Below are 144,179 nucleotides of genomic sequence, written 5' to 3'. Positions count from 1 at the left end.
AAAATATTTTGAATTAAAAGCAACCATTTGCAGCAAAGCCACCGTTGCTGAGGGGCTCAGCCCTGGCCAGCAGTGGGTCTGTCTTGGAGCCGGCTGGCATTGGCTCTGTCAGACACAGGGGAAGCTTCTAGCAGCTTCTCACATAAACTACCCCTGTACCCCACCCCCCACTACCAAAAATTTGCCACGCAAACTCAACTCAATAATTTCTCATGCTAAATTACAGGAGGCACAAGATTGAAATTAGTGCCCAAGCAAAGCAGGACACTGTTAACTGCTCAGGAGTACGTATTCTGTTAGAACCCCATCAAGTTCTGTTGGTCTTTGCATTTTGAAAAACAGCTACCCAAATATTACTGAGCTAATTCTGAATACATTCCAGGAAGTGTAATTAGTTCAGCCACAGAGAAGGGGAACCAGGACAAGAACTTGCCACTAAGCTCACAGAGAACTGCAGTGGAAGAAAAACACAAAGGACTACACTATCTCCTGCACCACACACACAGCTTACCAGAACTTTTCTGGAGTATGTCTATGCAACAGTTCACCCCAAAATGATTTCCCCTAACCACTGGGTAAATGTTGGGGTTTTTTTCTCAACTTATTACTCCTGCTCCCACATATGTTTTTATTTCTTGATTGCAGTAAACATCTATTTGGGATTTCACAGCTGTTTTTCAGGCAGCTTTTACAGTTGCTTCCTTAATTCTTCCTCTCTAACTCTGTGCCATGCACAAGGACTTTCTTGTTTGGTTTTCTTTAGTTTTTTTAAGTCTACACAGAAAGTTTAGAAGAAAAAATACAGAAAGCTGTTGTCAACATGTAGGTCTACTTCTGTATACTAAGTGAACCCCTCTAAAAATGCATCAAGACATCAAAGTATCCCTTGAAAAGAAAGAGCAAGCAAGAAACTTCTCATCATAAAACAGCTGCTTCCAGGATTGCTTAGAGAAAGCTAAGGTCATGTTCCTTTCACAGATAATAAACAGAGTCCATGCAACTGGAGATGCAGTATGTGGATTAATAACACCTTTTGCTACAGTAATAATGTGTCTGTATTACTTGTTTTTCAGAAGAGCAATTTTCTTCACACTAATAAATCTAAGTGGAGAAATATGGTTTATGTCACAAAAATGTATTACAGCAGTGTAGTCTTTATCACTGAGGTGAAGAAGACCTTTTATGTTTATTACTACACCATTTAAAAATGTATTTTAAAAACATAAGCAGTGCTATTAAAGATATCCAGTCAAGCCAAGTGCATTATTTGTGATGTATGTGATAAGCCACTTGTCCTATAACACTTTATCCATGTTATGACTCTTTGGGATTGACTTTCAAACTTAGAGAAGTGCAGAGTCATTAATACTCGCCGTAAAGCATGGCTGTGACTTCCTGCAAGCGGGATGTTAAGCAGGCTTACTGCAGCATCTTTTCTGAAGGTCCCCCACCTGTAACAGTAACTGGTTTGTCCTGGAAGGGTGAATGGCCCTTCTGCATGTAGAAGGGGGCTTGCATGTGGAAGTACAACAGAAAAGATGTCGTACTGCACAGACATCCCATGCTCCTTCTCAAACTCTTGAGCAGTGGGTACCAAACCTGCTACAATGTAGTTCATCTATCTGAGAATGACCCTTATTATTTTTAAAAATAACTGATTTAAGTCACTGAGTTTTTTTAGCAAAAATGCTTTGGCTTTTAGGGTAATTTTTTGCCTGAAAAATTTCCATTCAAATTTCCCACTCAGAGGTTTATCTTGTCAGGTATGATACACACTTGTTTCCAGTCCAGCAACGGATATAAATGAAAAACTCGTGTGTAAGACCATTTGATCTCATAAGAATTAAATTATTAGAGAGGTGCTGTGGTGCATATCAAACACTCCACTATGGCTACCTATATTCACTGTGGGAATGATTTCCATGAGCACCAATGACCAGCATTTAACTCCTACTGACTTAAAAAATGAGATATTCTTTTGAGAGGGTTTTGACTCAATTCACATCTATAAATTGAAATCTTATTAATTCCCTCCAAATACCCTTTAATACATCAGGAAAGATCCTAAGCTACTTTTTTGCAATGGGCAAGCCATGATAACAACTCTGGACTTGATTGTGGTCAAATTTCTATTGAGTCTAATTCAGAAAAATCCCACTAGATCAGTGGCAACACGCTGGCATAAAACCAGAAATGCACCAGCCCCCTTTTGTATGTGTGTAGCCCTTCCTTGAGACCGGCAGTGAACTGAATATCGATAGGGCAATTCATATGCTACCAGGAACTACATGGCTTGTCGTAGGCAATTCTATTTCACAGTTCAGAAATCACCACTGAATGCTCTCCAAACATCTCAGTTTACTTCTTATTCTTCCCTAACATGGTCCCAATCTTTTAGTAGTTTCTTTTTCTATGATGATGATAATATATTTTTATGAATATTTCTAGTGAAAGGGCAGGATAACACGTACATTAGAAAACAACAGTACTTATTGTTGTTCTTACAAAATTGCAATACTTCATAAAATATGTATAAGTGAACTTAATGGAACAAATATTCTGAAGAGACAACTGCTTAACTCAGCAGTCTGTAGGTATGGATTCAACTAATAGACATACTGGAGCAACTTCTAGAACTAATTGGAAGAAAAATATCAACTATGGAGCTCTTCAATGGTTTGCAGAAAACTGCATCTCACTACTGTTGCAGATGTTGACTACTGTCCAGGACAACATCACATAGCCCACTAAAGAAGCTTTTTAATTACAGTTTTAAATTCCTATTGGCATTAAAAGACAAATGCTAAAAGCTATAAAGAGAAAAGGACAAGTGCCACACAAAAGCTAATGGACAACAATACAGTAGCAAAGTCAAGTTCAAACCAGTTGAAAATTCCAATCTTTGAAACTACACTGATGTCAACATCAGCTGACACTTGGTTTAAACTTCAGTACACATGCATACAAATTGTGGAATTAGACATACAAAAAGTACTTAGAAAGACTTTTGGCAAGACAGAATGCTTTGATGGTCTATAATTCCACGTTGTCCAAACAACTGGCAAGATGTTCCATTATCTATTTTAAAAGTTCCTGTAAAATGTCTTAATTATTTTTTTTAATTGTCACTATAGATGACGGAGACACATAGAAAGTGTTTAAAAGGGTTGTGGGTTTTTCAGTTTGGGGATTATGTTGTTGTTTGGCTGGGTTTGGTTTGTTTTTTTAAACACCTCATTCATAAAGGATTACTGGTAAAGTTTCCTTGATTTTCTCAACAATAGTTTTTAAACAATGTTTTTGCAATAAAAAAAAAAATGTTGCCAGCACACATTTTAGTTTTATCAACTTTTAGCTCAGATAATCTAGAGAACACTTTGCCCTTAGTTATTTTACTACCCTGCAGAATTCAGCAAAAGGGTAAACTCCACAGAAAAGCGCAGATGCTATCAGAAAGATAGAAGGAACAAGATAAAAAGGAGGAAAAATTTAAAAGGAAAGCACAAATGCTGAAAGGTATAAAAATGAAAGAAGAGAGAGATAGAAAACTATTTCTTCACATGAAGCAGCTTTTATGTTAAAGAATCCTGCCTCACTAGCAAGGACACCGACACTACTGGACCTGGAAAGAAGGACATCAGCCTAGGGGCCAGTGAAAATGCATAGGAATCCAGATGGGTTTTGGGAGACCCAAATGCCATTTAGTTTCAGACAGAAAAAGCTCCATGTAGAAATGGGGTGATAAGAGAAGGTGTCTCAGAGGGTAACTTTACAGAATCCCTTTCCTGCTATTGCTGAAATAAAACAATTTTTTCCCTGGAATTTCTGACTCATACCTTATGTACCAGCATATGTAAAAGTAAAAAAAAAAAAAAAAAAAAAAAAAAAGTGCTTCAATTTTCCTCCAGCAAGACAGGAAATGAGCAGTGCAACTTCATCATTCACTGATCACATAAGACCTGGATGGGTGAGCAGTAGAGTAGAAATTTTGCTGTTCATTTTTCTACCTAGTGTCACAGGAACTGTGCTGCCATCTCTGAGCTGTCATATCTGAAAGTGCTGGTCCCCAAAGATGCAGTCTCTTGCAAGATTACAGACTAGTCATCCAGAGGAAAGAATTTCTTACTCTGGAAGTGACATAGTGGAAGGTGCTCCTGCCCCTGGCAGGGAGGTTGGAACTACATGATCTTCAAGGTCCTTTCCAACTCTAAACATTCTGTGATTCTATGATCATAGTTAAATTGTTCCTAAACTCGTGGGTAAGCAGGTATTCTGACAGTAATGTGTATTTACCAGCTGGCTTATACGCATGCAAGACTTAGACCATATTGGGTTTGCTTCCTCTGTTTGTCATCAAATGAAAAGTAATTATGTACAAGAATATTTGTCTGTGAACAACTCCATAAATTACCAAGAAAGATTCTTGAAGTAATTGAGGTTGGAACCCATAATTGAATTGAAAATGTTTCTCCCAATCTGTGATTCTTTGCAAGACAAGTGATATTATCTTTTCAACATGCTTGCTGGATTCAGCACTGCGCCTCTATAGCGCATTACTACATTTGGAAAAGCAGCTGGTGATGAACATGCAGCACTTCTTCAGTCTAATAATAAGTGTATAGAACCTAATGAGTTTGGCAAGCTTTTAACATTTTATTACTGGCAATGTGTTTTGCAATACTCGCGTAACTTAGCAATAATAAAGAAAACAAAACTGTCTGTTGGTCAAAATGTTTACTGAGGGAGGATTTCTTTGCATATCTGATAAAGGTAAGGCATAAATCGACCTCTTCCACTTACATTCCACAAGGCTTATCTTAAATGCAAGTAACAGAGCTGAATATATTGTGGGAAAGGTCTTTTTCACTAGACAAAACAGAGCTTTACTCCCACATCAGACTCTTTGAGAGAGACCTATGAGTTCTCATCCTAATGGCATATAATTTGGAGATTCTGGAAAAGTGATGCCAACTGTCCTTTGAAACACCCTTTTGAGACAACCCTTTACTGGGTTCTCTCAGAGACCTTTGAAGTCACACTGCAGTTGGAAGACTGATGCAAGTGGTTACCGCTGTTCTGGAAATGCACTGTGAGACTCAGATGTCAATGCCTCACCATCCTTCTAAAGCAAAACTGTACTTCAGTTCCCTTCCTTATATTTATGATCATTTTTGTCTCTCTCTGAGTTCAGGTGCTGAAGAATGCACAATAATAGTAGGGGCAGCTGCTTAAAATATCACTTGTAATTGTTTCTGAAGGTTCGATCTTCCTCTGTTAACACTTTGTAACTCCTCTATTACCACTATTAAAGTGTAATAAAAACATTTGCCAGGTATACAAAGTCACTGCTGGATGTGAAGAGCTGTACCACATAAAGATGTACAGAAATTGCCACAATAATTAGAAGTTTTCTAATGTGGTTTTAAATTGTTGGGGGCATGGTGTGTTCTTGGATTATCAAATGCTATGTGCCAAGAAGTTACATAAAAGACTCCAACTTCCCTTAAATTCGGCCTTAAATTTAGACAATATATTTTCTGGAAAATATTCTAATACTGATGCTATATTCAAAAGAAGATAACAGGGCTAGTAACAGTGAAAGGAATAGGAGGGAGTAGCAGTGGTTTAAAATAATTCTAAGACATGAAATTAAACAACCATTCAAATCACTGGTGATTCAGTTTCTACAGAAGCTTTCTCATATTTAAATGCATGTCAATCTGCTCAAGAAAAAAATCAAACATTTTATTGATATCTTTTCTTCCTGAGCAAACTCACTTGAATGGTTCACAACTTCATTTTGTGATTTTTTTACACTTGCATTGTATCCTTTCAAAATGGAAACATAATGAGGACAAAACTTGCTTAGTTCACAAGAATGCAGAAAGCATAAAGAAGCTTTGTTATGGTTACAGAAAACTTTCATAACCATGAAAAAGTTAAGACCAGTAGAGAATTTCTCTGAGTTAAGGCACCAATTACACCAAAATGAATATTAGGAATATTGTGTGGTATTGCCTTTAGTTAAACCATTCCTGCTGAACCCTGGGGTAGGCCAATTTAAAATGAAACATTTTGATTTTTTCATTTTAAATATGCACTAAGAAAAAATTCACATATTTTTAATTGTATTTTGAATAGAAAGCTATTTTCACTTCAGCTCCAATGTTCTTGTCTAGCCTAATACCAAAACCTGCCTCAAGTGCTCCTCTCTTACAAAAAAACCCACACGGCTGCCTACCGACTACCTCTGCATGTTTTCAGACCTCCTTTGCAGAGGATTTACTCAAATATTCAAGAATCTTTCTGCTGTCCCCCACGGTCAAATTTTCTCAAGGACACTTCAGAGAGTAAGTAAATATGTAGTGAAAGCTCAGGGTTTAAACAGTTCCTTTACTTATCTTATAAAATGTTTAATGAAATACTATTCCAGACACCAAAAAGAAAATTGCAGAGGTCCATCACAACCGAGTCTTGCCAACCCGTATGTCAATAACGGACAACAAATGATTCTTCCCAGTGTCTGCCAATCAATCCCCAGCAACCTGGTTCATCAGCCATTCAAAAATAGAAGCCTTTGTAAAAGCCCATGAAAAAGCAGTTTGCTTTCTTCCATTTTCATCATGCCCCAAAACAACTTGGCTTGACTCATTATTATCTCTTTCAAGTAGAAGGAGAGAGAGTCTGAAAAAGTCAATAATGTTTGAAAGAGTAGTTAGAATGCAAGAGGACTGTAAGCTTAACTGCAGAATCTTGCCACTTTCTCTTACCACTGTAAACAAATTGGTAATACAGGTCTTCTAGGCAAATAATTGCCCTGATGTCAGTGAATCTCCTTAGTTTTGAATTCCGATGGGGTCCAGCATTTTGCTGATGGAAGATCTGAGTTACCGTATGCAATGTATATAGTACATTTCTTAAACATGAATTGTACAAAAGTGCACATTTGTGAAATGCAGTCGACATTTTACACTATTAGTAACTTCAAATTAATTTTTAGAGTTCTTCCAAGCATTAAATTATATTTTGTCTAATTACTGTATTTCATTATTTATATAAACTAATTTTCATTTCCTTGAATACAGTCACTAAGATATTTAAGATCAGTGACTTGTTTTATGTTCCCTGATAGAATATTAAAAAATTACTGCACAGACTAGGGTATCTTGCACTTCAGGAAAAAGATAATGTTGAGAAACATACACTATTATTATTCCTGTCACCTGGAAAGTCCCTGGCCTCCTCTCCTTTTATTTTTTTGATCAGAATTATGCACCTTGAAAACTGAAATATATTTAGGAATGCACTGATTGCACTGGTTACTTGGCCATAATCCCCAGGGCACTCTTTTGTCCCCAGAAAGGATGAAAACAATCTCCTGTAATATTTAAATGCAATTATTTTTTCAACACAGTTTTTGTAAACAAAGGGGTGTAGAGGAGTTCAAAACCTGGCTGAGAAACAGGAAGCCAATAGGTCCCAGAGCTAAAAACACCACACTGGAAGTCAAAAGACACAGATCTTCTTTTGGTGCAGTGGGTGCTGTAGAGTACTCATTTGACTATCTCCATTTCATCATCATAAAATGTGAATAATATTGATACCTTTAAGATGACTGAAGATATAGCACATGATGGATAGAAAAGCATTGTCATGCTCTTTCTGTTGTGCCTTTAAAACAGTTTCAGTTAACCTCTCTAAAAAGAAGCAAGTTTTCCTGAAGAGTTGATGTGAGGCTTATATGTGTGGATCTTGCAGGACTAGACTTTAAATCTATAAGGAAAAATTGCAGAATAGCTTCTGTTTCAGATGGCATGAATCTGCAAACACTAGATTCCCTATTTTGCTGCACACCTCTTGCAGCATTCAATAGGCATCAAGTGGAACACCCCTGTTCAGCAGATGTCTAAGTATTTACAAGACACAGGGTCTTAGCCTGCAAAACAATTTGTTTAAGAACAAAGTAACAAACAATTTTGTTTTCTACTCATTTATCACTTTCCTTCAGTACTGGGAGTTAACAGAATGTTTGTGCTTCGTGTCGGATAGTCACAGTCTTTCTTTGCTGCAACCCTATTATGTTTTACCCGTTTAAATCCACCAAATCTCATACTAAGTATTTATTGTATAATGCTGCTCTCTTAACTGAGCTATATTTTACAGAATAAGCTAAGTATTAATTCATGGCCTAACCTTTTCATTTTCATTCACTTACAAGTTCAAATTTAGTCTTCAAAACACAGTCATTTTATAAAATACGTACAATTTCTGCATATCAACCATTAATATAATGTAGCAGTTATTTGAAAATATGTATTTTTTTCCCAGTGTAATTTTCAAATGACAACAGCACATTTTGACTAATACATAAGAAGCATAGAAGTATTATACATATACATTACGAAATGAGAAAATGTAATCTAATGACTGTATTATTTCAGGCTTCATTCATCAGCCATTTCTGGCTATCATAATTGAGATTCTTACCTTGGCATTTTTTTGGCCAAGGACAAGAGAGTGCTAATTCTAAGTCCCTTTGACAGGAGGTGTCTGAAAAATAGGAAGAAAGAATATTTCCCAGAAGATTTAGTGATAAAAATATCTGACATTATTCCATTCTTAATTGCAGGGCATGATGATAGAATTTCACAACTAAGAGGAGGAGAGAGATGCCACAGATGTTTACATTCTATGTAAATCCTATAAAGAAATGGAAGTTGTGCACCTGTTAAGAAGCTTACATGCATAATTCTTCTCTTCACATGAAATTTCTAAAGTTATAGCACTGTGTTCTAAAGGGCCTGTAGGCAGAAAGAAGTGTTTTAAGCCCATAGCTCTGAACGTGATGTAATTTTAGAAAACAATGGATACATAAACCAAGAAAGCCAAGGAAGAAAGGAAGCAATATAACTTTCTGAACTGCTGCACAAATCAGAAAACAAAGGAAAGGATGCTCACCTTTCCTATAAATATTCAAAACATCTTTTAAGATACTGAAAATAAAGATCTGTGGTGGAGGAAGAAGAAAGAAAAGCGAGTTCTTTAGCTCCCTCCTTTAGGAGAAGGAGGATTTCTCTGGGGTCTTTAAAGCCATTCTAGATAACAAAAAGCAACTGTGAACACAGGAGAAGCTCCCTAAGATTCATCCAAAGCTTCACCTTTGGGTGAAGAGGATTTGCAGGTGCCAGCTGCTAGGCTGGTTAAATTATTACTATGCCTTTAGCTCTTGATGGAAAGCTGGTACACCCAAAAGCTTCTCTACTTTATCCCCCCACATTAATTGGTGTAGTAAAAGACCTTGCCTATAAATCTTGGCTGCCCATAGGAGACTCGATATGCTGTGAGCATTAGACTCATGCTATGCCTTATCAAGGGCAGTTTTCTAGGGGTCACCTTGATGGAAAGGATGCAGACTGGAATCATCCTCAACCCAAATGACAGTATTCTGAAAAATATTCCTGAAAGGAGTAGTGGAAATAAGAGACAATTAGCTTTTTAATCTGTTTTTAGTAAATGTGTTACCAACATTTCTAGTATATATTTTATCTCTAGATTTGATAAAGCAGAATAAAGTTACTGTTCTACCTCTACTTCTATTTAGAGAAGTTTTGGTAGACAAAAAGAGTATGGTATGTTTGGTAAATGAACTTAGGTATGTGAAATATCTTGTGACTGAGTCCTCTCATTCCCTATAGCATCCATCTATTATTGATCTTGAACTGTAAGTACTGAAGGAATTGTGGGTTAGCTATTCATACCAGAAGTATGCTGTTGAGTCCTCCTTTAGTCACCTAACCTCTGACTTCAGCAGTTTTGAGCCAGTACTTTGGACCTCAATGACACTAAGAAGGCCTGTGCTTTCTCTTTTAATCTACATTTGGAATTGAAGAGTCAATAATATAAAAAACCTGCTCATTAAAAACTCAGGCACATCCATCATGTTAAGGTCATTACAAAGCAGCAGCCAAATATATTGACCTAATATCTGAGCATTTCTATATCCCATTTATAAAGCAATGCATGGACTTATGATCAGAAATATTAATAGGACCATAGAACAGTTTGATTTGTATGGGTCAAAAGAGGCTATTAGGATTTTGCATACTCATAAGCCTTCCTTCTTTGTGAATGTGGAATGTTTGACTTTGATGTGTTTGCCTACGTAGACACGTCTGCAAGATTACAGCCTAAAATAACTTCTGGCAACTGTAAGGCTTTTCCTGCTCTGAGACCTGGGGCTGGAACAGAAACTCAATAGATACATAAATGCTAAACATCAATGGCTGCTTTACGCAAAGGTGCTGCCTCCACTATATAAACGTGCTCTGTTGTCAACCTCTTTGTAAACACGGATACCTTCTCATCCCTGTAAGCTTTAAGTTTCCACAATTTATTGGTAATAAAACTTTCTTTGTGTAGGTAATACGTGTCCCACCAATATAGAGAAAGAACAGGACAACTTTTATAAATAAGCAGATGTTGTTCGTCTTTCATTTCTCTCCTGCCAAAAACTGATTTACTGTAAATTCCCTCCATCTGGCAGGAAGCTAATCTGAATATGAATCAATCTATTCAAAAATAACTTCAAAAATTTTAGGCATTCATAACGGGGTTTTTTCTGTACAATACCGTTTTTCAGTCATTCTACTCAGACAAGCAAGCTTTTCAAAGCAAATCAAGCAGAAATATTTTGAGAGGATTCTGCAACTTACATTTTTCATGAATTCTATCACAATAGTACCAACTTATTTTGATTTTTCTGCAGTCCCTAAACGAATATTTTCAGGGAAGTAAGGCAGAGTATTCAAAAAATGGGAGGGGGTGTCTGGGGTGTCAGTGGGTGGGTGTAGAAGGGGAGTAATAATTGTTTATATACAGTATACATAAAATAACGTGAAATAAAACTATTTTAAACTCACATTTTAAATATCAGTTTTATAGTTTTGGTCCCTCTTTTTCAAATGCTCTCTTCCATCACTGCAATAGAAAGATAGGTAAATACATACATACACTCACTTTAACAAGAGCAGTTCAGGAGTACCATCCAACAAAATACTGCTACAACTAAAGCTCAGCTGACAGTTCTGTGTAAGTATAGGTTACACTTGTATATGCTCAGCGGGAAAATCTTGTCTACAGAATCTGCGAATGATGAATAGATGCCTGCCTAATGAGAAAATAGAGAAGTGAACTAGTACAACATCCCCTCCTAATTATCTGTAAAAGCACTATATCTTTCCCTGGTCAGTAACTGTGGGTAATTAGAAGAACAAAAACAAGTTTCTTGTTGGAAAGAACTTAAAATCAGGGTAAACCACATCCATTCAGGAAAGCACTTAAGCGCATACATGTTATAGATATGTGCTCAATACTCACCAAAGATTTAATGAAATTTACAAAACTTCACATTCAGGCTTTTAGCCTCCCATTCAGGAAAACACTAAAAATACCATCCATTCTGAATTTTGAAGAGCATGCTTAAAGTTGAGCATCTGCTTAAGCACAGTAGACTATCAAGACTAAAGCACTCAGCATCAAATTGAGAGCTTGGGGGAAAATACTTGAAAGGCAGAAGAGAAATGTATTCCGCTAGATTTGATAAAGCAGAATAAAGTTACTGTTCTACCTCTACTTCTATTTAGAGAAGTTTTGGTAGACAAAAAGAGTATGGTATGTTTGGTAAATGAACTTAGGTATGTGAAATATCTTGTGACTGAGTCCTCTCATTCCCTATAGCATCCATCTATTATTGATCTTGAACTGTAAGTACTGAAGGAATTGTGGGTTAGCTATTCATACCAGAAGTATGCTGTTGAGTCCTCCTTTAGTCACCTAACCTCTGACTTCAGCAGTTTTGAGCCAGTACTTTGGACCTCAATGACACTAAGAAGGCCTGTGCTTTCTCTTTTAATCTACATTTGGAATTGAAGAGTCAATAATATAAAAAACCTGCTCATTAAAAACTCAGGCACATCCATCATGTTAAGGTCATTACAAAGCAGCAGCCAAATATATTGACCTAATATCTGAGCATTTCAATATCCCATTTATAAAGCAATGCATGGACTTATGATCAGAAATATTAATAGGACCATAGAACAGTTTGATTTGTATGGGTCAAAAGAGGCTATTAGGATTTTGCATACTCATAAGCCTTCCTTCTTTGTGAATGTGGAATGTTTGACTTTGATGTGTTTGCCTACGTAGACACGTCTGCAAGATTACAGCCTAAAATAACTTCTGGCAACTGTAAGGCTTTTCCTGCTCTGAGACCTGGGGCTGGAACAGAAACTCAATAGATACATAAATGCTAAACATCAATGGCTGCTTTACGCAAAGGTGCTGCCTCCACTATATAAACGTGCTCTGTTGTCAACCTCTTTGTAAACACGGATACCTTCTCATCCCTGTAAGCTTTAAGTTTCCACAATTTATTGGTAATAAAACTTTCTTTGTGTAGGTAATACGTGTCCCACCAATATAGAGAAAGAACAGGACAACTTTTATAAATAAGCAGATGTTGTTCGTCTTTCATTTCTCTCCTGCCAAAAACTGATTTACTGTAAATTCCCTCCATCTGGCAGGAAGCTAATCTGAATATGAATCAATCTATTCAAAAATAACTTCAAAAATTTTAGGCATTCATAACGGGGTTTTTTCTGTACAATACCGTTTTTCAGTCATTCTACTCAGACAAGCAAGCTTTTCAAAGCAAATCAAGCAGAAATATTTTGAGAGGATTCTGCAACTTACATTTTTCATGAATTCTATCACAATAGTACCAACTTATTTTGATTTTTCTGCAGTCCCTAAACGAATATTTTCAGGGAAGTAAGGCAGAGTATTCCAAAAATGGGAGGGGGTGTCTGGGGTGTCAGTGGGTGGGTGTAGAAGGGGAGTAATAATTGTTTATATACAGTATACATAAAATAACGTGAAATAAAACTATTTTAAACTCACATTTTAAATATCAGTTTTATAGTTTTGGTCCCTCTTTTTCAAATGCTCTCTTCCATCACTGCAATAGAAAGATAGGTAAATACATACATACACTCACTTTAACAAGAGCAGTTCAGGAGTACCATCCAGCAACAAAATACTGCTACAACTAAAGCTCAGCTGACAGTTCTGTGTAAGTATAGGTTACACTTGTATATGCTCAGCGGGAAAATCTTGTCTACAGAATCTGAGAATGATGAATAGATGCCTGCCTAATGAGAAAATAGAGAAGTGAACTAGTACAACATCCCCTCCTAATTATCTGTAAAAGCACTATATCTTTCCCTGGTCAGTAACTGTGGGTAATTAGAAGAACAAAAACAAGTTTCTTGCTGGAAAGAACTTCAAATCAGGTTAAACCACATCCATTCAGGAAAGCACTTAAGCGCATACATGTTATAGATATGTGCTCAATACTCACCAAAGATTTAATGAAATTTACAAAACTTCACATTCAGGCTTTTAGCCTCCCATTCAGGAAAACACTAAAAATACCATCCATTCTGAATTTTGAAGAGCATGTGTTTAAATATTAATAGTTTAACTACTTATGCTTAAAGTTGAGCATCTGCTTAAGCACAGTAGACTATCAAGACTAAAGCACTCAGCATCAAATTGAGAGCTTGGGGGAAAATACTTGAAAGGCAGAAGAGAAATGTATTCCGGAGGACCAAGAAGTGCATGCCATTCCAGACAGAAACAGCAATATAAACAAGAAAGGAAAAAAAGGACTTAAAATGCAGGAAGAGTTGTAGAACCCAAATGGGCAACAAAAAGGAAATGCAGACGAAATGAACAGCACTCCTAAAGAGAGCTGCAGTATCGTGTGGGAGGAATATGATCACTGCAGGAATAAAGAGACACATAAATGAGAGTGGATTTACTGAAGGATGGAAGCATGGGAAGTTATTGCCCTTCCATTATCTTGAGCCAGCGATACGGGCTCGTATCATACAGCTGTGCAAAAAGTACTGCTGCACCTTCCAGCAAAACGTCAGAAGTGTTGATAACTGAGAGGGACCAGTGACAAGACGATCACAGAACTAAAAAACATCACAAAATGTTTTTACTGTATAGATTTGAAACTGAATGCTTAAGAGGACACAGATAGGACCGGAGATTAAAGAATTATATATAAAATAACCCCCCTAGTATGCACATTGGATGCAGCAGAGGAGACAGGGGTGCTTAGGTGCTTAAGGCACTGAGAGATTCTCTAGGTAATTAGGATGCTTCTGCTTTGAAAGGCACTTGCATTGTGCAAGTTGAGCACAACAGTGGAGCAAATGATTTTGCTCAGTTGGGTTTGGCTTCAACTCAAAGAAGTAATTTTTACAGAATTGGATGAATGTGTACTTAGTACATAGAAAAAGCAAAAGAAAAGAGACCAGAATGCTCAGTCTTCTATTCAGAAGGCTTAAACAGCCAAGGTTATAAAATCCATCCTGTGACAATCCTTCCTGAAAAACTCTTGTTTTTCACACACATTTAGTGATGTCTCAAAGCCCTCTATATTCATTCCTCCCAAACCATATTCTCATTTGAGGAGACAGCTTATCATCCTCGAGCTGCAAAGAGGCGTCTTCATTCTAGTATCCCTCTCTCTGTAAATACAGAGCTGGATCTTCTATTATTCAGAAAGCTGAGTGGAGCCTAGCTCTGAACAGAGCTTTGAAGTTCATGCTGGATTTTCCAGGCTGATGAAGGGATTAAATGGCTCCTATATCTGCCAATTCTTTTTGTTCAGGACAGTTCTCACTCTGACCCACTCCTGATGCCCATGAGAAAATGTACTTTTTCACTCCTCAGTTTCATCAGGTGTTCACCTGATCCACCCGTAGCTTTGAACTATTTTGTTAACTGAAACCTAACCAACTAAAAAGCACACTTGCAGAATCTAAACCAAAAACCTCCACCCATTAAATAGTGGCAAAATGGCGAAGTAGAACCTCCTCTCCTATTAGTAACTGCATCAATTAAAAGATGAGTACTGCAAAATCCTTGATGGACTATATAAAGGGGAAAAATTTTCATTTAATTATTTTATTGGTGTAATGCATCGTTTATCAGAAATACTTCACAAGTCACTGTTCTTCACAAAGAGGTTTTATGTGTGCGAAATAGATTAATTACTTCTTAGATTTTCATTTAATTTAAGACATTAGATAATTTTGGATGAAAATTCAGGGATAAGCTAATTTAAATTTCAAACCCTACCATAACTCAAGAAACTCTTTAAAATAGAGCATAGGTTCTGATTGTTCAAATGAAAGCATTGCATAAAAGCATGACCCCAACAGCCATATTGGCTGTTCCTTTCATGATTTTATTGGCTTTAGATGATATTCTGAAAAAATGAAGAATCTCCTTGGATTAGACATTCAGCAGTTTAGACTGGATAGCATGTTTCACTAAAAAAGTAGAGAAGTGTGAATAGAAACCAGATATTGTAACATTGTCTATTTATTTTCTCTCCAGAAGAAAAATATGAATCAGATTTTAATATATACTTTATGGCAAAATGATATTGTTAAGTTTTTAAAGTCATACTACTATCTTTAATGGAGTAATCACAGTGCATATATAAGTTTCATCCCAAAAAAATTTAGCTGCAAAACAATCTTTCCTGTAAGATAGAACTGGTACATTCAATCTGCTTACATACTTACCCAATTTAAAGACTGATCTATCCAGTTAAGAAGATTATCAAGATTTTAAACATCTAGGTGCAGCTATGCTCACACCGAACTACAAACACCATGGAACATATGTGAGTTATTTATTCTAGAACTCAGTTCAACACAGAATTATACTTACATAATATATCTCACTATCTGCATGGCTTTTTCCTATATATTTTCTGTGTACTTTTCAAGGAGACTTTCAAGCTGAGTTATCCTTGCTCTTCTCTTAGTCCTTGAACACCTTCAATTTTCCCAGTTGCACTGTAAGACCTCTGAATTGCTGCCAACAATTTATGAAACAGCAGAATACTAAACACTAGCTGATTTTGATTAAATTCCTCACTAGCAAGAGGAGCACAAACATGCTAATCACATTTAAATAGGCCATGCTTGTAAAACATCAATCACTCCAAGACAATACCTGTCCCCAAAACAGCTAAAAGAAGAGTTTAGTACCATGAGCTATGCCAGCCAACATCAGTAGCCACACGGATAAGGCTAGCTAGAGACTACAACTGAAATTTAGCATTTCTCTGGAATATTCACTTTCTGCTAAAAGGAGCAACATCACATTGAAACATATTTGGAAATACAAGAATTTTTTTTGGAATTTACAAACCTACTGTCTTGTGTTCCCATTCTTTTCAAAAGACCAGATTCCTTGATAAAATATACCTCTTGCATATAGGCATTCAAGGTTCTCCTCCCTCAAAGAAGAGTGTCTGTAATGCATAAGGTGTTGAACAATAAGCCTACAATAAAAGAACTCAGAGGGACTCTCAAATTGCAACTCTTCTACAAGATACAAGACGTGATGTCAAAATAAACATTTTTTTGTGTTTTGTGAAAGTAGACTCACACTTCTATCAAAACCAAAGCTAGTGAGAATCTTTTAAAATAGGGAGTTTTCATTAGTGCTCTAAAATTTTACTTTTAGGAAGCAAATTACATCACCTCTCGCAGCAGCTAATCCATCAATTGTCCTGTTGTTTTGCTGTACAGGTGAAGGTGCACAGCTTGAGACAAGTCAGATGGGATTAAACTGCATAATATTTTGTTGGATTCAGTCACTGATCATTCTTTCCTATTTAATTCTAAGTACTTCCTGGTCAAATACTGCTTCATTATTTCACAGAATGCACATACAGTCTCTTTCATGTTTTAGAATCATAGAATGGTTAGATTGGAAGTGACCTTAAAGATCACCAAGTTCCAACCCCCCCTGCAATGGGCAGGGACACCTCCCACCAGACCAGGTTGCTCAAAGCCCCATCCAGCCTGGTCTTGAACACTTCCAGAGATGGGGCATCCACAGCTTCTCTGGGAAACCTGTACCAGTGTCTCACCACCCTCACAGTAGGGCATTTCTTCCTGATATCTAATCTAAATCTACCCTCTTTCAGTTTAAAACCATTACCCCTTGTCCTGTCACTACATTCTCTGATAGAGTGTCTCCCCATCTCTCCTGAAGCCCCCTTCAGGTACTGGAAGGCCATTATATGGTCTCCCCACCCCCCTTCAGGTACTGGAAGGCCATTATAAGGTCTCCCCACAGCCTTCTTTCTCCAGGCTTAACAACCCCAACTCTCTCAGCCCGTCTTCATAGGAGAGGTGCTTCAGCCCTCTGAGCATTTTCATGGCCCTCCGCTGGAGCTATTCCAAGAGGTCCATGGAACAGACAATGTACTGAATTTTTCATGCAGTTTCTACTGAATGATGTGGAAACTCCATATAGAAACTCTAATACACTACCATCCCTTAGGAGTTTGGAAACTAATTTAAAGTGACATATTCAGTGGGTATAGAAATGAACAAAAAGAATGAGAGGGGAAGCAGGTCAGTATAATGGTCAAGGAAGCAGATGTTACCCAGACCAGCTTTGCAAACAATGGAATGTTAGTATTTGTAAAGACAAATTTAAACTAGGAACTTTAAATAATAGGGGCCATAAGATTTGGTCCTGTGTGATCAATTGCAAAATGTTTAACCGCATACATTATTAATGATAATTGTACGGTTTTGTGTACTTTGGAAGAAGCATAATCATTCAGTGTGGGTCTTCAGGCAATGTAATTGATTGTCCTTGTCCAGGAAATCATTTCTGTATTCCTCACAACACACTCTAAGTGCACCACAACTTTTTCTGCCTCTCTCAGTCTCTGTAACTAAAAACTCTAGCTCTTCACCCAACCCACTAAAACACAGGGAAGAAATTTAAGTCCCATCAATACCTAAATACCAGACGAAGTTGATTTTGTGTAATACTCTTCTGAATATCTTGACAAGCAAGAACATAAGTTTACAATCAGGATGAAGTTTCACAAGCTCATAAACCATTCCTGAAATACTCCCTTATAAATCCCTTCTGCAAGTGAGAGAACGTCTAGTGCTCTGGAAAAAAGTATTTCAAAAGCCTTTCCATGGCAAGGCAGGACTTAACTGGCACATGAGCATGATGTTGTCTGTGACAGAAGGAAAACAAGCTGTCAAACAATCAAAACTAAAGTCCTGAAAGCTTTTCTTCCTCAGTAAGACACAAATAGGAGCAGCAGAACAGCAAAGATCTTTTACTGCAAGAATAGCTCTAATAGCTGGAATTGTAACCAGTTTATACATATAACAGAATGATTTGCAAGAACTACCATGATAAATCCAACAAATTACCCATAGCTTTTCAAACAGGCCCTGTCTTAAAAGTGTGGCAGATTTTCTTCATCTTCAGTAGATTTCTCTTTTACTGAGATTGGAATTCTAGTGAAGCAGGCATGAGATGTATTTAAAATAGGAAAGTTTATGATCAGGTTATTTAATTATGTATTTTCTTCATTTTCATTAAATCTCATTTGCTAAGCAGATCTCACTTTTTATGGAAGTGTAAAAAAACCTGTTGCAACACTAAAAAAATGTAACACATATCTAATCTGGGACTTTTGTTTGGACAAATGGACAGTTTCAAGTACAGCTAGAGAGATTTTAAAAGTTGTTTTATCCCCTTGAAGAACTGTAAATGAAAGGTCTAATGGAACAATCAAGGCAAACAAACTGAAATTTTCATTTTCAGAAATCTTGTGTGTTACTTTGAATAATATTAGGTAAACATATAATCAGACGCAAATCTAATATTCCAATTAACAGTGTCCTAAGTAACAAAATCTAGGAGGAAATGCTTTTTTATAACACTCAGAAACTACTACTGAATTGATTAGTCGCTAGCTGTTTGGTAGCTGTTGTGTCTAGCATTATTGAGAAAAAGTCATTGCATATAATGACACATTTCTACCATTAGAGCACCTCATAGTTACACTTCACCATGGCTGTACTGCCAGTATTCTGATTAAAACTAAGTGAAATATCTTGCAATTGCTCTGTGTTTTCTTTGCAATTATGCCAGACATGCTTTGCAATGCATTTAAATAGACTGTGTTGCAGTTACTCTTGAAAATACAAATGCATCCAAACACAAACTATCACTGAAAAAAGATGCTTGCAAATAGGAAAAAAATATCATAGAAATAAAGACAAAGTTCATAAACTAATACAGAAAACAAAAATTTCTCTTGCAAATACATGAAGAGACGGGAACTACAAGTATTTTACATATAAGCAGGATAATTTTACCTTTTACTGACTTTAGATGATATAAGTAGATCTGCAAAAGTATAAAGGGGAAAAAACATACATTCATTAGATTTAGCTTTTATAAAGGGTGACTGAATTTAACTGAATTCATCAAGAGCTCATCATGAGCATTCACTATCCAAAATTATCTTTTATTTCCTCATATGCATCCATAATATAGATTAGCTCCTGATAGGATTAAAATACCCCTCGGGCATAAAGAACCTTATGTCACTCCAAGTCATTTCCCTCACCTGGATCAGTTTCAGAATTTTCTGCTCCCTCAGAATTCTGGCTGTGTTTTTTAAGTTGTAGCTTTTTCTAAGAGAGGTCTGTGGAGATTCATTAACACTTTCAGATTATGTGAACAATTCATATTCAGAAACCTCAAAATGTACATTCCATGTATCTACCTGTCATTTCTTCTATGCGCTTGATCATGCATTGCTATTATCATGTTAATCCACCAGCACACAGTTCAAGTGATATCTTGAGTAGTATTCAAACAAGAATATTAGGAATATTTTCCAAATACCACAAAATGTTACAGCTTTGCAGCTTTCTTTCGTGGAGGTGGAAGGAGTGAAATAAAAAAAAAAAGACAATGAATACTGAAGTCTAATTATTCACTATATGCATGTATTTAAATTGGAAATATGCTCTATTGTATTAATAATGAGTATTTTTCTTCCTGACCATAGCTTATCCAACCCTAGCACTGGAAGATGGCTCGCTTATAAGATGTTTAAATCTTCCAAATGAAGCAGCGTCCAACAGCTTGTTGTCAGTACATCTGTAACATTGTTTAGAATACAAAATACGCAATTTTCAGAACTGCACTGAAACAGAATATCTAATGCAGAGTTTAGAGAGAAAATGCAGGTAGAATTCTCAGAGGAGAATGAAGAAAAGAACTGGACTGTGGAACAGCAAAACTAATAATAATGAGCAACTTTACATACGTCTACAGTTAGCTGAAGTTTTATGTTAAATTGTATGGCTGTATTATTTCTCCTGCGAGGGAGAAGAGTTATGAATGCTTTATTGTTTTGCTACATAAACCATCTCTGTGACTTTAATATTCAATGTTGAAATGTAGCATCAGTTAAATGGTCCATAGAGATAAAGAAACATATATCTGTTCCTTTCTCACTATAGAGAGGACAATCAGAACACACAGTGAAAAGGGGCCAATTGAATCAGTAATAGGAACAGAAAATGCTGTGGCTCCTTACCCAGATAAAGCTTTTTAGGAGAAAGACTCACAAAACATCACAGAGGTCATGGTATGAGCCAGGAAGGGTAGTTCATGATTCTTAGCACTCTATACCCCAGTAGCCCTGGGACCACTGTATATAGGCATAAATTTAAACAGCCTAAGAGATGCTTTAACTTGCTAAAAGCCATGAAATTACATCTGCTAGAAGAACAGATGAGCAGGAACCTCTTTTCTTTCATCCATGCAGATCCCAGAATAAAGGAACATGGCCTAGGAGTCTCCAGACCGGCAGGTAAACCTGTTCCACACAGGGAAGAAAATCTGCACTGCTCTTCCTGTGCCAGACACACTGGGTTTTCTGCCAGACTCTGCTGGCAGGAGAGGAGCAGATGCTGCATTCTGGTAGTCTGGCAGGAACACAGGGCTCTGTCCGTAGCGTTGGGAATTGAACAGCTATATAGGAAAGAAACTGTTATATAGCAAATACCAGAAATATGTTCCATGCAGGCAGCTGGCATCATTAATTTATACTCTTTTATGAACTCTAGAAAAACAGGGTACCAGGGTGACTTAAGCAGTGAAATGCCAGCCATCCGTTTAATTTTCATGCCCACATTTCCACATAAACTGCTGCGCTTTGGCCACTCATTTTTCCATTTTGATGTCATCTCTTCTACAGTGCTAAATTCCATGCTGGCTTACAAGCTTGCTCCTTTGGCTGATCAGTGTGCTCAGGATGCGGGGATCTAACTGCACAGAGAGTCAGCCAGGATTGCACGTTAAGGATATTTCAACACTCTGTGAGGATGCACCACACTGGGATACCTTGGCTAATTCTAACATAAACCTCATTCCAGAATTGGAGACATACCACTATCAGGACAGCTCTGCCCTGGGGTAGCGCGTTGGGTGCACTGGATATGGTGTACTGCTTCCAGGATCGAAGCCAGTACCCTCTGCATGAAGCTGGGTTTTCCTATGTAGACCTGGCAGCTCTCCCAGGCGTAGTTTAGGAATGAATCTAAGGGTGCACCCAGTGCAAACACCCCCAGATTGATCGTGTATCTATCAGCATCACCAAGCTATGCGAAATCTTGCTGCTTTATACTACCAGCACTACAGTAGGTGAGTCACTTTGCTGAAGCAACTCCATACAATCAGATAAACCCTCTGAAAGTGGTAAATTCCAGTAAAATTAGGTATTGTGGGTAGAATACCCGAATGTGTAGCTTCATGAACCCTGGAAGTTACATCACCCTGATTTCAGGTATATTTTACTGAAACAAGTTCTATTTGTTGCCACACTTCTACACATATCATAGAACAACAGAACAACATGGTGTTTCACCTAAAGCCAGTGTATAAAAAACATGCAGAGAAGAATCAAGATTTTTTTGCAGATATCTTTGTTGGTTCTATTTACTATTTTGAGTAAAACATTGCTTCATTTCTCCTTACAAATTCTACAATTCTCTTTTTCCTCACATTCTTCATGAAGTATTTAATGATCTTTTATTGTAAATGGTTGTTCCAAGGCTAGAAAACACACAATTTGTTATAGCCATATCTGCCACAAAAGCAGATACACAAATAAAGAATGCCCTTTTGGGGGGTTTATCACTAGCGTGAATCTTCGTGATTTTTTAAAGGGGGTAGATAATCATCTCCAACTAGCAATATCAAGAGCAGACTGATTCAACTTTTTGAATCGAAAATTGAATTGAATTGAAATACCTCCTATCTATCGTGTTTAGTAAAGCCCTTAAATCATTCCTTCTCAGCACCTTGATTATATTATTGAATTTTTCCTCCAAGGTAGAGTTTTTTTAAGCCCATATAAAAGTTCTTGTGGATACAAGATAGGAGCTAAACTTATCTTGCTGCAGAGCATCCTTTCCTCTGGCCTCACCTAATGAGTTTTACAGGGTCAATGTGGAACTTCCCCTGGAATCCCCCAATCACAACCAAGTTACCAAGTGTTACCAAGACAACAGCATTGACAATCAAACATCAATTAACAACAATATATTGCCGCAAAAAAAAAAAAAAAAAAAAAAAAAAGGGGGGGGGAGATGAAGCCTGCCATATGAGGAAAGGCTAAGAGAAGTAGGTTTGTTCAGCCTTAAGAAAAGAAAGCTTAGGGGACACTTCATCAAAAAAAAAAAAAAAAAAAAAAGAGTCTTTTCTATAGAACATGACCTTACTAAAAGACAGACTACTGAAGCAAAATAGACTGCCAAATATATTAATTTACTGCAAAAAGGAAGGGAAATGTTATCGTTAGTATTTGGGTTAATGGCAGTCACACATACAGCAGAGGCTGACTATCGCTGAACTTACTTCATTAATCTTACCTCAAAGGGGAATAGAAAGTTAACCAGACTTCTGCTCAAACCTAGCTACTTACTGAAAGCAAAATATTGAAAATTGTTATTTAGGAAAGGCTCGAGAGGTAATTATGCAGAACTTGTTGCTCTTCTTGGAACCCCCTATAAGTCTGTCCTTTTGTAAAATGACTGCTGAGAAGGTTTGTGCAGGCCTCAGAGCTTTTAGTGCTGTTACATCCACCTTTACTATGCAAGAAAAGTGGCAACAGCTTTTATTTGAGAGTGGAAATTGGGCCCATTGCCTGGTATTCTTAGGTAGGAAGTCCTTGACCAGCTGGGTTTATACTGCAAATAAAAAAGGGCTGACAGCTTTCTGAACATCATTGTGATTCTTGTTCTTAGTTTCAGGCTGATTGTGTTGAAGGATTTACAGGAATGCTTTCAGAGTCTGGCAATATTATTTTATCCTGATACAGTTCCATTTACAATATTGCTGTCTGCTTTCCCCTACTCTGACTAATAATAAGTCAAAACATTCAGGCTTTGTACAGATAAAATCCCAATAAATGAATCTGGATTTTGATGCCAGGATGGCCCACCACAGCTAGCTCAATAACTACAGGTCCATCTTTATAGTTAAAGTGACAAAAGGAGAGGATGTAGGATGCTGTAACCACAATGCTGTGGGTCAAAGAGGTGGAAAAGCTCGGGGAAATAAAAAAGATTATTGCTCCCCATAAGACACAAGATTACAGCCCATTTTAAAAGTGAATAGATTGTATTAAAAGATGATGGCACAGGCTGAATGAATTAAGACTTTTCACATCTTCACCATTCCACTGCAAAATTGACAATATGTAGCTTGCTGCAGCCCATGTTTTGGTGCTCTGAGTACTTGTTTCATGACCTTGGGCTGCACAGCTGTTACCCGTGAACACCACTTTAATATTTTTCTCACTTTGTACTGTTTCTACTATTATTACTGTTGTAGGCTGCTTTATGGCTGGATTTAGGGACAAATATCACACAAAGAGAAAGAGAAGATAGTGATAGGTGAAGTGATTTTCCACGTTGACTTTAACGAGGAAAGTATTATCTTTAGCAATTAATTTTTTCTTCAAATAATGCATGGATGTCCCAATGAGTCAGAAAAAGTAGGTCAACTCATTATCCCAGCTGCACTGACTCAGCAGCACTCTAGCCATTTTCCTACAACTAAAATAGGCACGGCACAGAAAAACACATGCAAATTAGGGTAGAAATATCAACATTGCATAGGTCAGCAAAACCATATGGTGTTTAGATAAAACACATGCATATTCAGAAATGGCTGGTATCTTCAAGCTGCATATAAAAACTCAAAGCACAGACAACCTAGCTTAGCAGTCCTTGCTTCCTTTTTCTATATTCTGAAGTGAATTCAGAGCTTGTGAACAATTCTGGACTGAAAGCTCTGGATACCAAAGTGTTCCACCTACAGGCAGTGGCAACTTGAGCCCCGTTATGCCAGTTCTGCCCAATTTGGTAAGACTACCTGCCTGGATCAGAAGTCTCTCTCAATTGACCTCTCAGTTGAATCTGACAACAGGACACTACAGTGGTAGCCTTTGAGATGACAACCACTGGCAAATGGCATGAGATCATTCAAAGTGCCTTCAGATGGATTTCACACTAGATGAGAACAATGGCCCAATGGAAAGACGCTAAAGAGAAACATAAACTGAAATCCCTAGAAGTCCTTATTTTCTTAATGACTCTCTAAATTATTTTCTCAGGACTGTAATATTAACTCTTGAATTCCTCTATATAAACCACATTTAGTTTTGTGGCTATCACTGACCCAAGTCTCAAAGGAAAGCTGTCCATCAGAGTCAGGTTATTTCTTGTCACTCTTCAAGTCTGAATCTTGTTTCTCATTTTGTTGCCCTCCAAGTGGTGGAAACACAAGAAAATTCCCTGTATTTCCTTAAGCTCTCATTTCTCTTCTTCCACCAGACATAAAACAACATCTTCTTAATTTTGTTAAGAGGTAACAATGTGGTTCTGGAAGGAACTCAGTTTTACTGCGATGTGGTTGAAAAGTATCAAGGTATGTCAGAGCACTGGGATAAATTTTGGAAAACATCTGGCCCAGTCGTCAGTGTTGAGCTGTGAGTTAACTAAGCATTCCAAAACAGCTTAGAGCTGCAGAACCTAAATCCCTTAAATTCCCCTGAAAACCACATTCCTTCTCCCAAAGGAATCTATTACGAACTACTAAACTACAGAAAAATAGCTCCTGAGATGGAGGGGAGGTATAATACGGTGTCTCTGAAACGTGGAGGTGCTCCCCTCTTTCTTCTAAAATTCCAGATGCAATTTCACTGTCTCATATAAAAAAAGAATGAGAAGCTGTAACTTTTCATTGCTACATAACCACATCACCCCTCAGAGCTATTAAAAAAGACATTGTGTACTTCTACTGCATTTAATTTCCACTTGTTATTGTTTTACTTCTCCATCTCAGTATTTTTTAAGTACAGTGACTCACATTGAATTTTTAGTGTTGATGAGCACAGTACTACAAAATTGTTTTGAAGACTGAGGAGCAGTTTTTCTTTTAGAAATATCGTTAACCACTGAATGCAGGAGATAAGAGAACAGTTATTAAAAGAGCCAAAATTCAACAAGTTAGCCCAGTGAAGAGTTAGCTCTGTGGTTTCATTCAGTAAGACCAGGACATAACATCCAGTAACCATATTGTTTATTTGAACGATGTGTGACAACTTTTCAATCTCATAGAAAAAGTTTTGATTTCCTTTATCACCTTCTCTTTTTAAAGAGAAAAGGTTACAGTGGATAAACTGACAAACTCATTGATGTCTGAGACTCTGGTATAGTTTATATTTCCCTTATATTTCCCAGTAGCTGAGATCTACATCAATACACTGGACCAGTATTTTCCTCTAGGTTGAAGAAGTCTGTCAGACCCTGAGATGGGGCTCAGAGGAAGAAACTGGGAGGAGTGCTTGATAAGCTGGTAACCTTGAGAAGCTGAAGTTCCAGGCTGACAGGGATCTCGTGCTGGAATAAAGACAAATGCAGAGTCCTGTACTAAGGATGGAAAAAATCCATCAATACCAGCTGGGGGCCAAACAGCTGTTGAGCAGTTCTGCAGAAAGGACCTAAGGATCCTGCTGGAAAGGAAGGTGAACATGACTAACCACACATCAGGCCGTGCTGCCAGAATATAATCAGCAGGTCCAGAAAAGTGATTATCTGGGAGACTCATAAGACGATATCTGGAATACCATACTCAGTTTTGGACTTCCCTGTAAAAGACAGACATTCATAAACTTAAGGGAGTCTAGCAAATGGCTTAAAGATAGCGAAGGACTGAATGTCCTTCCATAAATTAAAATATCCTAAGGAAAATATAACTGAATTTTTGAAAGGTCAAATCCTGATACACTTATTGGCTTTAGCTACAGGCAATGGTTTGGCTTCAAATCTGCTGCTTCTCTTAAAATGGCAGAGGAAAAAAAAATCAGCTCATACATTATATATGGCATATCTGGATGAAGCACAAAGTAGGTTTGTTGCCTTAGAAAGTATTTAGGAAAAGGAAAAACTCTCTCCCATTACATGATCTGCTGTCCTAAGGACTAATCTGAAAGAGCTCAGAAGCACAGAAAGAGCCAAGATGAAAAATGCAGAGACTAAAAATCATATAAGGAAAGGTGAAAGAATAAAAACTAAAAGAACAAGTCTTGAAGAAGAGATCTAGTTAAACAACAACATAAACAATGCAAGAAGAGCTACATCAGAATTCCACAACTAACATTCAGCTGGGCATGCATAAGTACTTTACATGTTATAAGGTACAAAATAGTAGCTTTCCAGGGAAAGAATAATAAAAAAAAAAAAAGTCAAGCACGGTTAGTGAATATAAGTTAATTAACCATTTGCCTTATTTTTAATGGTTTAGAAAACTATTAATGGGAAATAAATAAATAAATAAATAAATCTTTGAAAGCTGTTTTGTAGAACATTACCAATGTTAAGAAATACTTGTTACATACTGCCCTTTAAACAAGGCAGGGAAAATATTTACAAAATCTAAGTTTTCTTTTTCTTTAAAAATTTAAATTTCATGTTGCAGAAAAGGTCCCTGTTAAGAAAATATTTTGTATGGGAGGCAGCAGTGAAGAAATATCTATTTTTCCACATTCATCAGCAAACTTCCCCTCACAGAAAAACACATCACTCATTGCTCAGAATCACAAAGAGACATTGTCGATGTGAATATGCAGAGTCAGCTGGAATAGTTAAGAAATATCAAAGAATGGATTACTGTAATGGAGTTGTGCTTACTCATACCCAGACAAGTTCAGAATTACTTTGACTGATTGGACATGTTTTTGCATGCCAAAAAACTGACTCTGAGGTACTGAACAAGATGAAACCGAGGAGCAACCACTCTTTCTGACAGCACCGATGTATGCGGGATGACAATTCTAGGACTAGTTCATCTGTTATCTCAAGTCACACTACAATTCACTCATTCTGCACACACAGTTGCTTCCACATTGAGATATTTTTTGTGCATGTGGAGAGTAAGAGTGAAAAAGTCACATTCCAGTCATCTAAATACTGAACTGTTTCAGTGGTTTTCACACTAGTAAGTAACTGTTTCATCTGCAAGCAACTTTTCTTCCATAAATCTCAGTTAAGCTCATCAGCAAGCTTTAAGTCATTAAAGCTTGCGAAGAACACAGTAAACCATATGCTAAGAAATGGCCATATTTCTTATTCCTATCCTATATCATGAACAGATCTTATCATGAAGAAAGCCTGAGACTGTGGTTTGCCAGCTCTGAGACCCTGCTGAACCATACTGATACACCTAAAGAATATGCTTATTTTCAGAACACAATTTATCACTAAGAGTTCTTGGTTCATGTTTGGTGCATTGTGATGTTCTCCCTTAAATACTCTTAGCATTAGCAAATGCCTCTTCTACAGTCACGTGGGACACAGCAGGGCTTTATTTTCACAGAGAATAAAAGCCAAAAAAAAAAAAAAATTCATAACACTGAAGGAAGACTACCCTTAATTTCAAGTAATTAAATATAGGATTTATTTCATTAACAAAACTACAAGTGAAACACTTTTTTTTTTTTTCCCAAATCACACTGATTAGTGTGTTTTTTAACTTGGGTCTTCATTTCCATTTTGCTTGACCTCTGTTTAGAGGCAGAGAAGAGATACAGCCACAGAGAGTCAATCTTGATTCATTTCTTTGCTCAAGCACAAGCCTCATAAGACTTTGCTGTAAGGACAGGAACATCCTTCCAGTGACAGAGTGGGCATAGCAGAGCTAAAGTTTACCTGCTCCTCACTGTAACCTTCCTTCTTTTATGCTAGGGAAAATTAAGGCAACCGTCACAAAGTGCAGTGACTTTACCTGGTGCTATTAGTGGAAATTCCCCATACAAAAAAGAGAATTCCTTGCTAAGTCTCAAGCAAGTTTCAGGCATGCTTTACCTAAGCACTCAGCCCACACAAGCTCACCTATTTATATGTATTTTTAAAAGCTCACGAGAATGTCACGCATAATCTTCAGCGCATTCTTTATCACCTTCCCTCTAGAGATATGTCAGGATTAAAAAGCGTTCGAAGTGGGTTTTGTATATCCCACAATATAAGGCATCTATAATTTTGATATTTTAGGAAAATCATCCTTAAAAACAGCCATGCAGAAATACATATCTGATTTTGGTTTTCAATATCATATTTTAGTAGGTTTTTATGCAAAGCTATTCAATTGCCACCAGTGCTTGCTAACAGGCTGGAAAAAGTTGCAATTTTGTGTCCTATTCTACTTTTACAGGAAATCTAGTAAATAAAATTCCCAAATACTAACTTAATTTTTTTTTAATTATTCATGTATTATTAAGAGTGACAAAAAATTTCCAGTTAATTTATAATTTGAGCCTGTTCCCATGTTATAAGGGGGATCCAAGAGTTGCAATATTAGATTGGCACTTGCTTGGCAAAATCCTATTCCTCCTAACAGCCAGTATCTGATGCTTCAAGGGAAAGTGCAGATAGAGGTCAAACATCCTTACAAAGCAAATTTTAACCAGAGGCAGTAAGAATAACTGGTAGCAATGGCAGAAAGCAGCAGACTTCTAGCATGGTGCACAAAGGTTCACATATTTGATATTCTTTCTAGAAAACACATGTATCGCCTTGATTTAATTAGTAAAGGTGGCTTTACTGTTAACCTTGATATAAGCAGACTTTGGCTCATTTCCCTCTAGTTTAAGAAACCTTCTCCTTAAGTTTGGGCACAGGAAGATTAAATTGATTTCATTTCAGTCTAGGGTATGAACACCGGTATGAGTTGCTGGCTGCAGCTGCCTCCAGTCATGCATCCCTTCAGGAGAAATGACGCTTGGTGAATGCTTCCTTAGCAGCTCACCACTGTCACTTCTTTGAAGGGGCTTCTGATTATGGTGCATGCTACTGTAATGAAAATGTCTGTTTCCATTATATGCACCCATTCTCAGGATAAGATATTCCAGAGTTCAGAAGTTTTCTTCAGGCTATCGTCACTTGGAAAATACGGTATCCTTGGTTCATATAAAGGCATCTCTTTTGCACTACTAAATATGATGCTAAGCAGTTCCTGATAGACCAGAATTCTACCTGCTCAGTTTGACAGTTCACCCTACCATGAAGATGAAGTAAAATAGGTATTTGTGCATCTGATTGGTTGTTTCCCATCATTTGTACTAATACTTTCTCCTTAGCAAATAATTTGATTGAATACTATCAAGAAACACCCTCCAATTTCTAAACATGACCTGCATTCCTGCAGTCACAGACTCTTGAGGTCCAGAGACCATCAGTCTGACATCACATGTACCACAGGGTACCCCAAGAGTGTCATAATTGCCTCTGCTTGATTTATGATACATCTTTTAAAAGGAAATGACTTCACTGACACAGTGAAAGTTCTGAATATAACAAGTTACATATCGGAAACTGAAAGAGGAAAGCAAGTAGGTTTTTCAGGATAACTTGGAAAACGAAAATGATACCTTATTTATTAGCTAGGAAAGTGTAGAATTATCTTTGCAATTTACAATTATATGGATTTCAGTGGGATGCGTATCCATATTTCTGTTTTCTAGTACACTGGCCAAAACGTCTGATGGCAGTGGAACATTTTAAAGACCACAGGCAAACCAGAGCAGAGTTTACCAATTGACAGGGAACTGGGCTTAGGCTCATGCATTTTCAGTGCCCACTCAGAAAAAGCTTTGCATTAGTCAATCATACAGAGGAGCTCAAATTTCAGCTAAAACCACACCTCTCACTGAACACCTGGAGGTACTAATCAACACCGACTGAAAAATAGGTCCAGCACCAGCAGAAGTAGATTCTGGGTCAAAATAATTCAGTTATCAGTTCAGGCCACCATTCTCTATCATGAAAAGTTTAGAGTTCAGAGAAAGGAGAATCAGACAGGAGAAAGATTTTATAACATTATGCCAGTAACAACTTATCAGGTTGTTTGATTCAGATATAGCATGCAAGTTGCAGTTCTAGTTCTCCAGGGACTGAGCTTAACTCTTTTTTTCTAAAAATCTTCTGAGGTCCTCCTTTGAAATAACTGGGCAAATGCAAGTTATGATGCATGGACTGAGAACAGTTCAACAGAAAAGAATTATATTTTTATGTCCTCCGTCTAACTAAAGTCTGCAGTTTTCTTCTCTTGACTTGAATGACTCATACATACATAAGGTTACCAGGCAGAAAATCCATTTTAGAGAATTGATCGGTAGGAGATAAAATACAACTGAAAAAAAAGAAAGTCAGACACTTATAATCTAGGACACAGAGATACAGAGCAGAAACCTTACCTCTGACTCACATAATACCTGAATCTATACTGCAACCCAAGGGAGAGGATAATTTCACCAAAAAGCATAGGAAGAATTTCTCATACTACTTGCCAGGATGTAAACAATATAAAAACTAGCGCATTTACAAGAAACAACTCTGAAAAATTGCTGTTTATTTTACCCTTATCTTCATAATCTACTCTTAATCCCAAATCCTGTTTACTCATAGCACAGATCGGCAAAACACTATGACTGAAAAATACAGAAGGAACAGAACTGTTGCAAGTCAAGACTGAGGTAAACATGAGCGATGCTGGGGGTGTAAGAGTTAGCCAGCTTTTAGCCCAGTCAGTGCTCTCCCAGTTTGCATATATTTAGTGTATAGTCAGGTTGTACATATTGACCTGCATCACAGCAAAAGCATTAAACAAATCATTTTCCTATAATCTTTATGTTTGTTATATGCATTTATTATACCTAAATGTTAAGGGGGTTAAAAATTTACATTAAAAACTCTTTTCAGCATGAGATGAAGTAGAGACTGAAAATGACAATAAAATGAAAATAGGAAAATATGGTCCTTGGAGTTTGGAGGAAAGCTGCTGTGTTGCTTTGTTTTTCTTTAGTTTGTGTTCTATTTAGATGCTTCTCTCCTTTTCACATTGGTTAGCTCTACTGTTTTTCCTAACTGTAAATAAAACTTACCTAAAAAACTTGCCTAAAAAACTTACATCAAAACAGCTTCTTCTTGAATAAATAACATAAGGTGAAATTTAGTGTTCTCCTTAACACTTTTCAAAAGAAGGCTTCAGCTCTGACAAATTCATAAAAGCCACGAAGATGCCAAAGCTGTGACTAAACTTTAAAAAATTGAAATAATCAGGTCCATTCATGATGTTATGTGCTCCCAACCAAATAGATAAAAAGCCCAACTGTATTCAGTGTATCTCTGGTAATACTGTTCCTTTCATTATTCAGTGTATCTCTGGTAATACTGTTCCTACTTGTTAGGAAAGAAAGCACTCATACCTTTTGTAATGTATTTTCTGAATGGCAAAAGAAAATATGCCTCTATGAAGTCATAAAACATTGTAAAACTGCTAAAAGTGTAATTCATGGCTAGTTCCTTACATTGATACTACAGTCCCTCAGTGCATTTATGAACTTTTATGTATGCTATTAACCAAGTCTTAGATATTATTTATAAGGAATATCTGAATGTGAAATATTCAATTTTAACCCCAAAACATTGAAAAATTTTAAATAACGTAAGCATATATTCAATTTAAAATTTCAAGTTTATGCTGATTTGCATAAATCAGTGAAAAAAAAAAATTAGTTTATTACAAAGTTTGATGATTAATTTCTTGTCTCAGGCTTGCTAAGTATATCCAGACCAGGTACTTGACTGTTCAGAGCATTAAACAAATGTTTAAGATTGTTTCATTTAATCTGAAGGACTAAATACTATGTTCTGGAATACTTTAGTATTTAGACATTTATCTTATTTGGTGTTCAAAGGCACCCATGTAATGGTTTTTTTAATATCTTCTCAGGTTTTTTAATTGTTCGTAGGAATTTCAAAAAGTGACTCTTAATATCCTGCTGATTTGCATAAATCAGTGAAAAAAAAAATAGTTTATTACAAAGTTTCATGATTAATTTCTTGCCTCAGGCTTGCTAAGTGTATCCAGACCAGGTACTTGACTGTTCAGAGCATTAAACAAATGTTTAAGATTGTTTCATTTAATCTGAAGGACTAAATACTATGTTCTGGGATACTTTAGTATTTAGAAGTTTATCTTACTTGGTATTCAAAGGCACCCATGTAATGTTTTTTTTAATATCTTCTCAGGTTTTTTAATTGTTCTTATGAATTTCAAAAAGTGACTCTTAATATCATTTTTCACACCAAGCTGCAAACCATTTTCATAACAGGTCAAATGTCACACATTCTATTTAACATGGTTGTTCCCAGGTTCCATTTCGGCACACTCACGTGTATAGTGAAATCCATACAACTGCAAACTGTCACACACCTCTAGTGTTGCCATTTCAGTGTCATTATTCAATTAATATACTTTAATGTATATGAACCATGACTCAAAGCACAGATGCTGACAGATTTGACACACAGTTTGACACACAGATTGAGTGTCAAACTCTCAATCACACATACCACTTCCCCATTTGCAGATGATAATGTCTTCTGTTATTATAAGCATATCAGACACAGCTATAGTGTTGTGGCAGGCAGTAGATCATAAATACATTTATAAAACTATTTCCAGCAGAACTAGTATGTTTAGCCACCTGGTACACCTATAATATGTTATCTAAATTTGAACTGATGTTTCATCAATTCATTTTATACAAAATTATATTCGCAAATAAATTCCGTAAGGTTATTAATCCGTGTGCTAGCTTTAGATTTGCCACACTTTTCAATTTTAGCAGGCGTGGCCCACTAACTCCTGGAAGAAGGTCAAGACCAAAGAAAAAGATACAATGTCTAAAAATAAAATAAATTATTTTTTCAGGATGCATCTAGCCTTGTATTTCAATATTCAATATCTGTACAGAAACGATATTTCAGCCTTACTCCAATGACTCAAAATAGATGCAAGTGGTTGTTTGGTTTTTTAAGGTTCATAAAGGTATAACTGAGTATAAAATTTGACCTTTTTATCACAATCAGCCCAGCCTGACTATGTAAATGGAACAAAACACTTTGTTACTTGGAAGTGCATGACTTTATCTCTTTGCAATTTGAAGCTATTATGCTGACAAATACAACACAGTAGGGATCAGGCACCACGTGGAGATTAACATTTTTGAAGCTTATATATATCATAAAAAACCCATACTACCAAATACAGTCAAACAGATGGGTCCCGATCAGAGACTAGGAGAGGCTGAATGCAGCAAGTACTGAAGATTGATACCTCCTTACACAGAAGCAATCTGGGCACAGTGAACAGCAGGTTGCTGCTGACATTTTGCATATTTATTGAAGCATTAAGGGAGTTCCACAATTCCATTAACATATACACAGGACTATGTAAAAACCATAGTATATTAGGCTTCCCACACACATAGAAATCTTGAATTACAATGACCAGCCTACACATAATAAAACTTAAGTGAAACCTGTGGGATAATCCACGGTCAGCATTGCAATTATACAGTACTTCTATTTTCAAAACTTCAGTGATGTTTACAGCTCAAAATGCCTGGCCCAGTTTTGTTCCCAATAGAAAATTCAGTTACAAAACTCGCATGAACTTGGACAGAAGCAAATCAGACACTGTTGGATCTGCTACGGTAAAGGTACAAAACTTTGACATAAATATTTACAGTTTAATTGCCCTTCTGAAGCAAAACCAACAGCTGGGAGCCAAAACATCTCTGCTGCTTCTTTAGAAGCTTTAATGCTTTACATGAGAACACATCATTGAAGAAAGTCTGGAGGTAAAGTTGGGAAATTAAGTAATAGTTATTAGGAGAAAACTAGAAAAAAATAACAACTTTACAGCTTCAAACTACTCAGCTGTGTTCAGAGGCACCTTCTTGGGTTCATCAAGTGCATTGGAAAAGACAGATCACATCCTTCAGCACATACCTAAAAATGTTTATCCTTCTACCTCCAATGGAGTTTAAAAGAATTTTTGTCATCAAATTAAGCAGCTGCTGAATTAGGATTTTCATTTGCTAAGCAAGCATCTCAATATCGTTCTTGCCTGTTTCTCTGCTGTTTCTGTATCATTGTAAATCAACAACCTTTAACATTGAATTAGTATTTTTCATCACAGCCTGATCTTGTCTTGCCCTTTCTTTTTTATTCTGAAGATAATCTAGTCTTCTAACTTGTAAACAGAACAGAAGTTTGCTCAAGTCTTACTTCCTTTACTTTGACTGTTTTAATCTTGTTTGCTGTTGTACACACTGTACTAAAATACCTGTCATGAGTCATGTTATTCTCTATTTGGGAGGAGATTATTACACACAAATCTAAAGATTGAGGGGCAAAAAAGAAAACAAACATTGGAATAGAATGTAACTTATCAGGCTCTTTTGGATTTAGCGACTGTTTCCAATGCTATAAGACTGTACCAAGATCTTTTACCAACCATTTCAGCAGCAATGAAACATAAGAATGGATATATTCAGTCAAAGTTTTAGCAACCTAAATGTATGTCATCACTTAAGAAGCATGCAAAATTTACAAGCAATAAACCAGCTAACTTTTGAGCAAAGTAATCTGTGTTAGAGTCCTTTTGCGGCACCTTTGAGGTTGACTTTCTTCTTAAAAATGCAGATCACATTCCCTTGAGATACTCATCTTTTCCCATGGTGCACTTGGCTGACAGAACAACAAGCTTAGTGCACAGAAATGCCAGTGGGGTTGACAAGCAAATTCCATCAGTATGCAGTGTTTACACAGTACAGTTTAGTAATAGCAGTTCACACAGTCCGTTGCCTTGGAACAGAATTATAATTAAGCCTTAAATCTTCAGCATTCAGATTAATTCTTATCGCACAGGTCTTATACATTTTCTTGTGTAAGTCTGAAAATATGCTTGTCACTAAAGAAAACAGCATTCAACAGTTAACCAGCTTTGAAGATGATGTTGTTTGTAAGATACCCAGGTACAATATTTCTAGGACATGAATATCTAGCGTTTTCCTCATTAATTATGAGGTTTAAAAATCTCACCAGAATTTTAATGTCCTTCTGAAGTCCCATTCCCTCCTCCAACACATAAGTGTGGTAAGTACTAGCTGTAAGGACTTGGGAGCTCAGTTCAGTTTAGAAACATCATCTGTGTTTTATCAAAAAGTATTTTCTAAGCATTCATAAGTTTACAGAAAATACAAACTAAATCCAAGACCTCTATATGCTTATGAGCTTTCTAAGGAATGTATCAGAAAAGAAAAATGAAGGTAAAACTCCAGAGACATCCCTTTGTGGCTGCCACGTTCAAGCAAGACCATACCTTTCTCACACAGATCTAAAAGACGATTGTAGCATATCATCTAGCAGAGAACAACCCCATCATATTGCCTTTTTCTCCTCTGTGTAGCCAAGCCAGGAGACAATTTGGAAGATTTTTTTCCCCAAGTAATCACAGGCAAGAGCAGCTGTATCGGCTTAACATGGAGAAGGATTTCCCCCTTACCATATGGGAAACAATCTCCTGTCTCTCCTTCACATCAGTACAATAATTAACATTTTTAAAAAGTTGCAGAGTGGGGCAGAGGGGAATCACCGTATAAACCTGAACTCTTCATTGGACTCATTCTTTCTCAAATTGCATTTTGTTAGCTCAGCAAAAAAGTCTCATGTTGCTTTATTACTCACAATGCATTATACCAATACCTCTCACCTGCAGCAGTAATTTTTAGTCATTTTCAACGACATGCAGATCTTCATAAATATGTGTACACTTTTTCCATAAAACATGCATTACACTTACTGCATAGCAAGCAAATGCATAAGACTTGATAATTCAAAAGAAGAAAAAAGCAAATATAAATATTTTAGTAACCATCTAACTGGTCTAACACAGGTTAAGTTTTCATGGACAAATGCTTCAGTTTTTGTACTAAGCAAACAATATCATAGTATCATGAAATGGTTTGGTTTGGCAGGAAACTTTAAAGATCATTTAGTCCAATCCCCCTGCAATCAGCAGGGATATCTTTCACTTGGTCAAGTTGCTCAAAGCCTCGTCTAACCTGACCTTGAACATTTCCAGTGATGGGGCATCCACATCTCTGGGCAACCTGTTCCAGTGTCTCACTGCTCTCATCATAGAAAAATTTCTTCCCCATATCCAAATAAATCTACCTCTTTCAGTTTAAAACCACTCCCCTTTGTACTGTCAGTACAGGCCCTGGTAAAATGTCTCTCTCAGTCTTTCTTATAAGCCCCCTTCATATATTGAAAGGCCACAATAAGGTCTCCCCAGAGCCTTCTCTTCTCCAGGCTGAACAGAAAACACTGCATGTCAAAGAGGTATATGTTTACTCTGAGGTCCAGTTTCAGGAGAATTATTTGTACCGGTTGAAAAATCACTAACTATGGGATAAAATAGGAAAAGATCACAGATGCAATCAATGGTGAGGGTATATAGCAGATCCTACAGCCAGAAAAATCTGGTGGGCAGGATCTTTTTACAAGACCTGAAATAACAAGGAATTTTAACTATAGAGGTAGCTGTTAGATAAGCAATACAGCAGGACACTAAGTAGTCAGCAGATTCTTGAGTCCCACAGATACCTGGTTTTTTGATACAAATTGATGGTGAAAAGGAATGCCCTTTTGATATCACACGAAGTGCAAGAACCAGGTTAAGGATGTCAAAGTGGAAGGCAGCTTGGATGACAATAATAATGAAATAATAATACACTTTACCACTGAAAACTAACAGAGAAAAATAACTCCACAATAAAAACAATTTGCATTTCAGGAAGGCAGTACTCATTAAACGAGAACTGGAAGCAAGCTGTCCCAGAATGCTGGCAGCTCTTTAAAGAAACATTTTTAAAGGCCAAGTACAAACAATTCCATCACAGGGTAAGAGAAAGTCTTGGCTATGCTGTGAGCTCTCCTCTGATCCCAATACAAGGAAGCATGCTGGAGATGAAAATAACATCAAATTACTGAAGAAGAATACAAAGCTGTTTTGTATTTCATAATATGAACTTGTAGGGAGAAATCCGATCACTAAAATGAAATACAGGTACAAGAGAAAGTAATTCAAACACCTACTGCCCTATGTGTCTGAAAGTATGATGTTAACTGATTCACCCCCGCACTTAGAAAGTGACCAAAGGGGACACAAGTCTGAAGACCCTGTACATCAGCCTCTTAATCAAAACCGAGTCAAAATAACGTTTTTTTTTTCTTTTTTATTTTGTTTTGATCAGCCTTTTTAAAAGCAACATTTAAAATAGGAAGGAAAAAAAAAATAAGAATGGCAACTCAATAAAGCTTTCTTCAAAATCAGTAGAGAAAACATTACTACAAAATGACATCTGAAAGCTCCTGAGAGTGAAGTCCAGATCTCCCCCTTTACAGATACTCCACTAACCTCTGCATACGCACCTCAGCAGTCGTGCATCCAGCTAAGAACATGCTGGGATCTGTCATACTGCGGTTTCATTCATTATACAACGACGCATGCACACCTCAGTCTATTTGCCAGTTCCACAATATAGGTATTTCCCAGGGAGGTCAAAAGGAGTTATTTAGTTCAGGCCTTTTATATGTGATCAGATTTCCAGGAGGAGATATCTAAAATAAGTCTTAAATGAGACAATCCTCACACACCATCAGTGCCACCTTGTGGTGCACAGCTTACTGGGCTACCACTACCCTACCATGAAAATACTTGCCTTGAAAGCAGATTGGCAACGAGCAAAATGATGTTAAAACCAGATGTTTTCTTTTCAAATCACCTGAGTATACCTTTAGCATTTCAAACTTAACATCGCTCTAATGGAGTTAGAATTAAATGACAGTGCATAGATAAATGAACAAGGCAATGGAAGGGTTAAAACACATTTGTTCTTTATCTACCTGGACCCACAGCTACAACCATGGGTTTTTAAGCCCGTTGGAGAAATTATAATAGATTTTCCATTCCCTGTTCCTATTTTTGGACAGCCAATGAGGAATAAAGATCTCTTGGACTTTTTTTCTTCTTTAAGTAAGTAAACAAGCAAGTCAAACAAAAATACCCTGTGACCACGACTCCGCAGAATCACCATGGTTGGAAGGGACCTCTGAGATCATTGAGTCCAACCTTAAAAAAAAACAAAAAACCCCACACCAAACAAAACACAACACTCCACCATCTCACACCCACCCACAAACCAATAATCTTGGGCACTAGAGCATGCCCTGAAGAGCCATGTCTACACGTTTCTTAAATACCTCCAGGGATGGTGACTCCACCACCTCCCTGGGCAGGCTGTTCCAGTGCCTGAACACCCTCTCAGTAAAGTAATTCTTCCTAATATGTAATCTAAATCTCCCCTCCTCTGCCACAACTTCACACCATTTCCTCCGGTCCTGTCATTATTCACTTGGGACAAGAGGCCAACACCCATCCCTCTACACCCTCCTTTCAGGTATTTGTAGAGGGCAATGAGGTCTCCCCTCAGCCTCCTCTTCTCCAAACTAAACATGCCCAGTTCCCTCAGCCTCTCCTTGTATGACTTGTTCTCTAGACCCCTCACCAGCTTGGTGGCTCTCCTCTGGACACGCTCCAGCACTTCAATGTCTTTCCTGTAGTGAGAGGCCCAGAACTGAACACAGTACTCAAGGTGAGGCCTCATCAGGGCCGAGTACAGAGGCACGATGACTTCCCTACTCCTGCTGGCCACACTGTTCCTGATACAGGCCAGGATGCCATTGGCTTTCTTGGCCACCTGGGCACACTGCTGGCTGACGTTAAGCCAGCTGTCCACCAACACTCCTAGGTCTTTTTCTGCTGGGCAGCTCTCCAGCCACTCTTCCCCAAGCCTGTAGCATTGCCTGTAGGTAGCTCCTGCCTACCTCCAGGCATAAGGAAGCATGTTTCTTGACTGACATTAGCTAATCTCCTCTGTTACAACTAACCTCTGACAATCCCAGCTCCAGGTTGTCTGATGAACAAGTTTTAGTTTTGCTCCAGAGCCTTGTTTTCGAGTGATAGTAAATGGGTTTGCTGACAATATCTCTGCTCTCAGCTAATCCCTCTGGGCAACGCCTCTAAACTGTTTAACTCATTCTCACAGACTGACAATGCATGTTTTATATATAATAGACTTTTTAAAAGCTGTTACAAAGTGGATTATTTGACCAAATCAACAGAAGATTAATATAGCATGTTTGAAATTGTCCCTCTTTACCATCTGCAGAGCTCTTTACTCTTAGCTCTGAGTTTCTAAGTTTGATCTATATTTCAGTCACATGCTAACATCGTATGAAGTGGCCAGTGACAAGTTAAACAACCTGTTTTGGCCCAGACTGAAAGGCTAGCCAGCAAAACTACATCTACATCCTCATTATGCAAATGAAGTATGCAGATAATTTCATGTTTCATCTTATTGTTTTGATGTCTTAGAGCAGATGGCAGAAAATGAACCCCACTGGAAGTAACCAAGTGACATTTTTGCAAACCGTTACTTTCAATGACTTGTTACCATTCTTCACATTATGGCCCTGACATCCAGTCTGTCCTCGCCCTATCGGATCGCCTGTGCTGCCAACCACCTCTTATCATCAGTGAGCAGAAACTACACTTTGGCCTCAATAAACTGGCACTTCTATTTGCAGCCAGATTTTAAAAGAAGCAACTCAAAGTTCCATAATTCATGGAAACGGATGAGTCTCTCTTCGTAAATCAAGATGCACAAAGCTGCTGTTCCTAAAGAATGCATTAAACTCACAACTTTTTCTTTGTCATTGCAGGAGAGTATATTATAATATGCTCTATCTATAAAACTCAGAACAGATAAAAAATGATTGTAATCTTCAAATACAGTATTTGTACAATAATATTTCTGTTGGTTCTTTGCTTTTGAGAGATTTTCTGTTTAGCCTGGTTTACTATTGTTATTATTGTTCAATTAAACACAGTATGTTATATTTCTATACCACACAGAGGTCTTTATGAAAATATAAAGTTTTCCACTTAACGTTGCAGCCTGCTTTTCATAGCAACATGGTATTCACAAGGAAAGTACTTTGGTTTGAGGGGGGTTTAGAGGGGAGGGTTTATTAACAATACACTGCTTATACACAACAAATCTGATTAGTTCGTATACAGAGCTTTGTTTATTTTATTGCACAAGAACATCAATTTAGAAAATAGCTTTCACCAGTCATCCTCCACCAAAACTAAGTAGGCCAATTCCCATTTAGCAGTTCCAGCTGTAAGCCAGCCATATGATTATCAAGTTGGTGTCCATTTTTCATAAAGAATATCAAAGCAATAACAACAACTTTCTGAAGTTGAAACACTGCTAACAGGTTTAATTTGAATTTTCATTTATCTATTTGACACCTAATGTCTTAGTATAAGAAATATTTCCCTTGACTCCTCTAGTTCCAATGCTCAGTATTCTCACCACTAGCAATAACAGGCAATATTTAAGTGTATATCTCCACAATAGATTTTATTACTTCTTGTTCACCTAAGGAGTATATTTGTCAACTTCCACAAAGCATAAATAAAATTTTACAATCACTATGTGGGTAAATCTGACAATAAAAAATTGCATTCCTTTTTATTGAATTTGAATCATTCCCAATGAAGTCAAGGCAAATTCATCTAAATACCTTTATACAGGTTATACCTACAGACAATACTAAACATCTTCAAATACAAATTAAAGTTGAAACTTTATTCAGCATAATCTGTTGACTCTGGAAGAGCTGACAGACTACTTGTAAAAGTAAAATATCACCTATCCATCTTATATGAAACAATGACTTGTTATGACAAACAGTAATCCTCGGGTGCAATTCTCCACCATAATTTTAAAAACTTCCTTGTCTTTAATGGGACTTTCTCAAACTTTAATTTGGAATTAATATTCTCGATATTACTTTGTGGGTCTGTTCACCACATTAAGGTCACTGGAATTATTTCACTGTGTAGGTAGTTTTAGAGCAAGTACTCATGACAGAGGCCAGCATGATGTGAAAGACAGAAAAATTTATACCTCTGAACCACAGCAAATTTTTCTTCCCCAGTAAGCCTACAAACCAAGCAAAAAAGACTGTAGTAGCCATATATGTGAGAAGGAGAGGCAAATTTTGTTACATCACTAATGCAGCAGCAGATTTCTACTGCAGAAAATTTGCAGTATGTGCAGAATCTGCCTTTGCTCATGCTCAACCTTTGCTGAATTTATGCAAGCTACCCAATATCTTTTAATGATTGGGACAATTCTGTGTGATGGAGACATCCGACAATAGTATTTAATAAAGCTTCACTTATTCTTTAGGGTAACTTTCCCATATTTGTATTATGATGGTGAAAAAACTTGGCTTCCACTTCGGTATGCCAGAGCGATTTTCAGAGTGTTCCAGAAAATATACTCTACTTTTATCGATGAATTCTGTGTGCAAGTGAAAAGTCTGGTCTTTTACTGGCAAGTATTTCTAAAGTACAAAGGTGTACCTTAATGCCAATGATTCAGCATTCACAAAAATAAATTTAAGTATGAGAAACAGACAAAGGTTGGCTCCAAAACAGCTAAAAGCTCAAGGAGAGCATAAAAGTTTGAGAATGATGAAATTTATAAAATTTGCATTCAATTTTGTCAAGTTTTACTTCAAACCATGGTCTTGAACCTGCATCTCCTACATTCCACAGTTAAGCCTCAACAACTGACCTTCTAGCTATTTTTAGTCACTCTTTCTCTTCCTCTTTTTTTTTTTCTTAAATGAACTCATGACATCCCAATTTTACTCTCAAGCAACAGAAGAAAAACCTGGAGCCAGTTTCTTCCCAATTCTTAAATTTCCATCTAGAAAATATATGAAATAATACTTCAAATGCTGGAGTCCAGTTAAATAAACCTAGAAACAGGTAAAGTATATCTACCCACTTACCGACAGTCAGAGCTTTCTTATTTTGTAAAGTATTTTATAAGACTAAGATTTATTGCGTAAACAAACTGTGCATAGTAATAAATTCTTCCACAAAACAGTTCACATTTGGCCTGAAAAGAAACATATCTCAGTGCTGCAGAGCAAGTTATGCGATCATTACTGTGGAGGAATGCATGCTGGCTTTTTTCAGATGTTGCACCTGAAATTAGAATCATAAAATAATTCCACAGAAGTAGAAAACTGCTATGAATTAGACCTGAGCACAGTGCTAGCATTTTAGTAAAAGCATAATTTCTGTAATTTACATGTGAGTTTAATAACAGTACTTAGAAAAAGCCTCAATATGGACTTAAACATACCAAGGTTCAAGCAACAGTTGCAGAGGAGGGGGTGAATATACTTTCAACAAAATAAGACGTTAGTCTGCAAAGTGCTGGGACTGTCATATTAAAATTCTTCAGAGCAGAGGGTATATTCTTCTAAAATTCCTCTAGCAGAGGGTATATAGGGCTTGCAGGAGGCACCCATCTCCCAGTGGTGGATACTTAATATATAAAAAGAAACCTAATAACAGTATATCTGATTCTTCTAGTAAAATAGTTTGATATCTAACAGCTCATTTTAAATACAAGACACAAAAGAAAACATAATAGGGCACATTTTATCAGCTGTTTCAGCTTCTGGAAGCATGGATAAGATCTGACAAAAAATGAGGGATTTAATACTATTCAAGGAAGCACCTGGATTGGTACGGCAACACTGGTTTTTCAAAGTATATGAGGTTTGTAAAACACGTCTTAAAAATACTGCACCTTTCACTAAACATTAAGCCATCCACATCTCAAATTCTACTGTTCTAATCTGGCAGAAGAACCAAATGAAAAATTAAGTTGTTCTAGTACAGAGATATTGGAGGGTCTAAAAAAAAAAAAAAAAAACTACTAATATTTTTATGCCAAAAGCAGCAGTGAAATTAGACAAACTAGTACATTCTCCTTCAAAGACGTATTGTTCAAAGAGTATGTAAATCCAAATAAATTTTACCTTTTACGTTTCAAAAATACACTATTTCATTTTCATCCCAATTATCTTTTTCAGTAAATGTAAGGACTCTTACTTCAAAACACCTGAATGAAACACAAAAGTTCCCATATTCCAAGGGCTTTTTTAAATCTTAACCACTACTTACACTTTCACCCAAGCATCCTGAATACAGCATTATCTTTGAGGGAGTGAGAGGACTAAAAAAAAAAAAAACGCAAAAGTTCCCATATTCCAAGGGCTTTTTTAAATCTTAACCACTACTTACACTTTCACCCAAGCATCCTGAATACAGCATTATCTTTGAGGGGGTGAGAGGACTTAAAAAAAAAAAAAAACGTTTTGCAATCAGCTTACATGTCTATGTGTAAAAGCTTGAATCACTAACAAGGCTGATAAAACTTTTCTCCCTCAAGAATACCAGCTGTCATTTTGCTATATGAAGGCAAATCCCCTTATAGGTAGGCAAAATAACAATATGAAATAAGACTTGAAGACAAACTCAAACACACACAACCCTTTGAATATACATGACAGAAAACTCTATGAACTCATAGGACTGATGGTTTAATTAACATATTATTCTGCTCTATCCCCCCAAGAAAATCTTTTGTCTGATAGACTTCCAAGCCTTGAAAAGCTCCTGCAAGATCAAGAGGGTCTGGTCTGAAATTTAGCAGACCTGCCACATCAGCTTAAATAACAAATAAAACCAGTTCTATTAAAGGGTCATACATTGACAATTTGTCTCCCATTCCTAAGGACTTTTATTCTCGTCCTTCACAAAGGTATATATAAAGATCATTGCCTTAAAAGGCATATTTGAAAACTGTGTCTTGTCACAATTAAAGTGCACATCACACTCCGTGTTACCTCACTGGGGTCTAGGTCCAGGACAATAAGGCTTAAGAGATGCTGCATGCTCTCTTTATTTTTCTGCCCCAAGTTAATAACCAGGGAGCACACAGAGGACCAGTTTTATACCTGTCATAGGCTCCAACTGCAGACATAAGTGTAAAGCCAACTCTTCCTTCAAACAGAGGCAGTGAGCCTACTCTAAAGTTAATTAAGTTTTCTGAAAGCGAGAAAAATATAAAATGAGTTGCAAAGGGATAGGATGCAGATAGTACATTGTAAATTATGTACAACCTTGGCAAAAAGTTCCCCGCAGAATCACAAACACTGAGTATTTGAAAACCAGCTGTGGCTGCGTCAGGTAAAACAATCACTGGGACCTGCGTGTTTGTCATCCTGGCGCTGTGAAGGTTACGCAGATGCTTAAGACAATTCTCTGTGAAACTCTTCAGCAGATCACTGCATGAAGGAGAAGACAAATGTATACAGAAATACTTCTAGGAAGATACAGCACTTCTTACTGAGCACGTCATGTGTTTTTAATAAAATGCCAAGTTTAATGCTAATGGCTGTTAATCAGAGCCTTCTTCAATGTAATTTAAATATATTTCATTTCCTAATTTAAAGTTTGGTACTACACAATCTTTTAGATTCAGAACCTATGTTCATCTTGGTATGAAATATTCATTATGTCTTAACAGTATTAACAGCAAATTATTATTTCAGGGCTTCCCTGAAATATTACTAAGCTTGGGAAATATGCAGTCTCTGTCATAAAGAGGCAGTTTCTCCTTGTAGCCCGGGAAAGTATCAGGTGGGTAAAAAGTTACACAGACCAGTCGTAGCAAAAATAGAAGTCAAGAGACAGCACAACTAAGATTCCCCAAAGGCTGGTTTAGCATTTCATAAATGTGTGTGGAACAACAAGGAAGTGACAAGGATGCTTCAGGGAACAAAACATTTTCCAGCCAGATGCAGATACCCGTGCATTCCAGTCGGAGTAAGAATTCATTTCTTAAATATTTGTCTATATACTGGCAAATTTCAACAAAACACAAAATCCAACTGCTGTGACAGCGCCCCTTTCTAGACCTGTCACAAGAAACTGCCTGAAAACTACAGACACCTCTCTCTACGCTTTATGGATGCTGAAAACAAAAGGCAGTGATGCTTCTGAAAAACAGAGGGGAAATTTTTTGTTGTTGTTTTGGGTTTTTCCACAATACAAAAGCAAATCAAAGCTCCACTTCATAACCCCACACAGTAGGAGTAATTGGGGAAGATGATGGGTTTGAAAAGGTTATGCTGAAGTCAGGAACCAGTCAAGTCTATTTCCTCTAGCAATGACAGAAGGTTACTTAAAATGACAGAGACAAGGTATTAGTCAAAAAAATCCCCCAAACCCTAAAATAAGCTGAATGGTCGTGGCTCAAAACGCAAACCAGTGCCTGACCTGCTGTCTTTTAAATTATTCTTTATTCTCATAGCTCATGGAACAGTTTTGTTGTTTGGGGGGTTTTAAATCATCTTTGCTGCCATCGCATAAGTTTTTTAATTTCCCAGTGAAATACCAACATGTAGAACCTTTAGTTAAAAAAAAAAAAATACTGTATGAAGAGCAGCACAACTGCTTTTTGTGGTCCATTTAGCACATGTAGACAAGTATCTGAGTACACATGCAGGTAGTTACTTTTCTAGAGATCTGCATACAAACCTTCAGTGTGTATATTCACACTGTTGTTCAAACATACACATAATTAGTACACTTTTTTTTTTCCAATCTGAAATGTGGTGCATTTAATATTGAAATAATTTTTCAGCAAGCCTTAACTAAAAAACATGTTATTCTTCAAAGCCCAGTACTGTAGTGTAAATTCCATCATCAGCACTATCAACAAAAGGATCTTACCATTACCTGCATATCCTCACACAAAAGGCAACACACAGAGCCACCTGAAAACATATTTGCATAAAACCCTAGGTCCTTGTTGTGACACGGGTTTCTGGAGTACACATACCTCACCCACAATCCTCAGTCTGCACCCACAGATCTCTCAGCAGATATCTATATCTGATATCTATATATGATAACTATAACTGAAGAAGTTACCCAGGTGAGCCTTGCAGCAAATAGAGAGAGACAGGCATTTCTATGGCATTGCTCCCATGAGTCCATGTTGGAGATGATTATCTTTGAATTAAATGAGTCACACCACAGCAATCCACCATTTACACATCTAAACTGACATGAACTCTTACAGGCTGCCCTGCTGCAACCAGAACAAAAGCCGAAATGAAGTATATTCTTCTATTATTTCAACCCTAGTTTCTATCTTACTCAAAGGCCAATATCCAAACTGAAAGAATTGGGATACACTAGTGAATTTCACCGTCATACTACAAATTTGCAGCTTGCACTATAAATACAACTTCTCAAGGACTAAATTACACAAGATTTAGGAACAGTTCTTCACTGAGTAGCGTTAATCAACAGGACAGTGGTATCTCCTTCCAACAGCATTGCTATTACTGGTGGTACTGTGTAAATTTTGAGTTACAGCTCTAAAGCTTACTAATTATCTAAAAGAGACTGAATCTGCAAGTTGCAGAAGATATTTTTTTTTGCAGGCATTAAATGCTTCTTTCCCCTCACCAGAGAAAAAGTTAAATACTCTTTGGACCTTGCAGAATATAGACTCAAACACTCAAAGCTGTATTTATTATATTAACATTTTAAGCACATTTGTGTTCATGCTGTAAGACCAGAGTCACAACAGATATCCTGAAAAAGTGCTCTTTGATAGATTATCGCAGACAATATATTCCCAAAATACCACTCTAAGGTCAGAGACCAAGCAACACTTATTCTACACCCTTTTTGAACTCAGCTTTGCTCTCATCAGTAGTTTAGCTTCTTAAGCAAGAAAAAAAAAAGATTGCAAAAATCTAAGTGGCATATAAGGACTGTATCTTCTCGTAGCTTGCTTATCCCATTTTGCCTGCCATACTGGGGACTGGCACTGAAATACATGAATAGCAAGAGGATATAAACATTTTAAATTTCAGCATACAATGCTCACTGTTTGAGTTAAAAACTGTATAAAGAGAGATTGATATTGCCCCATTAAAAGGAGACATGAGAAACTTTGCTGGTATACTAAAATTGTACAATATCTATCAGAACACCCAAAGGCAAGATGTACACCGCTTTAAAACTACTAGTGACATAAAATCGTATTTCTGCTTAATGAGGAAAATAATATATGACTCACCAAGAATAATGGAAATATTACAAATTCCAAAGCAAGTCTGCATCCCTTGTCTCCAGTTAATATTTTCTTTTTTTTTTTTCTTAATTAAAACAAGTAAAATTATAGCAAATAGGGCTCTAAGGAATAATTATTGAATGAGAAATATATCGATCAGATATTTCTGAGCACAAGTCTACTGAGATAAATTTGCCATATTATTTTGCCTTCTATAAGATGCTAAAAAGATCCTTACCATCACACATACAGATAAGACTCTAGAAAAGGCCTTGAGAATTTTAAATTCTTCCCAAATTACATTAGTAATAGCAGTTTCTCAAATATACTGAACAGCAAATAGAACTATTAATCTCAGCCACTGACAGCATATATTTCACCCAAGATTTAACAGTCAGAGAGACAGGGCCACCTGGACTTGCTGTTCTAAGTGACCTTGCTGCTATTCTGCACTTAACTGTATGGAAAGATATTTCCCTTGAAATGGATGGCTTTTCTTTAGGAAACAAATGCCTCAACTTTTTTCAAGAAGTAATCTCATAATAACCAATTAAGTAAAGCAGAGCAGCTTTAGGTGCATTACATTACTGCTGTTCTCCAAGCAACGTCAAATTAATCATAAAGTGGCTAAATTAGAAGTGTGGTCAACTTGACACCATCAAAGTCAAAAGGAAACCAGCAGTTTCCATAAAGGGACCTAGCAGAAGGATCTAGCATAGTTAAATTATCAACATAACCCTGAGCCATTCTAGTTATACCCATCCTAGTCATGCTGCCCTTTTCCCAAGACAGAGGAAAAAGCACCATCTCGCTGCAGTTATTCTCATCACTGAACAACCTATGACATTATGGTCAATGAATAGGATAGATTTCAGCTCATCTGGTGTTACTTTTAATTACTTTGTTCTAATAGTTTCAGGCTAGCTTTTCCAACATTTTCCTATGCTTTAAGTACAAGCACTATATTAACAGGAGTACAAGAAGGTCAAGTAATGTTAAGCTATACAAAATGAATCAGCAATTCATTCAGAGGAAAGTAGCCAGAATGTATCCTGATCTGCTTCAAATGTTTCTACTCATTTAATACCGTGTTAACACTCATTACAAAACACTACTAAGATTTCAAATGGTGATACTGTATTACAGTTTTGCTGTACAATATTTTGCTCTAACATGTTGCCAGACATGGGGAACACCATTTTTTGCAAGCCCTGTCCTAAAAACAAGTAGTTTCTTCTTCCCAAACCCACTGCCCTGCAGCGAACGTCATTGCTCTGATGTGCAGAATTCTCCCTCATTTCCAGCCAGTTCACACTCATCAGCTTCTGGGCCAACATTATTCTCTGAATTCTCTTCCATTGCCTGATACACCTAAAGAATGACTATATCTTCTGCCAAGACAAAACAACCTCTTTTTTTTTTTCCTTTAAATAGGATAAAGTCTTCTTTCTCCTGAAAATCCCGTGAACTCTCTCTGCCTGTTTCATCCTTTATTTGTCATTCCTCAGCATGAGTGACTGGAACTTAGAAAGTATCTCAGATTAGATCAGTAATTTTCTGGTAATGTTCAGCTGTAACTCACTTTGTGCTTAAAGAGTAGCAATAAATTAATACAGGAAATTTCACAAGGTTTGTTCCAACTATAGGCTGAGTAAGAATAAATTAAGACTCATAGCTCACATCCTGTATTGAAACTTATTTTTATGTTAATTACTAATATCATAATGGCAGAACACTACATTCGGTTTCTGTTTGATAAAAAGACGACACATTTCAAAATTATTCCTGAGTATCAATGATATTACTGTTAATAGATTTCCAACTGATGGGAAAATTTTGTTCCCGGTAACATCTGTGTGAATTATTGAAGAATACAAGAGTAGAATCTCTCCAGATGAACCTTTCTTGAGTTTTAGTTGCATGGTGCTGAAAAAATTCTTTTACTACACAAATTTAAAACAATTCACTAAATTAGTTGCACCATGAAATATAACAATTATTTATTTCATAAGTATTTAGAACTAAAGCTGCTTGGGATACATTTATTTATTTCATAAGTATTTAGAACTAAAGTTGCTTGGGATACATAAAAAAAAAAAAGGAAAGCTGGTTGGCAAATGTCGTGCAGCTGATGCTAAAACATTTCAGGGATGTTATCAGTTCTGTTATCAGAAATATTTTTTAAGAAAAAAAATTTTGCAGTGCCTGTGTCAGCAGCCTATGAGTTGACAATGCCGAACTCCTAAAATTCCCGCTTCCTTTCAGTGAGCAACTACATAAAAAAAAAAAAGGAAAGCTGGTTGGCAAATGTCGTGCAGCTGATGCTAAAACATTTCAGGGATGTTATCAGTTCTGTTATCAGAAATATTTTTTAAGAAAAAAAATTTTGCAGTGCCTGTGTCAGCAGCCAATGAGTTGACAATGCCCAACTCCTAAAATTCCTGCTTCCTTTCAGTGAGCAACTGTTTATTTCATAAGTATTTAGAACTAAAGTTGCTTGGGATACATAAAAAAAAAAAAGGAAAGCTGGTTGGCAAATGTCGTGCAGCTGATGCTAAAACATTTCAGGGATGTTATCAGTTCTGTTATCAGAAATATTTTTTAAGAAAAAAAATTTTGCAGTGCCTGTGTCAGCAGCCTATGAGTTGACAATGCCGAACTCCTAAAATTCCCGCTTCCTTTCAGTGAGCAACTACAGTGTAATACTGCCCTCATTTCAAGCTGGGCAAGGAACTCAACCTGGCCTTGCTACGTTGCAAACCTAATCAATGAGCCACCAATATTGGAGAAAAAAAAACACCACCACATTTTTGTCCAATATGGAGTGAAAAAACTCCGTAAACCCTTCATTTTGAAGGTTTGTCATCACAGAATTATAAATCTGCAATTGTAAAACTACCATCCTGTGGGCAGCTTGACGCTTTGTGCATGACTGAAAAGTCTTTCTTCCTTCCCTTTCCCAGTTGTCTTGCATAGTTAATTATTGAAATCTAATTAAATACATTAAAAGAAAGATATTTTTCTAATAGATTCTCCTCCTAACTTAAGACCAGTCAACTGTATTACATGAACTACAGTCTGTGGTATCAAAAATAACAATTACAAAGTGAACACACTGATACTGTTCCTAATCTTAAAGTGATGTAAACCATTATCTGGAAAAGAACAATTAAAAGTAGCTCAATAAAGTTAACAGGAATTAATTGGCATTTAGAATTTTAGTTTTTCAGATATAAGTCTTCTAATTATAATTGACTTCAAGATATATGAAGAACATTTAAGCAGCCAGTGCTAACCACGTCACTTGCTGCTTTCTGCTAAATGACAAAACCCAGAACTTAACTTGATTGTGATTTAAGCAAAATAAAAAGGCCTTCCTTCAGATAAAGGTTGTCACCAGAAATTTCACTGATCAGATAAAAAGACAAAATTCTACAAAATAATGGGTGATAACTAGTAGAGGCAAATTAGAGGGAAAATACTAAAAGCAGATCTTTTCTTATATATATATTAGTGCTGAGACATCAAAAGAACATTAGCCTTTCAAGTACAACAGTGAAATTCTACTACCCTAAACGGTGCATTCCGTACTTAGATATTTGGTATGTGATTGATAGTTCTTTCTAAACTAACAAAATCACCTTATAAAGATAGATGAAGTGTTACTTAACACAATGAAGGATCTCTGTAGTGAACAATGTTATCTGCATATAAATGGATACTAAAATATTTACATATCATACAGAAATCATTTATGAAGGTATGAGATTCATCCTGGTGCTCACCTAGCAACTAGCACCTGAAAATTCATCAGATCTTCAAAGATACATCGTTCATCCAGATAATCAAAAAGGCAAGACAGAATTCCAAAACAGAAGTGTTGGAATCACCAGTTCTATTGTAAGTTGTAAGTGGGCTACAACATCAAAATCTGGGAAATAAAAGACTAAAAAATTACATCAGGAGTTATGAATATGATTTGGGTACAACTCAAGTTCAAGAAGCAGCTCAGACATAATAAAGATTCTAGACCTGAAAATCAACACGGATAAAATGCTTTACTGATACATGCAAATCTAAACAAAATTCTAAATACCATATTGTAAAAAACATGATAGCTGTCTGTTGAAATCCCTTTTAAAAATACAGGCATCATACTAATAACAGTAAATTAAAGAAAAGAAACTGAAGTTAATATTAGCTGACTATAAAATAAAGGATCAATACAGCAATTTCCTGCATATTTGCTCTGGTTTATAAAGTTAAACCAACAGCTGCATTAAGCTGTTTAAAATGGAAGACCTCTTGCCTATGTGATGTATTATGCAACACATACAGTGCTTGTCTCAGAATTAAAATGTGGGTGGAGGGTCAAAGTGAAGAGAAGATAAAATATAGACACTTTAATGAATCAGTGTAATAATATAGCTTAAATATATTCAAGGCACAGTGCATGAGACTGCTTTCTAAATTTCAATTTTTACTAGCTTCAAAAAGAGAAAATCACAACTAGTAAAAAGATTGTGGTTCTCATACTAATGTGGAAATTGTACTATTTTGTTTTTATACAAAATAAGTGTAAATGTGCTCCTGAATATCTGTTATAGTCTCTTTTTAAATGGAAATGTCAGAGAAAAGTTCAGAGATTAAGCAGGAGCAAAAACACTTCTAAACCCTAATGTGTTTGTAGAGGGCAGAGTTCAAAAATACACTATTTCATTTTCATCCCAATTATCTTTTTCAGTAAATTTAAGGACTCTTACTTCAAAACACCTGAATGAAACACAAAAGTTCCCATATTCCAAGGGCTTTTTTAAATCTTAACCACTACTTACACTTTCACCCAAGCATCCTGAATACAGCATTATCTTTGAGGGGGTGAGAGGACTTAAAAAAAAAAAAAAACGTTTTGCAATCAGCTTACATGTCTATGTGTAAAAGCTTGAATCACTAACAAGGCTGATAAAACTTTTCTCCCTCAAGAATACCAGCTGTCATTTTGCTATATGAAGGCAAATCCCCTTATAGGTAGGCAAAATAACAATATGAAATAAGACTTGAAGACAAACTCAAACACACACAACCCTTTGAATATACATGACAGAAAACTCTATGAACTCATAGGACTGATGGTTTAATTAACATATTATTCTGCTCTATCCCCCCAAGAAAATCTGTTGTCTGATAGACTTCCAAGCCTTGAAAAGCTCCTGCAAGATCAAGAGGGTCTGGTCTGAAATTTAGCAGACCTGCCACATCAGCTTAAATAACAAATAAAACCAGTTCTATTAAAGGGTCATACATTGACAATTTGTCTCCCATTCCTAAGGACTTTTATTCTCGTCCTTCACAAAGGTATATATAAAGATCATTGCCTTAAAAGGCATATTTGAAAACTGTGTCTTGTCACAATTAAAGTGCACATCACACTCCATGTTACCTCACTGGGGTCTAGGTCCAGGACAATAAGGCTTAAGAGATGCTGCATGCTCTCTTTATTTTTCTGCCCCAAGTTAATAACCAGGGAGCACACAGAGGACCAGTTTTATACCTGTCATAGGCTCCAACTGCAGACATAAGTGTAAAGCCAACTCTTCCTTCAAACAGAGGCAGTGAGCCTACTCTAAAGTTCATTAAGTTTTCTGAAAGCGAGAAAAATATAAAATGAGTTGCAAAGGGATAGGATGCAGATAGTACATTGTAAATTATGTACAACCTTGGCAAAAAGTTCCCCGCAGAATCACAAACACTGAGTATTTGAAAACCAGCTGTGGCTGCGTCAGGTAAAACAATCACTGGGACCTGCGTGTTTGTCATCCTGGCGCTGTGAAGGTTACGCAGATGCTTAAGACAATTCTCTGTGAAACTCTTCAGCAGATCACTGCATGAAGGAGAAGACAAATGTATACAGAAATACTTCTAGGAAGATACAGCACTTCTTACTGAGCACGTCATGTGTTTTTAATAAAATGCCAAGTTTAATGCTAATGGCTGTTAATCAGAGCCTTCTTCAATGTAATTTAAATATATTTCATTTCCTAATTTAAAGTTTGGTACTACACAATCTTTTAGATTCAGAACCTATGTTCATCTTGGTATGAAATATTCATTATGTCTTAACAGTATTAACAGCAAATTATTATTTCAGGGCTTCCCTGAAATATTACTAAGCTTGGGAAATATGCAGTCTCTGTCATAAAGAGGCAGTTTCTCCTTGTAGCCCGGGAAAGTATCAGGTGGGTAAAAAGTTACACAGACCAGTCGTAGCAAAAATAGAAGTCAAGAGACAGCACAACTAAGATTCCCCAAAGGCTGGTTTAGCATTTCATAAATGTGTGTGGAACAACAAGGAAGTGACAAGGATGCTTCAGGGAACAAAACATTTTCCAGCCAGATGCAGATACCCGTGCATTCCAGTCGGAGTAAGAATTCATTTCTTAAATATTTGTCTATATACTGGCAAATTTCAACAAAACACAAAATCCAACTGCTGTGACAGCGCCCCTTTCTAGACCTGTCACAAGAAACTGCCTGAAAACTACAGACACCTCTCTCTACGCTTTATGGATGCTGAAAACAAAAGGCAGTGATGCTTCTGAAAAACAGAGGGGAAATTTTTTGTTGTTGTTTTGGGTTTTTCCACAATACAAAAGCAAATCAAAGCTCCACTTCATAACCCCACACAGTAGGAGTAATTGGGGAAGATGATGGGTTTGAAAAGGTTATGCTGAAGTCAGGAACCAGTCAAGTCTATTTCCTCTAGCAATGACAGAAGGTTACTTAAAATGACAGAGACAAGGTATTAGTCAAAAAAATCCCCCAAACCCTAAAATAAGCTGAATGGTCGTGGCTCAAAACGCAAACCAGTGCCTGACCTGCTGTCTTTTAAATTATTCTTTATTCTCATAGCTCATGGAACAGTTTTGTTGTTTGGGGGGTTTTAAATCATCTTTGCTGCCATCGCATAAGTTTTTTAATTTCCCAGTGAAATACCAACATGTAGAACCTTTAGTTAAAAAAAAAAAAATACTGTATGAAGAGCAGCACAACTGCTTTTTGTGGTCCATTTAGCACATGTAGACAAGTATCTGAGTACACATGCAGGTAGTTACTTTTCTAGAGATCTGCATACAAACCTTCAGTGTGTATATTCACACTGTTGTTCAAACATACACATAATTAGTACACTTTTTTTTTTCCAATCTGAAATGTGGTGCATTTAATATTGAAATAATTTTTCAGCAAGCCTTAACTAAAAAACATGTTATTCTTCAAAGCCCAGTACTGTAGTGTAAATTCCATCATCAGCACTATCAACAAAAGGATCTTACCATTACCTGCATATCCTCACACAAAAGGCAACACACAGAGCCACCTGAAAACATATTTGCATAAAACCCTAGGTCCTTGTTGTGACACGGGTTTCTGGAGTACACATACCTCACCCACAATCCTCAGTCTGCACCCACAGATCTCTCAGCAGATATCTATATCTGATATCTATATATGATAACTATAACTGAAGAAGTTACCCAGGTGAGCCTTGCAGCAAATAGAGAGAGACAGGCATTTCTATGGCATTGCTCCCATGAGTCCATGTTGGAGATGATTATCTTTGAATTAAATGAGTCACACCACAGCAATCCACCATTTACACATCTAAACTGACATGAACTCTTACAGGCTGCCCTGCTGCAACCAGAACAAAAGCCGAAATGAAGTATATTCTTCTATTATTTCAACCCTAGTTTCTATCTTACTCAAAGGCCAATATCCAAACTGAAAGAATTGGGATACACTAGTGAATTTCACCGTCATACTACAAATTTGCAGCTTGCACTATAAATACAACTTCTCAAGGACTAAATTACACAAGATTTAGGAACAGTTCTTCACTGAGTAGCGTTAATCAACAGGACAGTGGTATCTCCTTCCAACAGCATTGCTATTACTGGTGGTACTGTGTAAATTTTGAGTTACAGCTCTAAAGCTTACTAATTATCTAAAAGAGACTGAATCTGCAAGTTGCAGAAGATATTTTTTTTTGCAGGCATTAAATGCTTCTTTCCCCTCACCAGAGAAAAAGTTAAATACTCTTTGGACCTTGCAGAATATAGACTCAAACACTCAAAGCTGTATTTATTATATTAACATTTTAAGCACATTTGTGTTCATGCTGTAAGACCAGAGTCACAACAGATATCCTGAAAAAGTGCTCTTTGATAGATTATCGCAGACAATATATTCCCAAAATACCACTCTAAGGTCAGAGACCAAGCAACACTTATTCTACACCCTTTTTGAACTCAGCTTTGCTCTCATCAGTAGTTTAGCTTCTTAAGCAAGAAAAAAAAAAGATTGCAAAAATCTAAGTGGCATATAAGGACTGTATCTTCTCGTAGCTTGCTTATCCCATTTTGCCTGCCATACTGGGGACTGGCACTGAAATACATGAATAGCAAGAGGATATAAACATTTTAAATTTCAGCATACAATGCTCACTGTTTGAGTTAAAAACTGTATAAAGAGAGATTGATATTGCCCCATTAAAAGGAGACATGAGAAACTTTGCTGGTATACTAAAATTGTACAATATCTATCAGAACACCCAAAGGCAAGATGTACACCGCTTTAAAACTACTAGTGACATAAAATCGTATTTCTGCTTAATGAGGAAAATAATATATGACTCACCAAGAATAATGGAAATATTACAAATTCCAAAGCAAGTCTGCATCCCTTGTCTCCAGTTAATATTTTCTTTTTTTTTTTCTTAATTAAAACAAGTAAAATTATAGCAAATAGGGCTCTAAGGAATAATTATTGAATGAGAAATATATCGATCAGATATTTCTGAGCACAAGTCTACTGAGATAAATTTGCCATATTATTTTGCCTTCTATAAGATGCTAAAAAGATCCTTACCATCACACATACAGATAAGACTCTAGAAAAGGCCTTGAGAATTTTAAATTCTTCCCAAATTACATTAGTAATAGCAGTTTCTCAAATATACTGAACAGCAAATAGAACTATTAATCTCAGCCACTGACAGCATATATTTCACCCAAGATTTAACAGTCAGAGAGACAGGGCCACCTGGACTTGCTGTTCTAAGTGACCTTGCTGCTATTCTGCACTTAACTGTATGGAAAGATATTTCCCTTGAAATGGATGGCTTTTCTTTAGGAAACAAATGCCTCAACTTTTTTCAAGAAGTAATCTCATAATAACCAATTAAGTAAAGCAGAGCAGCTTTAGGTGCATTACATTACTGCTGTTCTCCAAGCAACGTCAAATTAATCATAAAGTGGCTAAATTAGAAGTGTGGTCAACTTGACACCATCAAAGTCAAAAGGAAACCAGCAGTTTCCATAAAGGGACCTAGCAGAAGGATCTAGCATAGTTAAATTATCAACATAACCCTGAGCCATTCTAGTTATACCCATCCTAGTCATGCTGCCCTTTTCCCAAGACAGAGGAAAAAGCACCATCTCGCTGCAGTTATTCTCATCACTGAACAACCTATGACATTATGGTCAATGAATAGGATAGATTTCAGCTCATCTGGTGTTACTTTTAATTACTTTGTTCTAATAGTTTCAGGCTAGCTTTTCCAACATTTTCCTATGCTTTAAGTACAAGCACTATATTAACAGGAGTACAAGAAGGTCAAGTAATGTTAAGCTATACAAAATGAATCAGCAATTCATTCAGAGGAAAGTAGCCAGAATGTATCCTGATCTGCTTCAAATGTTTCTACTCATTTAATACCGTGTTAACACTCATTACAAAACACTACTAAGATTTCAAATGGTGATACTGTATTACAGTTTTGCTGTACAATATTTTGCTCTAACATGTTGCCAGACATGGGGAACACCATTTTTTGCAAGCCCTGTCCTAAAAACAAGTAGTTTCTTCTTCCCAAACCCACTGCCCTGCAGCAAACGTCATTGCTCTGATGTGCAGAATTCTCCCTCATTTCCAGCCAGTTCACACTCATCAGCTTCTGGGCCAACATTATTCTCTGAATTCTCTTCCATTGCCTGATACACCTAAAGAATGACTATATCTTCTGCCAAGACAAAACAACCTCTTTTTTTTTTTCCTTTAAATAGGATAAAGTCTTCTTTCTCCTGAAAATCCCGTGAACTCTCTCTGCCTGTTTCATCCTTTATTTGTCATTCCTCAGCATGAGTGACTGGAACTTAGAAAGTATCTCAGATTAGATCAGTAATTTTCTGGTAATGTTCAGCTGTAACTCACTTTGTGCTTAAAGAGTAGCAATAAATTAATACAGGAAATTTCACAAGGTTTGTTCCAACTATAGGCTGAGTAAGAATAAATTAAGACTCATAGCTCACATCCTGTATTGAAACTTATTTTTATGTTAATTACTAATATCATAATGGCAGAACACTACATTCGGTTTCTGTTTGATAAAAAGACGACACATTTCAAAATTATTCCTGAGTATCAATGATATTACTGTTAATAGATTTCCAACTGATGGGAAAATTTTGTTCCCGGTAACATCTGTGTGAATTATTGAAGAATACAAGAGTAGAATCTCTCCAGATGAACCTTTCTTGAGTTTTAGTTGCATGGTGCTGAAAAAATTCTTTTACTACACAAATTTAAAACAATTCACTAAATTAGTTGCACCATGAAATATAACAATTATTTATTTCATAAGTATTTAGAACTAAAGTTGCTTGGGATACATAAAAAAAAAAAAGGAAAGCTGGTTGGCAAATGTCGTGCAGCTGATGCTAAAACATTTCAGGGATGTTATCAGTTCTGTTATCAGAAATATTTTTTAAGAAAAAAAATTTTGCAGTGCCTGTGTCAGCAGCCTATGAGTTGACAATGCCGAACTCCTAAAATTCCCGCTTCCTTTCAGTGAGCAACTACAGTGTAATACTGCCCTCATTTCAAGCTGGGCAAGGAACTCAACCTGGCCTTGCTACGTTGCAAACCTAATCAATGAGCCACCAATATTGGAGAAAAAAAAACACCACCACATTTTTGTCCAATATGGAGTGAAAAAACTCCGTAAACCCTTCATTTTGAAGGTTTGTCATCACAGAATTATAAATCTGCAATTGTAAAACTACCATCCTGTGGGCAGCTTGACGCTTTGTGCATGACTGAAAAGTCTTTCTTCCTTCCCTTTCCCAGTTGTCTTGCATAGTATATTATTGAAATCTAATTAAATACATTAAAAGAAAGATATTTTTCTAATAGATTCTCCTCCTAACTTAAGACCAGTCAACTGTATTACATGAACTACAGTCTGTGGTATCAAAAATAACAATTACAAAGTGAACACACTGATACTGTTCCTAATCTTAAAGTGATGTAAACCATTATCTGGAAAAGAACAATAAAAAGTAGCTCAATAAAGTTAACAGGAATTAATTGGCATTTAGAATTTTAGTTTTTCAGATATAAGTCTTCTAATTATAATTGACTTCAAGATATATGAAGAACATTTAAGCAGCCAGTGCTAACCACGTCACTTGCTGCTTTCTGCTAAATGACAAAACCCAGAACTTAACTTGATTGTGATTTAAGCAAAATAAAAAGGCCTTCCTTCAGATAAAGGTTGTCACCAGAAATTTCACTGATCAGATAAAAAGACAAAATTCTACAAAATAATGGGTGATAACTAGTAGAGGCAAATTAGAGGGAAAATACTAAAAGCAGATCTTTTCTTATATATATATTAGTGCTGAGACATCAAAAGAACATTAGCCTTTCAAGTACAACAGTGAAATTCTACTACCCTAAACGGTGCATTCCGTACTTAGATATTTGGTATGTGATTGATAGTTCTTTCTAAACTAACAAAATCACCTTATAAAGATAGATGAAGTGTTACTTAACACAATGAAGGATCTCTGTAGTGAACAATGTTATCTGCATATAAATGGATACTAAAATATTTACATATCATACAGAAATCATTTATGAAGGTATGAGATTCATCCTGGTGCTCACCTAGCAACTAGCACCTGAAAATTCATCAGATCTTCAAAGATACATCGTTCATCCAGATAATCAAAAAGGCAAGACAGAATTCCAAAACAGAAGTGTTGGAATCACCAGTTCTATTGTAAGTTGTAAGTGGGCTACAACATCAAAATCTGGGAAATAAAAGACTAAAAAATTACATCAGGAGTCATGAATATGATTTGGGTACAACTCAAGTTCAAGAAGCAGCTCAGACATAATAAAGATTCTAGACCTGAAAATCAACACGGATAAAATGCTTTACTGATACATGCAAATCTAAACAAAATTCTAAATACCATATTGTAAAAAACATGATAGCTGTCTGTTGAAATCCCTTTTAAAAATACAGGCATCATACTAATAACAGTAAATTAAAGAAAAGAAACTGAAGTTAATATTAGCTGACTATAAAATAAAGGATCAATACAGCAATTTCCTGCATATTTGCTCTGGTTTATAAAGTTAAACCAACAGCTGCATTAAGCTGTTTAAAATGGAAGACCTCTTGCCTATGTGATGTATTATGCAACACATACAGTGCTTGTCTCAGAATTAAAATGTGGGTGGAGGGTCAAAGTGAAGAGAAGATAAAATATAGACACTTTAATGAATCAGTGTAATAATATAGCTTAAATATATTCAAGGCACAGTGCATGAGACTGCTTTCTAAATTTCAATTTTTACTAGCATCAAAACTAGTAAAAAGATTGTGGTTCTCATACTAATGTGGAAATTGTACTATTTTGTTTTTATACAAAATAAGTGTAAATGTGCTCCTGAATATCTGCTATAGTCTCTTTTTAAATGGAAATGTCAGAGAAAAGTTCAGAGATTAAGCAGGAGCAAAAACATTTCTAAACCCTAATGTGTTTGTAGAGGGCAGAGGAATAATTTCTCTAGATCACAATAAAAGCAACTCAAGGTTAGGTTAACACCAGAGTATATGTGAATCACATGTCATGAGTAATTTATTTGAAATACAGCTTTTCTCTTAATTGTCACAAATGCAGAAGCAGATTTATTTCTGTATGTAATATTTGCATTTACTGTACAAACATAATTTTGAAGCTCCATAGGTTGCCTATGACCTTTTGAAAATATAGGTTTCTTGTTCTGTTGTTATCAGTCAAACAACATACGTTGCTATTTGTAAGCCAATTATATATACAGAAATGCTTCCTGGATAAATGTTTACATTTCTAAATTTAAGCTTTGCTTTGGCAAGCTGTTGCCTGTGTAAGCTGAAAATTCACTTTCCAAAGCATTTATACTAATAAAACTCAGTACTTCAAGTAGTCACGAAAAGCAAACAAAAAAGAAATACAGCACAATCAAATGATACTTGCTAAATATCCGGTTATTTTGCACAATATTTTTTAAATTCTAAGTAGGAATTAAGGAAAAGGAATAATTTCTCTAGATCACAATAAAAGCTTTAAAATAACCACAACTCAAGGTTAGGTAAACATCAGAGTATATGTGAATCACATGCCATGAGTAATTTATTTGAAATATAGCTTTTCTCTTAATTGTCACAAATGCAGAAGCAGATTTATTTCTGTATGTAATATTTGCATTTACTGTACAAACATAATTTTGAAGCTCCATAGGTTGCCTATGACCTTTTGAAAATATAGGTTTCTTGTTCTGTTGTTATCAGTCAAACAACATACGTTGCTATTTGTAAGCCAATTATATATACAGAAATGCTTCCTGGATAAATGTTTACATTTCTAAATTTAAGCTTTGCTTTGGCAAGCTGTTGCCTGTGTAAGCTGAAAATTCACTTTCCAAAGCATTTATACTAATAAAACTCAGTACTTCAAGTAGTCACAAAAAGCAAACAAAAAAGAAATAGAGCACAATCAAATGATACTTGCTAAATAACCAGTTATTTTGCACAATATTTTTAAAATTCTAAGTAGGAATTAAGGAAGAAATAACCTAAGGTATGTTATTTATTGCAATATTAAACTTATCTCTTTCAAAAACACATACTGATTCCAGAAAATGACGTAGAGACACATATATTCCAACATACAAAAATACCACATTTAAAAGACTACAAAAGATTAATTTATCTGATTTTAGCCCCACTTGAAGGTTGTACACTAGATTAAAAATGAGTGAAAACAACACATTGCCCAAGCTAATACGTTGCTATTTGTAAGCCAATTATATATACAGAAATGCTTCCTGGATAAATGTTTACATTTCTAAATTTAAGCTTTGCTTTGGCAAGCTGTTGCCTGTGTAAGCTGAAAATTCACTTTCCAAAGCATTTATACTAATAAAACTCAGTACTTCAAGTAGTCACAAAAAGCAAACAAAAAAGAAATAGAGCACAATCAAATGATACTTGCTAAATAACCAGTTATTTTGCACAATATTTTTAAAATTCTAAGTAGGAATTAAGGAAGAAATAACCTAAGGTATGTTATTTATTGCAATATTAAACTTATCTCTTTCAAAAACACATACTGATTCCAGAAAATGACGTAGAGACACATATATTCCAACATACAAAAATACCACATTTAAAAGACTACAAAAGATTAATTTATCTGATTTTAGCCCCACTTAAAGGTTGTACACTAGATTAAAAATGAGTGAAAACAACACATTGCCCAAGCTAATAACAATGCTACTAGATAACTATTTCTTAAACAGATGTTCTAAATCTTATCATTTAGCATTGTAGAAAGCCACCTGACTAAAACAAAATTAAACCTCATAATACTCCTCACTCCCCATCCAAGCCACGTGGATCATTAATAACACTGCTTTACTCTTTATTGTTATTATATTAATCATCATTATTAGATTTTTGCTATTTATTCTCCCAGCCAAAACTGCTGAGTCAAATAGAGAGAGATAATCAGTTTGTTGGGGTTTTGGTGGAGCTCCCTTCCACTTGCTTTAATGAGATACAGATATTAGAGCCCTCTCTTGAAAATAAAGCAGGAGTGGATACAGCCCCCAGCCCCCTGCCTTCTGCCCCGGCTGGAGCCCACCATGGCCCCGGCAGCTCCTGAGGTCCCACACAGACCTCTCCCAGACAACATCCTGGGCACATTTTCTGTTAGAAGGGAAAGGAAAAGTTCTGCTGTCCCTCAAATTGTGTTTAAAGAGTCCGTCAGCCACTTACCACAGAGGGCAGGCCCGGCTCGCAAGATGAGGAGAGAAGGCCATTTGCTGTTAAAGGAGCAAGGGCTGGTAGCAGGGTGCTCTGTCCTCACACTTGAGCAAGAAAACAAAAAAGCTAGGAGGTCTTTGTGACCTTGTGGACTTCTGGTCAGGTTGGCAGGGTTGCCTAATTAGACCCAGCCTGGAAAAATTAGCGCTAATTTCTGCCTGCTCTGGCTGCCCAGTTAAAGAGCAGGTGGGTGGTAGGGGCTTCCCTTGGTGGGGCTGAAATCCCATAGTGGTGCTGGCTGTGAGGAGCTGAGGAGAGGGTGTCCTGAAGCAAACGGGTAATTCTCATCCCCCCTTGGGTGCTTTCCCCACAGGCAGGGTGAGAAGCGGTAGCTGCTGGGTGACAGACAGGGACGTCTTCAGGCTTGTGGTGCTCCTGGGATGGAGTCAGAGGTGAGGAATTTGGGGAGCTGAGGTAGCTGGGGTGTGGGGAGGAGAGGGGTTTGGCTGCCCTATCTGGTGGGGGGGTGCGCTGGGGATGGATGGGCCCCAGAAAATGGGGTGTGAGCAGGTCAGGAGCGCCTGTGGTGCTTGGAGTGACTGTGAGGCTTGTGAAGGCTTTCTGGTTGCGCCTCTGCTCTTGGTAAAATGACTAATTGACTGATAAAGCATTGATGAAGAAGCCTGGGCTGTTGGAACATTTTATATGGCTCATGACTGGTTTTGAAGAGATGTAGGCACTGGGATTAGCTGTTATTCTGTGTTGTTTCTAGAGCTGTCTCATAGGAGTGTATAGGGGCTGTAAACTAATTAATCTTATTTACTAGCAAAGTGATAAATCTGACTACAGCGTTAGCCATGTCTGTATTTATTTTAACATCATCTAAATGTTGTTAGTCTAAGAATTGTTGCTACTAATTATTTTGTGATCACATCTGTGGAAGGAGATTCTGTGTAGAAACTCTTTGTAATGCTTTGACAAAATAGGTTAAGTAGGCTTTGTAGAGAGAGAGTTTCCTTACAGCCAGCCTGGGTCTGCCGACACCAGTGATGAGATACGTTTGAATCTCATGTTGGGGTGACAAATCTTATGTCTAAGTTTGGCAAATCTTTTTTATGATTCACCCTGGGGGTGAATTATATGCATGAATAACAAAGCCAAAATTTGGCTTAGCATCTTTTGAATTACCTTCCCTTTTCTGGTAAAATTCTGATGTTTTCGTTAGACTTGCTCTCTGCGTTTCATCTGCTTGCTCTTTAGGTTGTGTTTTTAGAATGTTCAGTGTCTGTAATTTAAAACGGGCAATGGTGAGATGTGAAAGTCCTTCTTGGGCTCCTGGGCCATGAAACGGAGCTAAAATTCATAGTCCCTACTTGTTATTGGACAGCTAATTACTGTTCTATTACAGTGGCTTTGATTTGGTGAGTTTCTTGCAATATGTTATAGGAAACTCATTTCCAGTAATTTATATTTTTCAGTGGATCTAAAAGTTATTTTTATATTAATGGAAAGTTTATTATCCTACTTTTTATTGTTAATGATAAATATTGTTGTGTGACTTGTTTGCTCTGAGCAAAAAAAAAATGATGGACTAAAATAATAAGAAAAATGCTTTAATCAGTAATTTAAATACAATCAAAATGTATCTTACTGTGGGGAAAAGGAGAGAGATTTTCCAATTCAAGGACAAAAATGTAATGTTAAAAATCATCAAATAAGGGCATGACGTTTAAGCTTACCTTTGTATTAAGTGAATAGCAACTAAGCATATTAATGATTTCAGCTATATCAGAAACATAATGTAGATGTTCACAGATATGGGTATAAAACCATCAGGCCTCTGACTCTCATTATGTTAAGCTGCATCACATGCCTCTGAATAGTGTGCTTGAATCACTGATTTTCTGTTAAATAAATAAATAAGATTGCCTTATAATTTGGGGACTGCAATTAATGTTGGAACAACACCAGATGTACTCTGAAATCTTGTGAGACGAATGGGTAGATTTACAAATCAATTAAAAATATTTGTCTTGATGTGTCCAATTATTTCCTAGAATATTAATAAATCCTTATTAAAATGTATTAATGCATGCACAATATTATATCTGTATCAAATGCTATTGCAAAAATACCGAGTTAAAATTTTTCACTGCAAAATTCTCCTTGCTTTCTGCCTTTCAATTACAGAAAACATCCTTTTCTTCCTGGTTGGTTTGTTTTGGGGCTTGTTGGGGGTTTTTTTGGTTTGGTTTTTTTTTTTTTTACAACTCAGTGAGGAACTTTCTAGGTCTTAACTTGTACTGGTAGTTGCCCAGTTGACCTGTTTAGGTCTGCAGAAATTGTACATTTCTTGAGTTGTGGTACTCATTTGTCTGTAACTGGGAAAATAACTGGTAAAGCAGTTCTGAAAATGAAATGCAGAACTTACAAAAAGCATTTGCCTTCTCTCCTATGTTTAGCTCATGTTGCTGTGCTTAATATGGTAATGAAACAACACAACATATTGTTAAACACAGTCGTGGCTGTTGTAATACTTACAGAGTGCCTGTAACTGCTTTGACCCTTTTCTTGTTGAGCCTATCTGTGACCTCAGAGAGACTGTTTAAACTTAAAACACCACTTCACTTTGGCTAGAGGCTTTTAGTACCAATGAAAAACAGATTTCAGGAAACTGAGTTATATCTCTAAACACAGAGAATACAGTTGCCAAGGTATTAGCTGGTTCTGAATGTATGCAGAAGACCTCTGTCCTAACATGATCGTCTCCTTCTATCAATGGAGTCTTTCTCACAGAATTAGCAGCTAGGATTAAGCCCATTCAGATTTTTTTTTCGAACTAGGTACATGCATGAAAATTGGGGAGGAAAAAAAAATATATGATAATTCTTATGTATTTGCTGTCAAGAAAATAAAGGTAATAGGCTACTTCGTGTATAGCTCTCTCTACATATAAATTGCATAGACTACCATTCAAATTGTGAAGCTTTTAACAACATATATTCTATTAGAAGTACAACTTGTTTTAAAAATAGAGATGCCTGGTTGCTTTAATCAACTTTTTCGTCATTATCCAAAACCTATGAGAAATCATAATAAGGCCTCTGAAAAAGAGAATATTCTCTTCTGGTCAGGGAGTGAGTGCTGTTATAATTGTCTTTGTTGACTGTAGTTTATGGCTTCTCTTTTTCTCTTCTTTGTTGTCGAAGCATCATGTATGCCTCAGGACTGAGTGCAATCAGGCCAACAGAATTGTGATTTTTTTTCTTTTTTTTTTTTTTTGGAAAGCATAAGCAAGAACTGTTTTAATCAACTTTAGGTTGAAACATTCCTTTTTGATAAAAGTTTAGGGAATATTCTAATCTTGCTTAGACTGTAAAGCAAGCTGTCTGGTATTGTGATGCCAGATTGCTTCTGAGTGTTCTGGCTCTGCGTGCTGCATAGTTTCAACTGAGATTACTAGTTTTTGTTTTACAGTAGTGCACAGTCAGTGTGTTCTTTCTGCAGCTGAGATGCTTATTTATACCTGTTGCAGTATTCATGTTGCTTGCTTCTTGCTGTGCAAGATTACAGAAGTTACATTTCCTTTTGCCTTTAGCAATATAACGATAAGTTCTAATGTAAAAGCTGCTTGAAATTTTCTTTACTTTGTACTAGACTATAAAGTAAAAAAAATTCTGCCTTTGTCTTGTTATTGTGTAACATAGTGGCCCTGCATATTTTTTTCCTTAATCATAATTTTTCCCAGAGGAAAAAATCTGCTAAGGAACCAATACAGTTAGAAAATGTCATTGTTAGCATTCAATTTGACTTATGTGTAAATGCCCAATACCTGTATAAAAGAAAAGCAGAGAGAAAAATCATGCATACTAGATCACAACCAACTATGGGTCATTGCTTTGAGGTCCAGAGAACCTGGGAGTAAACTCTGCTGGGTTTGGTCCATTAATCTTTCTTAAATGGTAGTATCTCTAAGCAGGAAGTGCAACAGCTACGCTTTTACCGTGTTTCCTCTTCCATATCTTCTTAGTGTTGGAGCCAATGCCATCTGCACCTGCCAAGATATGGTCTATGCACTTGTTCAAGTAGCACTGTCCATCCAATTACATTTTATATACAATCACCCTGCCTTAAAGCTGAATGTTTTGTCTTCTCACCTGACATAAATACTGATACTCAAAAGAAGTTAGGCATATTAGCTCATCCTTAAGTGAGTCTTGTCTATGTTTTTTTCTAATCAAATTTTAATCCTGTGAGAAATGAAGCATTTGCAATCCTAGTAAGATGACCGAGTGTTGTCCCAAATTTATACCTCACTGTAAGTCTAAATCACAATTCATCATTTAAGAAATTGGGTTAAAATTAGTGGTTGCTACACCACTTAACAAACTCTTTGTGGGATAGCCTTTCATCCAAAAAACAGTATAGTGGGGTTGGAAGTTAATACAATAAAACTCTAGTTACTGTTCTTAACACAAGCAGGATATTCGGAATCTGTGAGGGTATATGGGATCATAACCTAAACCTCCCTCCGTGTCTGCGTCTGGCACCGTAGGGCAGGTAGTAATGTTCCAGAAGCTCCATGCATCCCTTTATGTTGTAAAGCAGATTCACGTTATGCCTGTTTCCACAGCCCTTCATGTCTTGAGACATAATTCATATTGCTGAAGTGGTTTATAAGCAGTACCTGGAATTTTTCAATGAAAACAAAAGCCTTTTATAGTACTGTAAAGGAGTCAGCTCAGCACTCAGATCTATTTACATTCTGACCATAACTAGGGACATAAAGAGAATAAGAAGAGGTCAGGGCAGTGGCCTTGTTCCTGAGAACAGCTTCTTGTGGTTTAACCATCTGTGCATCTGGCTCAGAGCAGGTATGCAGTTGCAGCAGAGCTCTATACAAGTTCTAGGACTACCTGCTCTTTCCTGCCAAAGACACAGGACTTCTGGCCATCTGACAGTGAACGCCTAACTCAGGGATGCTGATATGCGTAGTGCTCTTTGCCAGCAAGCATTGCCAGGAATTTTTCATACAAATTTCACATCTTCAGCAACCTGGATGGAACAGGCTCTCCTGTATGCACCAAGTGAGAAAGTAGCTCCAGTCTGAAATCTCTGTAATTTCTCCAAGTAACAGCTTCATTTCAGGACGTGTGGCATCTTCTCATCTTACTGTTGTCCTTTGTGCAGTTCACGAAAGGGACTTAAAAAGGCAATGTATCAGTGCTAGAATCTTCATCAGTGAGCAGGCTGTTTCAAGACTGAAGAAAAGATCCTCTAAGTGACAAAGTATGTTCTGATGTAGGTAATGGAGCAAGCTTCATAGTTTTTTGAAATTACTGTAATGAAAAATTGAAAGTTCCAAAACATGATACACGGGAACTTATGTTGCTCCCTTTTTACATAGGATCCAAATCCCCCAAACAAAATCCAAAAGAAACAGCAGAACATATTTCATACACACTAATTTTGTAAGCGTATTATCTGTTAGTTGTGTATATGATGGTTTTGTGTAATTCTTGCACTTTTTCTATACTTTTGACATAGCTTATTGAAGACATTGTGGGTTGCTTTTTTTGTAGTGGTTATGGGAGGAATGATACATGTGGTAGCATGTAGCAGATTGTACTTTAAATAAGGACCAAACAAAATATGTTGGCAATCTTTCCTGAAAGAAGACCGAAAGGGTTGCCATGGTAATTATTCTAATTTGTGATCCATTACATCAACAAGTATTTAATTTGTGATTTTATTTTTTTCTGACTCTAAGTATCATTGTAATCTTGCAAAGATAGTCAAGAGTATTGTATTATGTTTTCATAGACTGTCAACAGCTCTATGTAGCACAGACCTTCTAAGGGAGTAGCAGATTAGCTTTTGCAGTTCAGTCTTGCACTGAGGCAAAAAAGCATTTCTGCATTTACATCACTGTCCAAACGGCACTTAAACAACTTTCAGATTCTTCAAAATTCATAGTAGCTTTTCTGCAACTCATCTGAGAGAGAGATTTTTGTTTTCCTCAGTTTTTTAAAAGAAAATAGTTAAATTTAGATTTTTTTAACCTCTCTGAAGTTTGAGGTAGTTCGTGTTGTGCTGAACTTTACAGCTAAAATCCCTGTTTTATTAAAAGAGGGGTTTGTGCAATGGGGGGATAAAGCAATACATTTCCAGCAATATACAGCCAATTTCCAGCTTTGTTGCCCTACCGTTTCATGTAATAGTGGTTTAAGAAATATATTAATATTAAATAGTTAATCTTTGATCTTATGTTTAAAAAAATTTGCCTATGCTTGAGAGCTCAGATTGTAGCTTAGACCCCCATTTCTTATGGAGCCTCCATACAACGCTACGTTATTCTGCTAAGGAAAAAAATTACTCAAGAATAAAGTTTCATTGCAATAGCAATATTGCAGATTATTTCCAATGAATTTATTGCAAATAACTTTTGTTTATTCACTGTACCATGATAGCAACATCACTTCTGCAGCTAACTTGGGGCTTTCAAAAATTGTATATCCATTTGCAGGTTTTTCAAAAACCAGCCTTTCAGATTCTTTGTATGTTATGTCTTCTAGGATAAGGTCAATTGAGAAGAACACTCAGTTGACAGTTTCAGGGTAGTTCTGTTGTTTGTTTGTTTGTTGTTGTTTTTTTTTTTTAGTAAACCAATTTTAAGCTTTCATTACTGGTTAAATAGAAACTTAATATTTCCAGTAGAGAAGAAGGAATACTAGCAAGGAAAGCATTTTGAGCACAGAATTAAAATAGATCAATTTCCTCCTCTGTTTGTGGCTATGAGAAGAATTGATTTTAAATAAGGGTATTTCAAATGAGGTGGGAAGCTTATAACTTCACCAGAAAATGCAGCGTGGTGTTGGAAGAATAATTGCAATGTTTGCCTTAAAGTTCAATTATAAAAGTAAACATCAACATTTTATTTTGCTATTTTCATTAGAACCCTACTTCATTTTTACCAAAATATTTGTTTTTTTAAAAAAAACTAATACAACTTCTTCGTTTGCACAATGTTTTTTTATTTGCATAATATTACCTATAATAGCAATATAGATGACATTCCTGTACTATAAAGTTGGGCATTAAAGAAAAATATAGGTACAAAGCACTTTCATAGGGATTGAATTCAGCTTTGCTGTGGGTGGACCTCATTAAAGACTGGTGACGGCGTGCTAATTTTTGCAAAATGGCATATATCGGCTCTAAGAATCTCTAAACTTTTGGTAATGTAAAAATTACTACTTTCCTCAAAGAATGTCTCTGAATGCAGTGCATTATTTCTGTAAGTATTTCTGCATCGGGTGACTACTGTACAATGCTACTAGTTCACTTATCTGTTTGTTCTTTGCACTGTAATAGCATTTAAATCCATGGGTTATTTTTTTCTAAGATATATTGATGGTTTACCTTTCTAAAAGGAGCAATTATGTTGCACTACGTTTAAAAAGAAATCTACATTTTGGAAAAGACTGCTTTCTTTTAAATGCATGCTGATGAAGTATAATTTTAGAAAGCTGTGCTGTTTGAACCTGCAATCCAAACTAGAGACATTCTGCACACTACAATTAAAATTATGTGTTTACAGTAAACAAAGGTATTTCCCTTTCAAAGCCTGTCTAAGGGTCTTCAAGAGAAAGAAAAAGCAGTTGAACTGTGACACTAGAGGAATGGTATCTGTTTTAACTGTAATGGCATCACATTTCTGTTGCTTGTTTGTTTTCTGTAGTCATGCATTTTGGGCTGACAAAATTACACTCTTTTAGCCAATAACATTTCCAAAATAAATTTTTACACAGCAGATTCTTTCATTTGCGGCTCACAGTTGAAGTGTATTCCACAAGGCTGAACCAAACACTGGTAATATGAGTGGCTATCTCTGTTTAGAGTGTTGATCTGCATAAAGCACCTAATGAACATCAAGCAGCTGCCCAGTTGTGACCTTAAGTGTGATCTTGGTAAGTAGATGGCAGAAGTAGAAGTCACTCCATATATAGACTGTCAGAGATGAAACCCAGCATTGTAGGGATTTTGAATAAGTCTCTAGTCTCCACAGTGCTTATCTTGAAAAACAAACAAACAAAAAAACCCACACACAAAACCCAAAGAACAACAACAAAAAGCCACCCCAGACCAAAACAAAAAACAACCCCAAAAAACAACAACAAAAAAACCTAAATTGCAACTGCTTGCTTTTTCTTTGTTATTCAACTTTTTTAATGAACTGTCTTTTCCAAATAATTAGCTGAGAGATCTGGCACATAAAATGGATATACATGTGTATTTCACTAGGACAGATTTGGAGTATTAACTCCAAAAAATCAAAACCCCACACTTCTCCACAGGAATCTTTGAGTTGGCTTCGAGTTGATAATTGGACTGATGTTGAGTTATGACTATTCTGACCTTCAACATACTCTCTGTTTGCGTTTGCTCTACTATATCCTAATCCTAGGCTATAAGCACTTTAGTGCCTATTACTCAGCATTTAGACAGCAAGCCTTAATGAGGGTCTTTAAGTTATGCTAGAAATGAAATGTAAGTAGGAGTGACAGACCTAGACCACTTTAAAACTACACTTTGTTTCCTTTGCTCTGAACAGAGTAGGAGAAAACAAGTTTACCACCTGGGTTCTGATGCATTTACTAGCTTACACAACATGGCCATTAGCGCTCATCAGAGGCCATTTTTCTGGGTTTGTTCATTTTGTTTTTAATATATTGTCATTTACGAAGAGATAAGCAGTCTGTAAATGTAAAGCCATGGGTTTTTTTTAAAATACTTACATAAACAATCAAAGCTTCTCGAAGCATTGAAGGTCATTAAAATTTAATGCTGTGTAAAGTTCAATGATCAATATATCCATTTAGTAAACATACCTTTTTGTACAAGCTTTTAGCTTTTGTCCCTTATTAGTATTCAGGTGGAATCATTACTGAAATATTCCAAATACATGTTTTAAACGAAGCTTTTGAAAGCTTCCTCTGGCTTTTTAGTTTATACTCTTTAAATTACTAAAAGGTTCTTCTATTATGTGATGTAATATTTTGCAATGTCAGTTTATATAATGTTTTTCTTTCTTTCTACTGTGTTTTTTTGCCTCTTGATGCAGTTTAAAAAAAAAAAGTAATTGTTACAGCCGTTTCCAAAACGGAGAGGTTTCTTTTGTTTGGCCACAATATAAATAGGACACTTAGAGCAAGCCAAATTCTTTTATTGCTTAAGTATTCTTAATATTTAAGTCTAATAAAGATAATATTTTGGGCAGCAATATTCTCATTAGTTCTGTCTCTTGTTCTAGCCAGACCAAACTACCTTTATACCCTGCTGTAATGTCCAATGTTCTCATTAAGCCTTGCTACACGGACAGTCTTCAGCTTACCTCTTAAAGACGTTATCAAACTTATTCCAGTGTAGATATCATCTTCAACAGGGAATTCTAGCATGATATTGGAGATGGAAATAATGTGTAACTGTCCATCTAAATCTATCTTGTCTCTTTTTTAAAGTTGGAAAAATGTTTTGCTTTAAGATCAGATCTTATGAAGGGGTTTTATGAGCTGGTCATTCTACTTTACTGTAGATTCTGCAGGGTTAAGTATCTGTCCATTGCAGACTTCCTGTGAAGAGTATATTCGATTCAATGGTGGAATCTGGCAGGCTGGCTTCCAAGTATAATCAGTTTCACCAGAACTGATAATGAGTGTTAAACTGTAGGTGAAAATTAGAAGCTATTTTTCAACATTTGGTCTTGAATTACTATGACTGACCTCCTATTTTAAATGGACTTTTTCCTTTTAATTAAGAAATCAAACCAGGTGTCACCATTTGAAAAAATCAATAGGAATGCATTTTTTATCACTGGGATGAAATTATTATTTTTCCTTCAATCAGCTGTATTTTTTTCTGTTTGCAATGAGTAACAAGGCTTTTTTTAGCCTGTCTCACAAACTGCACTTGCAGTTCTAATCCCTTATAAGAAATTAACTCACCAGTTCCATCTAAGTTCCAATAATAGATGTTTTCAGACAGCAGGCTTGCATAGTTAATTTGGCTAATCTTGATTATCTAGACTGTCTATCAGAAAGATTAATCAGTAATTCTTTCTATACCTGAATTACCGCATGGTCAGAATTGTTTTTCAGGCCAAAAGAACATAAACAAAAAGGATTTTTTTTTTGTCTTTCTCTACATGAAGTATCTACTGACTACTGGCAGCGATGACTGCTGACATAACACCTTCATTTGGGCAAGAGCACAACCTGTTGCTTGAATTTCATCAATTCTCTATTCTGAAGGTTAGGTTTTGTCCATGGTTGAGGTGTTTCAACATTTGTGATTGAGTTGGACACAGGCTGTTAAAAGCTCCATGATTCAACCCATCTTATGATACTGCCATGCTCTGTAGAGAGAACATGCCAAGGATTTGTGTGCTTTGCTGTCTGTATAGAGAGTACACCAGGAGTTCTAGGAGTCTTTCTTCGTGCCTCCTATGGGATCATAGACTATGTAGCAATGAGGAATGAGCATGCTCTGTGAGGCGTGTGCTGGCAAAAATATTCACTGCAGAATGATTTATCACCTTGATAATGATTTCTTTAGGCTGTGCCCAGGCTGCTGCAGGCACTTGTTTATTCTTTCTTCTCTACTTGATTTTTATTTTTTTTTTTGGAATTTGCATCTACTGAGATTTCATATTCTCTCAGTTGGGCTTTGTTTAGTGGCTCAAAAGATAGTGGGGCCAGCAGGGCCTGGAGTTGCCTGAGAGCAAGGTTTCTTTCTTCTAAGCTTTAGAGATAAGCAGCACCTGTATTCCATCTATTTGCCTTCTTTCATTGTTTTCTAGATCAAAATCTGCACGTCTGAAGGTCATCAAATTACTTGATGTGTGAATGTGCAGTTGTTTCACTCTACTGCTGCTGTTACTGCTAAATAAAGCACTCTTTCTTTGCTTATATCTGGGAATTTGTATTAGAGCAGTTTGCAACATGACTGGAATTGGATTCCCTCAGATGCAGCTTTACAGAAGTATAGACAGGTCTAGTATCCAATTCACCCAGTTTGCATTTATTCTGTGGAGAAAGCATGAGGAATCTCATTCCTATAACTGTTATTGTTATTATTACCTATCCCTGGATCTCACATCACCCATATAACTTTGCATTTGCACAAAACAAAATTTATCTTTTTCTAGAGTAACTGATGTACAGGCCAACACCTCAAAGAAACTGCCTTGTACTGAAGTTCAAGAACTTCATTCTTAGGCATTTTGTGCCTGAGGCTAGTTTGTGCTTTTAAATAACTGCCTGCAGAGTTGTTAAGCTGCACTGCTGGGGAAAGCAACAAGGAGAGGGAGACCTCAAGGGAGAAAATGTGAGATCTTGTCAGAATTCTATTTTTACATGTAATTCTCCAGTCAGAACTCTGTGCGCTATTAGAGCACACCCTTCTGCTCCAGTGAAGACTCCTGTACCTTCACGCCACTGATAGGTGTGAACAGGCTGAGACATCTACAGTTAACACTTCCAAGTTAACATTAGGATAGTTTTCAAAGAGAAACAATGTTTTTCATTTATTATGCAAAATAGCTCTTGCAATAATGACTTGTATTTTGTTGTATATCCTGTTGCTCTGGGGAGTTGAAGTTGCTCCTGTTGAAGTGGAGGAACAGATCTTAAGGTAAAAAAGCTTTATCCAAGCCCCATGTTGCTTTTAGGGCCTGTATGAAGACTGCCATTCATGTTGTGTGCAAGAACATTTATCATTGGCTCCAAATGAGTTTGGGCAGATTTTCTGGCTCATCAATCAGGAAGAGATAAGGTTGATCTGTGCAGGGGGTTAACATAGTTGAAGTTTTCCAAAATGGTGCAATACAAGGCAAGATGGTCTCCCTATAAAATAAAAATGTAAGCACAAATGAATAGGGGTGATCAAAACTTGATAAATTCTACCATTTCTGTTACCTTTGGTATCCAACTCCAGAACATCTGTCCTGAAAATTTCAATTAGGCACTGGTCAGTGAGCTGTTTATCCCAGGGTGCTCTTCAGCATATTAGAATTTATTAGCCAGTAGAGCAAATGATAATCCTTAAACATGCCTGTGGGCTTTGTTTTCATCTATGTTTAAAAATTATTTTCCTTGATTTTTTTTTTCCTCCTAGCATTGATTTAGAATAACTTACTAGGTAATGCAATGACTCTGGCTATATCCAGATTTATTGGGTGCTCAGGTAATTAGAAACTATAAATTATTGCTTTAAGGGTCCCAGAGTATACAAGTGAGATGTTAGGAGATGTTAGACAGGCTCTGCTGGCTGCAATAAGAAGGGCAGTGCTGACAACAGTATATTACTGGTGCCTTTGACACTGATAAAATGTTATGATATGAGAGGGAACCACAGTGATACTGATGATATTAGGACCGTTGCTGGCTTGCTGACAGTCATGTGTCAGATAGCATTAGGACCGTTGCTGGCTTGCTGACAGTCATGTGTCAGATCTGTCATGTGTCTGACTAACTTACAGATCTGTGCATACTAAGCTTTTTATGCTGTGCGTGGATAAGAGAATCCACGGATTTTCAGACCAAGACAACCTATTTTCATCCTTCTATCTTTCAGAATAGTGCTGCTGAATGCTACTGAGAGGTCAGCAATGCTGAGTGAACTCTTGTGATGTTGGCTGGTAGTGTCTATGAGGCTGCACTTGCAGCTTGGTTATTGAGCTGACCACAGCCCAGCACTGCCAGGCTTTGATACTGGTGCTGGCCTAATGCATCCAAACTTTAAAGACAGCATTCTGTTCTCTCCAGAAAATTAGTATGGCACAAATAATTTACCTAATGGTATAATTAAGTGAAATCGAAGGTGATGCCAGCACTCAGGAAGGGCAGGCAAAAAAAAATGGTCATGCAACTCAGAAATAGTTTTGTCTTGTCTAAACTAAAACTGAGAGTTCAATGAGTCTTTTTTTCCTTTGACTGATCATAGTACCTACATTCCTAAATAGCGTATGGACCCCATGACCTTGCCTGCCTTTAATTCACCTACTTTTAGGCAAATACGCTTGTTCTACTTTGGTCTAGGTCTCTGTCAATTGTATCTGAAAAATCTCTGCATCCATTTACATAATATACAGATTCAGTAAGGGAAATCTCTTGAAATCTGGATGTTAAGGGCTTTAAAACATGTCTCTTAATAGAGTTCCACAATTCAATAGAATTATCTGTTCTCTATGTTGCTGACCACAAATTCAAATGCTGAGGAGCAGGTGTGACACCTAAGAATAACAAGTTCATTCTCTTACTTCATTTAATGTAGATCAAATATCTCAAAAACTATCTCTATCTGAACAAGTGAGAGTGGAGACAGATTTTTATTGCTCATTTTTAAGATGCTTGGACCTGCAGATACATGCAAACACTGTGAACAGGTAGGCAAATTACTAGGCAAATAGTACTACAAGGTACCTGAGAAATAATACTAATAAATTTCTTTCAGAATTTTCTCTTAAATTTTTTTAATAGTATTTTATAGACTCAGGAACCTGCTAGTGGTTAGTTTGATTTTGGGCTTATCTCTGTTTTCATTGAATTGATACCTAAGAAAGTGACTTTTCTGTATACACTTCAAATAGCAATCCATAAAGGAAATGGAAGAAGAATCCAAACAGTTTTATGCAGCTTACTATAACTGATAGTCCTTGAGAGAGGACTGAATAAATAATAGTAGACTAAATCACTTTGTAAACTTGGTTCAAAAAACTTTAAAACGATAAAATAAATCTCATTCTCTCACAGTTGATGTTTGTTTGTTGGTTGTTTTTTTTTTTCCTCTTGCCCTTGCAGGGGATGTAAGTCGTTTGTTAAGTACAGCCATAGAGTTAGTCTGCAGACTACTTCACCCAGAGCAAACAGTCTTTGTTCTTACCTTTCAGGTCTGCAATCTGGTAGGGTAGATGTGCATGACAAGTTTTTGATAAATAAACGCATAATAAAGTGTGGTTAGACCTTATTTTTCCCCAATGTATTGTAATATCAAAAAGAGCTTGGCAGGTACTTTAGCTTTACTGTGGCAGGTATGCACATAATTATTCCTCATCCTTGCAAATGTCAAAAAAACAAACAAAAACCACCACCAACAACAACAAAAAACCCCAATCCACTTTGTTGCTGGCCAGGATTAAAATTGAGTCTTGCCTTGTGGTGGTGACATGAAGAAAGGAGTTAACTTTGGTGGTATGAATTTCATCACCTAGCTATTCAACGCATTTCATTCACTCAAAGTCTTTAATTCTTTTGAAAATAAAATGCAGGGAGGCAGGATTTTTTGAAACCTCCGTAGCTCTCATTACCTTCTACTGACCTTACGCTCAGGAACTGCATCTCTCTCTTTCTTTATGCTGCTTTTTAATATCTTATTATGGGGATTGTCACACACTGAGAACAGAAATATCTGCATTGCTGTTTTCTTTAGTATTATGCATAAATAAAATTTAAAACTGTAATGCAAGGACTGAACATCATTAAAAAGAGGAGAGATGGAAATTTCAAAGCTATTAAATAAGCTGGAGTGGCACCTATTGATGTGCTAGGAAGTTAGCAAGAAGAGAAGGGCAGAGGGATGACAGAAAGGAGAAGTGATGGTCAGGGAAACAGTCAGAGACAGTGGCGAGGAAAAAATCAGAGCAAAGCCTTTACTGACAAAATAGCTCCATGAATGGCTAAATCTATAGTGAGCAAAAGCCTTGATACAGCACTGAGAATCAAGTGTAAGATATCAGGAGAAGGAGACTGGGAGTTTTAAAAGATGACCACTGATATCCCAAAATAAAGCATCGTTATGATGAACAGAAAAGGAAGAAACAGGAAACCGAACCAAAGGAAAAACAAATGGGGGCAGTAAACAGATAGCAGAACTTGGGAATTTTGGAAAAGAGGAATTACTTCATTTAAAAGAAGCAGGAGATTAGTATGAGAGTTAAAAGAAGGTGGGGGGGAAAGTCACTGTCATAAGAATCGGGCAACAAAAGAAGTGTCCGTCGAGAAGGAGATAAACTTATATGCAGAGTGGGAGATGCAAACAGCCTTGGGTCACAGTGAGACTGAGGATTCCAAAATAAAAGGAAGTGGTACAGGTCAAGTTGAGGAGAGACAATTGGAGAATGTCAGGAAAGGTATTTTGTGATCTGCGTGGCTTGATGTGATGGAGAATGAGATTCAATAGCTCAATTCATGTCACTTCACTTTTCTTTGTCCTTCATTTTAATTCCTCACTTTGCTCCCTGCTGCTCTTCAACCAGATGCCTTCCTTTCTCATCTTGCTTTAGCCCAACACACTCCACTGGCTCAGCTAGAATCCCTTTGCCTGCACTGAGGTTTTTTAACTCTCCAACAAAGCCTTATGCAATTTTATGATTTCACTTTGTAATTAATGTTGTGGGGTTGTTTTTTTTTCCTTTCTACTGAGGAAAGAATTACCTCTTTCTTCCAGTAATAGTGAGACCCTTAACTTTGCATAAATCAAAGCAGGTATACAATACAGTAGAGTGAGTCAGAAACTGCTATTAGCAAATATGAAAATCCAGAGTTTAAACAATAAGTTACTTTTCATAAATCAAAGCCATCCTCTCTAATACAAGTATCCTTTTCATAAACAAACTGCTACTGATATGCAGTTAATCTATTAAATGGTTTGCTTTAGTTCAGAGACTTCATCTTTTAAGACAAATTATTTTTCTAAGATACCAAATCTACTTTATTAGCTTCCCCAAACATGAGGCAACTATTAATTGGAGACATCTTCTTTTCCTTACCAATAAATAACGTGTTGCATGTTTTGTTGCAGTGAAGTCTTAGTTACGCTAGCTTCTAGCTTTCATTTCATAAATTACCTTTCTGTATATAAAAGCAATCTTGGGAACCACTGAGCAATTGTGACCTCTGCTGGAAGCCTTAAAATTGATTCTGATAGATAGCAACCACTGGAAATCATGATTATGGTTACTTTATGCACTGACCTGCAGTGTGCTAGGCACTGTACAAATGGTTAAGAGGTTGTATCTACTCTGAGGAATTTCCAGGATAAATAGAAAAGGCAAATACAACATAAATAGAAAATATAAATGAAATATAAATGAAACCAAATGGGACATCAGTGGTAGGACAACACAGAGAATCTGTCTACCTCTTAGGCTGCTGTGCTACCTCTGAAATAATATAAGATATTGATGAATAGTCACCATGCTTATGGACATGGCTATAGATATTCTGATAAGACAAATAATCCAGATTCATAGTTTGAAAAAAATATCCCTTCAGGATTCTGTATAATTACTTCTAACTACAAAAGTGAAAGAGGAGAAAAAAAATTGTTCAGGAAGAGATTCAGTATTGAGTTTCTGCTGGGAACGTTATGGTAGTTTCTCCTCACGTATGAGAGGAGCCTTTTATGGAAGTACCAAGACATATATAATCATTGATGTGAAATTGCCTTGAGCCACCCATTCATGATTCCAGCCCGGAATGAATCCTGAAATGCTTGTAACCCCAGTTGAGGCTCTGCTTCAACATGAAATAAATATACGATAAAAAAATTTCATTTATATTCTTGAAAGAGACGTTTCCATTTAACAATTTACAGTGAGGACTGAACTGATTGTGGAGTTTAAAAAATGTAAATGAATTTACCACTTTTCTTAGAGTGGAACATTTGCCATCCTGAACATATGGTTCATTAAGGCTTCAGCAACTGTTTACTGTGGTTAAAAACAGGGTTGTGGGAATTCTAAAAAGCAGTGCAGTAAGATCAGAACTCTTGATGTCAGAAGGCCCTGAAGCCAAGGCTGTCTCGCTTTTCCCAGTGCATCACTGCCTCTGTGATGATCTGTACAATACTTTGCGTGTTATTTTTTTAAATATCTTTATATTATGGTTGTGTCAAAATCCGGGTATGTTGATACGACCATTTTATGTACAAGCATCATATAATGAAAAATTGGCTTGCATAAAACTAGTTATGAAATAGCAACTTTAGAACAAGTACTAGCCCATTTATTAAATGGCCAGGCCTGGTTGTCATACTGGAAGGAACCAGTTCATTATCCAAATTAAGTTTTTAGGCACTATTTGAATAAACAGGAATACTACCATTGATTTTTTTGGCCAAGTGATGAGTTTAGCCCTACATAGCTTACAATCTATAAATAGCTCTTTTAAGAGAAGGGGAGAAGAGGTAGGGAAGAGTCAGGAAATGGGATGCCTGTCGATAATGTGGAAAGAGCACTATGGATCCTCTGCCTATTCTTTATCCTTTCAGCAAAGCAACTGAGAATGGTGGTGTCATTTCTTTAAATTCCCAGAAAGGGAGAATATTTCAGAGAAGACTTAAAATATTATTTACTGATGACAGAAATGAACTGGGAATGTTTCTCTTTTTCTCAGAAGCATAAGTCTCTAGGCAGTCATTTTTATGAACTTGTATGAAATATAAACCAAATGCAAAAATAATCACATTCTTTCTTTTCTATGGATTTTAATATATTCTCCCGTCCCCCTTTTTTTTTCAATGTATCTGTTTAACCCTTCTTGGCTTTTGCAGGGACCTTCAAAGATGCTTTTGTGTCATACCCTTAATAATCACACTTCAGCTAGATGCTCTGAATTATTCCAGATCCTTCAAGCACAGCTGTAGAAGATATGGTTTGACATAGAGCTTGTTGCATGTAATTTTATAGCATCTGTTTAAGCAGAAAGAAGAAAATATGTTTTGTGTAGATTCTCTTGGCCTTTGCAAAAATACTAAATAATTAGTATGGACTGCATGATAAGGGCCATAACAGGTGAAGATGGTTGGCTGGATTAGCATTGTCTACAACCCACTTTGACTCTTAAATTTATTAATAATCTGATGAGGAGATGAACTATCGAAATGACTTAGCCAATGCCCAAAATATCACCTACTGTTTATAGGTTTGGAAGGTTGCAGGAGATCATTCTGTACACTGTTTGAATTAAAGTAAAACAGAAGATTTGTTTCTAGGCACACAAACCAATAAATGGCTGGCATAGTAATTGATAGATGTTTCTAGGCACACAAACCAATAAATGGCTTGCATAGTAATTGATAGACTAGCTTAAACCAACATTTCATCTCATCCCATGCATTTCTGTGCTAGTAGCCAGTAAAGTATGATGGAACAAGAACTAACAGGTAACAGCAAGTTAGATTATTTCTTGGGTAAATCCCCCTCACCTTCAGCAATAAGTACAGGGATTTTTATATTTGGAAGCTGTTGGTGGACCATAATATTTAATAGCAATTTAAGGGCATTCTTTCATGAATTTCTGTTATCCTTTTTACCGCATCAATTCCCATTGACTTCCATGACATATACAATTTATGCTTAACGTCAAAAATCCTTTTAACTACAACTTCCAATTGTTTTAAAATCTACTGCCTGTTAATTTTGCTGACTAGTTTAACTGCTCCATGTTCACATTTTTCCTCACTATTTATTGATTTCCTCAGCCACCTATGCTCTCAGCAGAAGAATCCTAGGCACTGCATTGATCTAAGTGAAGCCCATTAATAATTCTTTCATGAATTTCTGTTATCCTTTTTAACGCATCAACTCCCATTGACTTTCATGGCATACACAATTTATGCTTAACGTCAAAAATCCTTTTAACTACAACTTCCAATTGTTTTAAAATCTACTGCCTGTTAATTTTGCTGACTAGTTTAACTGCTCCATGTTCACATTTTTCCTCACTATTTATTGATTTCCTCAGCCACCTATGCTCTCAGCAGAAGAATCCTAGGCACTGCATTGATCTAAGTGAAGCCCATTAATACTTACCAAGTCCAGTCTGTGTCATTTTCTCGAAGATGAACAGAACCGTGCCTTGTCCTAACTGAAAATATTACTTACCAAGTCCAGTCTGTGTCATTTTCTAGAAGATGAACAGAACCATGCCTTGTCCTAACTGAAAAAATCTCTAAGCACACAGCAAAAAAGAAAGAAATTTTGTTGATGTAGATAGGGCACTGATGCAACCTTAGATTAGCAGGGGGATTAATGTGGTATGAACATGCCACTTCCTGGCTGAAGTCTTGGTCACTTGTCACCTGATTTATAAATATGTTCTCACACTTTTGGATAGACCAGTGGTTTTAGCCCCAACATTTTGGCTAACTTCCAGATTACATAGAATTCCTTCATCCTTTTATAGGCATTTATAAAATCTCTAAGCACACAGCAAAAAAGAAAGAAATTTTGTTGATGTAGATAGGGCACTGATGCAACCTTAGATTAGCAGGGGGATTAATGTGGTATGAACATGCCACTTCCTGGCTGAAGTCTTGGTCACTTGTCACCTGATTTATAAATATGTTCTCACACTTTTGGATAGACCAGTGGTTTTAGCCCCAACATTTTGGCTAACTTCCAGATTACATAGAATTCCTTCATCCTTTTATAGGCATTTATTATTCCAAAGCATTTATCTGTATAGAGGAGCCCAACACAATTATAATGCTCTAATCATGATGTAGCTGAATGGATGGGAGCAGGAATTCCGCTATTTAACTAATAAAGCTTGTTTCATTTTGGGGGATGGATTTGTATATAAAATTAATGGTAGCGTTGTTACTCTTGAATGAGATTCTCATATAAGGAATTAGGCTACCATCATGTTAAAATGAATTACAAATCAAGAGATTACTATTTTAATTATTAACGTCACTCATTACAAAATAGAATATTTATAAGGGTTTGGTCTACAATGTATTCCAGATCATTATCATTCTTCTTACTGATTTACTCTGCCTAATACCCTTTTACTAAATGTAAGGAGCAACTTGAATTATTTTTTTTGTCTCTGTCAGTGACAGCCTTCAAAGAGAAAGGTAATAGCTGACCTTTTCAGAAAAATGGGACATATAGAAATTAAAAAGTAATTGTAGTGACCATAATTTGTAGCAAAATTTTTGTCAATTGCTTGATTTAAAAGCTTTATCAGTTAAAAAAATCTCTTTCCAATCTCATTTTGATATGCTTTACTAATGAATAGATGACTCGTGTCTTGTTTGCTTGCTTGTCTCTGCTTTCAAACCAAGGAAGGTGTTTCATGCATTAGTGTCTTGCAGAGATGAAGACAAGGAATGCTATACCTTTTGAAATTGCAATGAAAAGCCTGCAACTAATTTGTCTTTCCAATCAAATACAGCATAGCAAAAAGAATTATGTCATTTCAAGGTGCATATTAAGACAAAATTCTGGTATTTTTGAATTTACACTGGCATTGTACTAAGGACTTGCACAGAGAAGGTTATTAGTCCTCATTTCTGCAAAAATGTATTTTTTGGAAGTCTTTTGGAAGTTTTGCAGTAATTTATTAGATCCAGCTTTGAAAATTGTTTTTTTCCTAATCAGAGACTTTTGATTTTACCATAAGCTTGAGTGCTGAAGAGACAAGTAGAATGAGATTGGACTAGCCTGATGAAATACCTGAAATGGGAGAATAATCATGTCAGGCTCCCTTTGGAATTACTAGGCAGAAAAAATGTCTAACCCAGTCTCTGGAGGAGCTCATCTGTCATAGAGCCTGATGTGACTGCACGCCCAACCAGAGTCCCTCTGACTGACGGGCCTGAATTACAGTCAATCTGACTTAAAGATGGTAGATGAAGCATATTCTTATAGACTTCAAGGCAGGACAGTGCCAGCATTTTATTTGGTCTGTGAATAATTAAAATACTTGGAAATATAGCTATCAGAAAGTTAAGACCCTATAGGATGCATAGTCCAAAAGGGGCCATAGGTCAGATTTTGCCACAAGTCATAAAGTTATCCTTGCAGGTCGGCAACTGAAAATGTGATTTTTCTGTAAAGATGTACTCTCAAACTGTGAGCAGCTGTACTCATTTAAATCTGAGAAAGTACAAAGTCTATGTAAAGTCTTAGTGAAGACCTAAATACCCAAAGTATATATTGTGCATCCTGATAAAAATTTGCAATAGTGGGGGTGAAATACTTGAAACTGAGAAAGCTTTCCCTAATGTGAGGTATGAGACAGATTTTGACTGAAAAATAATACCATTGGCATGAAACCCTCAGCGAGTGAGAAGGTGAGGTGGAAGGAAATGCACTTCTCAGCTTGTGGGCACGTTGCCTGAAGCAGAGTGCTGAAGACAGTAAGTACAGACTTACTTAAGTCATTTTTTATACATGATACTACTTTCCCTAGTTCCAGTAGGTTATTACATTAGTATTCTGAGTCATCTGCGCTTCCTCTGTGGAGGAAGTGTTCTCTAACTTTGGCAACAGCAGCTTTCCAGCCCTAAGCCTAATAAAAACGGAATGCAAGAGAAAAACATTTGCTGTGCTTCTGCTGCTGGAGAGCCAGCAGAGGGAGCTTCAGTAACAAACACTCTTCCCAGGGCTTATTAATAATACAAAAATACATAAACAAATAAACAAAAGCCTACCATGATAACCTATTCCCTGTAGGAAATGGGATGAAAAAGAAAATCAGCAGCTGTTGAACGGAGAAAGATAAAATCGGTAGGGAAAGGAAACTTTTCTAGTAGATAGGAATGCACTAAAACTAACAGCAAAAAAAAAAAAATTTAGTCTTAAAATCTAGGAATCTCTGTCAATCTTATAGGCATAAATGGTATTGCTATGGGTTTAGACTTTTCTGCATACCCAGGAATCTTATTGTTGAACTTGTTTGCTTTTCCTATTTTTCATGAACGCTCAGATTTTTTAAAAAGTAAAGGATTGACTTATTACTTTACATACCATTGACTTACAGATCCTGGGACTTTAGGATACTTGGGATATGTTTGCACTGTGCTTTCCAATGCATTACAATAATATCCAAAGAAATCTCAAGTCCTTCTGTCTCTTCACCTGTCTCAGCAGGGCAGTCAACCCTGTAGAAAGTAAGAGGTGAACAAACAAGAAAATAATATCCATCTCTTCTTCAAGGAGCTACATGAGGTCACTCAGTATCTGACTTTTTCAACTAAGGCAAGCAAATACTGTGCTCCAGGATCACTTGTCGGGTCAGTGACAGAACTGAATGAACTCCAGTTCAATTTCCATGACTGGCCCTACCAGGTTTTCTGTTCACCCGGGTAGGCAGCGCACTTCTTTTAAACATCATGAGCACAGCATCTTATTTCAAGTGTATAAAGCTTTGCCTACTGTTGGCATCCTTGAGGAAAATATTTTTGGGAAAGGATTCAAAGGTCTGGAGGAGACATGAAAGAGCATCACAGCAGTGTTCTCGAGTGGGGGTTTTTGGTTTTTTTTTTTAAATGTGTGTATTTTTTTGCTCAGTATTTATGGCAAAATCTTTGTTGTATAAAGGTTGGGGGTTTAATCAAATTATTATATCAAAGATTTACTAAGAATTGGTGATTTTCTAGAAGACTGGTTGATTTTGAGTAATAATTTTCTATAGTAACTCTGCTGTTAGAACCCAATATTGATTGTACAGCTTGTTGCAGAGCTGTCCACTGAGCACATTGTAAAATGATGTCCTCTCACCTGGTTTCTTTCACTTGAAGCATATTAGAGAACACTTACTGAAACAAGTTCAGTGATCTATAGACTTGTTGGATGTATGGTTTATTTCTGGCTACACACACACACATTTATTTCATGTTGTCACTTCTAAGTGCCTAGTTTGGGAGTATTCTGCTTGGAAGTGCAAGCCTTTCAAGACATGCACACTGTTCTGATTTGGTTTTCATCTCCATAAAGAAATTTGGTTTATGGCTTTGATAACAGGAAGGTAGACCCCTCAATAAAATTTTTCTGAATTCCTTTCCTCTTCTTATGGTCAATACACCACTTGGGTGCCTGCCTCTTAGCAGCCAAGCAATTAATCCCCTTCAGAAAAGTCTTAGACCAATTTCCCACTTGCTGTGTATTTAATAATTGGCCTGGTTCATTCCAGTGTCAAAATTATTTTCTTTCCAAGGTGATAATCCCTTTCCAGTAGTCTTAAAGTGTCACCTTGTGGCTAATACTGGTTATGATTTTATATCTTCAAGAGAAAACATGCCAGAGCATCAAATACAGAAAATCTGTAAATTCTTCACTGGGTATTGGTAAAATTAATATGATAAGTCAAGATTATTTTAACTGTGATTGCATCATAGGGGTTTACTTTGGAAATAACTGATGGTTGGTAATAAAAATCTACTAGGGATTTCATAATCCATTTGGAAGCTACTTGTAGATTTTTCTATAGTTAAATGCAGTTGTATACCTTAAGAATGCATAAAAACTAAGTCATAACAAACTATTGGATCTTTGAAATGCTCATCTGATTGCTATGTATTACATCTTATTTTCACACTTTAATGAAGCAAAAATAAATGAAATATCATCAGAAGATAAATAGTTAAACTATCACACTGGTCCCAAGATAGCAAGTATAAACTGTATTAAATTAGCATAGAGCATCCCAGTTTTCTAGGATCAATCTGATGTCTCTTTTGAGTGTATTTAGAAACAGTTTGACTATTTGACTGAGCAAATTGCAACTTCTTGCATCACACAAAGGAATCCAGGTTTATTTCAGAGGAATTTTATATGAGAGTTTTGAGAAATGGGGTAGGGAGGAGGTTTGACTATCTTTCAATATTTTTTGTCTCAATACTTTTTCAATGGCAATTCTGTTGCCATTTTAAATGACTTTCATATGAATGTTTATTAAGAATAGAAACATTTTTACATTAAACTTTTATAGTTCTAAAGTTTTTTCTAAGAAATTAAAATTTTCTGTCTTAATCCCAATTCAGAATTGTGGCAAGCTCTGGAAATGTGAAATTTGAAATCCTTTAGATAAAAAAACTTCTGTTCTCTACATTTACCATGTAAATCACTCTGATAGTATATGACCTAGAATGTGGGGGTTTTCCTGTATTTGAAATTCTCCTTGGAAAGTCATATATCATTTCTGCTCACTGCAATATTGTACGGGATCCAAAACTATTTTCATACAAGAAAGATGAAATTTCATCTCGCTTGAATGTGAAACAGTCCATTTGACCTGAAATGTAGCATTTTATGTTCAGGCACTTTAAAAAAGTGAAGAGAATAAATAAGTAGATTCACAGAAATGAAAATGAGTTTCCAGTTTCTTATACAACAGTTTTAGCCTTATAGGTCTTTTGTTGTATGAGACTAATCCAAGTTCAATTTATTTTTTTTAATTTGTGGATTTAAAAAACTATCCCTTTGTTCCAGTATAGTTCTTAGGCAGTGAGTATTTTAGACTTTGGGAATTTTGATAATTTTGTACCCACCGTCTCCTGTTGGTAGTGTTCCACTTCCTTTAGTCACAGAAACAGACACTAGATCTCAGTTTCCCACCTCATGTGTAACTGTTTTGATGCCTTGATATTTGGGTTATTCTCTACTACTTCAAGTGAGCTTTTGATGACCAGGTATTGACAACGGAGCAAGAGCGTCCCAATGGCTGGAATGCACCTCTGTGAGACCTTGGTTTGCCTGAGCAGCACAATGCATTGATTTCTTACTGTCACAAAGTCTATTCTGATGTCTCGTGCTCACCCAGTCCATGATTATACAGCATTGCAGAACCTCTGTGTAGGTGTCTCAAACTAGCATAAAGTGATATAAACTAGCATAAATAATATAAAGATACCATTCCTTCCAAACTGTTTTTGCAAAGGTCTATGATAATGTTATAAATATAGCTAAATTGTTTGGTTTTTCTGACTACTTGAAATTAAATCAATGTAGATGATAATCTTATTCCTGAAACTGAACAAGGGCTTGAGTCAGAGTTAGCAATGTGGCTTCAGTAGCTAAAATGTTTCTAGTAATGTGCAGTATATTAAAAATTAGTTCTTAGAATTAGTAGAAGGTAGTCGGTAGTCACTTTATAGGTTTAAATTAGAGCTGTTACTGGGTCTCAAGGCCTGAAGTGTTGCATGACTACTTATCCTCCAAATTTTGGGCCATCTCCAACATGCTCATAGATGGTGGGAGCTAGGGATTGTAAACAATTTTATGCTACAGATGGATTCCCAACAATAGACAAACCTCCAGCTGAACCTTTTCCATGATCTTTGTACCGTTTGCACTTTGTAAAGCAGACCTGGGCATTTTGAAGTTTTCTGAAAGAATTTGCCAGGAAAGGCCCATAAATTATTTTTCATAAAAGGTTTCTGTTTTCTTCATGATCCAAACCAAATCCAATGCAAAGTAGGCAAAGCCTCATTGCTTGTGTTAAATACCAAATTGTTGAAGTACATGCCAGTATCTGATGATTTTTCTTGCAAGAAACCACAATTGAATGTAAAAGCAAACCTTTCTCTTGCTCTTGGGTCCCTTCTAAGAGGTAGGGAATGTCAAATGTAGGTATTCCCTACAGTTTCTAGCACCAAGGATTTTGAAAAGTCATGCATGTTCTTAGGTGTGTCTGTAATAAAAATGATATCCCACATTCTTTATATTGCAGTGACATGCCATACTTGCTAAATTATTTTGAGTGAAGAAGTATGCATTCCCTGCCCCAGAGCACATTAAATTCAAATCAATTCACGCAAAGGGCAGTGTAATTAATGCATAGACAAGATGATCCCTCTGAGATGAGAGTTGCTAATGAAAAGAAATATTCCTGTTTTTGAGGAAAGTGTTGGCTATTTGTGGTGAGCTCATTTGTGTGTAATATGTTCTGCTGCAGAACTTATCTTTAAAATAGATTTTTGAGTTACAGTCTGTGAATGAGCTAGCACAGATACCCACTCTAGTGATAACTTCCAATGAATTTTGCTTCTGAAGTACCACTAAGGTAAATTAGATATCGATTTCTGACAAAGTGGAAGACTTGTCTTATTGCTGAATTTTGAATCTTACAGATTAAATAAGAATTTGATAGCTGATGTTAAAACTTATTGCTCTTTGGGTTAGAGATGTATCTGGAGCCCTAAACTGAAAGGTTCCACTGCACAAACACACAGTTACAAAAATCCCAGTAGAAAATGGATGAAGGGGAGAACGCAATGAAATAAAATTCATGTGGAGTTTTGCTCCACAGGCTAAAATTTCTTCTATGCCTAATTGTGCAGGAGCAACCAAACAAAAAAATTACCTTGGTTTCCACTAGAGATAATTGTTCAAATATTTAGACATATCCTGTCTACTTTAAGATTTCTTTATGATTTCACCCAAGATGCTCTGGCTTTTGCAAGTGTGCAAAATTTAAAATGTATATTTATACTATCTTTCATGATCTTGCTATTGAGACGTTGTGAAGCCAAGGCATCATAATTATGTGCTACTGTTCTTTTAAATCAATTACAGTTCTTCAGAGAACATTTAAGGGTTTTTTGTTTGTGTGGTTTTGTTATGTTTTTTTTTAATAGAAGGGTTTTTTGTTTGTGTGGTTTTGTTATGTGGTTTTTTTTTTTTTGTCTGACCTAGAAACAAAAAGATCTGATCTCATATCACAAGACAAGGAATCTGCAAATCCTTTAGGCACAGTTACTTTCCAAGATTAATTACCACATTGTTTTGTCATTGGCCTTTATAACCCTGACACTCTTTTAGGGTTTCCACAGATGAGACAGAATTCTGCTCCTAGAATGTTTTACTTTTGTAAACACAGGTTACCACTGTGTTTTACATTCACTTGGCAAATATTTAATTAACATTGATACCATGTTGAATGTAGGGTTAATTATAGTATTAAAACACGAGCTTCGTATGTTTTTCATTATGCTTGACTGTATGCATATTTCTTGCAATGGGTTCTGCTTTCCCTGCCATCTTTGTGTAACACTTGCGTTTCTGTGGGTAAAATGATACAGATTTTTTTAATGTCCTGTATTACAGACATGATCAGGTGCTGTCAGGTCTGACCTAGTACTCACTGAAATCAATCAGAAGTCTTGGATTGATTACAGTTCTTTCCATTCTAAAAATGCAGTTATGTGTGTATTTCATTTCTTTCCAGTTTTAAGTGTTTGACTTGATAACGTAATGGTTGGAACAGTATGGTTTGCTGTAAGTAGCCAATAATGCCTTTTTAACTTAATTGTATGCCATTTTAACCTGAGGGATTTTGAAGGAATTCCAATATGATGTAATTGTTCATGTTTAAGAGTTGGTAAAGGAGATTGAACCTAACATATGTAGTGAGTGTTCCTCATGTTTAACTCTGCCACAAGTCTTGTTTCAGATACTTGTTGCAATAAAGATAATGAGGTGAACCTTTGAAAATATGTTTCAACACCACTGAATAACTCTGTGGTCAAAGTAATTATTTCTAGTTAGCAGTGGTCCCAAGTAAGTCTTGCTGCTGATCACAGAAAAGCCACAGCAGTGAAGTGTTCCTTGACAAGTTTTCCTTCAGTGGGCTTCTGCAAGAGGCCTTACTGCCCCAAATGACAACAGGCTAGTCCAGGAGCACTTCTATATTATATGAGAAATGTCTAGATGAATCAAAAATTTCAGGACTGAGCAATGTAATACATATGAAAATCATATGAGGTTTGCATTTTAAAGAGCTTTCTTCAAGGGTTATTAAACTATTTTAACCTCTTGATCTTCTGGTGTAACTCCATCTGTAAAACTTAAAGTAGCAATCACTTAAGTTAACTGCCTGGAGGGCTTTCTAGTACTCTGCGTGTTACTGATTGATTTGCTTTTACATGAGGAGCAAGTGTCTTTAAATGAACCAAGTCTCAAGAGTTTGCAAAGACAAAAGTTTAATTTAAACGTAAGAAAATATGATGCTAGGCATTAATAAAGCATTAGCTGGTTATTACAAGGTCTTGATTTAATTTTCTCTTGGAAGCTTTGTATAACTGTGCACAAGTATCTCATCACTTGTCTGACTCTGAAATGCCATTCCAGGCGCTGGCGTCATCAAGCTGGGGGAGTGCACTGTGACAACCTCCAAACTCTCAGAACCTCATCATTCTCCTGCAGTTCTAGTCTTTTGTGAAATGTCCACGTGCATAATTTACATGTCATGATGGTGATGGTTCCATTATATGCTCCTAAAAGGGATAGCCAGCTAGATGTCTTTTTGTACTTGCCTGACACCATTTAGTAACAATTAGATGACTGTTAATTAGGTTTATTATATTTCCATTATCACAAAAAGAACTGAGCTATTATAGATGGATGGAACTAGTGCTGTTTCTAAGTAGAGCTATTTTTAATGAAATCTTTCTCAACTTCTAGATGACAGAAAATGCATACACTGATCATGAAGTACTAAGATGTATTTAGTTTGGGAACAGTTGACCGTGATTTCTTCTCCCTTCTTAGGGAAAAACAGACCTGAGTAACAGGTACCAAGATTTATTTTTATGAAGATTTTATTTTGTAGCTAAGTAAAGATAAAAAATCTCATTGAAATCAGCATTTAGAAGATAAGGTGGCTCTCCCCCTTCCTAAATTTCATCACTGCTTTCTTCTTTTCTTTAATCTTCACATCTTCAAGTATTCTGGAAGCCTGTTTGGAAACATACTGCTACTCTGCCATTGCATGGTATTATCTTTCTGTTGGTTACCAGACCAGAGTTGTTACTGCATTTTAAATGTTTTCTTTCTTGTTTTATCTTTTTCTTGATGAAGGAATAATGTATGTAACTTTAAGATAAATATCAGAACAAGATACAAGGTTTAGCTTCAATAAATAAAAAAACATTCTGCATGATGTATTTTACCTCCATCTGGCAAAAGCATTTTAAAAACTGTACACACTGTCTCAAAACTAGAACAGTTACAATTTGCTTCCCAACTGGTTCTTGGCACAGAGAATGTTTGAATATAAAGGCGAAAATGGCATAGACGTTGGTTGCCCATTTTCTGGTTCTTCCTGCCCAAGTAGAAGTCCCTGTCACTAGCATGGGCAGACGAGCACTCCTTTGATGCAGACTGCACCAGTCCAAGGGCTCAGGTGCAAATATACATTCACCCAGTAAACTCTGCTCTGCTGACTCCTTGAGTGATGACTCTGAAGTGTTTCTTGACTTGAATCTCCTTTTTTGCCAAACTGTTTTCTTGGGGTGTCAGGTTATTTCTGATATGTGCAGTAAATTGTTGGCGGTTGTGACTGACACTGTGTTCACACGCTCAGGTGGATTCCTAACTGGTTGACATGGTTCCTGTGTTGTGTGGCTGTGACTGAGAAGCAACATGTTAAATTCATTGTTTCTAAATGCCTGTTATCTGCAAGTCTCTTGTGTTAAACCAGGCTTTCTGAAAAAGCAAGAGGTATTTGTGAACCAAGAACTTTAAACAGTTACTGATAGTTTAAGATTAATTATTTAGAAATTAATTATGTAGAAAAAAAATCTTTTTCTTTACTATTTTTCACTTCTTTTTATAACACAAAAGTTATAAACCCTGTGTGAGAATATATGATAAGATTCTGCTGAAAGCCATTACCAATGGCTTTAACAATAATAAAATTATTTATGTCAAGCAACACAAAGTTAAGTGAGCTAGACTTTGAGTTCAAAGAGAAGATGTGGTTTTAATGTAAATTAAAACAGTTTCTTACTGGCCACTAATCAAGCGTTTACCTGCTTCTATGAAAACTACATTGAATTTAATCAGTATGCTTTCTAATGCATGCATTTCTCCCTAAATAAGAAGCGTATTTGTCATGAATATTTAAATTGGATTTTAAATCCATGAAAGTTTAATTTAAATAAAAAGTGAGGTGTTTTTTCAGGGTTGAAAGTTAACATCTTAAATTCTATTCAACATTTGTAAACAAATTTTAAAGTTAATGGTCTCAAGGGAATTTTTCTTACCATTTGGGATTAAATGTCTTTAATTGCAAAAGACAAATGTAACTACAGTTTATGTAATATTATGTGTACATAAAACAAGTTCTTGTTTCTTGCAACTAAATAAGACTATTAATGACTAATTCAGAAATTGGAAGAGTACAGAGTATTTTAAATATAAAACATGTATATAAGGCAATAGGTTGCAAAACCGTTTTGCACTTTTCACTGTAACCACCGAGTAGGACATGGGAATTAAGAATATATAATGACAATTCTGTCATTACATATTCTTAAGTTTTCAATACACATATATTATAAACTCCAGCTTTATGTCTGTGATACAAAACAAATAGATCAGTGTGGGAAAATTGTCACTTTTTAAAAAAATATTAATTACTCAATAATTGTCATGGATCTTAAAACAGAAGTGTAATAGATGAGTATATACAAAATACATATGAATCTTCTTAGCTCAAGTCCTGCATTAACCTGAGCACAGTGCACATCCAGTGAGATATGGGCCAGCATCTTTGGGTAGAATTCATCCTTAGTGGTGATGATAGAAAGGGCAGCAAAGACTTGATTCAAGACTGGACTTACAGGGTTAGAATTCCTGATGTTTGACCATAGTGGTGCCATTGTCAAGTCTTCAAATATACATCATACACTTGAGGAAAGAATCCCCTTGATAAGCTTTGGTGCTGGGCCAGGGTTTGAAGCTTTCTTCTCCTTTGGACCAGATTTTCCCTGCTGTCCTGGCAGCTGTCGGGGTTGGAGCTGGTTTCTGCTGTACTTCAGAGCATCAGTGTTTGAGCAGAGAGAATTAGTTGACTGAACCAAACTGCACTTTATTTGGATCTCCGTGGAAAAAAGGGCTTGTATATGTTAATTTCTATGAATGTATATTATAAGTATATAAACACACAAAAATGCATCATTTCATGGTGTAAATAGAAACCAGAATACAAGGAGGCAAGGGGTTGGTAAATCATGAATAAGTTAATAATTTTATCTCCTTTAGCAATTTAGAGCACATATTTTCCTAATTTACCCTGTCTCTTCACAGTAAGGTAAACAGACCACCAGATAACTGAACTTCCTGTGTGAAGGATGTTTTAAGACCTTTGAATTGAAGCAATTAGTAAAATCCTGGTTCTGTTGAAGTTAATTTTACAGTTATCACGGACTTGAATAAAGCCAGAAAAACACCTCTCTTTTTCCAAAAGCAGGGCTACGTTCTTGTATGGCTCTGCTGGTTTACTTCTATCTGACCTTCAAGGTTTATCTCAGATAAGCTAGCGGGAATGGAGTTGTATTGAAGATGTAGTAGCATTTATGATGTTCTTTAAACAAGCATAGAAGTGCACGCAGAAAAGGCTCTCAGCAGTCTGGCTATTACTGCTTGTCACTGTCACAGAGGTTTGTATTACTGTTTAGTCACTGAGTCAGTTAACTGTTGCTGGAAGATGAAGGGTTGGATATAAATGATGTAAATGTCCATGAACAGATGCATCGTACCGTGATACTGTCTGTCACTCAAATTCACGGAGTGCAGAAAATGTTATTCCTTGCTAGAGGAGCATGGTTTCCACAGTTTGAGGGGCTTTCTCATTGTTAAATGCTAATGTGCTCTAAAAGACATGATATACTGCAAAGAAGTTACCTGAGGAAAAAGTAGTAGGCATGGGCAGGGATAAACTTTGAGAGAGGTTGTTCACACCACAGGCAAATGAAATCTTGAAAGTCATGGGGATGAAGGCAGAATTCCCTGAGGTTTTATTGTAACCAGGGTTTCACCCTTGATTCCTAACCTGGACACTCGCAACTACCAAGTTTTTAAGCGTATTCTCTCCTTTCTTGACTTTCCTTTCTACTTTTTAATACAATTGTTAGTCTCTAGCTTTTGACTCACGGGTCCTTCCACAAAAAGAAATAATAAACATATGTTCATTACTTTCTAATTTAACAGTTAGTTTCTAAACTATTTAGAATATATTTAAGAAATAAATAAAAACCTCTCAATTTTCTTTGTTGTTGCTATTTAAAACAGACAAATAATAAAAAAAAAGCAATCCAGAAACTACTCAGTAAAATAGCCCTTGCATTTCAGAGAGCCCGGCCAAGTTTAAAGACAGAGAAAAAGGCAATCGCTTCAAAACTATTTTGAGCCTTGAGAAAAGGAACATTAGATTTCATAAATGGTTCTTGTAAGTGCACCTTTCCCGTCCCAGCGACTGTAATTTGCTTGTTCCTACTGACTGCCTCGCTACAGCTGATTAGGTGTGAGATGCCTAAAGCAATCGCCACTTGCCATCTAGTGGCTTCTTTATGAATTACCACAATTAAATTTCTTGACATCAGTTAAATAAAACAGGGAAACCAGTCACAGCATCATATATTGCCGTCATATTTTAAATTTAATCGTTTTTCCTTAGTAATATTTTTCCCATCTTGTATACAATATTCCTTTGCTTATAGAGTAATTCCTCTGCTTTCATACCCCTGCAACAATGCCGGTTGTGTTGTAGATCACTCTGTTACTTCTGTATCATTAATTCATGTGACAACATTCAAATAAGATAGTTTGCAAACAGGAAGAGAAAGGGTGCTTGTAAGAAATGTTCTGAAACTGATGCAAATCTCAAGCAAAGCATATGAATTTACATATGATGAGCTAGGAACAGTGTCGTCTTTGCCCAAAATAAGTTACTTCTCCAGGGAGTGGAAAAGGTGGTTTTCTGTTGCAGGAAATCCACAGTCTTTTTATGATCTCTTTAAATTGATATGTGGACTCACTTGTCCCATGTTCTCGCTTGTCCTATAATAATGATTATTCCTGTGATTTGTGACATCTAGCTAATACAATATGGTAAAATACAACGACACAAACTCTATACCCTGGAATTGTTTTTGTTCACATAGAAACAAGGTAAGCTCTCTAGCAAAAGTACTATATCACACCAAGGAAGATGAGGTGAATATAGACTTCTTGAAGCAGTTAACAAATACACCTTCTATCATGACTGTTAATCAGAGTGATGTATATACAATATGTTCCTTATGGTATATAAACTTAACTCACTCGGTAGCTTGTTGCTGTCCTTATTGCAGAAAATGGAAGACAGCTGGCCTCTGGAGCACCAAAAATACTGTACTCAAGAGCTGAAATTATAAGGGAATACAAGGCACTCTCCTAAGAATGCATGGCCAGCACTTCTAATAAGACCCAAAAGGTGGTACTATTGATGTGCATATGGCTGTACCATGCTGCAACCCCTTTGAAAGAAAATAAATATTAATTAAATCGCAGCCCTGTTGAATCTAATTTAATGTGTGCAACACTTTTACGATTGAAAACACCTAGTTTTGTAAGAGTTAGTATTTTTAGCTATCGTAATAATACAGATGTGTATTCTCTTGTTTAAAGGCACTATGTATTATTGGAGCATAGATGGATATAGTGGCATATGTCTGGACCCATGTGATTTAGGGATTCCTAATTGAAACTTCACATTAAGGAAAGTCCTATCAATACAATTGTTCAATTTATTCTTCAGGAGGGGAGACGGGCAGGAGACTTGCAAGACTCCTGCCCGTAACTTGACCTCATGATAATTTGTGTCCATCACAAACTGATACCCATTTGATTTCAGACTGACTTTGGCTTCAAATCTGTGTCGCAGAAGTAGTATTTAAAAGTGTACAGTGTATGGATATGGCTCTGGCTGAAGATCTGTGCTACAGACAAGACATGCACACTCATTAGGAGAGAGACTTTCTGAGCTGTGGTGATCAAATACATGGTAGCTCAACAGTGGCCCAGCTGGGTGCAAGCGAGGTTTTGTAAGAAGAGAAAAAAATCAGATCTCCTGAGCTGGAGGTGAAGCTTACTAAATTTGTAATGGATTCTGCTTCTTATGAACAGAATAATATATGTAAGGAAATACACCTTGAAATATGAAACTGAGCCATCTAATACCTTGGCCAAATAGGCTGTTGGAGAATGGCCAAGGTATGTTTGATACATAGCTATGGTTTTTTTCCCCCCCCTTTTTTTTTCCATTTCTATTTCAGCATAGGAATTAAATGCCGCGGGGAATCTTCTTGCCTTAATTCTGCATCTCTGAAAATGAGCAAAATAATTTTCCTGTGCCTGACTTCACTGAACTGTGTAGTCCAGAGTATTTATCAACCAGTATTTAGTGCTAGGGTACATTTTTGGCTCATCAACTGCAAAAAGTCTAGGATAATGAAGAAATGTGCTAGGCCCAAATCCAGGAGCAAGCCTCATTGAATCAAAGCATAAATCTCAGATATCTATTCCTGCATGAGCTGAAATCAAAATTACCCAGAATAGGCTCCTGTTAAAGTAAGTTACTAAGTTACGCTCTAGGAAGAAGATGACAGTATAGTCGGTGTTTCTTATCTGGGCATGGATCTGTAAGGTGCATCTGGCCATGGACCTCATTGATCTGCAGCCATACCAGGACTTGTAGGCTGACTTCCTGGCCTGTCTCATCCCTATGGACTTGCTCTGCAACCACTGGGCTGTGTCTGACCCTGTTTATCTTCACTGGACCTGTCCATGGAATTTGGATGGCATCCTAATGAGGTTCTTCCAGGCGAGCCAAACCTGACAGGTATTCAGAAGTAGGTGTGAAAAGGGGAGCATGTCCAATGGCAATAATTTTCTCTTTCATTAGGCAAAAATCATACAGGTTGTCTTCAGGTTAATTTTTCAGGCCATGTTTATCTCATACCTGATAACAAAGATATGCTGACCTACTACATGTAATTAAAGGAAAAAATACTCAGTGTACTTCATTTCTCCAAAATTATGTCAAAACCATTTTCTAGCTCCTGTAAGTGCTTATGACATGCCCCAGAACACTGTTCAGCCAGCCTTGGAAATGGATGTTGAAATGCAACAAACAACTGTTTATCATTTTTCAAACTCTTCTGGTACATTCCTGTTGGGCTTATGTTCGCTTCAACTCCCAAGTGCTTTTTAGAGAAACTTTTTACTTGTCTGGTTAGAATATATGTGCTTGCTACTTGAAGATAGAGTGAAAAACATTATTTAACCTGTTCAAATAGAAACCTTGAACCATCTAAAAATCCCAATATCCTTCACTTGATTTCTGCTGCATAATTTTATTTTTTTTTTTACCAAAATTTAAAGAGGTTGGGATCATATCGCTAGAAAATCTGTAAGCTCCAAATCTCCTACTTCAAACTCTGCTTAGATTTCTGTCTAAGCTCAAAACTCACTTCCCTACACAGCTGTGATGGTTACAGGGACTCAGCAGAGACTTGCACGCTTGGGATGTCGTCCTCAGCTCACCTCCAGAATTACCCCCTGCGCTACAACGCAGCAGGTCAGCAACAGGATGCAAGCTGCTGTGCAGCTGCCATAAAGAAGGGGTAGCAAGTGTCAACATTTTCAGCACGCACTGGAGGTAGTCCTTGGACTACAACAAATCATGGGAAGCCAGTTTAAAAGTGTCCTAAGTCTCCTCTGTAATTAAAATTTCTCAGTTCAAGAGAAACTTTGCTGCTTTCTTTCATCCGTTCACTAGCACATCAGGTTTTGCCTTCCTAGTGAGAAAGCAGACACTATGCCAAGATGAGTTTCTAAATGTGTGTTCCACCACTGGGCTCTGCTGGACTCTTACTTAAGCGGTACTTAGAAGGTACAAATAGCTTTCATGTGAACATACAGCCTGGAACTGTTTCAACAGCATTCAAATGGCTTCCTGAGCCTAATGATACGTCAGCTTATATCAATGTGTCGTTCTACTTACTCCTAATGTGTATGAAAATATACGGGAACAGAATGCAGAGAGATATCCTGTTTCCAGGATTTTCTTACATCCTGATACTTAAAGTGATTAAATCTTCAGATGGTGTGTTGTGACATGTCTGTCTGGTCAGAATTAATTTCACAGTAAAGTTTTTGAGTGAAAATGATGCTTCTTGAAAGAATTTAGAGAGATATTCTTCCACAAAAGTTAGGGTGGGGAAGAGCAACAAAAACATACAAATCATATAATGATAGCTTCTGCTTATCAAACCCACCAGATTTCTGAAACCTTTAAGCCAGAGAAAAAATGTTTGGAGGCAAGAGATAAAGATAGCTGCAAGTTCAGCTGCCTTTTTAAAGAAACAGATGGATATGTTTTTCAAAGAACCTTATTTCAAATATATATATATATATATCTTTGCAATGTGACAGTAGTGTAAAGCCAGGGCACACTCCTGACACTGCATGTCTGAGTAAGGACCCTGCCCTAAATGAATGTTTGAATACATGGGTATTAAGTAGAAATTCTGTTCAATCCAGAGTCATATATGAATTGTGTAACAAAGGAAGTTTTTTTCTTATTGCGTGGTGGCCATTAACTTTTAAAAGGCCTCTTTATCCAGTAGCCCCATTGTGACATTTATAGTATATTTTCAACAGGACTCACCCTCAAAGAGTAGCCAATTAAGCTTTTTTGAAAAATCTGTCTGCTTTTGATGCCTAAATGCAGAGGGTTCTGTTGTGTCGATCTGTTCCAACCTGCTCAAAGAATAACGCTTCATTTAATAACACTACAATTTTGATATCAAATTGCAGTGATGTAAGAAGTTCTTGAAAAATAAAAAAATACTAAGAGCCTTCTTAGAATTGTAGTCCTAAAATGTTCTCTCTTCCACTCCCATGTTGGTACTAGCTGTTGATTTACACAGGATGAAATTCAATTCTTTTTCTTGCTGTCACACTGATGAATGAAGTCAGAATGTTGACATTTCATCTGAAAATCCCATCTAAAATTATTCCATTTTTTAAATGGGTCCAGGGACTTGGAAGCTGGAGTGGCAATGAGAAACACAAAACTTACTGTTAGACCCTTGGAAAGCTCAAAGAATTTAGCCTTTCGCATTTGATTTGCTGCCTGATCAATCAGTAGGTTCACTTTTTTCCTCCAAAGTTCTTGAGTGGGCTTTGTAGATGAGCTGCTGTAGGGTGATGATCCGTGAACTGCTAAAAATGCATGCAAACTTTCCCTTGAACAGGCTCATGTCAATGTATTTTTTCAAAACGGAATAGTTTATGCAATCACAGAGAGTCATATCTTTGCCTCTCTGTGTCTTTATAACCTGTCTCCATCAGTGTGCCAGCATGTTGGTATAAAAATTGGTAGCATTTTAAGTATTCATTGGATTGCAGATAAGAACCAGAGGACTTCTGTCATTATAACTGGCACTGGCACTGTCAGATCAGGTACCAACTGTCTGCCTCTAAGCAGTCTGTAATTCCAAGGAGGGCAATTTTCTTTCTATATCATTTGTATCATGCTGAAAAAGGTAAATTGGGTATTGCAAGGTAGTTACAATAATTTCCTGAACCATATCAAAGTAAATGATTGAATGAACACCAGTTTAGTAGGTAGCCCAAGAACCCAGTAAGGCTTCCTACTTCTGAAAATTAAGGACAATTAGACCCTGCCAGTTCTTCCTGTTTCCTTTATTATCATACCTCTTCAGGTCTTAATCAATGTTAGATTTTAGTTTTGAAGCCCAAGAAGAAGAAAGAGAAAAGAAAAAAAGAGAAGAGAGGGAAGCTTTCCAAAAAGGAAAAGAACAGGAGAAGAAATGAAACTTGTCTGAGCCAAATAGGAAGGGGGGGCTGAGCAGATGACCATCCAAATGTCAAGTATTAGAGGCCTTAGTCTTCTATGAAGTTGGTCAAGTGGCGTATCCTTATCCCTGTGTATCCTGGATAATGTTTGGAGACCTCAGTGTTGCAAAGGTAAAGATGAGCCTTAAAATTGTAATGTGAACAGACTTGTATAGGAAGCTGTCATTAAAAAAAAAAACCAACCAAACTCTAAGTAGCCTTAGCTTAAAGGTTCATGTTAGTTCTGTGTGGTCATTGAGGCTATGAAGAGAATGATTAAAGCTCTTACTTATGGTACAGTTCTAGCAGAGACTTAAAACACCCTGATCTGAAATGATGGAAAAATTAGGTTTGTTGTATCAACTAAAAAGAAAAGCAGCCCAAATGTGTTCCTCTTCAAGGACACTGTGATCAAACCCTCAGGAAGGGAAATGGTCTTGGTAGTAGTATTCTGAGTCATCATTAGCACAGGAATTTTGAGTTTGTAGAGCTTCCAGAGGGAATGATTTCTTAATAACAACTTCTTGTGGTTATCTTTCTCGTGGAGGAGCCTGAATGCTGAATTCATCAGTGCTGAAAATAATCTGATTCTTCCCTCTTTTATTTCTCATCTTCCTTCTCTCCCCTTTCCCCTCCAAAACAAAACACTGAACCTCACAAGCTTTGTTTCAAGAAATTAACAAGTTCAAACACAATAATAATACTAATGATAAGTAAATAATTATCAGTGTTTGCCATTCTGGAAGGGTGAAGACTGCCATGTAAATAAGTTAACACAATAGAACCCGGCTCAGGCGCTGAAGTCAGTGGACGGATCACTATTGGATTCACTGCTCTCCAGATGAGACCTCGGGCACCGTAATTACATACCTCATCACTGACTGCCTTTTCTCCCACTGCTAATTGTTACTTCTTGGTTAGCGGAATACATAATAGAGAAGAACATTATGTTGTATTGTATCCCTTTAAATTTTTTGTCCTTGTTCTTTTCCATTTTGGAAAAAAAGAGCTGGCTGTTGACAGTGAGCTTTGTAATGTCGCATCTAAATGAGCGAGCTCTGCTAGAATAGCTGTGCTGTCGCATGGTGTAAGAAATCATGTGCTCCAGCTGATGTAGAAGTCTAAGAAAGCTTGAAAAACTGATATAATATCAATATATGCTGACAAATAATGCTTTCTGAATATAATTCAGGAAAGGAGTGTAGATACATCAACAGAAAAAAAAATTCTGCTAGTATGTGCTGTATTTCCACCAGAGGGCTGTCAGTGTAGCTGTATTGACAGCAAAGCTGTGCTCCACTGCAGGAGAACACCTTCATGGAACTGGGGTCACGTATAAAACCATGGGCTGGATTAGATTCCATGGATATGAAGCAGAAAATCACTTTAATCATCATAGTATAATTGTCTCCTGAAGTCTTACTAACATACTGCCACGACTTACTTTAACTGTCTGTGCATCTATTCCCTAACACCTGCCTTCTGCTCGCTTCCCATCTCTGCTGCTTCTCGCTTAAGAAAAGGTGTTCTTGGCTGCTCTTTTCTTTTTTTTTGCTTCCTTATTTGCAAATAAATTAAGCTCATTATATTCCATCCATTTTCTGCAGCAAATGTTAAAGTTTGATTAATGCTCACGGTCCAAAAAGGTTGGGAACCACTGCACTAGATATTCCATTTGAAATTCCTCCTGAACAGAACAGTTTTACTCTGAATGGTTGATTCGTCTTTAATACTGAAATAGTTAAGGTAATTTAAACACACTTGTTAGGAATTCATAATTTACATTCCAGTGTTATGCTGCAGAAAGGGGTTTGTTCCTTTTAAAGTTAAGGGGAGCGTTTCAGGGGTTTTCTTGCTCCCCTTACACTTTGGGATGCAATCATGGAACGTGACCACAAGAGGTCAACAGTGACACGTAATCACTAACATCCCTTATTTGTATGCATAAAATACATGCTAATAGAAATAACTAGTCAGGCGAGATTTTCTGGTTATTTTAGAGAAGATTTTTCTCATTTTTATAGAAATAATGATAATAAACTTGTTAACATTCTCTTTTTCTAACCATATTTGAATGATGATTATCTAGTATTATTTCTAGAACTTCTATTTGCTGTTTACTTTTAAACAAAAAAAAAACCCCAAGTTATCAAAAACTAAGTAAAATGTCTAGAAATGTATGTTTTCCGAAATGACACAGTTGTCTTTATTCATATAACAACAAAATAGATCTTCACTCGTTGTGTGAAATTTGTTAGGATATCCAGGAACATGCAAATTTATTCCTACATCCAGGCTCCGCACTGACCTTGTGTTTTCCCTCGGTGCGGATCTGCAGATCCCTAGATGTGTTATCTCTCGGTTCAGACTGCAACTGTCTACATCCCTGGTCATGACTTCAGCCTGCACAAACTGTGGTGTGGAGCGTGTATTTTGTGCCACCTCTACGTGGCACCTTCAGTACCACTTAGCCCTGGGACTTCTTGCAGATATATGTACATATATTTCACTGGCAAAGGTGGCATGTTGACTTCCTTCTTAAAAATTGTATCTCCTGTGTAGGCTAAGACTTATATATACACATATATATATACATATACATACATATATATACATATATGACTTATATATACACATACTGATCCTTGTATGGCTGCTTTTACTGCAGCTATTTCTGTTGTTATAAAGGAAGCACGTACATGTGTCCACCACTTCCTCTATTGGCACCTAAACTTCAGTCATTCACTGTCTGTGCAACGGGAAACTGCATTTTTTTCCTCACAACCTTTTTTTTTTTTATCGTTCTACGTCTCATTGTCAGCATCTCCTTTAAAAATTAGATTAACACCTCAGAAGTAACAGTTTTCAAAGGAGAAAAGGCTCACCGGGGTCGTTTGTGCTGAAGGGAAGCAGAGGTCAGCGTTCTTCTCTGTCCATCCAAAATGGGCTCACGCAAATTGGAGATTGCATTCTCATTAGCAGCCCACGTTTCCCTGCATGACGGTAACATACCGCTTCTAATGGGCACCGCTCGTGTTCCGTGCTCATTATAGTAGCCTAGTAGACAATGGAAAGTTTATTGCAATACTTTCCACCCGAATGGCACTAGTATGATATTAACGAATGGAACTAGTAGTCGCTGTTGCATATTTATTCCTTTTACACGCACAGGTAACACAGAAAGTTACTTTCAGGTTTTGAAAAGGAAAAGGTTCTCATGTCCGTGCTTTCAGAAGCTGTAAAACAGAGGATGCCTTGAATAAAGAGAGTTCAATTAAAGGAAGTCATTTCAAAATATAATTGATAATTTTTAAGTAAATGTGGCCTTGTAACAGAATGCAGATGGCAAACCCACTCTCCAGCCGACCCCAGGGTGTGATCGAGAAACAAGCAGGAGGTGCAATACATTCTATTAATTATTTTCACTGCTACAGTTGTTCGCTATATAATACAGGTCAATGGGGGTTAGCCTGAAGCTTCTCCTAATATATTAGTAAATAAATTTGAACAGATTTTAATTTGCTAATGGAAAGGTCTGAGCCAGTTGCAAATAAGAGTGGAGCTACTTTGTCTTGCTCATTACTATGCAACATGGCTGCTCTCAGCCATTCAGACAAAATGTTACATTTCCATAAAGCACGGTGTAATTTGTCACTCGGAGAAGAAAAAACAAAACAAAACAAAAACCAAAAAACCAACACAACTCTGTAAAGTATATTAGATTAAAGATAAATGTGTATCATGGAGCAATCATTCTTATGGAGTCTGTAGGATAATTACATGTTGAACACCTGCCTCTGAAGGCTTGCCAAATAATCCAGCATGGTATCTTTGTAATACTTGTGTTTCCGTGAGAAAAAAAAAAGAAGTATATGTTATTTCCAAAGGGTATAAACAAGAGTGAGCCTTTTTTTCACATCTCCTAATGATTTCTCACCCTTTTTTGCATCCTTGCTATGCCCCTGTCCCAACGCATACGGCTTCCAGTGCTGTGCATTCACAAGTTGTAACGCAGCACCAGCTGCATGCACTGTTTGTTTCTCACTCTTTTTCTATTCATAATAACAATCCCTAAAGTGTTTTCTTTTCCCCATAACTCCTTTGTAAACATTTGTAAATATTCTTATTTTACAGATGCAGAAACAGACATACAGGTCTGTGTCTTGCCAAAGGTCTAGTTTGGTAGTAACAATGTTGGGAAGAAAGGCTAAATTTCCAAGCCCAGTGACATTGTCTTGGTTCCTGCCTCCTCCTTTACACTGCATGGAGCAGGAGTGCTGCAAGCAGAGAGAATGACCACTCTTTTTAAACACTGACGCCTGATTTGGAGTGTAGGCAGGATACCACTGACAGGTGTTTCAGCCCAGCAACGCTGCCTTGTTGCTTCACTGATGGTGCACCATAGGTATGGCACCTGTCTTGAATCTCAACATTTTTTAAATTAGATCATTAAGCTTCACCCACGTACATCACTCAGTTACTTTAACATCTCCCTCTCTACTGTAAATTTAAAAACTTAAGTTGGCCTGTTTTTCCAATTCATTCTTTCCATATTAAAGTGACAAAGCTCTATAAATGCTAGAGCGACTAGAAAAACTGCTGTCATTGATGTTTTCTTAAGACAGGCTCCTAAAAGGGAGAAGGACAATTTCTTGTCTGGGAGGGGTTACGCAGACAGGCGTTGGAGGGTTCATGTAAAGAGTGTTCACAAGTTGGCAGCTCAAAATATATGTCCTTAAATTGTATTTGCCTTATCTGCACACAGAACGTTTCTTGCCATCAACCATTTCCTCCATGTTTAAAATCTTGCTTGGTTTTCATGGGTGTGGTTTTTGGTTTTTTTCTGTGGGAGTAAGGTTTCTGTGGTTTGGTTTTGGTTTAATGGCCTCCCGGTTTTAAATATTCCACCTGTTTGTATTGCTCAGATGCATGAGGTGACAGGAAGGGCTGTTAATGTTTAAACCTTTGTCATTTTCACCTCTTCTTCTCTCTTTTGTGATGCAAGAAGTGGCACTCTATTTTAAAACAGGCACAAATGAAGAAGCATCTAAGGATTAGTCCCTTAATTACAATAATCCTTAAAGGATTATTCAGAGATTGGCCCTTACTAAAGTTTTAAACTTAGCCATGCATTTTAAATCAGGAGCAGAGTGATTTCTGGTCCAGCAACAAAAGAGAAGGGTTCAGGTTTGAGTATTGTTTGCATAAATATGTTTAGGTTGAGAAAATAGTCTACCTCAGACAACATCACTACTGATGCATGTTCTATTTGTTACTGGTGAGCTGCTTGCCCAGTGAATCTCAGCATTTTATGACTTTTCAATAATTCAGTGTCTAATTGCCATAGAAAAGCCTCAAATAAGCAAACAGAAAGGGAAGCTCCCTGGCTGCCAAGGTCAGTGGCATGATTTTCAGGCAAACTCCTTTCTACCATCCTGCAGACTTGGATATGAGAAGTAGGCAAAGTCCTCAGGTTTTTTTTGGTCATGTGGATTCCTACAATCCAGATGTTTCAGTTGCTGATTTCAGTAAACCACAGAATAAAAGAAAAGATCTCCCAAACTACCTAAATCGCAGTGCTACCTTCACTGACTGGCCCTGCCAGGATGATGGCAGCAAGAAACATTTACAGGACTTCCCCAAGCAGTGGACTTTATACATATTGATTAATCAAGATTCCAGAAGCTGCATTCACTCTGTGTCTTCTCATATTCTGGCCTGAAATTGTAAACAACTCTAATCTGATTGTTGCTGAGGGAGACAGGGAGGGAGGGAAGGAAGGGCAGAAGGTAGGTTATCTTCTACTTTTTTCACAAAGTGCTGTGTAATCGTCAACTTTTACCTTGACTCCTTCCAGAAGCAGACAGAACTACTGTCCCATGGCTGAGCAGATAAGTCAAATTAAGAATGTTTGAACATAATTCCACCCATTTTGGCTCAAGGCATGAATAACAAAATAATTCACAACCATATTCAGCTCCCCTGCCATTTTGTCCTAAACAAGTTTATTCTGATTTACATCTTCTCTTCTGTCCAAATCTTGTTCTAGTTACTTATTGTTTTCTAGTTACTTTCTTTTGTTACTTTTCATAGGAAACCTTTCCCCACATAAAGAAATAAAATCCTCTATTAAAGTGTACTGCAAGGTGTAACAGGGGTTCAAGGGGAACAGTGGGGAACACCTTTGCTATGAGGAGAGGCTGAGAGACTTGGGGTTGTTCAGCTTGGAGAAGAGAAGGGGTAATGGTTTTAAACTAAAAGAGGATAGTTTTAGATGAGATTTAAGGAAAAGAAATGTTGTGCTGAGTGTGGTGAAACCCTGGCATAGGTTTCCCAGAAAGGGCAACATTCAAGGTCAGGTTGGACAGGGCTCTGAGCAACCTGATGTAGTTTAAGATGTGTCTCCTCATTGCAGAGGAGCTGGATTAGATGACCTTTAAAGGTCCCTTCCAACCCAAACCATTCTATGAAAACAACTCAGTCTGCATTGTCCTTCACAAAATGCTATTCCCAACCAAAATGAGGGAGCAGAGAATAATAATAAATATCCTCAAGTATTGAAACTAATTTTCCTATTCAGATTAATGTTGTGCTAGGATTCCCTTCATATGCTGCCCTGCGTTATGCCAGAGAATTTTTCTGCGTTCATTTCCACCCAGGAATGTCTTTGCCTCCAAAAGAAATTATACCATCCCTTTGTAGTTGCTGAATACAGCTACAGTTATTATAGAGCAGCTTAACCTGAGGGCTGTGTATCTACAATTTTAATAACTTCATTGTACAGGAGCAGTTTATATTTTAGAGGACTTTCTATTTCTATCTCTCTGCAGTATTTATGGGTAAACCAGTGCAAAGAAAGACAGCCACCTTAAAGTTTCTAAGGTGTCATTGTTATATCTCAGTTCAACAAAACAGTCATATGAAAATTAAACACCAACAAGTATTGAGGGGAGCAAAATTAATTTCAAGACTATGTTAAATATTGAGCTTAAATTATTGTGTTCGGAAATGATCCTGAGAGCTGCATCTCCAATGGAAACAAATCATTGTACGATCAGAACTTTTTAATCATTAAGCTTGTTAAATTCTAAACACCGTGCCTACGCACTTGTTCTGCTGCAATCTTGATTAGTTTTCTGCTGCTTTGATTATCTCCTTTGAAAGCTCGCATCAAGAGGTTAGAAGCCAAGAATAGCAATAAAAATTAAAAACAAAATCTACACAGCCGAAGCTCAAGTATTTGGGTTTGTAACTATAATAAATATTTTATTATAGATTAGACAGCAGGTGAATTATTGTGCTGAAAATAGAAATTATTAATTTGAATGTGTCTAATGCAACACATTGGAAACTCTTTCTTATGTTATACCACAACAAATACTCATTAGAAATACAGTTATAAAACACTGACATGATTTTTGTGAATGTATTAGAAGTTACTTATATTTTTGGCTTGTATACAGGGTAATAAAGGATTCTATGCTGGGTGATGAAGGAATTACCTTTATTTATATTGCTCAAATCTTTAGAATGGAACCAGTTGCTTTTGTAACAAGCTTAAAGAAAGTTCTTTTGAAAATTAGTTACGCATGTCAGCTACTTATTTAGGATAAGATTTTAGTCATTGATTCTTGAGACTTAGAAAGAATAATCCACGCATCCACAAGGAAATCTGAATTCTAGAGACATTTCCCCTACATGTTGCAGGAATCTACAGGAAGTATATGGGAAAGGCAATAAGCTCTTAAAAGCAAAATTTACTTTAAACGTCCTTGAAAGTAGAACAATAACATTCTTAAGACTTTTAATGCATTATTGTATGCATGTAAACAATTAGTGGTATACATCTTTCCCTTATGTAATTAGAGAAAAATGTAATCTTAAGGAAACCTTACATTGCTTTCAAAATCAGATCACGGTCATGTCTTACGCTACAGAAATGCTTTGCTTTCTAATGTCAACACACAAATATTTAAATCAAGTTAAAATATATTCACTATGATTATTTTTTGGAAAAAAAAATTACTTCAATTTCACTCATTTTCATAACTTTCTTATATGTGTATCTAAAATGTATTACTTCATTTTAAGGAAAAGTTGTGGGTTGAATTTTTAGAGCAATTAAAATTGTTTATCTTCTCTTTTAATCAAGCCTTTTTTATATAAACTGTCTTCTTGCACTAAAATTACATTTATGGGCATGGTTTTGAGAACTTTGTTTCACTACCCAGTTTTTTTTCTCCGTGTTAGAAGCAGTTGATGGTTTTGTCTGTCCATCCAGTTTCTGCATTAACACTAGAGTAGAAAATAGAAGTAAATAAAGACACATTTAAATGGGTAGAAAGGGAATGGTGTGAATCTAAGTGCTGGGGGCTCTCCTGAGGGTTCTGGAGTTGTTTGGGAAGCCTGATGACATTACTCATCCCAGCTGCTCACCTGGTAGGGTGCTCCTGGGCTCCTCAGTGAGCTGCAGAGTCACACCAGTTTGCATAAAGGTATTCAGAAGCAGAGTAGAATCAGCAGTGCTCTGCTTGAAGGTACCACACGGCTATTTCCATGATTTTAGGATTGTCTCAGCCCTCTGCATCTGTTAGAAAGAAATAATATTAGTTACTGCAGCTGTTTCTCCGCAGCACTCTGTCCTCTGATGTTAAATGGAGACTTCAGTTAAAGGCTTATCTGTAAGTAGTTGTTCCTTACCAGCTGTTGTAAATCAATTATGTCTGTCCATGTGTTGCAATAATTATTCTGAACAAGAACAAGTAGTTCCAGTAGCAGTAGAATGTCTACTTTATCTCTCCAATGTGAAATGCTGTGGGAAATCTTTAATGTCTGTAAAAGATGAAAGTGGTGATGGGAAATGATGACTGGTCTCTCAGTGGGACAGACGGTGTGGTCTCTTTTCACTATTTCCTTCAATGATAGTTTAGAAACGTAGACCATCTGAGAATTCTGCAACTGTGTCAGATTTGTCTGAACTTTGAGAGTAGGAAATGAACTGATTGATTGCTTTTCTCTAGCCTTTCCCTCTCGGAAAATAGAAGTAAATAAAGACACATTTAAACAGGTAGAAAGGCAGTGGTGTGAATCTAAGTGCTGGGGGCTCTCCTGAGGGTTCTGGAGTTGTTTGGGAAGCCTGATGACATTACTCATCCCAGCTGCTCACCTGGTAGGGTGCTCCTGGGCTCCTCAGTGAGCTGCAGAGTCACACCAGTTTGCATAAAGGTATTCAGAAGCAGAGTAGAATCAGCAGTGCTCTGCTTGAAGGTACCACACGGCTATTTCCATGATTTTAGGATTGTCTCAGCCCTCTGCATCTGTTAGAAAGAAATAATATTAGTTACTGCAGCTGTTTCTCCGCAGCACTCTGTCCTCTGATGTTAAATGGAGACTTCAGTTAAAGGCTTATCTGTAAGTAGTTGTTCCTTACCAGCTGTTGTAAATCAATTATGTCTGTCCATGTGTTGCAATAATTATTCTGAACAAGAACAAGTAGTTCCAGTAGCAGTAGAATGTCTACTTTACCTTTCCAGCGTGAAATGCTGTGGGAAATCTTTGTAGTTCCAGTAGCAGTAGAATGTCTACTTTATCTCTCCAATGTGAAATGCTGTGGGAAATCTTTAATGTCTGTAAAAGATGAAAGTGGTGATGGGAGATGATGACTGGTCTCTCGGTGGGATAGACGGTGTGGTCTCTTTTCACTGATTGTTTCCATCAATGAAAGTTTAGAAATGTGATGGGAAATGATGACTGGTCTCTCAGTGGGACAGACGGTGTGGTCTCTTTTCACTATTTCCTTCAATGATAGTTTAGAAACGTAGACCATCTGAGAATTCTGCAACTGTGTCAGATTTGTCTGAACTTTGAGAGTAGGAAATGAACTGATTGATTGCTTTTCTCTAGCCTTTCCCTCTCGTGCACTCCTCCACAGATAGCATACTTGAACTTAAGACTTATTTGTTGAGGAAAGCAGGCTAAAACCAAGATAGCAGGAAGTGGATAAGATCAAGAATTTCCATTTTCCAAACAACTAAAGAAGTTTCTGTTATTAGGCGACCATTTTGAGACATCAAAGAAAAATGCAATATTTAGTGGCTCTGTTAGATGTTTCTGTCTTTCATTGGTATGGCACTGATTTGGGACAGTTTATCCAAAGTTTATTTGGATAAACTTTATTGCCTGCTTTGCTATGTGTCTCCTGGCAAAGCACATCACCTCCTTGTGCCAGTGCCCCTACTTTGCCTGTCTTCTATAGGCTCTTCACAAGAGAATCTTTCTCCTACTGTTTGATTGTGCAGCATCCATCACGATAGGAATTTGATTTTGGTAGGAAAATCTTTTAAAATATCTATTGTAATACTGGTAATGATAAGAAATAATGTGGAATAAATCGCACCCTAGGACTAGAATAAGAGGTTACTACAAATTCTCTGCATTCAGATATGCATGTCCTTTGCAAATTGACAGAATACAAATAACGTTTTTCCTGCACTCCCCGACCTATTTTCTAATCTGCTTCTGCTTTGAGAAAAGACATAATAACTGTCTTATTTTTACTCACCTTTCTGACCTTGCTTCATCTGTGCTATTCCTTTTGTCCTCAACAAATCAGCTTTGGTATTGAGAATGACTCCTTAAAGAGGGGACATGTCCTGCATGTGTTGCTTTTTCATTCCAGGCTGTCTGTGGGTGTGTGTGTGTCTTCATCACCTTGTCTACTATAACAATTAATTACTTTTTTTTGTCATCTGACAGCAGAAATATCAATGTCAGTATTCATAGGATTGATATCCTTTAATGCCTCTCTTAATTTTCACTATAGCTGTTAATTGTCACCAGACTATTCAGCTTTTTGTAGGAAGACCATTTACTGTGATGAACACCTCATTATCTCCTGGCACTGTCCTAAACACGGTGTGCCAACTTCCTCTAAAATTTAACCCATGATCCAGGAATGCCCATAAAATACGTAGGATGTTAGAGGATGAAATACCCTGAGATGATTCCTAAGATGACCCTCAGTGGTAAGAATTGGACTGCCTTTGCGCAAAGGGAGGATGCACCTTTTCAATTCAGTACTCCTATTTTGATTTTTAACTTCTGGACAAACACATGCCAGCTGCAGATAAATTCCCATGCTGCTGTTCGTTTAGTAAAAATAAGCAAAAACCTGGAATGATGCCCCAGTGTGACCTCAGTGCAAAAGATGAAAGAGAATTGGTGATAACACCTATTCTTGTGGTGATCAGAGGTAAGGGAGGGGACATATTTTAAAGTGATTTTAATGTGGGTGTCACAATTTTTAAGGAATTTCTAACTATCACTCATCTTTTGAAAACTTGGCCTTAATCCTCTAAAAAGCACATATGGGTTTGTCCCTGGTCAGGTGTAAGCATTTGGATGTGACCTCCAAACTAGTGGACCACAAACCTATTTCAAACCTCAAGTTTATACATCAGCCCATAATCCTGTCCAAAGTCCTATGTGTGGCAGCCTGATTTAAACCATAAAGCAAAATTAAAGAAGTATCACCAAAGTGTCCTAATAGCTGCCTCGTAAGATGTGATGCCATATATTACACTTAGGTGAGGCATGCTACTGTAGGTGACACTTGAAATTATTTCTGTGAGTAAAAATTTAGGGGGTTTGATGCTGGCCTGCCTCACTCTGCTCAGTCTTTATCAGCCCCGCCACTGCCCATGTTATCTTCAAGTGGAAAGTTAATGGGACTAATGCATAATCCATGAAACCTTTGCACATCATTTCAGAAAGTAAGGCCATCAAAAAGTTCATGCTAAGTAGACTGCTCCATTCAACAGCAAAGTCACATAAAGCAGCAACTATTCATTCAGTATAAACACTTAAGGCAGGGGGCAAAAGTGCTACAGAAAAGCATGTTTTGCTACAAGCAGCTATAGCCACATTTTTCATTTCATCTTTCACCCAAACCTTTCTCATCAGTGCGAGCACTGCACTCCTCCACAGATAGCATACTTGAACTTAAGACTTATTTGTTGAGGAAAGCAGGCTAAAACCAAGACAGCAGGAAGTGGATAAGATCAAGAATTTCCCTTTTCCAGAAAACTAAAGAAGTTTCTGTTATTAGGCAACCATTTTGAGACATCAAAGAAAAATACAATATTTAGTGGCTCTGTTAGATGTGTATATCTTTCATTGGTATGGCACTGATTTGGAACAGTTTATCCAAAGTTTATTTGGATAAACTTTATTGCCTGCTTTGCTATGTGTCACCTGGCAAAGCACATCACCTCCTTGTGCCAGCACCCTTACTTTGCCTGTCTTCTATAGGCTCTTCACAAGAGAATCTTTCTCCTACTGTTTGATTGTGCAGCATCCATCACGATAGGAATTTGATTTTGGTAGGAAAATCTTTTAAAATATCTATTGTAATACTGGTAATGATAAGAAATAATGTGGAATAAATCGCACCCTAGGACTAGAATAAGAGGTTACTACAAATTCTCTGCATTCAGATATGCATGTCCTTTGCAAATTGACAGAATACAAATAACGTTTTTCCTGCACTCCCCGACCTATTTTCTAATCTGCTTCTGCTTTGAGAAAAGACATAATAACTGTCTTATTTTTACTCACCTTTCTGACCTTGCTTCATCTGTGCTATTCCTTTTGTCCTCAACAAATCAGCTTTGGTATTGAGAATGACTCCTTAAAGAGGGGACATGTCCTGCATGTGTTGCTTTTTCATTCCAGGCTGTCTGTGGGTGTGTGTGTGTCTTCATCACCTTGTCTACTATAACAATTAATTACTTTTTTTTGTCATCTGACAGCAGAAATATCAATGTCAGTATTCATAGGATTGATATCCTTTAATGCCTCTCTTAATTTTCACTATAGCTGTTAATTGTCACCAGACTATTCAGCTTTTTGTAGGAAGACCATTTACTGTGATGAACACCTCATTATCTCCTGGCACTGTCCTAAACACGGTGTGCCAACTTCCTCTAAAATTTAACCCATGATCCAGGAATGCCCATAAAATACGTAGGATGTTAGAGGATGAAATACCCTGAGATGATTCCTAAGATGACCCTCAGTGGTAAGAATTGGACTGCCTTTGCGCAAAGGGAGGATGCACCTTTTCAATTCAGTACTCCTATTTTGATTTTTAACTTCTGGACAAACACATGCCAGCTGCAGATAAATTCCCATGCTGCTGTTCGTTTAGTAAAAATAAGCAAAAACCTGGAATGATGCCCCAGTGTGACCTCAGTGCAAAAGATGAAAGAGAATTGGTGATAACACCTATTCTTGTGGTGATCAGAGGTAAGGGAGGGGACATATTTTAAAGTGATTTTAATGTGGGTGTCACAATTTTTAAGGAATTTCTAACTATCACTCATCTTTTGAAAACTTGGCCTTAATCCTCTAAAAAGCACATATGGGTTTGTCCCTGGTCAGGTGTAAGCATTTGGATGTGACCTCCAAACTAGTGGACCACAAACCTATTTCAAACCTCAAGTTTATACATCAGCCCATAATCCTGTCCAAAGTCCTATGTGTGGCAGCCTGATTTAAACCATAAAGCAAAATTAAAGAAGTATCACCAAAGTGTCCTAATAGCTGCCTCGTAAGATGTGATGCCATATATTACACTTAGGTGAGGCATGCTACTGTAGGTGACACTTGAAATTATTTCTGTGAGTAAAAATTTAGGGGGTTTGATGCTGGCCTGCCTCACTCTGCTCAGTCTTTATCAGCCCCGCCACTGCCCATGTTATCTTCAAGTGGAAAGTTAATGGGACTAATGCATAATCCATGAAACCTTTGCACATCATTTCAGAAAGTAAGGCCATCAAAAAGTTCATGCTAAGTAGACTGCTCCATTCAACAGCAAAGTCACATAAAGCAGCAACTATTCATTCAGTATAAACACTTAAGGCAGGGGGCAAAAGTGCTACAGAAAAGCATGTTTTGCTACAAGCAGCTATAGCCACATTTTTCATTTCATCTTTCACCCAAACCTTTCTCATCAGTGCGAGCACTATTCAACTCTTCCAGGAGATCGACTCTTTCCTGATAATGTTTTTTCAGCCTCTTTGCTGATGTCAAGAACACTAAGCTGCTGTATCTCTCCATTGCACCTTGAAGGAGGTGAAAGACAATAAAGGCTTGAAGTCAGCCTCTTCTGAAAAAAACAAAACATGCACATTTAAAGAATCTTTTATTTTAAAATGGACTGTGCTATATTAGTCACTGTAGATGCCTCAACTTTGCTCTCCATTTATTTGTAGCAGGATTTTTATTTTACTTTCCTGTGCTTAATCAAGTAAAGGGAAGAACTTACAAAAGGCTTTGTGGCTCAGGGTTTCAGGGAGGTCTTCTTTCTAGATTGGTAGTGGTTGTCATCAGTAGGGAGTAAAAACTGCACCAAAGTCGAATGACAAGAAATTACCTGAAATGCCATTATGTGCATCCAATTATCCAATAACTCAGATACCATGTTTGGTTCTGGAAAAGCCAATATTCCTACATAGAAACTAAGCTGTATCCCACCCTCTGCCCCCAAACAAACCATAAAATAGGCAGAAGTCTGCTTGGTCTTTTGAAGTGTTTTATTCATCAACAGTCCCTTCCTGTTGTTCCATTTTTCAAATGGAGACTGATACCCTTTCCCCATAGTGTCAATACAGAGAGAAATGGAGGTTGTGTAAGCCCTCTCATACTCCAGATTTACAGCAGACTTAGCATGAATTGCTTTGTTGAATTAGTTATCACCTTTCTTCATTTTTCCCCTGAATCATTCATGTTTTTTTAAAATAATTCGATAGACGTGAAAGAAGGCCCATCTCAAAGGCAGAAGTCAAGAAGAACAAGAGTCAACTGCCTAGAAAGGGAGTCATCAGAGCAGTTGGATGGACATCATCTTTAAGAAACTATTTTTCCCATTACTCTCTTCAAGAAAGAGTTGGGTGAAATTCAGTGCAATCCTTAAGCTGCCTTTCCTGTAGATATTACCTCAGCTCTGGCCCTAGGTCAGCACCGCTTGAAAAATCCTCACTTGTTAGAGGCTGTGCAGTGCCCTGTATCAAAAAAAAAAAAAAAAAGCTGGTGTTCCCAGTTCAGGCCTTAATGGACAGGTGTTCACAGCACAAAACCCTCCATTACAATTGGCCCTAATTAGCACCTTTATCAGCAGCCTCCCCAGAGAGGCCAGAGAATGAAGGGGCTTGGAAACTGAGCCGCCAGCCCAGCTCATCGCTAGAGGTGAGCCCTCCAGGTCAAGGTTGAGGGGCAGCATGAGGAAGCTTTGCTGCTGCTGCCTGGGCTCTAGCTGCTCCATGAATAGAGGACTTCAGTCTCAGGACTGTCAATCTGGCACCTTTCAAAAGCGCTAAATTCACTTAATTAACAGACAGGAAAAAATAGCCTTCCCTAGCAACTCTTGCATCAAATGGCACTTATGTTACCTTATATTCTGAGCACCTAACCCTATTAGCATTGCATTGTGTGTTTCTCTTGGAGTGCCTTTATGTACACACCAATCTTAACATACACACTAATGTATACTGGGAGATTTAGCAGCATTTTAAATTAAACTGACATTATCAAGTAGAATTTATGGCTTCTTAAAATTTTATTTTCCATTATCTGTTATACCCTCTTAATTTCACAGAAGAGCATTTTTTCCCATATTAATATTCCTTTTTTCCGTGCAATTAAATCACTTTCTCCTTTTAATTTCGTGCTTTCCGTGATCATTTTGTCTTTTTTCTTTTTTTCTTTTTTTCTTTTTTTTTTTTTTTTGGCACAAGGCAATGTTTTGCATTGCTGTGTTCTCATGATAGCTCAGTCTATTGTCTGTTAACTCTACAACGTAGCAAAACCCCCATATGCCTAGTTTTCTTTCCAGAGAGATTCAGGATATGCTAATTTGCACAATAACATAATATAGAGATAAAAATTATCTATTTTTGCCCTGTCCTGTTTGTGATTGTTCAGAGTTGTGTAATTCTTAGGGCTACAGGCTTAGCTTTATGGTATGAATGAGTCCGCACTTCATAAATGTGTTTTAACAGTATTCTGTAGATAAGTGGAGTTTTCCTGGTACGAGACTCTGCTTTCTCAGAAATCTTTCAATATAGTCTCTTAACACTGTTCTGAGTTCCTGTATTTATTCCAGTAGATAACATTTCCCAATGATAGTGTGCTTACTCTTCAGGTAGGATTAGATAATTATGCTATAAATTAGCTATCAGTTAATAACCAAGCTATACATAGCAACTTTTTTTTTTTATTATTTATTCTTAGAACATCCATTCGCATCATCATTTTTGTTTCAGTTCTTGTAGCTCTCTCTGTATGATCAAGACCTTTCTGGTAAACAAGCACCCAGAAAGCATCCAGTGAGGTCTTTCTCAGCTGTCTGTGACCTCTGTGTAGTCACTTTCTTTTATTCCGTGTCTCTTTCTCTTAGATGGAAATCTGAAAAAGACATTTTCAGCTCTGAAAGTTTTAGGTGAAAACTACTCCTAATATACAAAGTAATTTTGTGAGGCTGTGTGCTCTAGGCAGTAGGCATTCTATGAGTTAAGATTTACTGTGCATGTGTGTATCGGTGTTTTTTCCTTAACCCGTGTCTCTTTCTCTATGTTATTTTCTATTGGAGGTTCTGTGGACCAGGAAATATTTTGCTATCTTTTTGTACAGAGTTTGCCATAAAAGACTCCAGGGTCAGCCAGACCACAGTACTATACAGTCCAAATTTGTCAAGTAGAACACCCCAGTATTTCAGATGAGTTGCAAAATACTAGCTCCCCGCCTTTGCTTGTGTAAGGAATCCAATCTGGCTGCTCACAGATGTATTGTACCAAAACCTCAGACATTCTTTTCTGAAACATGACAGCTGTAGGAGGTTTTCCTTCCAGAAAACAAGGTTATCTTCCAGATATTTGTGATATATTATTTTAAAGATGACAGGGTAATACTTTTATCAGTGGAACTGCTTGCTGTTGTGGCCAAAAAGCAATCTATTTTTTGCACTACTCCCTTCAAATGTGTTTTTCAAAAATTACATGTAGTTATTTGGGACACGTGGCCACCTTATTTAAAACACAAGCCAGGTTGGAACTGCTCATTCAAATTAGAGCATTGTCTTCATTCAGAAACAATAGAGAAATAAGGAAGAAGAATGCAAATAGCAGGGAGAAGATGAAACAAGTAAGAAGTTTTAGGTGAAAACTACTCCTAATATACAAAGTAATTTTGTGAGGCTGTGTGCTCTAGGCAGTAGGCATTCTATGAGTTAAGATTTACTGTGCATGTGTGTATCGGTGTTTTTTCCTTAACCCGTGTCTCTTTCTCTATGTTATTTTCTATTGGAGGTTCTGTGGACCAGGAAATATTTTGCTATCTTTTTGTACAGAGTTTGCCATAAAAGACTCCAGGGTCAGCCAGACCACAGTACTATACAGTCCAAATTTGTCAAGTAGAACACCCCAGTATTTCAGATGAGTTGCAAAATACTAGCTCCCCGCCTTTGCTTGTGTAAGGAATCCAATCTGGCTGCTCACAGATGTATTGTACCAAAACCTCAGACTTTCTTTTCTGAAATATGACAGCTGTAGGAGGTTTTCCTTCCAGAAAACAAGGTTATCTTCCAGATATTTGTGATATATTATTTTAAAGATGACAGGGTAATACTTTTATCAGTGGAACTGCTTGCTGTTGTGGCCAAAAAGCAATCTATTTTTTGCACTACTCCCTTCAAATGTGTTTTTCAAAAATTACATGTAGTTATTTGGGACACGTGGCCACCTTATTTAAAACACAAGCCAGGTTGGAACTGCTCATTTAAATTAGAGCATTGTCTTCATTCAGAAACAATAGCGAAATAACAAAGAGGAATGAAAGTAGCAGGGAGAAGATGAAACAAGTAAGATGACTAACAGAGCTGAGAGAAAGCTTTCTGCTCTTAAGATTGGGTTTCAGCTAATATTTCCTGTACTTTGTGTTTCTGGTGTGATGTATCATGTTTTAACCCATTACAAGTAAAGCAACTGGTACCTGGCTTAAATCAATGGTTTAATGCTGCAAACCTACACCCATCTGATGCATCAGTACACAATTTTTCATATGTCTGCAAACAAATGTGTCAATTACCTTTATTACTAAGGCTATAACTGTTGTTCAGGGTGGACATGTCAGGTGACAGTAGTCCTCCATGCTCGTTCTGATGCCTGCATTGCAGCCAGGAGTCTCCAACATGCATTTCTGACCAAACTGTTCTGGCTCAGGAGCAGCTCCCTTTGCCTGGTGAGAAACGAATGTGCTGGAGGTTGGATGTTGATGCTCCCCAGGGTCATTTCCCAATGCTTATTGTTTCTACTTGCAGTACCTAACACACATGAGGTATTTTGAGGTAAAAACACAACCAATATAAGGTACATTGATTTTACTGAGAAATAAACCCAGGTATGCCAGCACTGACTCTCAGTGAGTCAACTCTGGGACTGACTGGACCAAATTAGCTACTGATCTTGTTCTCTTTAATGACTAAAACACAAGCCAGGTTGGAACTGCTCATTTAAATTAGAGCATTGTCTTCATTCAGAAACAATAGCGAAATAACAAAGAGGAATGAAAGTAGCAGGGAGAAGATGAAACAAGTAAGATGACTAACAGAGCTGAGAGAAAGCTTTCTGCTCTTAAGATTGGGTTTCAGCTAATATTTCCTGTACTTTGTGTTTCTGGTGTGATGTATCATGTTTTAACCCATCACAAGTAAAGTAACTGAGTTGATTCCAAGGCCTTCCAGTTTCAGTTGGTATTTTGTCAGTATTGTTTTTTTTTCTTTTTTTTTTTTTTCCCCTTTCCCTCAGAAAATCTGGTTTACGTTAATTAATCTGGTATAAAAGTTCAATTTATTTTCAAGCAATGAAGAATGGCATCAAACTGTAGGAATACATTGCCTCTGTGCAATCCACTTCCTTCTCTGGGATTTTAACCCCAGAGAGACTACAATACTACGAACAAAATTCTTTGAATTATGTTGTAAAATACCAGTTAGTGAATTTTAGTTAGTAAATAACTCCTGAGTTGATTCCAAGGCCTTCCAGTTTTAGTTGGTATTTTGTCAGTATTGCCCAGTAAACGGCCATGGAGAGTTCCTTCTGAAATTTGGCTTGGCTACCCACTGACGTTCCAGTTTCATAGCCGATTATGTCAGTAATATGTCTTTTGTCCCAGGGCTGGGCGACAGCAACATTTACATTTGCAAGAGGATGATCAATGAGCTGTGAGTAGCAGGCAACAGGTTTCCAGAACTCCCCATCACTGGGACATTTTCAGGGGAGGCAGCCAGTCTACCTGTGCTTCCCAGCAGCAGGAGGAAGCATGCATGCCCTACAGCCAGAAGAGATTTCCTGCTGACTCCCAGGCATTTTTCCTTCCAGGCACAGCAGGATTCCTGCGTTAAGGTTACAGGCAGGACTTCAGTGGAAAGTAAAGCTCTCTCTTCTGAGATTGGTCTTTTTGCAACAAGCTCTTTAACTCATCTTCTGTTGCTCAGAGACTTTTCCTCTCATCCCTCATTGTTTCTAACATTTATTGTCTATGTTGTATTCAAAGGTGTCATGGTCCAAATCTCCACTGTGCTATTCCCTTTGCCCCCAGTAGTACTTACCTTTCCCAGTTCTCTGCTTTCTTCTCTCTTCGGCTCATCCTAGTGGGTGACAGCACTAGAGTGGATTCCCAGTTCTCTGCTTTCTTCTCTCTTCGGTTCATCCTAGTGGGTGACAGCACTACAAGTGGGGGAAATAAAACATAGCACTCAATTGAAAAAATCACTTTAAAACAATGAGCCTAAAACAGAATAAAATTTGCTGAAGACTTGATGGAATATCACCAAAAGTCTCAAAAATATGTATGTAGTTAGGCAAAGAATGCAAAAAAACTCTGTAATGAGATATATGAAGAAAAGTTCATGAACAAAACAAAGCAAACACAGTAGTGATTAAATTTTATGTGCAATATCTGAACCAAAAATATGTTGATAGGAGAACTGGGGAATTATCTCATAAATATTTCAAAACACATCACCTATTATGTAAGTATCTGAAAAAAACAAGTCATAAGTGTACTGCAATAACATTAGAGATATTATGAATCTTTTGTTTTAGGCTATTTTCTAAATTGTGTTTCTATGAGACTAATTGAGAGCAATCTGGACTCAATACCATCAATCATTTTAAGCACTTTAATTGTGGTTAATATTTTTCTTTGTTCAATTTTAACTCAATTTTGTGCTTGATGTAATTCTGTGATTCTAAAAGGTAAAGAATGTAATAATTAAATAATAATGCACAGATAACTTTTATTCCAACACATGAAATTCATATGACTGACATGATTTTAGCAAATTGATCTCTTGTATAAAACTGGGTATTGTGAGAAAACACTCTTCTAGCAATAAGCACAGGTCTGAGCATTGCAGGCCTTGAGAGTTAATTCCAGCTGCACCATGTACTTGGTAAAGTCTCAGCTCATTATAAATACTTAACCCATATAATTTTATACCTAAATGAACTCTACCAATTTATCAATACCAAAAGTTAACTGATTTCTCTGTGTATTAGCTTTCCTTACCATCAAAGACAGGCTTCCTTATGAGTCTCTGCTGGTCCATTCATTTCACCACTGCAACTTTCAGTAAACTGGGAATGAATTTGATAGGACAGGATATGTGCATGTTAAATCACATCTGTATGCTGCAACTTAGGGAAAAAGGGCATTCTGATTTATCTCCAGTAGAAGGATTAGCAGAATTCAAGACTTGCGCATGTTGCTTTCAAATGCGATTTTCTTTTTCTTTATAGCAGAGCAGTAAATGAACACAGTAACTGAATTTTACAACTCTGGAAATTATTAGAACTTTTCTTTAAAGCAGGAAAGTCCAAGAGTGACCAATAAAAGATTTTGGAAAGGGTCTGATCAGCTGAAATTGCATACAACTTTGGTACTGTAGAAACCCAAGAAATTAGATTTTTATGCCTGCTGTGGGCTTCTCTTGGGCTGAAATTGGCTGCATTCTCTGATCGAATGGGTCCCAAAAGAAGAAATATGTACACGGTTCTGATAAAACAGCTTATTTTTAAGTCAGATTTATGAATCTGAATCCACCACTGAAAACAAGGCCATGCTGTGGGAATGAAGACAAATATTTAACATAAAGTCAGAAATAGGTTTCTGAAAATAAAAGATTGTTAAAGTTACGGTGAACATGTGCAAATTGCAAAATATCAGCAAGTCTCCTCTGCTGCAAACTGATCTAAAGCAGCTTTCCTGTTTCCCCAGCAACCTTGAGCAATGCTAGCTTGTTTCTTTGAAAGTAAATTAAATGTGACTTTCAAGTAGTTCATTATTTCAGTAGCCACAATGCCTTTCGGAAGCAAGGACATTCGATAAATCATATTAGGATTTGCTGCAGTTCTGAAGAGAGGCAGATAAAGGATTTTTGCAGAAATAGTTTTCAAATCTAGTAAATTTTTTAGAAATTACAAAACTTATGTTTCTACTGATACAGGAAAAAAAAAAAGAATAAAATGTATTTCTCATGTGTAAAGAAAGCTAAATATTGTTTGGTGCTGCACGGAAAGCTACCAGGTAGTGCTTCACCTTCACTCCGCCAGTGCAGGTGTGTATAGACTCTGGATACAGCCCCTCTGGAATTGTGTAGTTTGAAACCTCTGCAAAAATGCTTTAACATAACACCTACACTCAGCACAGGTTGTGCAGTGTTCAGTAGTTGGTATACTGAGAAATCCATAGCCTCTTCCCTGACCCAACCTGTATATCTACCTCTGAACTACTCATCAGAATATCTATATGATGCATAAAAATGGATGTAAGATTTCTGTTCTAATTTGTGGATTGCTTCTGATGGCAGACCAGAGATGTGCACAAAATATGAAGTATACAGCGGAGCTATCACTACACAGTGCCTCTACAACAGCTCTAGTGACTTGCAGAGGCAAGGCAGAAGCCTTTCAGTTTGATGACTATGTATTTACACTGTGCAAATAGATCGCTTTGCCTGTCCACTTGAATTTCCAGCAATCTGTAACTGCTGGAAAGTCAAACCAGTGCTTTTTTAGAGTTTGTTTCAGATTTGACTGTGGCTGAAGCCGATTTGGTTCAGGTCTGGTATGGAGTTCAACAGAACTTCAGGTCATCAGTTCTGAGTTAGCTTTAGGTTGGAAAAAAAACCCTCTGAGGATTCAAACTGGGTTTTGTTTGGTTTTACTAGTTCACACTTGCATTGATTTTCAGGAAGCTAACAGAATCATCATGGTAGAATAATCTGTCAAGCAACCAAAACACCAGCTTGGTGCTTTATTTCAGTGGACAGAAGCATATTAGGAATGAAACCATTTGGGGAGGGGAAGTTGTTTGTTTGTTTTTCCAAAAAAATATGAGTTTGGTGACAGGAGTCTATGGAAATCAGTTTTTTAATGGAAGACAATCATTTTTCATAGAAACAAGATATTTTTTACCATCAGAAGTCTATGTAATAAGAAACCTATTTTCCACTGAAAAGCAGTTTCAAGGAAATGAGCTTATTGTCAAACCAGTGTGGATCATGACTGGTCCTGGCTGAGCTGATCACACTAGACATGGTATTTCAGTTAGTTCAGCACATCCAGTATTGCTATTCCAAAAGACCTTGAATGGAAAGAACCACAGCAGAGAATGGAGCATCCCACAGCACAGAATACTAGATCTCAAATCACTATAATTCATTGCTTTTGAAAAGTTTACTGGGCTGGAGCCTTGCTCTATGTGGTTACAAGAGCCATTTAACTAAGAATCTTTATAAATTGAGAAAGCCACACCAGCCCCTGCTATACAGCTCATCGATAACAAATGTCTGCACTTCGTCTTGGTTGCACATATTTGGAGCTGAGATACCAGGTGAAGGTAAATCTCATTCTGATATTCAGTCATGTTGCCAAATGGACTTAACTAGTAAGACCCAGCCATGGGAAGCCCAAGGGACACAGGCCCTCTCCAAATTGCACTGTCAAAAGGCAGTTAGATGGCAGTGGATCTACCCTCCTCCCTCCATCACTCGGAAACCTCAAGTCTAGCGGTGTCCCTCAGTATGAATATTTTTTTGTAGTGTTCTTATAAGTGATTGCTTGTGGCATCTTATAGTCTTATCTCAGCTTGTGCAGCCCCCTCATGAATATTCTGTACATATGGAAGAGTTTTCTATATCATTGCCCATTAACAAGGAGGATAATCACTCATTCAGTTATCAAGAAGTCAGTGAAGGCCTTTCCTTGAGCCCTTAGTGCAAAGAATCATGGGAGATCAAAGGAGGTTAAATGTGGCTGACATTATGATCATTACTTTTTTTCTGTGTAATTACTGTATTATAATAAAGTTGATCTAAGATAAGGAAGAGGGGTATTAAAGTCTTTTAGAGCTAAAAGACCATATTAGTGACTCTTTGCCTTTTTTAGTCATGGGACAAAATGCATATTTCAACTGATACATATAAATGAGCATTCTTTCACTAAAACCACAGTAAGGCCATAAGTGTACATATAAATGATATATTATTACAGAATTGCTTTTAAGAGAAGTTAATCCAATGTAAATGCAAAAGGGGAGGGGAAGGTATAATGATGCATCATTAAAAAAAGAAGCAACACTGAATTTTAGGTTCAGGCTGAAAAGTGGCTTTTTTAATCTCTAGACAATTTGAACTTTTTTCATAATACATTAATGATTTTCACCTGTTCCATCACAATTTAGTCATACTTCCAGATGCCAATGCACTAAATGCATTCATACACATTGACAGAACTCTGTTTACAAAAGCAACTTGTCCTGTGCAAATGGTACGAATTTAATACAAAACTGGCCCATTTACTCCTCTTCTGGTTGTTCCAGATGTTACCAGCACTAGAGCAGAGGCAGTGAAAATAGCTGACTGTATCCACTTAGGATTTTAACAAAAAATCAAGTTTTCTTTAAATTTCATTGCTTGTCCCCCAAAAAGAGTGACAATCTAGTTGCGTCATTGCTGTAGCTTTTCCTGCTGTAAACCTGAAAAAAGCCATCAAAAGAGAAGAAAAACTTACTGTTTCTGGCACAAGGCAATCTCCTTTAGCCAAAGCGGTAAATATATGTGGTTTTGGAACCTGTAGTTTTTAATTGCTAGGTCTAGGGTCTTTCCAAGTTATCCTGCTTTTTATCTGCAGGAAAAGTTTTGATCTTGTTGTGCCTGTTTACGAATTTATTTTCTTGTGAATTACTATTTGGGTAGTAACTCATGTTTTGAAATATAAAATTTCAACTCATTTTGCAGTATTTTCCTATTTCACAGGCTTTAAGAAATTGCTGCAGGATTTTGTTTCTTTTATGTCTCTTACATCTAACGCATTTTTTCAGTTTATTTCAGAAAATAATAGACTGCTGATTTCATGAGTCACCTGATGCAGTTGTCCGTTGCTCACTGTTACTGTCTTTAAGAGCATTCTCTAGGGCACACAGGTTATACCTAATTACTTGATACACAGTTCCTGCCAGCAGCAGTTTTCAGTGTGTAAGATCTATTCATAATTGAGGGAGAGAAATATGCAAGGTATTAAAGTCATACCTGACTAGTAAAGCTTTCAGGAGGAACATAGTAAAAAAGTTGTGAATATTTTCTAGTAAATATTATACTCTTTCCCAAATGTGGTTCAAAGGGATACAGTAAGGCAGGTGCCATGATACTAGAAACAATATTAAATTTCAAGCCTGAGGAAATGGTGATGTGAGGCAAACAAAAAAAGACAACCTGAAGTTGCCCAAGTTGACTGCTTAACTTGTAGTAACTTGGAATATTACACATACTATTTAATTCCACTTCTACAAGTAGAGAAGCCTCATCTGAGAGACATAAGTTACTTACATGTTGTCCCCTTCCCCTGGCACGTGTCATCTCAGGAAGGCACTCCTTTTAGCACATGGGAGAGTTTCACTGCACTTCTTCTGGTTCTTAGTCATCTTTTCCAATTTCTAGTTTACCATTTGTGATATTAAATAATTTACCAGGTGAAGTAGAGAAATCACATTATTCTTCACATCAAAAAAACCCCAAAACCCAATAAAAAAAACCCCAAAACTTCAGTAAGGTAGCAAGACCATAGATAAATAAAGAAATATTTAGTAAACAGAGCGGGAAAAAAAACCCATAAGAATGTTGAAAATGAGTGAATCAAAAGTCTCAGCTATGTCACCCCTTCCAAGAGCTACTAGAACAAAAAAGAACTAACTGTGGGAACGTTTCCAAGCGTACTTACTTCAAGGGTACTTTCTTCCTTATTTTAATTTAGTTTTCAGGATTAAACTACATCTCCCATCAAGCAGTGCAGTCACTCCTGACTAAGAGAAGGGTACAGGAGAGCAGCCACAGCAAAGATTTTTTTTCAGTTTATCTTTTATTAGAGGTTGGAATTCATCTCTCCTGCTCTTGGATTTGGAAATGTATTTTCCAAATTCCTCTCTCTTTTATAGATTTTCTGTAGCATATGTAGGCAGCTACACAATAACATCTATTAAATTAGGTGAGCTAGTCAGGAGAACAGAATTATGTGTGCGGCTAATTAACTCTGCTTTAAGTGTTAATAATGATGACTGGTTGGTATGTTTCATAGGAAGATATGTGCTAAAATGGATAACGTGATAATGGATCAGAACCCTCTTATGTGCTATGAGTTGTTCAGTAGTTTTTCCTTGTGAATTATAGTTACTGAAATACATGGTTGCTGCGCATGTAAAATTCAGCACAACTTTGTAGTCATGCAAATCTCCTGTTGCTGAGACAGTCACAGACATTTAGCCTGTTTGAAAAGTTTGGCTATCCATATTCCTGCAGTTTTATGCCTCATAATAACCTCTGGAAAACAATGAAATAATATAAATATTTGTCAGTAATGTCCAGCCTATCCATTTATTGAAAATCCATTTAATTATTTCCATCAGCCGCTTCTGTAGTATCAATCACTGTATTGTTGAAGTACACTTTACTTTTGCTTGAAGCATTAAATAGTCCCAAATTTGGGGCATTGGTGGTGTTTTGGGTTTTTTTTAATCCTTTTGTACTTCTGATGGGGACCTTTTGTCTCTAACTTTTCAACATGCAAACTGAACAATACATACAACACTGTCCTGCCCTTCTTGCCTCACCACTTCACACAAATTCCTTGCCTGTAGCAGGCACTAACTTTCTGGACAGTTCTACTTTTTAAAGTCATAAGTCAGTGGGGCTGTACTCATATAAGTATTTCATGAAAGCAAGACAATCTGATGGACTGGTCTTCAAATACTACTTTTGAAATGCTAAAAGTTAAGAAACATAATTAAACTGCAACTGCATTAACATTTATATAAAATATAAACCAAATGCTTATCCTGATTCACCAAACAAATTACAGTTTGAACATTATAAAAAAAAAAAAAAACCACCCAGCTACTTATCAACGGCACCATTTGAAATTATTGCTAGTACTACAACTCTAAATGCATAAGACGCCTTAAATACAAACCCTGAACATTTACATACTGATTTCATGAGCAAAGCAAAAGGTATTTGCCAGTAACAGTACAGGACTCAGCATTTTTATTGTCTGAGTAATCCTGGTTTGCTCTGATATGAAAATTCAATTATTTTAGAACTGGTCGTCTCATTAAATTTTGACAAGGAGCACAAGCTCCGTACCAGCTCTAGCTCTAAGAGGCTGTGGGTGCCTGACAGCTCCACGGTGAATTTTAAAATGTAGTATTTTTACAGGACAAGATTATCTGACAATTTTATATTAAAAAAGAAAAAATTAATCAAATACATTGTAATATCCAACACTGGTAACTTGGCCTTTTTGTAGATATTTTTTATGAAAATTTATTGCAAAAAAAGAGTCCACTGTTTATTGCATCTTTTCCCTCAAGCCCACCTCCATGTCTTATGCTCCACAATTGTGCTAGAAAAAGTAGTGTCTTTATGTGGGCAGCAAATATTTAGCCACTCATTGTGAACATTTTCTACCTTTCCTCAATTGAAATGTATTTGTAATCATTTTTATAAATATGATTTTTAACAATGGAAAATCTTTTATTTAACCTATATATATACACCATTAGCACTATCGAGGAATGTTTAAACAATATGTTTTGTCATAAGAAAATGTCTGTTCATTGAAACTAAAACTTTTCACAGGATCATAACACTTCTGTAAGACTTTCACTGGAAAAAGCTTCTCAAATTTGAGATGGAACAGCAGATAGTCCACAGGCTCTTGGAGTATTCAGACTTAGGATCTAAACCTCTTTTACGACCGACCTTTCACCACCTGGACAGTTACATCCTGACCATGAAGATGTTGGTTATCGTATCACAGATTGCTCCTGGTCTACCCTGCTGAAAATGTTGCACACTTTATAATCCAGATAAAGCAGCCAACTCTGAATGAACAACACAGAAAGAAACAAGCCAAGGACTAGATTTGTGAGCGTAGAAAGAGTTCCATAGTCTTTTGGCAGAGTCATTCTCTTAGATCATTCTCTGGAACTGTAGTAGACCTACGTACTAGTTCCTATGGAAAGGGTATTTAATTAGTTTGCAAAGCAGAACAGCTCCAATAAGAAAGATGAAAGTATGCCATCTCTTAGACTGCTTAGTAACATGGTACTTGTGGTAATTAGCTCTGGTGGAAGGGTTTGGAAAAACAAAGACTTAAACTAGGTCTTTTATGTCAGGGGTGAATGCCCTAATACCAGAGTGGTGCTTTTGCAGTAGGATTCAAAATTCTGGGGTGGACCAGAGTGGTGCTTTTGCAGTAGGATTCAAAGTTCTGGGGTGGAGGAGGAATTTAGTGTTAGTTCCAACCCAATCTAGAATGTGAATTTTGGGGAAATAATAAGTTTCTCATTCTGCAAAGTGGTTCATCTCCCTGTCAAGCCCTGATAGTTTCCTTATTTCCTATAGGTCTGTGTCTTTTCAAGTAACTTATTTTAGCTGTTGAATGTTTAGTAAGCAATGAGTGTACAAGAAGTAATTAGTTTCAAGTTTGAAAAGCCATTGCAAACAAACATTGATTTATTAGCTTATAAGCAAACTTAAGAGAGTGGCATTAAGGAAACAATTCATTAGACAGTATTGCAAAGTCAACACAAATGTCCCATTTAAGATCTACCCAGGATTTCTTGAAAACAGACAAAATGTTCAAAGTCTAAACCAATGTCACATCTGGATTGGCAAAAGAGAATTACCTTTAAACATGTAAAAATCTGAGCAACAGAGGGCATCCTCACTATGACAATCACGAGAGGGAAATTATTCAAGGGGACCTTGTGTGGGGAATAGCAGACATATTGGACTATCCCATCTATTACTTATGGTCAGGGACATTTGAAATACAAGCTTCCTAGAAAAAGCAGTTTGAATTTTTTTCTCCATATTTTAATTAACTTCTGTGAAGGTCACACATATCTCTATCTCTGAAATGCATAGTGTGTCACTCATTTTAAAAATCTGGATATTTAGCATTATCTTGCTATTATAGTCCAACTTTTTTTTTTATCCCAAATTTCACTTTAGTGATCAAATTAAAGAGATGACAAGCTCTCTATCCTTACAAGCTAAGCATTTTATGTTTTATACTCAGATATACTCTGTGTGATATAAGATGAGACTTCATAATGGGATTCAATGCAGTTGAGTGCTAAATTATAGCAGGCTTATATCACAGAAAATTATAACAATGGGAGAAGAATTCATATCATGGCTTTAGTAAGAGAGGAAAATTAAGACTTTGCAATTAAAGTAGTAACCTAAAACTTTAAAATAATTTAAACAGTTACTGAATACATGTAATGTTCCATACTTATCTGAAAGCAGGATTGGCAGCCGTTTGAAAGGATCCAAATGAAATGTGGACAAGGTGTATGTTATGTCCTCAGAACGCAGATCTGTCATTTTATTCATTGTTCATGAATACATTGGTATTGAATATCTCTTTCCCACAAATTCACAGGCTCCATGCAAGACTAGAGAGAAAACCAGTGTAATGTTATCGTCAAATTGATGTTGCATACAACTTTATGATAGTCCTGACAACTGCAGTTTGTGAATTTGCCAAGAGCAACCTAGTAAGTGATTTTCAGAGATGAACACTGAACTATGCAGTAAAATAATCCTTTCCTTCAGAAGGATAAAACTGCAATTTTCTTGTAGACATAATTTACAGAATTATTACTGACAATTTTAGAATTCCACTGGGTGAAACACTGGGGGGTTGAGAACAGAATTTCTTACCCTTTTAAGAACAGAAAAATTTTAAACAGACAGTGTCTCTATAGCATCTGTGTAATAACACAGGAGGAACCTGACCTCGAAAACTAGCAGTGGATTTCGTTCTGTATTAAAATCCTCTGCCTTTTTGAAAGCTTACGTGCTCTGTGATTCGTAGCTTTGAATAAGATGTAAAAAGAGCTCAGGTTCATATTCTGATTTCTTCTCACATACATTTGGTGTGAAGCCTATTTAGAACTAGGTTTTCATATGAACACTACTGCATAAAAAGATCTTGCCCAGCTATTTAGAACATTTCCTGCCCTGGCAAAAGTTAGAAATTTATGTAAATGTTTAGATTGCAAATCACAGTGCAAAGGAATCATTCTAAATGTCATAAAGGAAGAAAGGCATGTAATAAGATATTGAAAATTATATTGATATTTGATGTTTAGGTTTCTTGATGAAAGGTGTTTCAGTAATCTCATATGAACAAGGGAAAAGGCAATAATGTTCAATACAGATGTCATATGTCTAGTTGGTTTAGACCCAATTCTGTAGACTTCTTGCAAGTACATGAATGTTTTCACTGACGTCAATGAGTTAATTGAAATCAATGGAACTAATTTCAATGAAATAGCTGTATATGTCTTTATATGACTTAGACTTGAAGGCCAGTTGTAAAATTAAATGATCTGTGCTTGTTTGATTTCTTTCTGAGGTAAAAGAAGGCATCAAACTTGTTTCTTTTTACCTTAGAAAATGTCTTTCATTGTGGGCCAGACAACTTGCAGGATTTGATTGTCTAGAATGAGTTAGCTTTATGAAGACCAATGCAATTATATATATCTGTTCTCTATTCTTAGCTGGTGAATTCTAACATCCAAGGATCTAGCAGATGAGCTGCTGAGACACTTCTAGCTCCAATGGTGTAAGGTCCAGTAGTTTTCATCCCGACTCTCTTGGCTTTCTGTGGTAGAGTAAGTGATTTGACCACTTCTGTTTACAGCTTCTCTTTGCAAGGTCAGAGAAAACCTGGTTTATAGTGATGCCATATGATGGGCTTTGAATCAAAGTGGCTAAAATTCAATATATGTCTACTCTTCTGTTTGATGGCAACTTCTAGAGAAAGCCAGGATGCATAATTTGCCGAGTACAACTAAAGTGGGGAATGCCTCTAGGACTTCCCTAGAGGGACCTGTGAACATGACTCAGAAGTCGAAAGGGCTTTACCCATTGCACTTTGCAGGAGCACAAAGTATTGATCAGCTGGTTTTGATGCTTGCCTTTAGGGAAAATATTTTAAGGGGGATGCAGGTAACAGTCCTTCACAAGGATGTACTCAAGCCTACTCTTGCTTTCTGCTCATAGTCATCTGTTGATGGGCTCTTGCATTAGTCATATGCACTGGCAAACATGTTTTTTTTGCAGGGACAGACAGTATTTGTAGGAAGCCTGATTTCAAGTTGAATTCAGAGTGACAAAGAGGACAATGTATGTCCTTGGTGCCAACTGTTGGACATATCTGGGCTTTCAGACTTTTCTTGGAAGAATCAGCTCACATACAGCATAGACAAACCAAGTAAAATACTTTCTTCAAGGAAGTCAAAATAATGTAGGTGATGTTTAAATTCCTAAATTCACCTAATTGGACTGGCTGAAAATGAGAGGGAAAGATGCACTATAAAATGCAGTTATGTTTACATTCTAAAATCAAGATCAGAATTAATGGATAATACAACAGGATTAACAAAAAAAACCTGCTAAATTACTTTCTACCAACATTCATCATAAACTGGTTGGTCTGGGTTGAAATAATCTGACAGTGTTCTCCATTAAAAATAAAAAAAATTAAAAAATTAGAGAAAGGAGTACTGAATGTAGCATGGGTGAAGCAGAATACAGTGAAACCCAAAGCAGAGCTGAAGATAACCATGGCTGGCTGGCTGGCTTCTGAGCCATAGAGTGAAATACAATGTTTTGCTGGAATATCTAGATTATCAAGAAATTAAATTGTTTAAGCTTGTCCTTTACTGGCTGCAAACCATAATGTTTTAATATGATCTACACAAGGTGCTTCAGGTGTGTTAGTAGAAAAGACTATGATCTTCTTGTACTGATTCAGTTTTTCAGAGTTCTACAAGGTAGAATTTTACCTTATTGGCACTGAAACCTTAGACAGTACAAACATAACACAAACAGTTGTTAAAATAAGCCATTATCCGAGATGTGTAAGATCTCAAATTTTTTGAAGTTCTTCAAGGACTGTATTGGACATAGTGATCTGATCTCTTCATTGAGGAAATCGAGGGGTAGGAGATAATAACAGGAAATATAAATACTTGATTTTTTGTAGTTTAAAAAAGTATTTCACATGAATCCTTTTCCTGATATAATGTCAAAAATTTAGGATCTCCTCAGCCTAGGCAGATGGATCTAACAATTAATGGGAAGATATTTCAGTGATTTTGCAAATTCCTTAATTTACATTAGTGGATGGTGTGAGTGAACCATGGAATTGTATGTGTCTTTCAGTGCCAACATTTAAAACCACCTAGACTTTAATAGATGAAAAAAATTCTGGTTCATATTTTATTCTTCCTTTAAAACTGGTGGAATTTCTGCATGGTAAAGATCAGTTAATTGACACATACAGGGCAATTAAAAATAAGAAACACATATTTATTGTCTATTTTTAATGGTTTTTCCTTTCTGAACCCAGACTCCAGGCCAGCCTCCTGTCCAAGTTTTCCTTCATGCCTTATTGTCTATTCTGTTCAGCTATTTAAAAAATGTTGAATATCAACAATGGCTTTCAGTAGTGTATTGTCAACTTTTGTATGAAGCAATCTTGGTTGAATGAGAAGATCCCAGAGCTTATAGTTCTATCTACTGTGCTGCACTGGGTTTCTGCTTGAATGTGTGTGACTGATAACAGGACAAATTTCTACCTTCGTTATTACATTTCAGCTACATAATTCATTTGCCAAAATCTTTTAGGAAATATCTTTGTAGCATATTGCACGAGACATCAGGTAAGTGCTTGTAATGTAAAAATAAGTAAAGATCCAGGAACTGCCTTGTCAAATTTGTTTGTTAATTGTAGATCTGCTTATGCTAGGTTGTTTTGCAGACTTTTACGATTTTGTGGGTAGCTGTGTACCCTGAGACATCTCCAGCAGAACATCTTTGCTCACATAAAGAAATTCGTACTGGATCTGCGTTGCTTTTGAAGCCTAAAAACAGTATTTGGAAATATCTGGGGAAAAATGTTGAAAATGTGTGCACGGCTTATGGATTTTAAATAACAGATGTTGCCAATGTTATTGTCAATATGCAAGCTTGATTCTGTCTAGAATTTGTAGTACTAAAACCATTTAAAGCATCTTTTTGTAACTAGTTGTTAACCTTCCAGTCTGATGTAATTTATTTTGCATACAGGATAGTTGTGGTTTAACTTACGTAAACTCAGTCACCAATGTATCTTTGAATGGAAGCTAATTTTCTAGACACTGTTTTCAGGAAATCCAAGGATTCCCCAACAGTTCAGTTTATTTGTTCATTTCAATTAACAGGTGGCAAAACAGGTAAAACACAAGCAGCTGTTTTCCTTTCATTCTCCATCTCATTTGTTGACATTTAATGTCACTGTGAAAAGGTTTAATTTGAGAGATCATTTTTCTAAATGATTTGATTGCTACAATGACATAAAGGGATAGTACTGTATAGTACTTGATCCTGATGGAGAAATGAAGGCAGAATTTCCATTGCAGCCTGTATTTTGCCTAGATTAGGCGAATAATCACAGAAAAAGGTAAAGACAAATTCACAGAAGCAAAAAAATATCAATAAGGAGTCAAATAGCACTGATTCTGACTCACCTGAGAAGCAGCGATCATGGAGCAAATTGATAGTACTGAGTATGAGAAAAGATCTTACTTATCAGGCACCAGAGCATGTGTGGTGTAGTAAGACTGGCATTATATACCAAATAACATCAAACTTAGATGTAGAGTATCCTTCTGGGTGGAATATCTAGGTAGTGAACAGCGTCCTGTTTGACACTGTGTTATCAGTTTCCCATTAATTCATCTGCTTGTCTCTTTGTCCCAGATCCTGGACTCTTTTCAGTGCCTGTGTCTGCTTTGTCTCTATACTGTCTGCGGGCAAACAATGACCATTAAATACCTTACTGTAGATGTGTGCATGAGCAAAAAAGCAGCCTACAATACGTTAACAGATTTCAACCTCTTTGGCAGATATGTAATGAGCTCCTTATTTATAGGTGTTTACACAATTATATTTTTGACAAATAAATGAAAGATTTCTGTGTTTTAAAAAGTGTATCAGAAATATCTTTAAAGGCAACTATTTTAGTGGAAATTAAAACTTTAGGAATAAAACCTGTCATTTTTATACCTGTACTTTGATACTGAACAGTGACAGCAGAATGTTTTGGAACAGTATGTTAATAAGGAAGGTCTGCTTAATAGATTGCTCATTGGTACCTAGGATGTTTACAGTTTTAATAGTTTTGAAGCATTATAGAGATGCTAATTCATGCCATTGTTATACTGATTACTATAACAGTGCCTGTCAAAGTAAGAGGATTTAATGAAAAACTTCATAATAAAATTTTACTTTTACTTGAAGGAGTTAAGGATTTTTGTACAGACAACATTACATAGATGGCACAAGAAATCAGGTAAAGTAAAATGTAGGGCTATTTTACATCAGAAATCAGGAGACAATGTCTTGCAGAGTTTGCAGAGAAGAATGAAACTTTAACTTCTGTTTTTGTCTTTTGAATGACATGAACAAAGCCTTCTTTAAAAACAAACAAAACAGCAATTCCATTAGATTTTAAAAACAGACTTTCTTTATATTTCAGTCTTCATCTTTAATGAAAGGAGATTCAAGACTGAGGAAGCCTAAGAGAAGAGTTTCATGAACATCTTGAGGAAGATGTGAAAGCAGCAGCAAACAAAAAGGTACAGTGCCCAGTACAGCTGTCATGTTTTTCATACACTATACATAAAACACTCCATCTTTTCAGAAGTGTCCAACTGTCAAGTCAATTTTTAAATTTATTGCTAAACTGTCTTTCTGGATTTAATGAAGAGATCTACTAGTTACTGAGTAAATATCTTAGCATTTCCTTAGTACTTTGAAATCATTTACATATCTCTGGTAAATTGTGGGTATTCGTTAGCTGTCATAATGATGACTGTGGTCAAAAAAAACCTCATCCTGCCAATTAATGCTGTGATGAGATTTTGGGTTTTTAAGAATTTATGACTTTTCCATGGTGAAATAACAGGTTCTTCGAAGATCTTTTGATTTCAGTGAACACTAGAACTCATAGAACTTTATCAAGAGAATAAGATAGGTCCTCCTTTGTTGAATCCGCTTTACTCTGTACAATATAAACTATGAGAGGTTTCTAGTCTGGTTTTTTTTTTTTTTCATTTTTAAAGATCTTTTTAGTTGTATAGTGCCAAGTTAATTCCCTTTCAAAAATAAAAAGGAAATTATGTTTAGGAGGCATACAAGTTTGAATTACAAAGAGATTCTCCTGTTCTCTTTTATCTAGAACCCTACATGTGACCAGTGTTAGTTGACCAGATGATACACTGGAACACTTTTCTTAATTAGGCACTGTCCATATCTAGAAAGGACGTTGTTTAAGCTGTCTGTGTAACCCTTGGTGATTGCTGATCTTAAAGAAGTTTGGCTCTTTTTTGCAGGCTTAGGGCTGCCTCTGTTCCTTAGAACTCTTAAGTCAATATGTTGTATTTCTATAGAAGTATCGCTTATAGGCATTAGAAACTACTCCTTAAAATTATGAGGCAAATAAAGGTGTTCCTTTTCGTTTTATAAGAGGATAAACTGAAGTGTGAGGTTTACTTGTCTGAGATCAGCCAGCCAGCTTGGAGAAACAGAGTTTAGATGCCTGTTGCCAGTGGACGTGGGTGTTCAGGATCAAGTAGTAGAGCCTATCTCTGTAATGCTGTGTAGTCTATGTTCCCAGTCATGGTATAGACAAGAAAACCCGCTTTTTCCTCACAGCCTCACTCCACATACAAACTTATTATATACATTTCTTGCCTTTCTGGTACTCTTTTTTTTTCCGCCCAGATAATCTCACATATATTCTGTCAATTTTGTTTTGGTAGGGAACGATGTTTCATGCAATATTTCCCTCATTCTAAACAGTTCCTTGTAGAGGGGAATAGGAGAAGGGTTTGCAACTTTAGGGGGCAGGTGATAGACATGTAAAACCAGGCTTTTAAGTGTACATCTGCCTAATGTTGTAGAAGTCCCACTTCTTGATAAGGCAAAGAATCCTCACCAAAATTTGCAAGGAATCTCAGCAGAACCAGACGGTCAGGACTACCATCTGATACGCGATGACAGTTTACATGAGTTGAGACTATGAGCCGAAACCTCTCCCTTTCTTTCTTCTGAATTCTACACCCTTTGAAATAAATCACGCACACCATGTGTTTTCATCCCCAGGAGGTGTGGGGAGCGGGACAACCTGCTCACCATAGTGTCCTTCCCATGTAGCTGGTCAAGGTTACTATTTTGCTCTTCTAACACATTATCAATTACCCTGCCAACAGACTGATACTGGACCTGTAGTTTTCTTATAAAATAAAAAACTGAGTTTAATTAAATCATCAGTAACTTGGACCTAATTATTTCAGACAGTATTTAATTAATGTTTCATGGATACCTAATGTAATTAGGGTTCCTTTAATAAGACCTTCTATGACATTAAAATATATGACCTTTATCTTTCTTATCATCCATAGTCTGACAACTCAGATTTGTCATTTTCACTATAGGTATAGTTTGATTAAATAGAACAGAACATAAAATTAATCTAGCAAATTATACTTGTTTGTTTCTCTTTTTTTTGCTACTTAAAGACTAATAACTTAAGTCTTTTAATTAGCAGTGTCGGTACAAATGTTCATGCTAGCGTTTTACCTTCATGTTTTTTCACACTGTCTCTTTTGTATATAATTTTTTTTATGACAAAAGTAGATAACAACCAGACTTTATTAATCATGGTGAAGGGTTCAATCTTTTAGATATGAAAAATAAGGAGCTATTCTTGACAGTAACAATGACTAGTAATTTTTTAAAATTTAAGACAATTCTGCAAAGGACTTAACTTTTCTGGTCACAAACTTCCCAAACAGAAAACTGCAGTTTTAATGTGAATGAATTTAAGTGAGATTATGAGGCTGACCCATGCTTGCTTGTTAGGAGCTACAGGTTCTCTCTTCTTTACTGTTATTTTGGGGTAATTACACAAGGTCCAGTGAAAGAACATTTGTTATACACAAAACATAGAGAATGTGATTTAAAGGATATTACAAACTCTGTTGGAACAACACTCATCTGATCTTGTTTCCTCACTCTCCAAAGAGCTTTTCTGTCTTACCTTCAAAAGTAGAGCTGCTCCAGTGATTTCACTCATCTTTGATTAAGTTCCACTCAGTGAGTTAGGGCTTACTAATGTGTGTAAAATTTAGCACATAGGTAAGAGTTTTGCGAAGTCATAGCACTGACATTCATAATCCTGTTTTGCTTTAATTGAAGAGGAGGACAGCTGCCTCACGGTATGAAAAAAAAAAAGGCATTAGAAGTTAAACAAGAAGAATGCAACCTGTCTATTTAATAAGCTAACATGAATGCTCCATGCACAACAAAAATATAGGTAGAAAGTACAGAATTCTGTAAATGGAATAGTTTCAATATACTTCTATTCATGTTTTGGTTATTTTGAATGTCAGATCTTTGTAAAATGGATAGTTTCCACCAACTCTCTGTCTAGTAAAAATAAATGAAAAAATCAGAACTGATTTTTTCAGATGTTCAACAAAACTTTTACATAAATTTGCAGTTAAAAAAACAATACAAATCTTAAAAAGTATCAGTGAAGTATAGTGCACTTTTTTCATTGCGCTAAGAAGAAACTCAGTAGTGTTCCTCTAGAGAAGGGAAACAATTTATGTTGTTTTCTGCTCTCCCACTCAATAAAAACTAGAAGAACAAAGAGAACTCTTGGCTCAACAGCAGTGCAGATGCTGAGGAGGAATAGCTTTGCTTTGTTTCCAGTAGAGAATGTAGAGAAGGGAGCAGTTTACTGACTCATGCTTTTATTCTCTTCTTAAGAGTTTTAACTTCAGAGATGTTGTCCAGACAGAGAACATGTTAAATAAGTTGATGAACAGAACAGAGTAGATTTCAGAAATAGTCTTTGGTTCAGACAGAGAACATGTTAAACAAGTTGATGAACAGAACAGAGTAGATTTCAGAAATAGTGTTTGAGGAATAGGGGAGTTTTTCTCTGCTCCACTCCAGAAAAGGGCACAAACTCATGCTGAATTTTAAGCCTTTAAAGAATCCCATTTAAATCTGTGAAGATATTCCCACACTTAAAATTAAGCATGAGCTGAAGGGGTTTGCTCCATAGGCAAGGAAGAGGCTTAGTGAGCTATCTGGTCTACACAGGCTTGTCGAGGTGATGAGGAAGAATAAGCTAAGAGTTGTAGTTGTGGTAATTAGGGGTAGGAAAACAGTCCGAGGAGCCTAAAAGAATAAAATACTAGGTAAACACCGGGCACCTCATTCCCTTTGATTTACTCCAGTATTCTACCTGGAGTAGTTAGCAGTTTAATATGTGTGTAACCCAAAATGTAACATGGGGGTTATAGAGTCGTATCACCCGGGTAACATCATGTATAAAACATCTTAATTTCCTTCTGCAACTTTCAGCCTTTTCTTACTAGCATATAAACATATAAACTGTTTCGGATCTATTAAGGTCTCTAAAGATGACCTGTAACCTGTTCACTATGGATATTTAGCAGGGCCTTCAAACTATGGAAATATAAGATGTCCAAGAAAAATAATTTTAAAAATTCACAACTGTATACCAAAGAGAAACAGTGTCTGAAAAAGTGATAATTGCAGCTTCTTATAAAAAATTACAGAAATTCTTGTATAGAGTCCATTATCTTCTTCCCATTGAAATGAAACCAGTTACATTCAGCACACAGCTACCCCTGACTTTATACGTGAAATAAAATTGCCATGTTAATTTAATAAGTCATAATTAGTACCTATATGTTGTTTGCTGATTGCAGACTCTGATTAGTGTTGAGAATACAGTCACTCACCAGTACTAGCAGTATTCAATTAAGATTTAAAAATGTAATGAAGTCAGTGACCAAGATTCATCCCACTTGCATAAATTCCCAGTAGGGGAAGAGGATGTGAAGGGGTTAAGCCCAGGAAATTTATCACTACACAAACAGGCAGCTGCAGAATTCCACTCCTATTGCTGTGGTGAGTCTAAGCTGAGCAAAGCCTCCTCCTGAACAGGGGTTTGGGGACAGGAGAACAGGAAAAAAAAATCTTTCCCCTAGCCCTTTGTGACTCACCTGTCTTACAATCTTTTGTCTGAACAGGGGTTTGGGGACAGGAGAACAGGGAAAAAAATCTTTCCCCTAACCCTTTGTGACTCACCTGTCTTACAGTCTTTTACATTTGATACTGTCCTCTGATCAGCCGATGGTGTGATGATTCTCTCCTTGCAGTTAGTTTTTGATATTTTATATCACATATCTTTATAGCCACCACAGTTAGATTTCACCATTTTCTTCGCTGACATGATGAAAATTGAATCACAGTGAGCCCCTATCTGAGTAGAAAACACCTAATCTAACCATGGATATTCAAGAGAAATATGATTAATATAGAAAAATGTACTGGATAAAAAATCTTGATCCAAGCATGTAAAAATAAATTGATCTGATTACACAGATTACTGAAAACTGGTCACCTTGGCTACATTAGGATCTTTAAAAGCAAACACAAATCACTGAATCATTTTAATCAAATTTAATTTAGATTATACACTTTCACATAAAATCTAATTTAGTTGGAATTACTCGGTCATGACTTGTCTGCTCCCCACAGGACAAGGTTAAAGAGATTACATTTGGGTTCATGTCAGCAGCATCTGCTAGTTAGCCCTCTGAATGCTGATTTAATGAGAGAGGTTATGCTTAGTCTCTTGGAAAGACTTCTGGTTTAGGCAGGTGCTTGAGAGATGTTATTAATTTAGTATGATACAAGGAGTGATATTATCGTACTTGGAAAACTCTTGTATTGATATTTTCATGTGTATAAAATACCCCAGTGGTTTTGTTTTACATCTGTTTAGCAGCTTTTGAGGGTTTTCCTCTAATCTGTCTTTAATATACTGCTTTAGGGAAACAGAATATTCCTTTTAAAGAACGAACAGCTTTTTTACTATGAACAATTATCTTGGGGCTTGTCTGCAAGAGGCAGCGAGTGAGCATTAAGCTACAATATGAATTTAAAGGGAACTAGAAGGTACCAACTCTACATGTAGGCAATGCCTTATTGTCTCTCACCTGTGGAGAATCTGCTCCTCCAGCCAGATCATTCACAGAGAGCACCTTTCCTGCCAGCCCACTTGCTCTGCAAACAGACCTTTTATTTCTGTGTATTCAGCTATCCTGAGCCAGATTCTATCCCCCTTTGTTACACAGCACTGAGTTTTTACATTGAAATGAATAGGAAGCATTGCAGTTAGCTACTAATTGATGAAAAAAAGAGTCTGAGTTTAGCCTTTGGTACCAAATGTAGTGAGGGCAAGTTCCATTCTGATGGAGTGGCTACTTCACAGCAAAACCAGAGCCAGTTGTCACTATTTCTACTTCTACAACCCTGTTGAAGAAGATAAGAAGGGCAAAATAACTGTGAAAACCTGTTGCTTGGTACATCACCGAACCAGCAAACTTCCAATGCATGATGAATCACCAGGGTTGCCAAAGATATGTCCCTGATTGTCCACACAGAAATCAGTGCACGGGCACAAAATGCAGTGTGCCCAAGACACGCTTACTGAGGTATGTGCTGCTCCTCAGACCTAACTCCTGGATGTGCAGAAATCAGAGACAAAGAGACTAACTTCACAAATTCTTGCTGGACAGAATTTCCACAAGGAAAGAAAAGACAGACAGAGAAATTCTGGATGTATGTAACCTAAAGTCATCCCCTAACCCAGCAGGTAAACAGTGGACTTAAATGGACTTAACTGTCCTAAAGTATGTCCCTGCCCTATCCAGGAGCTTTTCATCCTAAAGTAGTTTTCTCCCACGTATAGAAAAGCTGAGCCAGGAATTCATTCAGGGTAAATCAGCACCATTTCACCAAAATCAGTAAGAGTTGCATCAATTTTAGATATACTGCATGTTTTCTGCAGGTTTTTTAAGCACTGTTTATGGCTCTTCAGAAGGGAAAAAGTATTGGAACTATTAATCCCCGAAGTTCTGATAAAGAATTTTGAATAACAATTGAAATTCATTACAAAATTTTACTGTTTCGATGCATAATTTCCCTGGTGGAGGGGCTTAAAACTCTCTCTGTAATTACCATAACAGCATAAGGGTCGAGCCATTAAAATAATCTCTGGCAATTCTGTGTGATTCGTGTTATTTATGAAGAATGCTGCAGACACAATGTTCTTTCCTGCACCGTCTGTTTTCTGTATGTCTCTCTCTACCCTTTCTCTTCCCCTATGGGTAAATGGTCAATTCTTATATATGTACTAGAAGAATCTACATCTCCAAAATTAATAAATCCACCCTGAAGAAATATCATTTATATATGACATCCATAATCATATCAAAGAAAACTGGGCAAAATTGAGAAAAATGGGGACATACCTTATTACAATTACCTTCTATTCTAGCATATTTTTCTTATTAGCAGTGCAGACAAAAGGCAGTCCTCCTATTTTATTTTAAATGAGCCTGATAGAAGTATCTCATCCACTTCATTTTCATATAAAATTGCACTGTGGAGGCTGATCCTCCTGCTTTTGCTCGGGCAAAATACCTACTGCTGTCCCTGGAAACAATGTCTGTGCAAAGATTACAGGGTTAGGACCTGGTATTTACACTTTTGCCCCGGCTAAGCACTGTTATTGATTCTGTGTTGCATGTGGCATTCCCAAATCATCCTTTAAAGAGGGAAATATGCAAATGAAGTACTGAACTTGGTCGGCCTTTGATAAGAACAAACATGCAGTGATTTCATTTAGAAATGGCATGATTCTGTGGCAGTTGGGACAAGGTAAGGGCACGTTAAGCTGGTGTGAATATATTTCCCGAGATGGTACTAGTGTTGACATACCAAATACTTCTTGCATCCAAATTACCTATTTGAGTTTACAGAAGTTTTACATTCACAAAAGACAGAAGAGGACATTCAAACATTTTCTGCCGGTGTCCTACAGAGGCACGGGCAAAACCTTGGCTGATTGAAATCTGGGTATGGCCAGAGACAAACGATAATAAGAATTCCTGATTCTGGTGAAATTAGTTGAGTCTGAATTTGAAGAAGCATAAATCTACTCCACAAACGCTGGGTACCTAACGCAGCTATCTGGCTGGTTATCTATATAGAAACAAATTCCAAACTTAGTTAGTGTCATCCTGATACAAATGTACATCACTTACAGCGAGTCCCTGCTTCCCCGAAACGTGCTTCTGTCCCCAGAATTCACCTAAGTGAAACTCAAGGAGAACAAGAAGGAAATAAAGTGAAACATAATCAAATTGTGCAATATTTCATTCTAAATTAAATATCTTATGCATTGAAAAATAGATTTTGAGATATTCTGTATTTGAGGCATAAATTTCAGTGTTGGAGCAGTATAAAGAAATGAATGCAATAAAAAATAAAAACAAAATGCTGACCCTAAGAGTGCAAAAATTTGACAAAATTCATACTGAGTTCTGAAGTTCCTGATTTGGACCTCCTTCTATTAAATTATCACAATAAACACACAGTTTAACCCAAAATACAGTAGAGACACAAAAAAAACCCTCCTGCTTAGTTCAAGCTAATGAAAGAAAGATAAATAGCATTGCCACTCATCAAAATTAAGATTTTTAGAAAACTGGGAAAAAAGGGCTGAGCTTAATTACTCCTTTTAATTAGCTCACTAGATAGCTGTTTAATTCATATGATTACAGAAGAACAGGCAAAGCTTTTCACATACTCTTTGTCAAAATTCTTCAGATGCAGAAAAACATTTTTTCCTGCTATTGCAGTAATTTTTATTTATAGACCATTTCTAATGCAAATATTGGCCTAAAATCAAGTGCTAAGGAAGCTGACTGACTTGGCAATGGAGATAGAGTAGGAATGTAAAGGATTAGAGTGCTTAATGTACTGGAAAGAAGTTTATCAATACTGACAATTCTCACAGTGCTTAATCAAACATTTAAGACAAGTGGAGAAGCAGACAGTAAGGACTTTGGGGCTTTTGAACAATAAAAGCAAACAAACTGTCTTGTTAGAACATGTCAATTTATGGTGGAATAAAGAAACGCCTATAATTTAGTTACTCTTTTCATATAGATAACCAGTGGCTTTAGGTAGCCAGCGAAAGTGTACTGACTTTAAAATGACTGTAACTCACTCCTGAGGAAAATGAAGTAGAGCTTTTGTCCTTTTTTAAATTGAATTTTACTGTTAAGCTTCATTTACAGTTTGATGACTATTAAGGAGGATTATGATTTTTTTTTCCTTAAAGGCAATTTATTAATGGATTTTTAAAAATCAACACATAATAACAGGCATAAGGGTCTGATCCTTCAGTAACGTGGTCTTGTGTTTACCTTACCAGAGCTGGGGGCTGTGCTGGGCACAGGACCAAGACCAGAGCTGGGAGACAAGTGCTGCTCTGTGTGTCTCTGCAGGGTTAATTTGGGAAAAAGGCTCATAGCTCTGAATTGCCTGGGCTGAATCTTCTCAAGTAACAACAGTCTGCAGATTCTCTACTTGAAATGTTGCTGTTGATTCAGGATACCTAGAATCCTATCTAAAAGGCTTGACTTAAATCCTACTGTAGTTTTGAGTAATATTCTTAGGGAAAATCTGGGTCCAACTCGAAGAGAAAACAAATTCCAGTTTCTAGATGGATTTAAGTGGTATCGAGATAAATGTTAAATAACTCAGCTGTAGTTGTGCTGTATCATTGGATTTACTCTCATATCAGAATGCTATTAATCTGGCTCTTGATACGCTGATATCAGAACTAAAGATCAATAAATATTTTTAAGAAAACAAGTGCTGCAAGACCAGGAATGTTAAATTCCCATGTGGCAGAGCAATAGGAATATACTACAGACTATGTGAGCAGAGAGAAAGTGAAGTTACTTTCTTGACGTAATCACAGCAGCTAACTAAATAATCAAAACAGAGATGACTGCTTGTCAAAATACTGGTAACATCACACCTACTACAATAACATATTTGTCATCCAGTAACTTAGTTAAATTTAACACTCAGAAGAAGAGCAGAGCAGGACCCTTAGATGCATTAGCTAAAAACCAGAAAATGTAATAAATGATGTTCAGTTCAAGAGTGGAATTAATTAGGAAGTAATAAGCAATTGAAAAACAATAAGAGTTCAAAATGGCATTTTTATTCACTTCTTCAGAACTGAGTGAGTATAATTCCAATTATCTTTAGTTCCTTTATGTAGTTTGCTGCTACAAGCAAATATTGCTTGTGTTGGTAGTGCTTGCTACCTCCACAAATTGCCTGAAGTTCATGGAAGCTGTGTGTGAAATTCCCCCAAAAC

Source organism: Calidris pugnax, unplaced genomic scaffold (genome assembly GCF_001431845.1).
Source record: "Calidris pugnax isolate Ruff unplaced genomic scaffold, ASM143184v1 scaffold38, whole genome shotgun sequence".
Taxonomy (NCBI): domain Eukaryota; kingdom Metazoa; phylum Chordata; class Aves; order Charadriiformes; family Scolopacidae; genus Calidris; species Calidris pugnax.
This window is presented reverse-complemented; position numbering follows the sequence as displayed.